General features: G+C 39.3%; 4 protein-coding genes across 6 annotated transcripts; 1 reads left to right on the top strand and 3 right to left on the bottom strand.

Moving 5' to 3' along the window:
* Nucleotides 1–16355: 16355 nt before the first annotated feature.
* Nucleotides 16356–77642, top strand: LOC129769378 (cytochrome b5-like). Of its 3 annotated transcripts, none has more exons than XM_055771616.1 (4): nt 16356–16520; nt 16624–16720; nt 32882–33161; nt 77124–77642. In XM_055771616.1, exons 2-4 carry the CDS (start codon nt 16698–16700, stop codon nt 77280–77282), a joined length of 462 nt encoding a protein of 153 aa, XP_055627591.1. In that variant the 5' UTR covers nt 16356–16520; nt 16624–16697; the 3' UTR covers nt 77283–77642. The 3 variants fall into 3 exon arrangements, with proteins under 3 accessions (XP_055627591.1, XP_055627593.1, XP_055627592.1); XM_055771618.1 differs by lacking the exons at nt 32882–33161; nt 77124–77642 and adding exons at nt 17179–17501; nt 17570–17698; nt 17769–17994 and having other exon boundaries at nt 16356–16720; XM_055771617.1 differs by lacking the exons at nt 16356–16520; nt 16624–16720; nt 32882–33161; nt 77124–77642 and adding exons at nt 16936–17501; nt 17570–17698; nt 17769–17994.
* Nucleotides 55787–58241, bottom strand: LOC129769376 (uncharacterized). Its single transcript, XM_055771614.1, has 2 exons — nt 57970–58241; nt 55787–57802 (listed from the first exon to the last, which is right to left on the bottom strand). The coding sequence occupies exon 2, from the start codon at nt 57789–57791 to the stop codon at nt 56235–56237; it is 1557 nt and encodes a 518-aa protein (XP_055627589.1). The 5' UTR covers nt 57792–57802; nt 57970–58241; the 3' UTR covers nt 55787–56234.
* LOC129769375 (leucine-rich repeat-containing G-protein coupled receptor 6-like) lies at nt 66227–68868 on the bottom strand. Its single transcript, XM_055771612.1, has 2 exons — nt 68757–68868; nt 66227–68684 (listed from the first exon to the last, which is right to left on the bottom strand). The coding sequence occupies exons 1-2, from the start codon at nt 68810–68812 to the stop codon at nt 66593–66595; spliced, it is 2148 nt and encodes a 715-aa protein (XP_055627587.1). The 5' UTR covers nt 68813–68868; the 3' UTR covers nt 66227–66592.
* On the bottom strand, nt 74644–76527 carry LOC129769377 (leucine-rich repeats and immunoglobulin-like domains protein sma-10). Its single transcript, XM_055771615.1, has 2 exons — nt 76435–76527; nt 74644–76378 (listed from the first exon to the last, which is right to left on the bottom strand). The coding sequence occupies exons 1-2, from the start codon at nt 76494–76496 to the stop codon at nt 75232–75234; spliced, it is 1209 nt and encodes a 402-aa protein (XP_055627590.1). The 5' UTR covers nt 76497–76527; the 3' UTR covers nt 74644–75231.
* Nucleotides 77643–122221: the final 44579 nt, after the last annotated feature.

The following is a 122221-nucleotide window of genomic DNA, read 5'->3' as shown; positions in this document are numbered from 1 at the left end:
ACTATGTTAGTAATATGTAACCGATTACTCACGGTTGGCTCGAGGTTAGTATTACAAGTGTTCTCATAATTGGGATGTTGCAGTCCTCAGTGCTCTGTACGTGTGCCCGACATGGGATACTTCCTATTGGGATGCAGCTGACCGTTAATCAGCAACGCCCCCCTAGTCTGCACCCCGTATCTAGCGTGGTGCGTCTTTCTCGACTCGAGGAATCCAGGATAGAATGGTCAGTAGCCGGCGCAATCATCAGCTCGTGTAGAGTTGTCATGAGCGGTACAACCTTTGGCTCTTGTTGAATCATCAGTGGACTGCACAACCTTCGGCCCGTGTATCTGTAAAGAGTGTGTGTATGTATTGCCGCGACTAAGTAAAAGTTTATAGATCGGATAGGAGGGATATGAAACAGGGACACAACGAAGGAAACATCATTAAACGTTGACATCGGCGTTTCTGAGGAACAGGTATAGATGGAGCAGAAGATCAGGATAGCCTAAGATATCCCGGACGGGGATATCCGATTGTCTGCCTTGTGCCCTCAATGCTCTGGAGAGCTGAGAGCGAGCAGCATGGAACCGGATACAGATCTAGCTTTTCATTAAACAATATTGAACTTGCGAAAAAATTGATTTTATTTTCGTTTATCGATTGTCGATTATCGATTGCATTTGTTTTTTTTATTGTATTCATGGCTTTGGACTAGTGGGCGCTATATTTTTTATATTTTTCTTGAAAGATGAGGCTATTTTACATAATATATTTCGATTTCAGAGATGCAATTTTTTTTCGTTTTTGAGATATGATTTTTCAAAGGTGATCCGAAAAGTCATTTGGCGGTGGTCCGAAAAATCATTTTTCCCCTTCAGAACGCATGGAATGGCTGTATATATATACTAGCTGATCCGGCGAACTTCGTCCCGCCCAAAATTATTGTTTTGATATGAATTCTTTAGAACGAATTTCTAAACTTTTTCTCATCATGACATTGTTCTATGGGCAGAATACAACAAATACAACAAAATGAAGATGACTCAAAAGGGACCTTTCCTTCATAGGATTTTGCGATTAGCAACACATTTGGCTTCCATTTTTACTATTTTTATTTATATAGATAAATGGATAGAAGACATAGGAATGCGTTGTTTTGCCTGAAAATCCATTTCCACTTTCGAACAAAGATTAACTTCGTTTGTGCAAATATCAAATGGCCTAACAACGCTCATCATGATGTAATTTTAGGTCATATGGGAATTCAATTTTCCAAATTTTCCGACATTTCTCCAGAGTTTTCCGTAAACTTTCCAGTTTTGATCTCCACTATATTGATCTACGGGAAGAGACAAATTCAACAAAATAAAGAAGGCTACAATCGGGCCATCCCTTCTTCGAGTTTTCCGCTTACGAACAGATTTGGCTTTCCATTTTTATGTATATAGATAGGTATAGGCTTACAGTGCAAGGTTGAAGGGATGCTCATGAACTGGGATGAAACGATCTCCGTTATCGCTTGGATGTAGTCAATCTTAATATTACTCAAAGATGTTCAGTCAAGGCTTTGAGAATCAACTCATTGTCGTTTGCTCAAAAGAGACCCCTCTAGGAGAGTCATTTTTAAGGAAATTAGCGACGCACATGTTTGCCGTCCACACGTTTACTAAAAAATGATTCGCTTGGCGCCGGTAAAAAATGATTCGCTTGGCGCCGGTAGCGCTTATTCGGTTTAGTTGGTTTGTCGCCGGTCGTTCTTGACATTAACGGGAAATTACATTATGTTAAGTTTTACCAGTCTCATTGATAGTTCTCATAGGTTCTCGACTCTGTTCCCTCACTGTCATGAAATTTCGAAGTGTAGTATAAGTATGTATAGTAAATGAATGCAATTTTTCTTTCATCGTGTTCAATCGTATCGTCTCTTTCGTCTGCAATGATGTCAGGGCAAAAGTACTTATGAAATCATAAAAAACGTAGACTCAAAAAATAGGTATAACGTCATGTGTATTGATATAAACTAAATATGAAAACTTTTTATGTATTGAAACTATGGAAAAATGTCGTACGTTGAGTCAAATATATTTGATGTGGTGTATAGAGCCTCTCATTTTTCATGAACCTGTGAAATATTGTTATATCAAAAAAGTCTGCAACAAAAGTTAAAAGTATTTTACAGATATGTCTGTGAATTTACAAACATATCTGTAAATCTGGCATCTCTGGTGGTATGAGAATTTATTGCAAGAAATCACTTGAGAAGATGCATGAATTTGCTTGAAAATGAAGTGAATTGAGTCCGCACCACTTAGTTTACATTGATAAAAAAGTTTATTAACAGTTTATTAATATCAGCGGTTTGTACCCCTTTTTTTTATTTGTTTCCAAACATTGTCCGTGAAGTTATTTGTATAGACACCCCAATCTTTAAGAATTATTTTTTCCGTCCTTCCGTTTTTCGAAAAATGACAAAAAATCGGAAAACCGTCAAACAAAAATCCTACATTTATTCCTGTTGGAGGTTCAGTCTAATGTTTTTGTGTGATATGTGATCTTTTATCAAAGTAATACTAAAGAAAAATTTACATATTTTTTAAATTTTTTTTGAAAGGTTTTGTTTTTTGTTAGGTTATGTATTGTTGTGCACTTTCCGCATATAGTCGCTTTATACCGAATTTATACCCCGATAAAGTCATACAAAATTCAATGAAATTGATAGAAGGTAGTGGCTAATAGACTAAACTATCATTTGATGGCAAAACCTTACCATATGGTTGCTTTCCAAAGCCATGTGAAATTATCAAAGTGCTGTTCGATTTTTCGAAAACTTGACCTAAAATTAGTTTGTTGTACATGGATAAAACATAGTTCTCATGCTAAAATATTTTTATTTCGTTTTTGTACCCCATTTTTAGTCTATTAACGCGTTATTAGCGATTTTCGTTATTCGCGATGAGCTTGCCAAACTATTTCGCGGATAATCGGAATTCTACTGTATTTGTAAAAAAGCTTCTAATTCGTGTGTCGTGTACTGAGGATTCATGATCAGCGTCTCGATTTGATTATCATTATAGCGCGGACTCGATTATATACAGTCTCCGATTTCTTTTCACTGTATGTAATCAATCCTGTCAACAAAGAATTTGTTTTTAATTCGTTTGTTGTGCATATATTTATCAATTTTTGAATATAAAAGAAAAATTTAATTTTTGATTCATCCCCTTAAATCAGATAATACCTTTCTTACATGAAAAAAATAGATTTATCCAGAATCCCTCAGGTGGTGATAAACGATCATATTTGATGAAAAATATCCTTCTACGCATATGTTCGAATTTCAGCAATGACAGAGTTGTAGATTTTTTTTTCTATTTCGGACTCTGTTACTTCAAACTGGCTCTACATTAAAAAGTGCGCTACGGAAAACGATTCTGTTGCTTCTATTTGAAGGATGAGAAAATTGTGTACAGAATATTGAAATGAAACATTTAAATTAATGAATTTTAATAACATTTTGGAAGAGAAAACTTAAAAGTTACTGATTTTTAATGTGTTATTATTAATTTTATCCTAAAAATTGATATTAACCCTCTAAGACTCATATTTTTTATTTATCTAAAAAAATCTATTTCACTTTGATCTCGAATTTCCGACTTTCAACATAAAATACTCTACAGAAAGCTGGCAGCATAAACCCAATGTGTATGTGTGATAGATGAAAATATTCTAAGAACGTTCTAGTGGGAATGAACATTGAAAATAATGTCTGAATAATCCGAAAAGAGAATCCGTGAAGCCCGTATAAAGGCGGGCTTGCGCTGAAGAGGGTTAAACTTGATTGTTCCTGTCAATTAAATTAAAGCTCTCTAACCGCTCGACAATTTGTTTTTTTCACACCCAACTTCTATCTCTCTTAATTTCGCTGCAATATCGATATAAACAATTCCTGGTGAAAATTCAAGCAAAATCTTCAAAAATCACGATTTTTACCCCACTGTACATAGAATAGCCACTTAAATTTCACCTTAACGTTGAAAGGTTACATTTTTTCTTGAAACAAGTCATTTTGGAAATGTAAAAAAAAATATTTTTTTCAGACTTTATATAATAGAGTCCAAAATTGTATATAATCGAATCACACATAATCGAGTCTGTTTATAATCGAGTCCGACCAACAGAACCAATAGAAGCGTATTCCAGAACGAAGAAGAGCATCGCTGCTAAGAACACTTCTCGAGAGATACAGTTCGTGCATCCATAAAAGAGTTTGTTGTTTGTATTCCATTTTCGCCTTGGAAGCTTTCAAAAGATGAAATCTAAACGGTTTTTACATCAAGAGCGGATGTTGAACAATAAACCCAATGTAGGAAAACAATGTCGTGTATTTCTGACATTACAACATTATAACATGCTTTAAAGGGGTCTTCATCCTGTCATCCTTAACCTTTTAAACCAATGAAAATAATTCGATTACTCTCGGTTGATGTGCGTTACTATCAGGATACACATTTTAGAAAAAAAGTTCAACGATATGAAAAATATGGATTTTCGTCCGGTAAGCACTGTCAGCCAGCTCAATCTTTTTATTGATAAATACCGATAAATTTCTCGGAAATACAGAATAAATTTGATTTACTGCTGAAAAAAGATGTGATTTTTTTCAACTTATGTATTTAACTTGTCCACGTGGACATTATCTATACCCCCTCACCGTGGACAAGCGTGGACATTTCAGTGGAGATTCTGCTGCTCTGTGTCATTGTAAACGGACAATGATTCAATTAATATTCTAGTGTATTGGTATTGGTGATTTCCATACACTGCATCATTTTCATTTGTGTGTGTGCAAGCGCTGAACAAAAAATTTTTTTTTGTATTTTTCAAGTGTCAAGTGGTTGGAGTATGAGAAATTGCTCGCCGGATTGGACGATCTCATTAAGTAGTGCTCAAATATTTGGAGAATCCTCAAGGATACGGTAAGGAGAAAAGATCTCCACGTAAATCGAAGCTCTCTGGCCGGGATAATGGGAAAAGAGTTAGAACAGATTCGAATACCTCAAAATCGCTTATGTAAATAAAGCAATCTTTGAATTTACACATTTCCTGGAAGACAATTCGTCAAATTTTGGTAAAAAAATCCTTACATAAAGAGGGTTTGAAAGGTTAAAGCTTCTAATATTACACCATCTCACATCAGAAGACGTCTGAGTTTTGCCAAAGCTCACATTAATTGACAGTGAAGTGAAGAATACATTTTGCTGTATACCACAACGAAAGTTTTTCAATATATAGGTTTTCTTCAGTAACGAAAAAAAGTTCAATTTGCCCTGATGGTTTCAACGGGTACTGCCGTGAGTTACGGAAGGAGGAACAGTATTTTTCAACAAGGAATTTTGGTGGAAACTTGTGTATGGCTTGGGATTCTGTGCAACCGGAAAGTTCAATATAGCTTTCACATCATTCAAAATGAATAGCAAGGATTACGTACATGGAATCCTCTCTTATACCGTTTATGCAAGATATCGTCGCAAAAAAATCACATTCCAGCAAAGCAATGCTACTATTTGTTACCGATCAATTTTTCATTATCGGTCACGAATAGTTGTCTGTTCAATGTTTTCTGTTTAGCGTGTAAGTTAAATTTTGTTTTGTTCTGGACTGGTTTGAATATTGTCGATAAATGTAGAGTTTTTGTGGACCAATAATTGTCAGATACTAAAGGCTGATTTAGACGATGCCAGTCAGCGCTCTAGTTGAAGTATCCAGTGAATAGAGAACAGACACTCTGCTCAAGTTAGAGGCCAATTACTTGTTCGATACTTCAACTAGAGCGCTGACTGGCATCGTTTAAATCAGCCTTAACCCTGCGTGAATCCGACAACAATTAGACCAGTCTGTCAGATTTGACAGCCAAAAACGAGAGGAAGTTCCGGGAGGATTGAAGGAAGCGGAAGAAGAAAGAAACAGGAAAGAAAGATGGGATGGGAAAAAGACGTCGAGGAAGGAAATTTTGAGTTGGCTCGGTCATTACTTCTGGAGCCAGCAAGCGATCCAAATCAACTAAGGAAGAGCGAAAGTAAAAGTTGAAGAAATCGTGGATAGAGAGCTGTAGTCGAAGTTGAAAGAAAGCTGAAGTTTAAGTTTATAGAAGAAGAGAAGAGAGTGATAGAAGAGCTAATAGAAGTAAAAGCGAAGTGGAAAGTCGCTTGAGTGCAGCCGAGTGGAACGGTGAAGAGGTCTACCAGCTCGTGCCAGGTGTTCCAGGAAAACACACGCCATCGTTCGATCTGGTGTGAGACCACGCCACGTCACCCAGCGAGGAAGAAGGACGTCCCTCTCTCGACCGAGAATACATCTCCAGCGCGACCACATCGAGGACATCGAAGGGCCCCAACGTCACGGTACCAATACTAACCCCAAACAAAATTATAAAAAATATAAAAAAGGAAAACTAATTCCCTATCTTTTCGGTCTATCTTCAAAACCAGTCCTTAATTGCTTAGACAATTTCTCGTGTCCGCTTTCCGCTGTTAATTCCACCGGTGTTTAAAACAGGTCGACACAATCTTCCCGAGGGCCAAAGCCGACCCTGAGAGTGAGTAAAAACGAGGTGAGCTAAGCCGGGCAGTACGGCTAAAGCCGTAGTTAACATATTCATACCAGCAAGGAAACTAAACGATGGATTAAGGACCAAAAACTTATTTTTTTGAGCTGGCCGGCTCGCTCTTCAGACTAGAATCCTGTTGAAAGTCTTGAGGGGACCGATCTGGAGGACTTTTTCATAAAAAACGTTGATACAGTACATATTAAAAAATGAAAAAAAACTCTGGAAAGTGAGAAAAACAAAGCACAGCATTCGAAATATTTTCATTTGAGTAGTATGGATTCATCCTGATTTTAATAAAATAAAGTTTGTGTAATTCGTATTTTTTAGCTGTTTTAATGAAAAAAACATGTTCAAATGTTCCAGCGTTCGTCATAACAAAAGCTAACCAAAAGAGAAGTAAAACTGAATTGCAATTAAACTATGAGCATCTCTATAATAAAGGGATGTCAAAAAGTCCCTTATGATTGATGTGAACGTGAGCAATATTCAACGAAAAAAATGTTTTAATTTGATTTAATTTGATTATATTTTATAAACCGTACATTTTTAGCAACAGCAAAAAGGTTTTTGGAACAAAAACAAAAGCTATCAATACTTTCTCTACACATATTAGAAAAAAAGTAACACTTCTTCCTGATCGTTGGATTTTTCAATACATACCAGAAATCTGGAATGCAATTTCCTGTAAATATTGGGCCTGATCACAAACGTAACTTCACAGTGAAAATTCAAGGTCATATACACTTCATTCCGTTTTCACCGTGAAGTGTTGTTCGTGATCAGGTCCATTGTTAATACTCACCTACACGACGCACTCACCACACCTAGAAAATAAGAAGACTGAATTCAGTAGTTACGGAGGAAATCCATTTTTGTCACTCGGCTGTACAATGCAGCAGCGTGGCCGGTTGGGAAGGGTGGGAGAAACCTTCAGTTTTCCAGCGAAACTCTTGTCAGCTATTTTCGAGCTCTTTGAAAGTGCGGACGTTGCTTTTTGACAACGCCTGTTCCGTGACCTCGTCAGAGTTACGAATAGAATCGACGGTTTGCCGCAGCAAAAGCACCATCTATAACCTAGTGTGATTCTTATTATTCTTTCCCTTGAGCATGATGAAGCACGATTCGCAATGGTATTGGTGTAAAAAATAGTGCAAGGGAATAAATTGTTCACATTATAGAGGCTAGTAACTTACATGTTGTCTATTTCTATCTCTCTTTCAGGTCTTGAAAGAGGTCATTTTTAAAACTTAACCTAAACTCTTAGAATTGAGATGACTGACTGGAGCAATATTGAATTTGTCCATTCCTCTTTTTTTTTCTTGTATTTTTGTGAATTCAAATTCCATTTGCCTCTAGCCTTGAAAAGACCATTTCCTAAAACCAGCATGATTTCATGCTCAGCATGGCTTCATGGGCCAGCATGGTTTCACGCCCAAGCGCTCTACGACTACCAATTTGGTACAGTTCACTTCTTTCATCATCCGTGAAATTGAACAAGACCATCAAGAAGAAGCTATATATACATAACTCTCTGCAGCATTCGATAAAATTAATCGTGATATTGATTTGGCTCAGTATGAGAGGTTAAGTGTTCAGAACGACTTGCTTGCTTGGCTATCTTCTTATTTGACTGGTCGAGGCATGTCTGTCAAAATTGGGGAATACGTTTCTCCTCCCTTCCCTTGACATATGGCGTTCCTCAAGGCAGCCATCTAGGGCCATTCCTGTTTCTGCTGTATATGAATGACGTCAACTACTTTCAGAATTGCCTCAAGTTGTCGTATGCAGACGACCTCAGGTTGTATATCGTGATACGGAAACCAAGCGATGCTGTTTTTCTATAACTGCAATTAGGAGTTTTCGCCGAGTGGTGCCAAACCGTATGTCTCTCAATGCATCGAAATGCTCCATAATCTCATCGTGGACAAGCTTGAAACGAGAATCGACGATCAAGGATATTGGATTACTACTTGACTCCAAGCTTACCAAGGACCACGTCGCCTACGCGGTGTCGGAAGCTTCATCTCAACTCAGGTTCATGTTCGGCTTCGCCAAAGAATTCAAAGATATATATTGCCTTAAGGCTTTGTATTGCTCTTTGGTTCGACCTATACTGGAATACTCGGATGTGGTGTGGTGCCCATACTACCAAAACGAGGTGAACCGCATCGAAGCAATTCAACGAAAGTTTACCCGATTCGCTCTGAGGCACCTTCCTTGGAATGACTTTCACAACTTGCCCAGCTACGGAAGTCACTGCATGCTAAAGGGCACAAGGGCATTTTGCACACTTTCTCATTGATGTGTATTGTCTACATGCTGTCAAACTCGAAGTCGTGTTTTTCGATTCAACGAAAATGGAGGTGAACCAACGCGAGTCGAGAGAACAAATTCTTTCCAAACACCTGGAATTTCCTGACCTGTCGCACCGGCAGTTGGGAAAAATGTTGAACATTCACCATTCAATCGTCTCCAGAGTGTTGAAGCGGTTCCAGGAGCGGTTGACGTTGGACCACGGTAAAGGAGCTGGAAGAAAACCGGGACCGGAGAACGAAAAGACGAAGGGAAAGGTGAAGCGAATGATTATAGCAAATCCCAACGTTTCAAGCCGTGATTTGGCTAAAAAGATCAGCATGTCGCAGAGCTACGTCCAGAATGCAAAGAAGAGAGCTGGACTACATACATACAAGGTACAGAACTTCCCAAACCGCGATGAGCGGCAACAATCGGCGGCTAAAACTCGGGCACGGAAGCTCAACGAGAAGATGCTGATAAAATATGGCTGCTGTATGATGGACGACGAAACATATATAAACGCCGATTTTAAGCAAATTCCGGGGTTGGAGTTTTTCACCGGCAATAGCAAGTTCGATGTGGACGACAAATTTAAGAAGAAGAAATGTCGAAGTTCGCCTCCAAATATCTCGTTTGGCAGGCCATCTGCTCTTGCGCACTGAGGAGTGAGCCTTTCGTGACAAAGGGCACAGTAAATGGCGAGATCTACAAATCTGAGTGCCTCGAGAAGCGCCTTTTGCCGTTCTCGCAGCAACACGACGAAGCTCCGCTATTTTGGCCAGATTTGGCATCATGCCACTATTCTAAAAGTGTCCTGGAGTGGTAAGAGGCCAATTCTGTCCATTTTGTTCCAAAGGACATGAACCCGCCAAACTGGCCGGAGCTGCGCCCAGTGGAGCAGTACTGGGCAATAATGAAGCGGGAACTTCGGAAGAGCAAGAAGACAGTCAAAGACGAGAAGGACATGTTAAGAAAATGGAAAAAAACTGAGAAACTGGTACCGGATGGCACTATAAAGACTTTGATGGAGGGCATCAAGCGAAAATGCGTTCAATTTTACACTCAAGGCTCCATCGATTCACTTTTCTTTTGATTTTAAAATATATGTATGAAACTACCCTAAAATTTTGGTTTGATTCTAAACAGTATAAGAAAATTGGCATGACATTTTCGGTGTCGCAATAATTTCGTTTTCGCCCTTTAATACACCTGCAATTTTTTGAGGCGAGACGTAATATCACGATGGCATGCTTCATTGGGGACCAATACCGGGTAACATCGACTGCGATTCGTTGTTGCGCCACCGTCGTAGTTTACGCTCGCATGTTTTCTTATGCATCCATCCCTCACGAACAAATTACGGATTTAACGACCCCATGCGTAGGATGTACCGTGTCTATAACAAATGCTACGTTGTTGTTTTTATGTGTTGCCAAAAGTAAATTAAAGTGATTAAAGAATGTGCAATAATCAAAATAGGTCTCTTCTAAAGGAATACGCTTTTTTCAACGAATAATCCAGTCATCGAAACACTTTTCATAGCTGTATTCAGGAATTGCCTTTAGTTTACGAAGCGAATTCGTTTTTATGTCTTTAATGTTGTTAAAACGGGTCCTACGAAGCGGTAACTTAAGTTTCAAAAATAGTAAAAACCAGAAAGTGGGTTATATCTGTGGTATAACCGCAAGGATGACGTAGGACTATCGTTGATTTAGTGATCATTCGTTTCAAGTTGAATCTGAATCCACTCTGAATGAATGAATAAATGAATATTTGGGGGAATTCGAAAACGAGAGCGTTACGTTGGAGGCAGAAGGTTTCATGCATCCAATATTGAATACGAAAATATTCTGCTGATGGAGAAGAATAATCTTCAGAAACTTTCCTGTTAATTGCACTTGATTGAAAAATCACAAAACGAAATGCATTTGGGTGCAGTATTATATGAATAGAAAACATTAAAATAAACTATTTCGCTTGAATGTAATTTTCAATTCCAAGGGGAACTGGCAGATTATTTTTCAGTAACGATAACATCTATCCGAATTCTTCTCGATGCTCGATGCTCGCTAATGGTTAATGCTAACTCGATAACCACCAAACGAAAAGAGTTGCGCACGTGTATGTGTATGTGGCGGCTGCTCCGATGCATCAAGCGGAACCAATTTTCGATGCTGGCACTCTCTTGGTCGCCTTTTCAGTGGCATCACTCTCCTCCCGATGGATTCCCTTCTGGCCTAAAGGGCATAAACAGGTTCTTGGTGACACCGTTCATCAGCGCTTTCATGATGAACGCAGTTAGCTTCACCACAACAGCGACAACACGCTCCAATCGCTGTTCAATTATAACTGAGTGGATTTCCGAGCGGCGCTTATATACCGATTAATGAATCCAGCAGCCTGTTTTGAAAGCAATTTCAAGGTAATTGAATTTCAAGGTAATTGAAAGAAGTTTTTGGATCAAAAAGTAACAAGTATATAACGCGTAGACATTTTATCATTCGAATGAAGTGTTTATCATACCATTTCGTTCAGTTGTTTAGAAGCTATTAACACTCTAAATCTCGTTCTCCGGCGTAACGCTTTCGTTCTCGAAACTTTGAATTTACACCCCAGTATAAAATGAAAGACGTAGTCCTACGTCAAAAAGTTACACTGTGCCGGTGAGTGCGGGGCTTGTTCAATCATATTAGTGCCATGTTTGGTAAAAATTTCGTTCACAATGATCGATCGATGAGCTGGTGTGCAAAATCTAAGTGTTATCCTTCCACAAATCTGACCGTTTGCGACGAATTTTTTCCCTCAAACGCCTCATAACGCTAATCTTTATTAACCTTTGTCCCTCCGGAGGGAATTCCGAATGGACAACTTCATATCAAAAATCGCTGAACAAAAAAAAACTTTTTCTTCATAACGCTGTAAACAAGTTATATGACAGATAGCGCTTAAAATTGATATTAAGGCCACTGGCAGTAGTACCAATTTGAAGAAAATATTATAAATTTGAAAGTGGGAAGATTTAAAAACCGCGTTCCTTAATTGTGAACATGTTTATTTACAAAATAGTGGATCCTGAAATAATGGAGCAGAAATAAAGATCACCATACTACCAAATCTTCTGTGACACTTTTGCTTTGACATTACTGAAAGTTCGGTAGCCATTGCATCGGTTCAAGAGCACCCTCCAGAGATTGATTGTATGTGTTTGATGAGGTATATGGAACGTTTGAGCTTCAATTTTCGATCCAATTGGATCGATTGGAAACGTTCCCCAGTGGTTGTTTCATTAGTGTGGAGAGGCCCATAGTGAATAATCTCCCATAAAAAATAACTCTGAGTTGATCCTACTCAAGTGGAAAAATATGGACATACTCTGTAGACTACTTTGTGTGAGACTAAGTCTTAAGGAATGTATACTAATTGTGGTTTCGATTGCCTTGAATGCTGTGGCGAATATTCATTTATTTTATTGCATCGCATTGTATTTCAAATGCAATGTGTTATATTTGAAGTGGAAGACGATATCTGGTTGGCACGTCTTTCAACCAACTGGATTATTCTCGCTTCTATTTCTATCGTGTGCAATTGCAAATGATTTGACAATTTGATCGTACGACGTACCTTTCTTCATAAGGGCAACAGAAATTTGAGAAACTGTACCGTAAATCTTAAACATGTCCTTGTTTAAACTTGATACATTTTACCTGGCGACAGTGGTGTAGAGTGCGGGCGGCAAACCCGGCATTTACCGGGGGCACTGGCCCTTTGGGGCGCTTAAATCCAGGAATTTTGGATACCATTTTTTCCTACAATTATATTTCATCTTTCAATTGAGGAAAAAACACCCATCATGTGTAGTTGCTTCTGTCCGTACATTAATAAAACCAATAAAACAATAAAACCTCTCTCTGATTTTGGCAAAATTGAAACACTCAACACGTTCGTTTGCCTTGGAACGATCCTTTCAATCTCCCACGATATGAGGATCGTTGCCAGTTAATCGATCTGGATCTTCTTTTGAATCGAAGAAATGTTGCCAAGGCTTGCTTTGTGTCTGATATGTTGCAATCCCATTTTTCGATTGCTCTGCTTTGTTAAACGCGTTCAATTTTGATATTCGTCGTCGTACCCTTCGTTCGCACGATTTCCTTCGAATTGCGACATTCCGCACAAACTACGGCCACAATGAGCCAATCAGTAGTATGTATCGTGTGTTTAATCGTTGTTATTGTGTTTTTGATTTCCATTTGTCCCGCTCTGCTAATAAAAGTAGGTTTCGTGAAGTGCTCCGTTAGTTTAGTTTAGCTTATTTTAGCTTGTGTCCCATTAGTTTAGTCTAGGTTTACCACTAAGTAGAATAAGATATCTGATGTTAAATTTAAGTACAGTATGTGTCATTAGGATTACTTAAATCTGTTGATGCTTAAAAGGAGGAGGTTTTATGCCCATTCAAGAAAAAATGTGCCATGAGCCACACTTAAATGAGCTTTTCCCTCACTTCAAATGAATAAATCAATACCCTTTTGATTATTCGCTACGCATACCTGGACGCCTCTCCATGCAATTCAAAACAGATGCATGGAGCCAATACAGATGGGCGGAGGGGCGCCGAAATAGGCCGCGAATAGCCGTGCGATGTTTTACAGTTAAAGCCTGTTTCAGTTAGAATTTGGTCGCATAAAGTAGGACATTTCTCAGCATAGAAATAACATACAAAAAAGGGAAGGATGTTGACATGAAAATTATTGACATGATATAAAAAAACATGAAAATTATTCGTCATCTGTTCGGATGAATTTTCGAACTTTTCGTGTGATACCACCCATCATTTTCTGCACCACCCATCATTTTCTGCACCACCCATCATTTTCTGCACAGTATTGCTGGTAACTGTTTTTGCTATCTTCTTAGAAAAGTGGTGCATTTGAATTGTTTTTTTTTATGGTTCTGCCACATTTCTTCAATTTGCCTTTGACATTGTCCAATATCTCTCGAAAATCCGAACAATTTGGTGGATTGATAGTTTTTTCAATGATGTCGATTTTGTTCTCCATATACCACTTGATGGCATCCCGGCTGTAATGGCAGCTTGTCAAGTCAGAGCAGAACTTCGTTGGGCTATTGTGTGATAGAATGAATGGTAGAATCCTGTTCTCAAGACATTCCTCCTTGTAATTGTTGCCCCAGTGATGACTACCATTGTCTTCGTTCCACAACTACAGATCCCTTGCCAAATCTTTAACTTACGGGCAAATTTATTTGCGTAAACAAATTTGAACCTACCCTACGCTTGACAAGGTAAAATTTGTTACCGACTTTTTGTCTAAAAATTCATTTTTACGTACCTTATGATCAGAAAGTACCATGATTTTTTGAATGAAACAAAATAGAGTTAAATTTCAGGCAAATTTATTTTATCTTTTTCAAAATACAGTTCATCTGAAGTGTCAACCCAGTCCTCCATGCATCCCTGGTAGGCCAACGAAAGGATGGCTTTTAGTTCCATCGTCGCATTCTCTTTCATCTCATCGATCGACTGAAATCTTTTACCACAAAGTGACAACTTCAACTAGGGAAACAAAAAAAAGTCGCACGGAGCCATCAGGTTAATACGGTGCTTACTCGATGGTTTTTACTTGATGTTTGGTCAAATAATTCAGTACAATTCTGGCTCGGTGCGATGGCACGTTATCATCATGCAAAATCCAAGAATTGTCGGCCCACATTTCTGGTCGTTTGCGAAGTACAGCATCTTTCAAACGCTTCAAAACGGATAAATAATATTCTTTTAGGGCTGTCTAGCCCGGAGGAAGGTACTCATAGTGCACTACGCGTTGACAATCGAAGAAAACAGTCAGCATCACCTTTACTTTTGAGTGGATTTGACGCGGTTTTTTCCCGTCTTCGAAGTGCTACTCGGACTATTCTTGCTTTGTTCATATGTCAAATTCATAGACCCATGTCTCGTCGCCCGTAATTATCCGTTTCACGAAGGTTGGATCACTTTGTGCTTGAGAAATCATCTCTTCAGCAACTGTCTGTTGATGGTTTTTTTGCACGAAAATCAGGTCCTTCGGAACGAGCCTGGCTACCACGCGTCTCATACCCAGAACAATATGCTGTGCCGTTCCATATGCAATGCCAAATTCACTAGACATCTATCTTAAGCTGGTATGACAACTTTCAAGCACCATTTCTTTCACTTTCTTCAAGTTTTCATCGGTGTTCGACGTCTCCCGGTAACGTTTGAGTACGGTATTTGCAGTCGATTTTGGAAATTTTAGGAATTTTGCAATCTTTCCTCCCGACCACGTCGGGTTCTCAATGTGATTGCGCGATTTTGTTTTTCGCCTTTCGCGTTCCGTCGTCGAGAACTTTCGGGTGTATGCTTCAACTTTGATCAAAACGGATCAAAACGCTGTCAATAGTTTCTCGATGTGACAACTAGGGGCGCTGAAGTGAATAAAAATAAGCGACCAAATTCTAACTGAAACACACTTTATTTCTTAAGCTGCATTTTAAAAACGCATACTTCTAAATAATAACTGTGTTATTGAAGGCATTTTTTGAGCAATTTTTTTCATTTTGGAATGAAAGAGATTGCTAGTCTGGTTAACACTAAAGCAAAAATGGCACAGACCGCGCATCGTGCCAACACAGTTTCAGCAATCGTAAATTGATTGAAAATAATCTGCGTTCTCAAATGAAACAAGACCGACTCAATGGCTTGGCAATTTTTTCGATCGAAAATGAATCGATAGCAGATCTTGATTCAAATGCAATTGAGGATCATTTTGCTTCAGTTAAAGCACGCAAGGCAAAGATTTGACTAGAGAATAAGCGAAGCTGATAATGATTTTTCCTAATCTTCTAAATACGGATAAACTGCTCAAAGTGAACTTTGAAATAAGTGAGCAGCTTTCTCAAAATATCAGAAACTCAAAGTTAGTGAAAAAAACGAATGAAGTGGTATTTTTTTGGGGCGCCATTTTCATAGTTTGCCGGGGGCGCTGTCTACCCTCACTACGTCGCTGCCTGGCGATATTGAATGATTACTCCGTGAATAATCGAGCTTCTAAAATAAGTCATCAACCACCGACATAGCTCCTGTAAATCTGCTACAACCGAGCCAGTTCCCTGAGATTGATTGTTACGCGAATGGGTTTCATGAATGGACAGCTCGAAATTCAACAAATTAATTTTAGCCATTGGTTGTGTTCAATACTCATATGAAATGAAACCTGAAATGAAATTTATGTAAATATGTATATACTCACCTACACGATACACTCACCATACACCTAGAAAATAACACAATTTCATTCTTACCATTTTTACACACCGCATCCACTGTGCGAGACTATAGACAGAAGATGAAACACGCATTGTTTACCATACACAAACCAACACAAAACAATTGTAAATAGAACACAAGAGAGAAAACAAAACCAGTAGACAAATAGAAACGAAAAGTAGAAGACGATATCGGAAGTAAATTATTGAGAAAGTTTTATTTTAAACGTCGAAAGAAAACAATTGGAAATTGTGAAAATCAGTTTTCAGTGGTGATAATTCATATAAAGAAGGTGCCGCTAGTGAAGGATTAGATCCGCGGCAATCAGTGCTTATCCAGGTTGGATTATGAAAATGAAAAGCGATGATAGTTTTTTTTTTAATTGGCCATTGACTTATGACAGTAGTTAAAAAGTTAAAAACACCATTACTTCAATCTTTAGACATCATTTAGGGAAAGTTGCTACTTGCACATAAGTACTCGCTATCAATACGCCAGGACAACGGAAAAATCGGGATGACGGAAGAGATTGTTTGTAGGTATGATTCTCAATATCGTTGTTATCAGAATGAATTCAGTCTTCACTGGAATTCGCAAATGAGATAAACCATTTCTTCTCAGCGTTTTTTGTCACATAATCGATTCGTGAATAAATACCCGGAAATTCATTATATTCATCATATCAGTTCGTTTCCGTTTCTGTATCCGTTGTGTAATTGGCGAACGAATGTTCCTAGACACGAGTTTTTGTTTCAGAATGTGCTTCCGAAAATCCGAAATGACATGCCATGTGAAACCGTGGCTCTGAACTGATTGAATTGGTTTGTTACTAAACCGATATTCAACATCGACAGGCAGATAATGGGCGCAATCGAAAAAATCGCATCTCCTGCAACGATCTGCAAATCCACCCGCGCGACGTATTCAATCGCACGCCCGACTTCTGATTGGGCGCTATTGATTTTGACTGATAAGTCTGTCTGGTTTTAATTCCTAGCAGGAAGCACGTACTTGGAAATCTCGCCCGGCTGCGATATTCAAGCGTTTTACGATGGCCAATGGGCAACTCAAACAATTGCTGAATTAATTGTTATCGATATGGATTTGTCAATATATATAAATCACCTGCATCCCGAACGAGCATTGCAGTTGGAAGGTTGAAAGTGTAAATATTCTTGAACGAAACTGAAAATTCTCGAAATGGTTACAACTAAGGAATACACACGCCAAGAGGTCGCCCTTCGGGATGGGAAAAATGGCGCCCAAACATGGATTATTATTCGCGATGTGGTGTACGATGTGACAACCTATTTGGAAGATGTGAGCTCCAGTCAATTTAGATGGCATCAGAACGAGTTTTAACGAGATGCATTGGTGATATTTTACAGCATCCCGGTGGCGGTGAGCTGATTACTGAATTCGCGGGTAAGGATGGCACGAGAGATTTTGACGATTTTGGACACTCCGGTACGGCGATGAATTTGCTCAAGCAGTTCAAAATCGGAGAGTTGAATATGGTACGAATGATACGCATGTGTTTCTGTTGATGCTGAAGTTGAAAAGTTATGTTTGTATTCTCATTTAAAGTGTGATCGGGCCAAGTTCCAGAAGCAAGGTTCCGAATGGCTCCCAGATGGTGCGTGTGTTCTACCACCTAAGAAGCGAAGCAAAAGGCGAAGATTTATCTTCTGTGGTTGACGTGTGTAAAGTACATCGAGCACTTCGTCTTTTCCTCGATATAGCTAAATGTATGATAAGTTTAGTAATACACGCTGAGTAATAATCAAATTTATAATAAACAGAATCTTGAGTATAAACCAATCTGAGTCTGTATCAACAGGAGCCCCTTCCTCAAAACGAACGTGCTGTTTAATGGGACGAACTTTTTTCGATCTGTTTTTCAAACATACATAACGACATACATAACTTACGTTAAATATTTCAGACTTTTTAGAGACGAATGAACTCTCAGAGTTTAAAGTCTCTCTAATTCAATACCTTCCCTTCAGACTTTTTTTTCCATGTTCAATGTTTGACCTTCTTTGCCACTTTGCTCAATTCTCAATTTTCTCAATTTTCAAAAATTGTATCATAGAAGCATTCACTCGGAAAATTGTAAATGTCAGTCCGGACTTGAGGAAAAAGGAAAGCCCTTCTGGGTTATAGATTCATAAGAAAGCTCTTTCATCCAAATCATAACGAACATAGAAAAGTGTCCATACTTATCTAATGAAATTGTATTTGAAATAGCTTGGAAAAAGCTGTTCACACAGAGTGGACATTGAAAATCAGAACCTAATAATATCGGGTTTTTCAATAAGAGCGCTACAAAAGTTTTTTTTTAAATAAAACAAAAACGGTGTTGGATATCAATGAAATTCTTTATTCATGTTAAAGTACATTTGGTTCCATTATGTATGGAACTCGATTTCTTCTGCATGACCACCACGAGCACGCTTGCAGAATCCAGACGCTGAACCCAATTTTCGACGGTTTTCAAGCATAAATCGGCCGATACTGCTGCAGTTTCACGTTCACGGCTTGTGGTGCCGTCCTGTTGAAACCACATATTGTCCAAGTTCATCCAATTCGGGCCAAAAATATTCGGTTATCATTGAGCGGTAGCGATTCCCATTCACAGTACCGTGCCGGTCTTGATCATCACAGAAGTAGTACAGCCCAATGACGCCACCGGACCATAAACCGCACCAAATCGTAATTTTTTCGGGATGCAATGGTAACTCATGGAGTACGTGTGGATTGCTGCCTGACCAATAACACATATTTTGCTTATTGTCGAAGCCATTCTGCTAGAAATGAGCCTCATCGCTCCGGATCATTTTCAAGTTGTTGCTCAGCCCAATTTACGAACATACGAAGCTTCTGGTGGCCAAGCGGCTTCAGTTCTTGCGTCAATTCTTGTAATTGGGCAATCTTGTAAGTATGTAGGCCAAGATTTTTTCGCAAAATTCGCCACAACAACGTCACAGAGATGCCCAACGCTTGAGAACGACGTTTGAGGGACTTATTTGGGTCTCCCTCAATTGATGCGCTAGCGGCAGCAATATTCTCGACACTACGGGCACTTCTTTGTCTCACTGGTACGGGAACAATTTGTACTGTGTCTGTGGATTCATTTTATCCACTAGACGCTCAATTGTTGATCTGGCAGGACGATTATGACGACCATAAATTGGACGTAGCGCTCTTAAAGTTGAGGCCATTGACTCCGAATTTCGGTAGTAAATTTTGATAATCTCGACTCGTTGTTGGATCGTATATCTTTCCATTATGAAATGGGAAATCTTACTGAAGAGAAATGTCAAGAGAGCGGGGAAAAAATGGCGTCGTTTGCTGTCCCTATCGGTCTACTTTTGTAGAGCCCCTATTGAAATACCCTTTATAAGATAAACAAATTAGTGTAGTAAAATTTGGTGTTATCGCTAATCCCTGAGTCGACGAACAACTCGAGTAAAAATATGAATTTTCCAAAAGGTAATTTGTTAAAGTAGCATCGAAATAAGAGTTTCTAATTTTCCAAAAATCATTTTTTCTTACACGGGCGAGAAAATCATTCACACCGTGACGCTCTCGTACTCGAACTAGAAAAAAATGAGCGGGTCATTTTACGAACACAATCGTCCGACTTTCGAAATCCGAGATGTTTAAAGTAGTGCAAAATATCACTTTTCAATTTTTCTTTATTTGTTTCACAAAATTAGAAAATCAATTCAAGACGGTTCTCTTTCGAGAACGCCTTTTCCAAGAGCGTTCGAAATCAAATAAGTACCATAAGAAAAATGGGGCAAAAGAAGTATTGTATATGTTGACCTTACTGTGATTGAAAGATATGAGCAATTCCAAATTAAATCGACAAATGATAAACCATGAATATTTTTGATTTGAATGAAAGTTTGTATTCCGTTCGGGTTGGAGGAAAAATGGGTTTTCCACAGCAAGTGGGATTTTGACGTAGGATTACGTCTTTCGGGAACATATTGGGGTACAAACTGAAAATCGAAAACCTAGCACATCGTGAAAATTGTCCAATTTCTAATGATTATTGCTCAGTAATTTCATGAAGGATTGATGAAATTTTTACGTCAATCGATTTTGGCACTCCATAAAAATTTTTTATATTGAAGAAAATATTATATATATTGAAATTAACTATCGAACAAACAGAGACATCAAAACCAAGCTGCCTGGGGGAAATCGGCATTGCAAATACGTGAAAGTAGGGGGAGCTTTTGCTCCCACCGAAATGTGTTTCCTAACAGAGATATAAAAACCAAGCTTCCTGGGGGAATTCGACATTGCAAATACATGAAAGTAGGGGGAGTTTTTGTTCCTACCGAAATGTATTCCCTAACAGAGACATCAAAACCAAGCTTACTAGGGGAAATCGACATTGTAAATACATGAAAGTAGGGGAAACTTTTGTTCCTATCGAAATGCGTTCCTTAACAGAGACATTAAACCAAATCATTATCAAAGAGTTTAACGATGTAATTCTTCAAACATATCCAAAATCAACAGATAGCCTAACGGAATCCTACGTCAAGTATGCGGTCGTGTCTCGGACACAACCCTCCTGTGACTTTTTTGACTCAAGTGTAACTATTGAAAAGGGCGTATCGATTCTAGTAAGAGAAATCTTTGATTATTTATATCTCAAAAACTATGAGTCCTACCGAAATAGTGTCTTAGAAAGAGTTCTAGAGTATTGATGTTCAAACGTGAAAAAATATACACTGAGAAAAAAAATAGTATTCTTTTTCATTTACGAAAAAAAAATTTAATTTGCAATATCTAAAATATATATTTTTAATTAAAAAAAAAATCCATATAAAATAGAAGTCATGTAAAAAATTCAAAAATGAGTCCAAGATGGTAAAACTATTTTTGACGAACTTTGTGGAACATCGAATTTTTATGAATATTCGAAACTTTGAATTTTTGTATGTTATCAATCAATTTCAGCCACAAATTATGAATTAAAAAAAATATGAATGTGATTCAAAAAAAAAGCTCATTATCAATCTCCTTCTGAATGCAGCCATTCTCGAGATATTTAATTTTTTTTTCAAATTTATTGTTTTTTCTTATAAAAAAAGGCCTTTTAATATGTTTTCCAACATCTTTTCCAAATACATCATTATGGTAAAAATATATGTTTAGGAGTTACGTTAAAAAACATTTGAAGACATGTGGGTTAATACGAAACGTAGCGGTATTAAAAAATCTTTTTTATCTTAATAGAAATTTTTAACATAGGGGTAGTGGGGGTAATGTAGTCACCTGGAGTAAAATGGTCACCTGCTTGTTTGGTAGTGTAACTATAGACTATTGACACCGTATTGATAGTCATCTTATGTTTGAGGAATTTCATGACTTTTGAATCACCCTGTACTACACTCTGTCCAACTTCTATAAGACCACCCTGATTATATTTAGTTGCAACACAAGCAGTTAGAATTTCAACAAGATACATTCGTACAGTGTTGAATGCTTAGAATAAAGTATATTTAACGTAAATTTCGTTCAAAAGAATAGTTTGTTTATTTATTGTGCTTAAATATGATAATTTCAGCTGTCATGTTTCTATAAGAACATTTCAAAATTCATATGTATTATCAATGAAAAATTCAAAACTATTGTCTGATTTACATGTCAATAATTGGCATCCTTGGCATTTTGAGCTAAAAATCTGGGCAATTCGTGTTGGAATACTATTTACCAAATTTTTTTGAGCGGATTTCTCCATATTTTTCCATTTTTCCAAAATTGCGACCTTGAGCTCTTCAATCGTGACCTACCGTTTTCCTTCAGTGTAGATTCTGCGTACAAGGATCCCCCTAAGATTATCAACAGGATTGGAGAGCGAACCAGTCAGTCCAAAAAAAATAGTTTTTTGTCCTTAATCCATTGATTTCCTTGCTGGTGTGAATAGTAGAATTATTTTGAAGGAATGTGATTTTTTTGTGACGATTTCACGCAAAAACGGTAGGAGAGAGGATTTCAGAACAAGTATGAAATCCTTGAATGATGTGAAAGCTATCTTGAGCTTTCCGGTTGCACAGAATCCCGCCCAAACCATGCACGAGCCTTCACCAAAATTCTTGGTTGAAAAATACCGTTCCTTCTTCCGTAGATCACGCCAGTACCCGTTGAAACAATCAGAACCATCTAAAATTAACTTTTTTTCTTCACTGAAGATAACCTAACAAAGTTAAAAGTAAAAAAATAATAATTTAAGAACTATTCATTATGGTATATAGAAAAATTTTTTTTTTTGAAAACGTTCTTTGTCGTGACATGCCATGTCCCACTGTTGATTCATGTGAGCAAAACTCAGACATCTTTCGATGTGAGATGGTGTAAGATTAGGAGCTTTAACCTTTTTAGCCCTCTTTATGTAAGGACTTTTTACCAACATTTGATGAATTGTCTCCCGTGAAACATTTGGATTCAAAGATTGCTTTATTTGCACATATGTGATTTTGAAGTATTCGAAACTGTTCTAACTATTTCCCGATTATCCCGGTCAGGGAGCTTCGATTTACGTGGAGCTCTCTTCTTTTTACCGTATCCTTGAGGATTCGTCAAATAATTGAGAACTAATTGATGGGAACGTCCAATCCGACGATCAATTTCTCTAATTCCAACATTTTGTTGGTGAAATGCATGGATTTGTCCGTTTTCTCTATCTATGAGCACTTTTCCTTAGTTACCAATACAAATACAGTAGAATATAAATTGATGCGTTGTTTGTTTACAATGACACCAAGCAGCAAAAAATAGGGTGACTTAAATTTTCAATGTAATCAAAAATTTAACTTTCTTATCTATATAGATCGAGGTAAACATAGTTCAACAATCCCCAGTTATTATTATGTGTGTATTTTTTTCCCAAAAATACACTTTCTTCATTTGCTTATCATTCTTTCTGGGGCAAACATTACCAATGTTTATTGGCGGCATTTGAAAGAGCATATTTCACTCCACATAATGTGAGATTCTCGAAACTATGTTATTTTTTGTATTTGAGTGAATAAAATTGAAATCATGAGTTTTTGGGTGGAAAACCATCAATAACATTGAGTAGGACTAAGATATCGACAAGTTCCGCATTGCAAAATGTAGATCTTGATAATCTCTGAAATTTAGCACAGGGCATTTTTTTGGGGCCAATAAACAAAATGTACATGGTAGGTTTTTGAAATTTGATGATGATTTTTTTTCCATACATCCATTGCCACCCTAATGCTCACCCTACTGCAACTTAGCAAAAATGCACTAAATCGATGACATTAATGGGGTAGTACATTATGAATATTATGAAAAGTATGTGATTTTCGCGATTTTTTCAAAGAGAAAATTACTACGATTAATCTGATATCACAGTTTTATTAGACATATATTACTTAAGGGGTGACCCCGGTCTGGAAAATCGAAAAAATTGAATTTTCGTTTTGTTGATTTTTGGGAAGCTTATGCCCTCCGAAAAGATTGTCCTAAAAGGATTTTTCAATGTTTGATTTCGTTGGAAAGTTACAGCCAAAAGTATGAAGTTACCCCAAGGGATATAATATTGCTGTACGAATTTTAAAACGCATTTTTTTTCGAAACCATGTTATTAAACTAGTGGTATCGATATCTCAGGATCTACTCGACCGATTTGGCTTTATTTTTTATCAGCATGTCAACATAAGTTATCTAAGGCATTACATGGTCGGATATCTAATTTTTTCGATTTTTTAAAAATCTCTATTTAAAAATTTTTCATGAAAAATATCTCATTTTTAACAAAAATGACCGCCGTTTTGGCAGTTTTTTGAATTTTCATAAACCACTATGTAACGCTTTAGGTATTGTCCTAAAATTTCAAAATATTTATTGGAATTTATTTTACGACACCCCGTTGTTTCAGAACCGATACCACCAGCAAGGTACTGATTTTCAGACAGCATCTACGCATCCAGCTGTCAGCAGCGTCATAATCATTATTCGTGCACTCAAAAATTGGAAAATATGAATAGCCGCATTGTTTAAGATATAAAATAACCAAAACCGGTTTGTTGAACCCTTGCAGCCAAAACCTTGTAAATTGGTGGGAGTTCCACAAGTTTTTTTAGTGGACCGATTTCAAACAATGATTTATGTTACATAATCTTTGATATATTACCTATCATCGTGCGTTGGATTTTTTCAAAATATTAATTTTTGACGAAATGACGACTTTTTTTTTAAATTGCGTTTTTTCCTCAAAAATCGAGACAAAAACATTCAACAAAATTTTATTTTTCAAAATATCAAAAAAGTCCTACGTTCGATGCCAGCAAATTTAGTGGAGAATCTGGGAAAAACAAATTTCATCAAAATCGGATGGACCGTTCCGAAGGTAGAACTCCCACCAGTTTGCAAAACTTAGTTTCGAGAAAAATGCGTTAAATTTTGGATCCGCGCTCCTTACACAAAGACTTGGGTCCACTTATTAGCTTGTAACGTTGGGACGGAGCATCGGTCAAACGTACAAAAATTACTGTAGTTTTTGTGGACATCCCAGAGAACATTTTAGGCCAGAATTATTTTTTGTTATTTTTTCAAGTTCCATAGTGTTCCTCCTTAAAAGAAAAAAAAACTTAGTTCTACAAATTTGATTAAAATAACTGGGGTTACAACATTGTCGAACTACATTCATCTCTATTTATAAAAATAAGGATGTTATATTTTTTATTTCACCTAAAATTTTGACCACTCTATTTTTGAAAACATTGAAAAAAGCGCCTCATCATGTGTAATAACTTTGTCGAAGACAGTTTTTGTCTAGAGAATATCTATCTTCCACAAAGTTGTATTGAGCGCTTTTTTTCTAAGATGCATTAGGGTGACGATGACAAAACGGGCTTTTGCTCTAACTTTTATACTTGAAAATCTACATCAAAATTCTCTTCGGTCGACTTTTAGAGCTTATCAATACTAACATTTTGCGATGCAAAACTTGTTAGTATCATAATCCCACTCAATGTTATTGATGGTTTTCCACCCAAAAGCTCATGGTTTCAATTTTAATTCACTAATAATACAAAAAATGACATAGTTTTTAAAAATCTTACATTATGTAGAGTGAAATATGAAACCTTTCAAATGCCGCCAATAAACATTGTTCATGTTTGACCCAAAAAGAATAATGAACAAATGGAGAAAGCGTATTTTTTGGGAAGAAATATCAACATTGGGCAGAATTGAAATATTGACAAGTTCTGCATCGTAAAATGTTTTTATTAGTATGTTCTAAAAGTCTCGTATATAGAATTTGAAAAATAAAAGTTGGAGCCAGAAAACAATTTTTTTTCATGGTGACCTTAACGCAACTTGGAAAAAATCACTATATCGATTATTTCGCAAAATACTTTGTTCCACAAAGTTGCTTACAATAACTGGGGCAATAACTCTATCTATAAAGATTTAGATTTTTTATTTCATCGAAAATTTTATTTTCGACAAAATAAAAATGAGCCCTCTAACATATGCAACAACTATGTCGAAGACAGTTCAGAATAACTGTCGAGCTCTAAATGCTAATTCTATTCTATATATAAGTTCTATTTCTTCTATTTTATATGAAAAACATTTAAAAAAATAATTAAAAAATACATATTTTAGATACACCCATACCTCGCTAAGCCGTATAAAGAGCGGCCGTATAGTGAGGTATGGGTGTATAGCAAATTAAAGTTTTTTTTTGGAAATAGAAAAAGAACTATTTTTTCCTCAGTGTACATTTTTTTCACGTTCAATACTCAATACTATATAATTATTTTTAAGACACTATTTCATTCGTCTTCGTGAAGTCGAGGCCGCCGGGTGTATTTTCTCCCGTCTGGTGATACCGTTATCTTGTGATACTGTTGTGATACCGTTACTTTCGCTGCTGGTGAAATAATTGTTTCACCCAAACGGGATTTTTGGACAGCAATAGTGTGAAGCAAACAAAGCGGAAGGAAGAAGACCTGCATCGCGGGCGCTGTGTGCTGGCGTGTTTATCGCCATATCATCGTCATCGAAATCATCATCGCACTGTGGAGCCATACACCGTTGCAGCTGTGCTGTACGATCGACACGCGGTTCGCTGGGAACCGTTCTAATTCAACCGCACGGGTGTGCGATATAAGTATATTTTTTATTAGATTAAGGTTTTTAGTTTAAGAAATAATCAGAAAAAAAGATTGAGAAATCACTGAAAAACTGTACATCTGCCACTTTATATGGCAGAATGCGGAGAACCCGTTGACATGGAGATTGAATCCACTGTCTATCCCTCCACATCTACGGGAGGTGGGAAGTCGCTTAAACGCGTTCCCCCTTCAGAAGAAGTCTTTTCGGGGGAGGAATTAACCCACCTAAACAAGCCCCCCTCAAGAAAATTTGCAAACCTCTCCTCTTCACCCCCTCAATCTCCTGCTCCCGTTCCTCCTCTCGCTCCCGTTCTCGCTCTCCCTCTCGCTCCCACTCCCGTTCTCGCTCCCCCTCACGCTCCCGCTGAACTCCCGATCACGCCACCCAACCCTGCTGTTTCCGCTTCCGCTCAACAATCGACCCCACTTCCCTCTCCTGTTGTGTCTCCACCCCGTGTCAAGGTTTATCCAGAAAATGCAAACTGGAACTGGCCCATGGGTTGTTTTCTTCCGACCTAAACCTAAAGGAAAATCTCTGAATGTCATTCAGATCATGAAAGATTTGACAAAAAATTATTCCTCCGTGGTCGAAATTTCCAAGGTTCGCCCGAACAAACTGCGTGTGAAGCAAGCTAACGAGATTGTTGTCGACAAGCGGTTCATTTTAGAATATCGCGCATACGTGCCCTGCCATAACGTAGAAATTGCGGGAGTGATTACAGAAACGGGTCTGACGTGTGAATTTATTAAAAAAGGAAATGGAAAGTTCAAGAAGCTCCCCTCGATGGAAGTCGAGATCTTGGACTGTCGCCAATTAGGGAAAGTCTCCCAGGAAGGAGGAGAAACTAAATTCACGCCGTCCGACTCGTTTCGAGTAACTTTTGCTGGTTCCGCTTTCCCTGACTACGTTATGGTGGACAAATTGAGACTGCCGGTGCGACTCTTTGTGCCAAAGCCCATGACTTGCAACAAATGCAAGTCAGTTGGTCACACTTCAGATTATTGTGCCAACAAGGAGCGCTGTGCAACTTGCGGAGAGCAACATGTGGGGGAATCCTGCAGTGCGACTGAGCATAAATGTCCATATTGCGGGGGATCCCCACACGCGCTCTCAGCTTGTGAAACTTATAAGAGTCGCTGGGAGAAACAGAAGCGCTCTTTAAAGGAACGCTCGAAGCGCACATTTGCGGAAATTTTAAAGGGCGCTTCTCCACTGACTCAACAACAACAACAACCAATCTCAACACACAATACTTTTTCCTCGTTGCCAGTTGATGAAATGGAAGCGGACACAGCTAGCGGGGACACACCGTTTATTTCCAAAGGGAATCCCCGGCGCAAGAATGTGACCACTCCCAAAGTTCAAGAACAAGTCCCCCCGGTGATACCCCCTGTTAGCTTGCCTAAAAAATCGAGTGCCGCGGACAAGCAAAATCAGGTTCCTCCTGGCTTCCGTGGGAATAGTTCACCTTCGAACGACCCAGCACTCGAGGGGACATCAAAAACCCCAAATGTCCCTATTTTTCCGTCCAGCTCAACTCCCCAATCGGGATTTATAAAGTTGTCTGACCTTTTGGACCAAATCTTCAAGTGTTTTAATGTTTCCGACTCCATCAGAACCATTGTCATTTCAATGCTTCCAGTATTAAAGACAATTTTGCAACAATTGATGCAAACATGGCCCCTCCTTGCAATGATTATCTCTCTTGATGTCTAATTCAAATAGAGAGGTCGGAGATATCACTGTTTTACAGTGGAATTGTCGTAGTCTCATCCCTAAATTGTTTACATTCAAATTTTTAATTCATAACTGTGATGTTTTTGCTCTGTCCGAAACTTGGCTTTCTTCGCGAGATGATCTCTCTTTCCATGATTTCAATATTATACGCTTGGACCGTGTTGACAGATACGGAGGGGTGCTATTGGGGATCAATAAGTGCCACTCATTTTTTCGAATTGACCTTCCACCTATTGGAGGGATTGAAGCTGTTGCTTGTCATGCAAACATCAGAGGAAAAGACCTCTGTATTGTCAGCTTGTATTGGCCTCCGAGAGCTGCGGTTAGCCGCAAGCAACTTGTTGACATGTGCTCACTTCTTCCTGAGCCACGATTGATCTTGGGAGACTTCAACTCTCACGGAACTGCCTGGGGGGAACAGTACGACGACAATCGTTCATTGTTGATATATGATCTTTGTAACAGCTTCAATATGACCGTTTTGAACACTGGGGAAACAACACGTGTACCTAAACCTCCTGCTAACCCAAGTGCTCTTGACCTCTCGCTTTGCTCGAATTCACTATCGTTAGATTGCAAGTGGAATGTAATCCAGGACCCCAACGGTAGTGATCACTTGCCAATCAAAATTTCCATCACCATTGGGTCGAATTCTTCTGAATCTATAAACATGGCATATGACCTCACAAGACACATTGACTGGAAAAAGTATGCGGACGCGATTGCTCTAGCCATCAATTCCAGAGATGGTTTACCTCCATTGGAGGAGTATAACTTCCTTTCTCGTTTGATCTATGACAGCGCGGTTCGCGCTCAAACGAAACCCATTCCAGGTTCCACCATTTCCCGAAGGCCTCCCAATCTATGGTGGGATAGCCAATGTTCCAAGCTTTATATAGAAAAATCGAATGCATTTAAAGCTTTTCGGAAACGTGGAACTCCTGAAAATTTTCAAACGTATTTAGCCCTTGAGAATCAGTTCAAAAATTTGATCAAAGGGAAAAAACGTGCTTATTGGCGAAATTTCGTGGGAGGTTTGTCACGAGAAACGTCAATGAAAAAATTATGGAAAGTGGCTCGAAACATGAGAAATCGCTCTTCAACGAACGAAAGCGAAGAATATTCACATCGATGGATTTTTAATTTTGCACGGAAGGTTTGTCCCGATTCCGCTCCCGTGCAAAAAATTGTTCGAAATATACCACAAGATAGGTGCGATCTTGATTATGAGTTTTCGATGGTAGAATTCTCTCTTGCTCTCCTTTCATGTAACAATTCTGCTCCGGGATCGGATCGAATTAAGTTCAACTTGTTGAAAAACCTCCCTGATGTGGCGAAACATCGCTTGTTGAATTTATTCAATCGGTTACTGGAACATAATATTGTTCCAGATGATTGGAGTCAAGCACGAGTTTTAGCTATTCAAAAACCCGGAAAACCCGCGTCCGACTTCCATTCGTACCGCCCAATAGCAATGCTGTCTTGTATACGGAAATTGTTGGAGAAAATGATCTTGTTTCGCCTTGATCGATGGGTTGAAACGAATGGCCTACTCTCAGATACACAATATGGGTTCCGCAGGGGCAAGGGGACGAATGATTGTCTTGCGTTGCTTTCTTCAGAAATTCAAATGGCTTACGCCGAAAAAAAACAAATGGCTTCAGTATTCTTGGACATAAAGGGGGCCTTTGATTCTGTTTCAATAGAGGTTTTGTCAGACAAATTACAATCTCGGGGTCTGCCGCCTCTATTGAATAATATGTTATATAACTTGCTTTGTGAGAAACATTTGAATTTTTCTCACGGGGATTCGACAGTAAGTCGGGTCTCCTACATGGGACTCCCCCAGGGCTCATGTTTAAGCCCCTTTTGTACAACTTCTATGTAAGCGACATCGACAATTGCCTTACACAAAATTGCAGCCTAAGACAACTTGCAGATGATGGAGTGGTGTCTGTCGTAGGATCAAACGAATCCGACCTGCAAGGACCCTTACAAGATACTTTGAACAATTTTTCAACCTGGGCCATTGGCCTAGGGATCGAATTCTCCACGGAGAAAACAGAGATGGTGGTTTTTCTAGGAAGCATAGACCAGCAAAACCAAAGCTTCAACTTTTGGGTAAACCGATCACTCATGCTATGTCATTCAAATATCTTGGGGTCTGGTTCGACTCCAAATGTACTTGGGGGGCCCATATTAGGTATCTGAGTAAAAAATGTCAACAAAGAATAAACTTTCTCCGTACAATTACCGGCACCTGGTGGGGAGCCCATCCCGAAGATCTTATAATGTTGTATCGAACAACTATTCTCTCAGTGATGGAGTATGGCAGTTTCTGTTTTCAATCAGCTGCCAAAACACACCTCATTAAACTCGAGCGAATTCAGTATCTTTGTCTCCGTATTGCGTTGGGATGTATGCCCTCAACGCATACCATGAGTCTTGAGGTTTTGGCAGGCGTACTCCCACTAAAAGATCGCTTCAATTTATTATCTCTTCGGTTCCTCATCCGGTGTAAGGTTATGAACCCATTGGTGATCGGAAATTTTGAGCAGCTGATCGAGCTAAATTTTCATTCTGGATTCATGAGCTCATATCATGAATTCGTCTCCATGCAGGTTGATCCTTCTTCGTATATTCCCAACCGTGTTTGTTTTCCTGACTACATCAATTCCTCTGTGCATTTTGATCTGTCCATGAAGCAGGATATCCATGGAATTCCAGATTATCATCGATCGGGGATCGTTCCTACGATTTTCGAAGCAAAGTATGGACGTGTCAATTGTGATAATATGTACTTTACTGATGGGTCCTCTATGAATGAGTCCACAGGATTTGGAGTGTTCAACGTATTTTTTAGAACCTCACACAGTCTTCAGTATCCTTGCTCAGTTTATATTGCTGAATTGGCAGCAATACACTGGGCGCTGGACAGCGTCGCCTCACGACCTGTTGAACACTATTACATTGTAACGGATAGTCTGAGCTCTGTCGAAGCTATCCGTTCAGTGAGGCCGGAAAAGCACTCGCCGTACTTCCTTGAGAGAATACGAGAAATTTTGAGTGCTTTATCCAGACGCTGTTATGTCATTACCTTTGTCTGGGTCCCTTCACATTGCTCAATTCCGGGTAATGAGAGGGCTGACTCATTAGCAAAGGTAGGTGCAATTGAAGGCGATATTTATCAGCGTCAAATCGCCTTCAATGAATTTTATTCTTTAGTTCGTAAAAATACCATCGTTAACTGGCAACGCAAATGGAACGAAGATGAATTGGGCCGGTGGCTCCACTCAATTATCCCTAAGGTTAGCCTCAATCCGTGGTTCAAAGGTCTGGACTTGAGTCGGGACTTTATTCGCACCTTCTCCCGACTCATGTCCAATCACTGTTCGTTAGACGCGCTGCTTTTTCGTTTTAATCTTGCGGACAGCAATCTCTGCGGTTGTGGCCATGGTTACCACGACATCGAACACGTTGTTTGGTCGTGCGAGTTGTATCTTGCCGCCAGATCGAATTTAGAAAACTCCCTTCGGGCTGGAGGAAAGCAGTCCAATGTGCCGGTGAGAGATGTGTTGGCTCGGTTAGACCTTGATTACATGTCCCAAATATATGTTTTCCTTAAAGCTATCGATCTTCGAGTGTGATTGTTCATACATCCTTTTCCCCTCCTTTTCGTCCTTCGCGAGCTATCGGTTCCCTTCCTACTAACATTAGAATGAGTTAAATTGTAAACACATATTAAATGTAAGGATAGTTTTAAGAATTGAGTGTGAAGTGTCAGTGTGAATGAGAATGTGAATGTGAATGTGAGTGCGAGTGTAAACACACATCTCCTTACATCCCATCCTTTTCCTAATGAAAATGTGTCACCCTTCTAAACTCGAGTCGACCGCGAGTAATCGGTTTCCTATTTCATTAACCATAGAATTAAGGAAACAACATGTTGATATATGCTAGTTGAAATATAGTTAAGAGTTTGGCTCCATTAAACTTATGTAACTGAGCCTGTAAAAATAATCGGATTAATAAAAAAAAAAGACACTATTTCGGTACAACTCATAGTTTTTGAGATATAAATTATCAGAGATTTTTCTCACTTAAATCGACACGTCCTTTTGAAAAGTTACAATTGAGTCAAAAAATTCCAAATTGCGGTGGTAAACTCATATTTTCTCCAACCCAAACAGACTACAAACATTCATTAGAATTAAAAGTACTCATGTTTTTTCATTTGTCGATTTCATTTGGAATTGCTGAATAGTATTTCTGGCTTTTGGATTGATTCTGAGAAACTCGGCACAATGATAATGCCAAAATTTCACAAATATCGATGATTGACAGTTCGAATGTGAGATTTTTATTTACGTGCAGTTATTTATCATTCGCTGCACTGTGAAGGAGCTCCCTGCAATCACTCATTCCTATAAATTGTTTCAACTAATTGTACGTTTTGTTTTCGGAACACAAGAGAAAACTAATCCGTTATCCAGGACGATCGCTCGCTCTCACTTCGGACCATGTTTACAAGTCAAACAGCTTAGCGAATGAGCTACAAGCATTTTAAATTTGTATTCACATTGTGTGCAAGAGACAGGAAGCACGCGGAGCGGAACTCCAATTCATTTTTATAACAAAACCCGGCTGCAGCATGAATGAGGGGAAGGTGAACCTAAGATAGGAGGGGGGAGTGGAACACTTTTACAGATAGCAACAGAAAAAAAAAGTTTGGTGATAATAGAAGTGATTCGTAGTATTCGCTTTCATATGTTTCCTTCCAGTTCATTCGGTCCAATCGTGCAGCCGTTTGGAGTGGGGAACAGCTGTATTTCGACGGTATTCCCCAGATTGCAGGCAGTGCTGGCAGTCAACTTCGTCCCGGCGTCTTGGATTGCTTCCATCGGGCTGTCGGTAACAATGGACCACACTCATAAAACGAGTCGAGGACTGCCATCCGACATCGGTGCCGATAAACGATGTTCTACCAAAGGCTGGCAGCGCTTGGTCTTCTCATTGTTCGATGACCGATTACAACTGGTGTCCGAGAAATGGGGCAATTCGGTAAAGGATTTCAGTAGTTGATTGCGTTTTTATTTTCATTGTCCCTGCTCAGATGGGCTACGATAACAGCTCACCCATCCTGTTTGCGCCGCTGAACAAACGGTGCATTGTCGCATTTATTTAATTCTATGCTGGATGTATACACATTTCACTTTTTCCATCTTTATTCACATTTTACACATGATGTGCCTGGCTCCGGGAAAATTGAAGAAACTACATGTTCTGGCAAAATACGATACGAACGGTAGACGACGCTGCATCTGCGAGGCAACTGGGAGAGGAAATGAATATGATGATAAAATATGAAAATCGTTTTGTTCAGCTGATAGTTCCCCTTTCCCGCTGCCATCTGACACCCATTCCGAATGTCACGAAAATACACGTACCTACATCTGAGCTGCACCCGAATTTCGATGTGATACGCTTTTTTTGCAGCAACAAATTCTGTTGTAAGCAAGAATATTTGTATGGGCCAACATTGATCCCGGCGAATTCATTCACACACGCAATATTACGACAAAGTATTGTCACAATCGGTTTCTGTAATCCGCTGCATCCGCTATCATAACATGTGTTTGGATTGTTATCTGTTTTCTTTTTTCTTTTGAATGAGAACATGCTGTGACCGGGATCACGACCCTAGGACGCAAACTATATTAGTAAATAATCACTGCTGAGCATTGCGCTTCGATCGCTATTTTTCATCGTGTCGTCAGGAGACGCGTCACTCGTTTTCGTTTGCGACAAGCTCGAGTGGGAAAAGGTAAAAATGGGACACATAATTATAATAAATAGGCCAGCATTAGCACCCTGTTTAGCGGAGTCAGTCGTTTGTGTTGCCTTCGTGATGAAGGTAGACATTTAGCATTCTTGTTGTGCCGGAGATAAATTACTGGTTGCTTCTATAACAAGTACGGTGATAAATCTCAGCTCGTGTTCAAAAATTTATAACGAAAAAAGTCATCTGAGGTAAATTCATTGTAAAAATTTAATTTAAAGCGAAATTAGTAATGGAGATCTTCTGAATCATGATAAACTAGGTGCTTCATTAGATATTTCGATATTTATTCAAATCATAAAAATAAAAGAAGACATTCTTCTGTTGAGCATCTACTCGAAAACATAGTTGCCCATCTCGTAGGGGATGACGGGTTAAGACGGCCACACTAAGCATAGAGTATAATCACACAATGCATACAAAAATTGAAGCATTTTTTTTATGTCGATCCTTAGGATATTTTCCCCAATAACGTTGATTTTCAAAAAGTTTAAGTTTTATTTCAACAATGTACGAAAATAGTGCTACTAAAATCATACCAGGTAAGGTTGGCTACCACTACACTTTGTCCAACTTCTATAAGACCACCCTGAATATATTTCGTTGTGACACAAACAGTTAGGATTTCAACAAGATATTTTCATACGTTGTGCAATGCTTAGAATAAAGTATATTTAACGCCAATTTCATTCAAAAAATAGTTAGTTTATTTATTGGGTTTAAATATGACAATTTTAGCTGTCCAGTTTCGATAAGACCATATCAAAATTCATAATTATTATCAATGAAAATTTCAAAACAATCGGCAGATTTACATGTCAATAATTGGTAACCTTGCCATTTCGGGTAATAATCTTTCAGAACGGATTTCTCGATATTTTCCCATGTCTCCGATATTGCGGAATTGAGCTCATCAATCGTGGTGTACCGCTTTTCCTCAGTGTAGATTCCACGTACAAGGATCCTCCTAAGATTTTCAGCAGGATTCAAGACTGGAAAGCGAGCCGGCCAATCCAAAAAAATATGTTTTTGGTCTCTAATCCATTGCTTAGTTTCCTTGCTGGTATGAACAATAGCATTGTTTTGCTGGAATGTGATTTTTTTCTGATGATATTCACGCAAAACGGTAGGAGAGAGGATTCCATATTAATTGTGAATGATGTAAAAGTTATCTTGAGCTATCTGGTTATACGGAATCCCGTCCCAACCATGCACGAGCCTCCACCGAAATCCCTGGTTGGAAAATACTGTTTCTCCTTCCGTAAATAACGCCAGTACCCGTTGAAACCATCAGGAGCATCCAAATTGAACTTTTTTTCGTCACTGGAGATAACCCATACATTGAAGATCTTTTCGTTATGGTATATAGTAAAACGTATTCTTTTGAAAACATTCTTCGTCGTGACATACCATGCCCACAATACGTAACAACCATTGTTACCATACTTTTTATGTTTGTAAGAACCATAAGTGTTGTGTCCTGTCGCGTTCCGCGTGTTGTGTGTGAAATCGACATTGCAAGTATCTAGTAAAACTTAAATTTGAAACTTCAATGTTGGATGCTTCGTGAAATTTTATATCATATGAACGATCGCGTATTGTGAAAAATTAAGCACAAGTGTAAGTGTAAAATTGTATATGGTAGCAGTTGTGTTAAAAATGACTTGATATATGAAACGATTTATTTCAATTTTCATAAATAAAAATTAAGGTGTATTCCCGCTTGAGAACAGGTCGTTCGGTTCAAGCTGTCTGTTGCTCTATTGTGTCCATTTTCACCCAAGGAAAGTACATACGGCGAGGAAAATCAAAAAGGTGAAGAAAAATTCGAAAAAATGGTTTGTCATATGCTCTACATATAGTATTGGGTGTTGTTTTTTTTTTTCAAAATATATATTTTTATCAAGGCTCATATGGCGTTAGCCTGACGGGGCCGGAGTTCAATATTTTGACAGTTTTTCTTATTATCTATGTTAGTAATATGTAACCGATTACTCGCGGTCGGCTCGAGGTTAGTATTACAAGTGTTCTCGTAATTGGGATGTTGCTGTCTCCAATGCTCTGTACGTGTGCCCGACACGGGATACTTCCTATTGGGATGCAGCTGACCATTAATCAGCAACGCCCCCCTAGTCTGTACCCCATATCTAGCGTGGTGCGTCTTCTCGACTCGAGGAATCCAGGATAGAATGGTCACTAGCCGGCGCAATCATCAGCTCGTGTAGAGTTGTCATGAGCGGTACAATCTTTGGCTCTTGTGGACTGCACAACCTTTGGCCCGTGTATCTGTAAAGAGTGTGTGTATGTATTGCCGCGACTAAGTAAAAGTTTATAGATCGGATAGAAGGGATATGAAACAGGGACACAGTAGTAGGAAACATCATTAAACGTTGACATCGGCGTTTCTGAGGAACAGGTATAGATGAAGCAGAAGATCAGGATCCCGGCTACCTAAGATATCCCGGACGGGGATATCCGATTGTCTGCCTTGTGCTCTCAGTGCTCTAGAGAGCTGAGAGCGAGCAGCATGGAACCGGATACACGACCAGACAACATGCTCGATGTCGTGGTAGCCATCGCCACAATCACAAAGATTGTTTGCTGCGAGCCCAATGCGATGGAGATGCGCGTTTAGGTTGTAGTGATTGGACATGAGCCGAGATATCACGCGAATGAAATCACGACCTACATTCAATCTCTTAAACCAAACACTCGTCGAAACCTTAGGGATAATCGTGTGTAACCAACGACCGAACTCATCTTCACTCCACATGCGCTGCCAACTAACGAGTGTGTCCTGACGAGGAATGTGAAAAAATTCATTATAGGCAATTTGCCTTTCAAAAAGTGTGCCTTCTGAAGCGCCCACCTTAGCTAGCGAGTCCGCTTTCTCATTCCCCGGAATCGAGCAATGAGAGGGAACCCATGCTAAGGTAATCTTGAATAATTTTTCGACCAAAACACTCAATAGATGTCTTATTCTTGTTAGGAAATAAGATGAGCGTTTATCAACTTTCATTGAGCGGATTGCCTCTATTGAGCTGAGACTGTCTGAAAAAATAAAATAATGGTCGATGGGCAGTGTTTCAATGATCCCTAGAGCATAGTATATCGCACCCATTTCTGCGACATACACGGAACAAGGATCTTTGAGTTTGAAAGAGGCACTGGAATTTTCATTGAAGATGCCGAAGCCAGTGGACCCGTTTATGTATGAACCGTCAGTAAAGAACATTTTATCAGATCCAACTTTCCCATATTTTTCCGAAAATATCGACGGAATAGAATCGGAGCGTAGGTGATCTGGTATTCCATGGATTTTTTGTCGCATGGACAGATCAAAAATGACAGAGGAATTGCAAAAATATGGGAAGCAAACTTGGTTGGAGATGCCTGGTGAAGGGTGCACGTCGTGGGTAAGGTACTCATGGTATAAAGACATAAAACTTGACTGAGGAGTCAGTTGTAGTAGATTTTCGAAGTTATCAAAAACCAATGGATTCATGATCTTGCAACGGATGAGAAATCTGTAGGATAATTCTGTGAGCCGAAGAGTAAGCGGGGGTACTCCTGCCAAAACTTCGAGACTCATCGTATGTGTCGAATGCAAACACCCCATTGCTATACGCAAGCAACGATATTGTATTCTCTCCAGCTTGAGAATATGAATCCTGGCAGCTGATCGGAAGCAAAAACTGCCATATTCTAACACTGATAATATCGTTGTTTTGTATAACTGAATGAGGTCTCCTGGATGGGCACCCCACCATGTTCCGGTTATTGTTTGGAGAAAATTGATTCTTTGCTGGCATTTCTGTTTCAAATACGCAATATGTATTCCCCAGGTACATTTAGAGTCAAAATATACTCCAAGGTATTTGAAAAACATCGAGTGCTTGATCGTTTTGCCGGATAGGTGAAGCTGGAATTGGGCGGGTTCGTGCTTCCTAGAAAAAACGACCATTTCAGTTTTCTCCGTAGAGAATTCGATACCCAGCTTGAGGGCCCACGTGAACAGATTGTTCAGGGTATCTTGCAACGACTTTTGCAGAACGACAGGATTAGTACCCGTGATGGAAATAACTCCATCGTCTGCAAGTTGTCTCAGCGTGCAGTCTCTAGTTAGACAATCATCCATATCATTGACGTAAAAACTGTACAAGAGGGGGCTTAGGCAGGAGCCTTGCGGTAGGCCCATAAAACTGTAACGAGAAGATTTTGAGTTGCCATGAGAGAAATTCATGTGCTTTTCTGACAGTAAATTGTACAGGAAATTATTCAGAATTGGTGAAAGTCCACGATTATGGAGCTTCTCTGAGAGAATTTCCATGGAAACTGAATCAAATGCCCCTTTGATATCGAGAAAAACGGAAGCCATTTGTTCTTTGCGAGCAAATGCGATTTGGATTTCAGAAGATAGCAGCGCGAGACAATCATTCGTCCCTTTACCTCGGCGGAAGCCAAACTGCGTATTTGACAGCAAATTGTTCGTTTCGACCCACTTGTCCAAACGAAGTAGAATCATTTTCTACTTCGTTTGGACTGTTGTTAGTCCAATAAGCAATGGATTGAATAAAAACTTGTAAATTAAAAATTATAAAAGAAAGTACTTTAAAAGTAACATATTTTAACTGATGAGAAAAAATGATAATTGTGTTCGATATTGATAATTATCTTATATTCAATTGGAGAGTTTTTTTTTCTTTATTTTATTCATACATATCACAGAAAGCATCTCGTCTAGGATCACAGAGGGCGGTTTTCATCATATCTCATTCCACTTAGGCATCTTCTAACTCATACGCACCATCCAACGACTGTTTACCATCCTTCTGTCATCAACACTCGGTTATCACTGGTGAAGTGAACAAACAAAACGTAACAACCAAACAAAACGGCCCTTTTCACGGCCACCAAATCATTACCAAAGCGTTTGACAATGTTATTCTTCAAACATATCCAAAATCAACAGATGACCTAACGGAATCCTACGTCAACTATGCGGTCGTGTCTCGGACACAACCCTCCTATGACTTTTTTTTGTCAGACAAGTGTTTGTATCAGGAACCGTCTCAGGTGCTGGTTGTCTGTTTCTCTCCTTCGTTTGATTTTTAGTTTTGGAATTGCGATGTGCGGGTGCTAACTTCTCATGCCCTGAGTGGCATGGATGGACTGAATCACTTTGGATTCCGTTATCGACTGAAAATTCATCGTCATATTCATCTTCAATGAACATAGAATATTCTTGATGTACTGACTGGATAGTATCATCACCAACTATTGCATCAGCAGCATTGACTAATTCGCTCGTATTTTGATCACTTCCATTTGGACTTTGGTTGATCGATAGCTAAGCGGAGACAAGACCAAAAATGATATCACCGTTGCTCTGTATAACTGTATCACTCGCATCGATTTGATCAATAGTAATATAACCGTTCAACACATCAACATTGGGTTCGTCACGTCGTTATTATTATCTGCTTGTGAGTTCAATTTCTCTGTATTTTCATATTGACTTCTCGATCTCGTCTGCGCCAAGAAATCTGCTGCCGCGAAATCACCGTCTGTGAATATATACGGATCAAATGGATTGATTTCTGTGGCACGAAATCCGTTTTGAGCGGCTCGCATGTTCGCATATCTAACGAAGCTGTAATTCACCAGTGCACAAATGTTGTAGGGAGCGATTGCCTTTCCTGAAAATTCGGAAGACAAATACATACATTACAGTCTAATTGACCAAACGACTAAACTCAATTTACAAACCTGGATTTGTCTTTAAAAAAAGACGGGTGGGTAATGTCGGGGACATAACCGGAGTGACGTAGGACTATACAAAGGGGACAGCTTTTGTTAAATATATTGTTTTATTTTCTTCTCCTACGTGAATACCTACCTATCTACCTGAAAAATGGATTAGTTTACTGTTTACTCTTTATGAATATGTTGATGGTTCTGAAAAGAACCTTTGGTGTTGTGTTTTTGTTATCACTCGATATTCCCATCTTGTTCGGTTAAACCTTCCTGTTTAGCTATTGCGTTTGCCACTCGCCACAGCTTTCACAGTTGCAAAATTTCTTCCCATCCAGCTTTGTGACATGTTGTACAGTAAATTATATTTAATGCGACGTGCCGAAGCACCACTCAGTGTCACATTGGAGGCGATTTTAACCTGTAATTGAACATTTGCGATGACAGTGGTACAGTGTCGACTTTCAATGTGGGTTCATAATTTGGATCTCTATGTTTACAAAAATGTCCAACTAAATAAGTCGCATTACATGTCCGTCCAATTAGCTAAATGTCGAACTAATTGTAAATTACTGTACTTTCAATCTGGAAACAATTTAAGAATTGGTGAAAATTGAATAATCAGGAAAGTTCCCAACTATCAATAAGCTCAGAACAACTGCCAAATTCACATACTCATCATATCCTGACAAACAAATTATGAAAAAATCAATTTGTGTTTTATTATTATTTTGGATATTGTTTTAGAAAGCATTGAACTGTATTTCCTAAACTCTTTTTTGGGAGGTTTAATGGCCCTGAAAAGCGCCTTGTTTTATGGAATGGTTCCAATTTAGAAAACTTAGTACTCGTGGTTTTGAAAAAAACCATTTCGAACGCCCTCGATGCCGCCTTGTTCTGGATTTGCCATCAAAGCAGTTTGTATAAAGAACAAACTTTTTTCTTCTGCTACCTGAAGCCGTTTTGCGATTGCGTTTGCCACTCGCCACTCGCTGCAACTGCCTGTTGTCTTGATGTCCACCGAACCGAATGTGTTCTGTTCCGAATGCGGGTTTTCTTATCGTCGCGAGCAGCTTTGCCAGCTACCTCGATCACTTCGGCGGCCGAAACTATATATCGCCGGCTAGGTGGACTGGTGCACTGGTACTAACGTGCTCGGCCTAGCTACCCTTGCGGGGAACTCCAGATCAACACGGTTCGAGCGGGATTCTGCCTTTCCCTTCACTTTTCCTCCTTTACCATGTCCAGACATGGCTGCTTGGGTTGGTTTGTTGATGTGTTCTGATGCGAAACGATGTGGTGTACGGCTTGAATGAGAATGATCGTTACGGCAGCGGAGCGGGGATTTTTAAGCTGACTGGCTGGCTCGAAAATTACGCATGTGTGAGACTGCGACCAATGTTTCGTTCATTTTTTTCTTTTTCCTTTCCAATCGTGCTTCATTCTATTTCGCTGCTGCTCTGGTTGCCCGTTTTGGCCGGTACGATTTGAGGAGCACAAAGTGGACCAATAAAAAATGGGCACATAGTGCATTTTGACAATGCTTGATATTTCACAATTATTCAATTATTTATCTCAAGAAAAATGAAATGTTATTCGTTATGATAGATGCGTAGATATATTTCCTATCAATTGATGCAAAAACCTTTGCGATCTATTGAGAAATGCTCGAGTTATAAGCGTTCCAAATCTTGCATTTTTCCTACTTGTTCAGTGCCTAGATTTCCATTTCACCCCCTATATCTTCCGGTTAGACGTAGTCCTACGTCAAAATTCCAACCGCCGTTGCGTAATGTGGTTTTAGCGGGCCCATCAACGCGACATCTAACGGTTGAGTTTTGTGCGATGTATGTGGTGGAATCGAAACGATCTGGACAAAGTTTTTCTTCGCCTTCTCTAGCATTAACAAATTTCTTGTATGCGTGGAGTGTCCATTCAGTAACAACAATACAGGTGAATCAACAGACGGTCGAATGTAAGGTAAGAAGTGCTCGAACCACTCGGAACAGGTTGTTAGTGTGCTCCAGCCACAGGAATTGCAGGCGAACACAGATCTTTCAGGAGCACCTACCTTCTGTATCGTTCATTCTTTGTCCAGTGAAAATGAACATTGGTGGTGGGAATTCTCCAGATGCAGACATTTTCATTACCACCGTAGTATTTACGTCTCTTTCATTGGATGAAATTCCTCCCACTTGATGTTGTCCTCTTTTCGATAAAACTTTCGACGACTTATTCTGCACCTGAAATACGTGAAAAATTATGACAATCACAACCTTTGGAGGTTAAGCAAAACCATATTACAAACCGTAGAAAAACCTGTTTCGTTCATGTTCCAGATTCTGTGAAGAGGATACTGATGCTCGTTGAAGATTTCACCAAGAGGAGTAAAATATTTACGCCTGCTAACTCGGTTGAATCCTGTTGCTCTTGCCAATGATTCATTTTCCGCAGTCCACAGGGACAGATTCGGATGACGTTTTAGAAAACATTTCAACCAATCGTATCCAGCTAGCTTTTCCGATTGATTGAATGGGTGTGATTTGTCTCAGCTAATTCGAATGCCGAGTTTCTTACGTCTCTTCGAGTCAGTCCGTAAAAACACTTACTCACATCAACAATATGATTGACCAATTGATGTTCCTGCTTTTCACTAAACACTGTTGTGAAACTTCCCATACGAGAAACAGACTTCGCTATGTAACGGAGCAATGTTTTCTTTGGTATTCCATATTCCCGAGCCGCACAGTTTTTGGAGATGCCTTTTCTGACAGGTTGCAGGTGGCAGGATGTAGGTTATCGACAGTCCATGATTGTCGATTAGATTACCGGACGTAATGGCGCACAATTTCTGGAATGTGTAGGATGTAAATAAAGTTTTGTTCAGTAGCGGATCATTTTGCACCGAATCATGGGTGCATTTTGCTCCGGCAGTACCAGCAAAATGTTATTGGCCACAAAACAGTGAAAAATGTAAAAACTTACCCAAATTTCATTACAGGAATCTAGCACGTCCCACAATCAGTCTGTTATGCGATGACGCCGGTGATTATTGTTATTTTGATTACTGTAGCAGCAGAGAAGAGAAGTGTAACATGAGAGAAAAAAGTGGCAACGATTTGTGTCAAGAAAATGTAAAAAGTGAAAAAATTGACAGATGGTTTACGCTCTAAAAAATTAACATAATGTTAAGATGTCTTTAAAACGGTGGGAGACGTCATAGATAAGGTGGGAGGTACATATATAATGTTATTAATGTTATTAATGTTAGCATCATCAGGGCTCTATATTTTTAAATATTTTTTCTCGAAAGCTTAGGATTACATCTTTTCTTACAACACATCTTTGATTTTTTAATGTGTTAGGTAAAAAATCCTCAGATTTCAAGAAAAAAATATAAAAAATGTAGCGCCCTTGGTCCCGAAACCATGAAAACTATAAAAAACAGATACAATTATTAATCACGAGAACAAAATTATTCCAAAAAATTCTAGCTTATTGGCTCTTATTTGATATATCGATCATCTCGGTTGAAATTGTAACTCAAAAAAGAAAAAAGAACCAAACTGTTTTTGAGTAAAGAATGTAAATGTCTAAAAAACTCCTCAGTTTTCAAGAAAAAATCTAGAAAATTATAGCGCCGTTGGTCCCGAAACCATCTTCTTCTTCTTCTTCAATGGCACTAACGTTCCTAGAGGAACTTCGCCGTCTCAACGTAGTATTACTTGCGTCATTTTTATTAGTACTTAGTTGAGATTTCTATGCCAAATAACACGCCTTGAATGCTTTCTGAGTGGCAAGCTCTAGAATACGCGTGATCACAGTGCAAGTCGGAGGAAATTTCTTTGACGAAAAATTCCCCCGACCAGAACGGGAATCGAACCCGAACACCCGGCATGTTAGTTATGACGCTAGCCACTCGGCCACGGGAGCACTCAACCCGAAACCATGTAAACAATAAAAAATCTATAATTACACAATCAATAATTACGCAAAAAACCAAACTTCTTGAAAGTTTGATATTTTTCCAAAAAAGACTAGCTAATTTATTTTAATTTGATGTGTCGATCATCTGAATCAGCTTAGTGGTTCAAAAGTTATGATTTATAAACTTATTTTTGGGACATATCAAATGAAATCTTATTCTTCTATGAATCTAATTCAATCGGTCATTCAAACAAAATAAGAAAATAAATACTGCACAAAATTTTAATTATAAAGCTTAGAGAATTTTCCACAATTCGCTCTTTCACACCAAATTTTTATCTTGTCGCAATTTTAAACTCCTCAAATTGAATTGTCAAAATGATAGGTCAAAAAATGGAAAGCAGGAAAAATTAACAAATAATGGAGGGTAAATAATAAAGCAAAGGATTTTTAATAACCATCTCAAAAAAATATTGAAAAAAAATCTTTTTTTTTTCATTTCTCTTTCAAATTTTGATGAAATTGCACTGAATAGTTAAAAAAGGGCAATATTAATATTTGAATAAACTCATGTAATTATAAACATGTTTATATAAACCTTCCCATCTTATCATTCTTCATTAAAGACCTTGCGTCAATGCGACAGCTAGAAACCCATACACTCTCAAATCAAGTGTGCCTGAAAAAATTATATTCTTCACGTAAACAAGTGATGAAAATGTGGACACTTTTTAGTCAGTGAATTGTATGGAGTTCCACTGCTGTGGTAAAAGCTTAAGGAAGCGGACGTCAATATAATACGTTTTGAGTTTTAAACCAGTTTTTGTTTATGTTTCCATTTTCTGACTACATAGGGTTGCCAAACAAACATGGTGACCAAAAATGAAGATTTTATAACTAGCAAGAACACGTTCAAGTTATGAATAAAGTTTTTTCATGTTAAAACGATGGAGGTGCATCCTGCCTCAACGGTGCACTTTATACCACTTTCCCCTATATCTCCTCGTTCACTTCGAACGCCGAACTGATCGTCAGTCGCAGAAGGATCTTCTGTGAAGACTTGCTGTGAGAGTACCCAGTCCCCTGCCCTGTTGTAGCCGTCCAATGTCGGGTAGGTCTCGTTATCCATTATAACTATGACGTCGGGCTTCGCCGGAAAAATGTTTTTCACCAACACCGTTAGCCGCTCCTTCTGGGTGATTTCATGCTGCTCAGACACGGACGAAGTTCGCCGGGTCACCTGGTATTCCATATGATTATTCGTTCTGTAATGGAAGTCACTCATTAATTTACTATCGACTGAGTGAGAATGGCATTGGCAGCATGGAGTGGGGAGATCAAGACCGAATTCATGGAAAATCAGCCGGTTCCTCCGAAAAATGGAAAAGCAGACGCTCGTCTGCAAGACTTGAAAGCATATTTCTCGTTTATATTTAACTGAAACTCAGATATGTGCATACGAAAAATGCGAAAAAGAACTTCGTTATGTAGCATGCAGAATAAATATTCAGAATCCTGACAACAAAACCACCAAGAAAAATCGTTCGAACAATCCATTTCTAAAAATATGTTGCTTCGTTTCGAATCGCTTAGCCCGTCCCACAAACGGGGCAGGACATAAGCCGGAACCACACGCGGCTCACCGATGTAATACCGCTTAATGGAATTACAAGAGATGCGAATTAATCAATGATGCCACTGCGGATTTTCACAATCTCAGTTTCATCATACTAGGCTCCAGAGCTCGGGAATGAAACGAGGTAAATGGCACCGTAATACTGTTCATATTTGTACATTCGATTTTGTGGTACCAGGTGGGACGGATGATAGGAATTTGAACACATAAAAACTCCCAACCATTGTTCATTGCACAAGTGGAAAGTTTGTACAATTGCCACGTGCAAATTTCGACCACAATCAAATATGTAAACCAACGGAAATAACTGCTAATTAAATAATTGGAATTGATAATGCAATTATCATACGGCAGCAAGTGCACTTATTGAAACAATCAAGTGTTCGATTTGAGCTTGTTCGGCGAAAAAAGTTATAATATATTATTTTATGCAGCTTATGAATTTCAGCTGAAACTAAATTGGGTTCAATAATGATGCCTCTCAGTAATGGAATCAAACCGTCAGCATTCGTTATTCGGTAGGTCGCAGAATAATTGCTTCTGGGTAAATCGCCGCTCGGAAAAGTTTGTGTTGCACCTGCAAAAGTTAGTGCATGTTGGCACGACAACGATATACACTCTATAGTTCCGGAATTATTCATGTACCAATAGCGAAAAAGATTATTTTCCAATAATTTCGAAAACTGTTCGTGGTGTAAGCGAGTAATGATGATAATGTTTTTATCTCTGTGTCACCTCAGCCCTCCATCCTTTCCAATCAACGTCAACATAACTTTGACCCTATTGTTTTCGGCCTCATATGAATTCTGCACCTGTATCGGGGCTGGGATGTATATAGAATCAACGGCGGAACCAAACCAGTAAACTTCAATTGGAGTGATGTCTAATCTACATTTCTAATTGTCATCCTTCCGCATGGTTCGGTGGGGGCGGATGGTAGCTTTTCGAAATTTAGAACGACGTTTTAACGGGGGATGCATTGAATGCGAATTGTTTTCAGAGTCCTGCTTTCTCGGTGGAACCGAACCGAGCCCAGTGATGCGATCCTAGTTTGTCTTGTGTCATTCTTGCCTTCAGGTAAGGCAAAATTTCGCCAACACAAACAGAATAAGTTCGTCACCCGAGAGGCAACCTGTGTTTGTTTGTGTGTAGTTTTGAATAGCGATAATTTACATGTGCAAGAAGCGTAAAATTGCGCAATGTATTCGCAAACATACTCCATTCGACTTTCTCCGGTAAACCGATCCGGTATCCTGCGAATATATGGTACCGCAGAGAGGTTGCTTTGCATAGGGAATAGAAGGAATTCATTATCCGCTGCTACTGGTGACTTCATAGAACTTGATTTAACTATGCTGGATTCAGATAATTTAGCTATGCTGGATAATGTAAAAATACTAACAATTGTGGTTCTTCTCGAATTTCAAAGCATTGTTCATTTTCTCAAAATTGCGGTTGGGTTGTTTTCATCTGGTTTACCGGGTGATAGTGCTCTCGTTGTATATTTGGAGATTGACAGTGATTAGTTCAAAAGAAACATCGTTAGTGTTATAGTTAAACTTGAAAATGTATTTCTCAAACTAGATGTTTCCATTAATGAGAACTGGTTTCGCTCAAGTGAAAAGCCTGGGGGATCTTCGTAGCCTAATTGCCTAATTGGTTGCGTGTCCGCTACTAAGCAAACGATCATGAGCTCATAACTCAGGGCCCTCGACTGACCGTCTTTGTGTGTTATTCTAGCTGCTACGTCCACGCAACAGTCATCATGGGATGGTGATCTCAGCCTCTCACTTCACGTACGATCTGATGCATCGGTAATTGGTACTATTACTAATACAACAATGGGAGCCTCATATCAACAGTCCCCCTGTGTATGGACCAAACTGTGAAATTTGAACAATAGGAATATTCTCACGCCGAAAAAAGGCGACATGTGTATCAATAGAATAGGAATACTCTTACGCCTAAATGGCCACTGTGTAATATACAACAAAATTATCGCAAATAAAAATATACACGGAGGTATTCAGCTCTGTTACAGCTGAATTGCTAAATGAGCCTGATAAAATAAACAAATGGGATAAAAAAGCGAAAAGCCAAGACAAAGTATTTCTCAACGTGTTTCTACTGAACTGATGATGGACTTCTAAGAATTTTTCCATTTCATCCTAAGGGGTCGATAGAGAATTTGATCATGTTGATTTTCTCAAATGGATGAACCTCAAAAAAACTTTTATTTGGCAGAATGTTCAAGAGCGCTTCCAATGAATCCGAAGGTTAACAAGTTAACAACAGGTTAGGTAAGGTTAACAAGATGCGGCAGGTAGAGGATGTTGCAAATACCAAATCGGTTATGTCCGGTGGACACGAAGTGTCTCAGGATGTCCATCTTCTTCGCTCCGGGTGGAGCTGGCAGTGTGAAAAAATAATAAAGTTTCTTGAAGACTTTCACCAAGGCTGCTGCGAATCAACATCGTTGATTTTTGTTGAAGGCTCAATAAACATAAGATTCAAGGGAAATTTGTTCCATTATATTATATTTTCTAGTTTTTTCCGATCGCCGTCCGAAATTAGGTAATTTTTCTAATTTCTAATGCATACGCTAACGCCAAAATTTCAGAAAAATGGCATCGAATTTTCAAATATTCTATTCGGTAATTTGAAGAAAATGATTGAATTCGAATCGCGGTTTCCAGGCTTAAATGCTCTGACTGAGCGAGTTTTTTCAAACGTAAAAAAAAACTGTACCACCGAAAAATTACAACTATGTGCCGATAAGATGAGAGAAATAATACAGATCAGGTTTAATTGCATGGATGCCAGAATATTCAGAATTCCATGAATAAATATTGTGTTCAAATGACAAATGACTTCCCATATGGGGAAGTGAAGTTTTTTTAAAAAAACAGATAACTAAACTAAAGCTAAAGCTAAAAGAATCGCGACCGTCCTCGTCCGCTAACTAACTAATTATGTCTTTATTAAATCTCTCTAGTTTCGATACAAGTTGGAAATCATTAACATTGTTACTGGGATAATTCGATGCCTTCGTGGTGGGTCGTCTGCTGCGATCTAGTTCCGGATTGTTTATAGTTGCGGCATATCTTATGCCGTGGGTGTGCTCGCTGGTTTGTTATACGGGCTGTGGCGATAACTTATATACATAAAGTTTTTCTTGGGTGTCCCGCGAAAGACCTCTGACCATCTGGTTACTTTAATCATGAACAAAGGGATAAAGAATATTACAAATAGACGAATTTCATGCTAACTCGTTTTAGGCAGTGCCATATGAGATAGCAGTGAAACGATGTAGGTGTAAGGGGTTGTGTCCCATTCACCGGATGTTGGCAATAGGCCAACGAGACGGTGAGGGAAAAGGAAAGTTTCCGGGTAAACAATCTGTTTATTTATAAACACGATTAAAAAATTCCTATAAATACATTCACAATTGTTAACTGCTTTTGGAATTCAAAATGAAGGAACTTACGTTTAATATTCCAATTTCCTCTTTTGTCCTTTCAAAGTCCTTTCAAGTCTTTTCGTTATCTTGAGGTTATCTTTGAGAATAATTATGTGTAAGTTTATGTCGGTAAGTTAATGAGATAATTTTTCTGTATCTCATGTAAATATTATAGTCACCTTGTATACATATAGCACTTCGCAAATGTACTTTTAGCACTAAATAACTATAAAGTTCGCACTAGGTAAGTATTTAGCAAGTAAGGTAAGTATATTTAATAATCAACTTCTTTTTAATTTCAGCTCTCTAATCCACTATAATTTTTTGTTTCTTTTTCAGAATGGCGCCCGAGGAAGAATCCAGAAAACAACAACAACAAAAAATGACAAGTTTACGTCCGAGAGCCCGTACGTTGACGTTTCTCGCTGCTCCCGCTGAAGGCAAGGTGGTTCATATCTCAAGGTGAGACGCGCCGACCAAGGGGTCGTGACAGTCTCCCCCAGGTATGCCAGACCCCTGGCTTACCTCCTCATCGCGTCGTACCTCAAGAATCGCAAGCTTCGTCGCTGGTCGCTCATAAATGCCCGCCTGGGTCTGTACTGCCGCCGACCTTACCTGCCCATCTTTGCTCTTGTTTACTGAAATTACCCGTCCTTTGGGCCAACAATTTCTTGGCAGTCCTGGATCGACCACCACCACTATGTCGTTCACCTCAATTGGCTTGACCTCGTCAAACCACTTCGACCTCTTCGTGAGGTCCGGCAGGTAGTCACGCACCCATCGTTTCCAGAAGATGTTCGTTTCGACCTGTGATATGCACCAGGATCGTCGAAGAACCACTGCACTGTCGTCGAAGATCGTGGCCGGCTTGAGACCACTTGAAGAACCCAACAAGAAGTGGTTGGGTGTGAGAACTGGGGCTTCAGGATCTTCTATCGGCACGTAGGTTAACGGACGGGAGTTGATGACATTTTCTACCTCTGTCAGCATGTTTCGAAGAGTTTCATCCGTTGGATTCCGCCCTGGTTTCATCGCCGTTAGATTCCTCTTCACTGACTGAATCAGCCTTTCCCAGGATCCTCCCATATGAGGAGACGCTGGAGGTAGGAACTTCCATTCCGTCTCTGGACTGGTGATTTCTCTAATAACCTCCGCTTGATCCATCTTTTTGAGTGCCACCTCAAGCTCGTTATATGTCGCTTTTATTTCTTTGCTCGCCGCTGTAAAATTTGTACCACGATCGGATAATATTTGTATTGGTACGCCTCGCCGTGCCATGAAGTTCCTCAATGCCAGGATGCACGAATTCGCACTGAGCGAATGTGCGATTTCAATGTGTACCGCCCGTATAGTCATGCACGTTATAAGCACACCCCATCGCTTTTCAAGTCGTCGCCCTACCACCACTAACATAGGACCGAAATAATCAATTCCGATGAACGAGAACGGTCTGGTGAATGCCGCCAGCCTTGCCGCAGGAAGATCAGCCATCGGAGGCGGACGTGGAGTAGCCCTTTGAATTTTGCACTCCTGGCATTTCGTTCTGACTCGCTGGAAAAGCCGTCTGATTCTCGGAATCCGGAAAGTCTGCCGCAACTCATTTATGACAGTCGAGTGATTTTGATGATGGTAACGTTCGTGAAAATCCTGGACTATCAGCCATGTGACGTGATGATCTCTTGGGAGGATAATCGGATTCCTAGCATCCATCGAAGCATATTCACACGCGCTGATTCTTCCATGCATTCGCAGTACCTTCTGCTCATCCAAGAACGGATTGAATTTGTGGATTGAGCTTGATTTCGACAACGTCTTTTCCTCAGATCCTGCGCTGAGAATTCCTATCTCGTCTGGGAAAGCATCCACTTGAGCTAGTCGATACAGGTAGATAGTGGCTTGTTGAAGCTCCTCAGCAGACAGTGGGCCAGTGATCCGTTTCCCGTTCTCCGAATTCTGGCGAATGTTGTGAGCGGCTCTCAGTGCTGTGGCGGTTGCACGCAACAAGCGCTTCCACGACGAGTAATCCTCAACGTTTATCACTGGCGCAGGTTCCGCCTGGTGGTAGAAGATGTTTGCTCGAAGTTCTTCGTCGGTGGTATCCTCTCGGTACGGATTGGATGGCCAGTTGCTGCGAAATTCCCATAAAAAGCAAGGGCCTTTGAACCATCTACTGTTCTCGGTGAGGTCTGGCACTCCCTGCCACTTCGTTGCATCGTCCGCGACGTTCTCTTTCGACCGCTTGTACCCCCAGTCTGCTGCTTCTGTTGTTTCCAGGATTTCGCTGATGCGGAATGCAACGAATTGCGAATACCGTCGATGATCTGATTGAATCCAGCACAAAACGTCACGGGAATCCGTCCAGAAGAATCGCTTATGAACCTTGAACGATAGCGACTTCATGATCCTATCCGCCAACCTTACTCCAATAACGGCAGCCTGTAACTCCAACCTCGGAATGGACAAGAATTTGAGGGGAGCCACTCGAGTTTTAGCCCCAACTATAGCACATTCCACTGTGCTACCTTGCTCAAAGCGTAGATAGGTGACAGCTGCGAAGCCCGACAGACTAGCGTCGACGAAGGTATGCAATTGGATATTGGTTTGCGGACCGAGCTGCGTCAGGGAGCGATAACCACGGGGTATACTGACATTCTGAACCTTCGGTAGGATATCCAACCATTTCTCCCACTTTTCGTTGAGACTTTCAGGTATTAGGGCATCCCAACCGATGCCTGCGCGCCAAATATCTTGGAACAGGATCTTCAAATAGATTAGCACGTTCGATATCAGGCCAAGCGGGTCGAAGATAGCCATTAACGTCCGTAGAACTTCGCGTTTCGTCGGTTTTCGTTGACCTTCGAGAAGCTCTCGGTCGTGCTTTGACGAGAGCTTGTAGATGAACGTATCGGTAGATGTGCACCACCACATTCCCAGAAACTTCTCAGTCCCCAACTCCACTGCGAGATTCAAGCTCTTCTCGGCTGTTTTGTCTTCCTTCATCGCCTCTACAACTGCCGGCGAATTGGAAATCCAATTTCGCATGTCGAATCCAGCTTGTGCGTGCACGAATTTCACGTCCCTGGCGAGTTGGATAGCTTCCTGTTCCGTTTCGACGCTTACCAGCATGTCGTCCACATAATGCTGCTTGATAATCGCTTGTGTGGCTGCAGGGAATTTCGTTTCGAACCTGCGCGCATTGAGATTCTTTACAAATTGCGCGCAACTAGGTGAGCAGCAGGTACCAAACGGCATCACTTGAGTCACGTAGACGTCTGGTTCACCGGAAGAGTCGTCGGACCATAGCACTCTGAGGCAATGTTGATCTTTCTCGGACATCAGTACCTGCAAGTACATCTCCTTCACGTCGCCGCTGAGCCCCACCCGGAATTCACGGAACCGATAGAGTACATAGTCCAGAGGCGTAAGCAAGTCCGGTCCTGTCATGAGCATTGAGTTCAGAGAAACGCCATTTGTTTTGGCGGCTGCATCCCACACGATTCTTACCTTCCCGGGTTTGTTCGGGTTGAATACAGGAAATAACGGAAGATACCACACCCGTTCATGGGAAGTGCGCAGTTCCTCCTGGGAAAGCTTTCTAATGTATCCCTTTCGCAGATAATCCTCAATTTTCGCCCGCAAAACGTTGGATAACTCCGGCTGTTTCTTCATTCCTCCGCCTCCAAGCAGTGGAAACGCCGCAGCGCCGTTGGTTTGCTGTTTGGTAGGCGAACCTTGTCGAATTTCCATAACAAACTAACCTCGTATCGGCCGGTATTTGTCTGGACAGCTGACTGCAGGATTTCTTGCGCACGCTGCTCTTCGCTAGAGACTAAACGCTTCTCCGATTTGTATACTCCTAGGCTATCCAATGAAAAGTAATCACGGACGGCTTGCTGCAACATTTCATCGGATTGTTCGCTACATGGGCACGGCTGTACACTATGGCGATGATACCCTACTAGAGCGTCTATCGTTTCACTTCCTCCGTGAATAATCCAACCGAGACGTGTCTTCGTTGCTATTGGTTCATGCATTTTCCCCTCCCTTCCTTTGAGTGGAAAAGTGAGATTTGCGTTGTCGATCCCAATCAACAGTCGAGGCTGTACGTTTTTGTAGGATTCGATCGGGATGCCCTGCAGATACGGGTACTGATCGCTAAGCTTTTGCATATCTACCGTCTGATGGAATAGATCAAGACTGGCGACGGTATGAGCTCCTGTAATTCGATATTTCTCGAACTCTCCTGTCCCGGAAATCTCGAGGTCCAGCTTCATAGAGTCGTTCTCCATCCGCCGCTTGTTGCCTGTCCACTTGAGGCACAAGGGTATGGTTTCTCCTTGCAACTTCAACTCTTGCACCAGCGATGAATCCACTAGGGTGAGCGATGATCCATCGTCGAGGAAGGCGAACGTCTTAATGGACTTACTCGGACCATGGATGACGACTGGAGCGACTCGAAATAACCCCTTGTTAGCGGACTTGTGATGAGCGTTGCACTCGCGAACCGAAGTGTTTTGAGCAACTTTAGCAGCAGTCGTTCCCGGAGCGTTGGAACTACTTGTGGCGGTCCCATCGCGCTGGATGTTGTGAAGAAGTTGATGGTGTTTGAAGGTGCACCCATTCTTCCCGCAAACCTGTTTGGATTTGCACGTTCCGTTGTGTTTGCGGAGGCACTTCCTACACAGGCTGAACTCCTTCACTACTGCCCATTTGGCGTTATATCCCAGCTCCTCGAATCGCTTGCATTTCTCCAGATGGGAACAACTTCCTTTGCAAACAACACATGTCTTGGCAGGTCGCTCAGTGGTGACCTGTTGACGCGGCTTGCCCACAGGATCATCGGATGTTTCCTGGTTGTGCGCATTGAGGAAAGCAGAATTTTTTCTGCTGCTTCGGGCCGGTTTGGTTTCCCCCAATTGCAGGCTTGCAATCGGACAGACTATTTCTGCCAACTCGTATAACCATTTCGAAAACGCTGCGAGGTGTACACGTGGTAGATTACGACGGTATTTCGCCCATTCTATCTTGAACGACGAAGGTAGTTTATCCACCAGTTCGTGCAGGAGGGCCACGTTATATGAATATTCTTCCAGCTGGCAGGCTTCGATCGTCGCACACAGGTTCTGCACGGCAAGAGAGAATTCGATGATCGTATCCAGCTGGTCAACTTTCGGAGCAGGCGTCGAGTGGATCTTGCTTATCAGATTCTGGACGATAACTTCAGGGTTCCCAAATAACATCTTCAAGGTGGAAAGAATACCCGAAACGTTCGCTGGATGCATTAGTCTGTATTTAACTGCATCGTATGCCTTTCCTTTCAGACATTTTTGTAACCGAATAAGGTTTTCCTCCGGTGTGTAACCACACAGGTTGGTCGTTGTCATAAACGTTGAGTAGAACAACGGCCATTCTTCCGGAGTACCATTGAAAAACGGAAGTTCCCTTGAAACCGCCTGGCGTGCGGCTACCTGGCTGCGTGTCAAGTTATTTTCATCATCGTCTTCACCTGGAACCTGTCTTGGGGTGAAACGCTGCTCCGGATGGAAACCAGGCCCTGGATTGCCTCGTTGCTGGTTAAAATGCGATGGCGTATTTTCTGACATCATGTGTGGATTAAAAGTTGATTGGCATGCTGCAGCTAGTGAATCCGGAACTCGATTTCTAGACGGGTTTGGCTGGCGATGAAACTCAGGCGTACTATGCACCGGAGCACCATGCAGATTCGTTTCGGCAGCTTCGTTCAACCAGTCGAACATTCTTAAATCCGATCGATCCTCCTCTACATTCGCCTCCGAATTATCGTTGTCTATTTCCTTCAGCAACTCGTGTCTTCTACGTAAGTATTCGCGTTGGGTTGCTTCTTCTGCTTCCTTAAGTTTCCGTTCTTCATCCAAGATCTTCAACTCCAACTTTAACTGTCTCTGCTTAGCGGACCTCCTGGAATTTGCTCCGGAATGCTGGTTCAGGTTATCTTCCAAAACTTGTTGCATGTTTCTTGGAAGATGGTTTGGATGCAGCGACTCCGACGGCTGTTTTTGTGGTCCTCCTGGTCGGGCAGCAGTTGGCACAAACGAAACGGACTTCGGCGGAATGGATGGAACAGTACTGGGTACAAACGGAATAGGCTGAGCGGTACTTGATGGCACTGTGTAGCACGTATCATAACAATTCACTCCCGATAACGAAACTTGCGGATTTGACATGCGAGACGACGATATCGGTGGCATCGGACAATTACCTTGCAGTGGCTGATAGGGTGGCATCATATAATAGGGCGACATGAACGAGTAGGGTGGCATGAACGAGTGGGGAGGCATGAGCGAGTGGGGAGGCATGAACGAATGAGGTGGCATTGTCATATTTTGACTAAATGTATTGCATATTGTATTTGACGGATACATAATTGATGAGGTGACGTCACTCGTCACTAGCTCGACGGAAGTACTCACCGGTAACACTGGAGTAGTGCACCACTGGCTAGTGGTCGGGGCGATACATGTACTTACGGACGGTACCGTCGTGGTAATATTGCTCGTCGATTGCTTGTTCGTGGCTTGCTGCTTAGCTTGGCAGGCTGGGCAGATCCAATCGTGGTACTCGACGTCCTGGTTTACTCCCACGCATTCAAAGTGATACCAATCATCACAAGAATCGCACTGGACCATCCTGGAGTCATCCTGTTCGCGGCATGCTCTACAGGCATTCGGTATTACTCCACCAGTACTGCTGCTGCTTCCATCCGAATTATGCTTCGACCGGGGCATCGTTATCCGGACAGGGATAAACGAATTTTTTAAATTGTTGGCAATAGGCCAACGAGACGGTGAGGAAAAAGGAAAGTTTCCGGGTAAACAATCTGTTTATTTATAAACACGATTAAAAAATTCCTATAAATACATTCACAATTGTTAACTGCTTTTGGAATTCAAAATGAAGGAACTTACGTTTAATATTCCAATTTCCTCTTTTGTCCTTTCAAGTCTTTCCGTTATCTTGAGGTTATCTTTGAAAATAATTATGTGTAAGTTTATGTCGGTAAGTTAATGAGATAATTTTTCTGTAAGGTACACTGGGGCAAGTGGAACCCCAAAAACCATTATTTCAAAAATAAAGTGTCCTATTTTTCCTGTTTTTGATTATTTTTCAAAACGAATTATACACATCACTACTGTAGCCGATTAGCTATTAATATATGGAACCGAAAAATGAATTCCTCAACTAGATTTTAAGTTTGGCCAAAAATAATCTCCAAGTCCCCAAAGTCCACTTACCCCTTGATACGGGGGTTAGTGGAAACCTGGAATTTTATGTTTACAACAAGTTAAACTCTGTTAAAAAGGTGTTTGGGAATGAATAAAACAAACTGTATTCACTTTCTTTTATTCTTTGATAATACAAAATTAATTAATCAATGCATTTAAGGAAATAAAAAAAAAATGCAATAAATATCGTTATTGCTTCGCAAGTCTTCAAAATCAGGTCAATAGATAAAAATAGCAGGTACATCGCTAACCACAGTTATGATTTCTTCGAAGCTCTCTTACGCTTTGCTTTCTGTGTCGCCTCTTTAACCGATTTGATCGTTTCCAGCTTCACAACGGCATCAGTCGATGTTATAACTTCTGCCCCAGGACAAACTTTTTTTCTCTGCGCTTTGGAAACAGGAATCTGTTTCACATGGTCAAGGAGAATCGCTTCAAAAGAATTATTTTGTGGATTATCATTTTCCATTTGGTCATTCCCTGTTGAGGAAGCAATGCAATTACAAGTTGCTGAAGCTGCATCTCTGGTGTTTGTTACTCTTGGAAGCGCCTTCTTCGATCCTTCGACGATCTCAACAGTGTTGTCATCTAACGTTTGAGCTGCTTGCTGTGATGCGATGAAACGTGCCCATGCTCTCGGTTCGTATTTGTCTTCCGGAATCACCTTATCGGAAAACGGGTATACGCCGGCCTTGCGGAACCCATTTTTAATTATTTGTGAATCAAATGATCTCCAAACTTTGGAGATAATGTTTGAAAAAGCTGATTTAGACAGCTTCGTCCCATAGTGATTCCGTTGCCACTGGATAACGCACTTGTCATAGTCTTGCTTCAATGGTTTAAACACCGCCAGGTCCATAGGCTGCAAGAGATGACTTGTGTGGGGCGGAAGTTTGAGTATCACAACATTATTCTCGATTGCTTTTTGGATGAGAGCAAGAGAAACATGTGATACATGGCCATCGTAAAGTAGGACCAATTGTCCCTCAGCGGTAGCGCTCAGAAAGGACCGTTCGAAGTAGTTGGCGAAAACATCCGTCTCCATCCAGCCGTTTTTGGTTGCAGCATAAACTATTCCAGGAAATTCATCACATTTACTAGCCATCCAGCTGTTCCATACGTTGGATCCTTTGAAAATAATAAGTGGTGGTAATTTGTCACCAGCCGCATTTCCTCCCATCAATACAGTAAAATTTTCTTTTCCTGAACCGCCCGTGACACGATGAGCAGCTCTTCCAGTTTCTCCCACAGTCTTAACCCGACTCGGATCGAGGCAGAAGCTAGTCTCATCGATGTTATATATCTGCTCTGGAGGAACGTTCGTGGTCACCTGTTTTAGGAGCTTGAAGTATTCGGTCATCACGAAAGGATCAGCTCCTCGTTTCCGTGCGACCTCAACGGCTTGGGGCTTTTTTTGCGATAGATGATGCCGGCGCTTAAAATTCCGGAAAAAATCGTCTCCCGGAACACCGCTTACAAACGGTGTTTGAAGCTTGTTAACTTTTACGTACTCTGCTATTGCCAAAATTGTCTCCTCTTTGGATAGTCCAAAGCCCCACTTATCCATTTTCTTGATACAGTCGGCGATCTGTGTTTCAACCTTCAACGGCAAAGCAGTGGGTCGGCCTCCCGTTATACTTTTAATGCCTCTCAGACCTTTCACTCGCTTGAAGAGTGTTGCATATGGGATTCGGAAGTGCTTTGCTGCCGCTTTTATCTTCATCTTGCCGTTTTTTACATCATCCATCGCATCTGTCAAGTCCTGTCCACTGTATTTAGCAGGAGAACGCTTGCGAATGTATTTGCGAACCATTCTTCCGGTGGCTGTAAAGATTAAAAACATTCAATAAGCAATGTTTACTTTCACGTATTCCACTTAACCCAATTACAAAAACATGTGGGGCAAGTGGAAACAGGCCGATTTTTATAGTAAAAAGACAATCTTTCACATTTTGTATCGGTAAACACAAAAATAAGCATTTTTCAATTACCTAGTAGTGAAATGTAACCAGTTTTCCGAACTGCCGATCGTCGAAAATGTAATTTTACTGACAGCGTAATCGACTCTGATCGCAGCTGCAGAAATGCGATTGTAAACAAAGCAATATTTGGTTGCGTCTGGTGGTTCACAACGACTAAAAAGTACGTTTAGTAGATGTTTATTGATTGTTTGGCAGATGTTGTGTGGAAACAAAGCAAAATATTTTTTGTTATTTGTTTACTTTATATTTGATCCACTTACCCCCAAATTCCACTTGCCCCAGTGTACCTTATCTCATGTAAATATTATAGTCACCTTGTATACATATAGCACTTCGCAAATGTACTTTTAGCACTAAATAACTATAAAGTTCGCACTAGGTAAGTATTTAGCAAGTAAGGTAAGTATATTTAATAATCAACTTCTTTTTAATTTCAGCTCTCTAATCCACTATAATTTTTTGTTTCTTTTTCAGAATGGCGCCCGAGGAAGAATCCAGAAAACAACAACAACAAAAAATGACAAGTTTACGTCCGAGAGCCCGTACGTTGACGTTTCTCGCTGCTCCCGCTGAAGGCAAGGTGGTTCATATCTCAAGGTGAGACGCGCCGACCAAGGGGTCGTGACACCGGAATACCAATCACCCGATACACGTTTACCCGAAACACATTTATCCGAACGTAACACATACCCGAATGACTTTCACCCGAATGTAACAAATGCCCGAATGCAACATATACCCGAATGGACATTTACCCGAATGCAAAATTTATCCGAATGGAATGTTTACCCGAATGAGAAGGGAAGGTTCCGACAAATCAGATTGTGAGTTTCGTCGAATCTCCTGTTGATAAATAGGATTAAATCAAAACAACATGAAAAAGCAACAAAAATACGAAGTGAAATAAGAAATTGTAATGAGGGAATTTGAAAATGATTTTGTAGACTTCGCTGTGTAATTTTTAAAAATAAGTATAGACACAATTGACATGCCGTCTTTTTTCCTTTCAGTGTTGATCTTCAAGGCCCTGAGATCATTCAAAAATGAGCATGGGTTATGGATTATTTCGAAAATTAAGCAGGTAATCTTAACATAAAAATATCGTCGGAAGCGGCGGCCTCTCGCAAGCAAACCTGTGTTCCATCGATTGCCCGGTTTGTTTGAAACATAGGAGACGATCCTTTAGTTAAGTCCTACCGAGCATTAGCGAGCGTCGGACGGCATACGTTTACCTGGTGCATTATGGTCGGCGGCTAACTTAGATTGCATCACTTTGTCGGCTTGAGGCCACCTCGGTTCCTCATCCTCGTTAGATGGGGATTTCTCCCCCATTATAGTGATCTTTGAATAAATTTTATTGCGAAACAATTCGGGTATTTGTTACATTCGGGGCAGTGGAATTCGGGTGAACGTCTTTCGGGTAACTGTCTTTCGGGTGAGTGGGTTTCGGGTAAATGTGACACAATCTTTAGTGAAATTATTCCTCTCGCGAGCGATATATCTCTACGCTTCGTATATTATGAACTTCTCCATATCCCCCGCACTACATATCCAGTAGTGGGGGGGGGGGGGGTATATTTCAGTAAAAAACATGGGAAAACAAATTTTTATTAAACATTTGGCCAGTTATTTCGAAAACCAGTATATTGAACTGTAAGAAACTGCTTTCAAATTTTTGAAAACATGAGTTTCCAAAGATACAATTGAAGTTTTCTTTAACATGTCCGTCTTACCCCCATCTCCCCTATGTACCAAAATTGACAACTTTCTTTTAAGTAAATGGGCTGCGTCATCCATATGAATGGATAAACTTCATATTTTTTTTTATCTGTATTTTAGTGACTTTCAACACATTTGGCTGGTTCGTCACTTTGCTTCCATTTTTGGAAGAATGTCGGGAGTGAGAATTGAACTCGTGACCTTTAGCGTGAGAGGTATGAATGTTACCACTACGCCAGATCGCCTCCACATAAACTTCATAATATGTTATAGAACTACATTCTTTCACTTTTCATTATTTTGAAAAGGATTTTATTCAACGTTTCTCAAATTGCACTACCCACGAAAAGTATTTTTTGGATGGAAATGAACGTACGAGACGAATAAGATCTTTATATAACACTGATCAGAAAAAAATATACTAATACTTCATAATAATGAAAGTCGTGTATTTTTTTTTTTCCCCTGTTGGATGTGAACCACTGCGTCCATTATTCTGAACTATTGTGGTATATCCCTTTTTTTTGTACTCCGCTTCAAGCTTACCTACTACTTATTGATGAAGAAGTAGACTGAAAGCTATAGCGAGATAGGTGCCAATCAGGAATACTCTGTTTGATAAATTTTATAATCCTGATCGGCGACGCAGACCAAATTTCCTTGGGCTCCAAAATAGCCTTATCAAGGTATTGCAGTCTGCATCTAGTTAGAGCTCCACAATTACAGAGCAAATGTTCCGAGGTTTCACTTTCGGTATAACAAAAACGACAAATATCATCTTGCACTAAACCTATGTTTTTGAGATGGTATTTACTCGGACAGTGTCCTGTTATAAGGCCTGTGATTGTGCCTAAGTCTTTCTTATTAAGACTCAGCAATTGTTGAGTAATTTTAATACTCGGCGTGATAAATTTTTTTGACTGGTTAAGTTGTACCACCAACCAGTTGGCTAATACTTCCCGGTCTTCCCAGTTTTTCAGCTCACCTTTCAACACACAGTCAGATATTCCACAGAAAGGTTCTGGACCAGTGAAAGGTGAGCTTGAGCCGTTCCTGGCAAGTTCATCTGCTCGCTCGTTTCCCTCTATTCCACAATGGCCAGGAATCCAGTACAGTTGTACCGAACTTATCCGACTTAGTTGCCGTAAGAGGAGAATGCATTCCCAGACAATTTTTGAGGAGCATTTAAAAGCATTTAGAGCTTTAAGTGCCGCTTGACTGTCTGAGAATATGCAGATGTTAGCATGTCTATATTTTCTTTTAAGGCAGACATTTGAGCATTCTATTATCGCAGCTATTTCTGCTTGAAAAACTGTTGGCCAGTTTCCCATAGCTACAGAGATTTTTGTTCTGGGACCATACACTCCAGCACCTGTTCTGATTCCCATTTTTGACCCATCAGTGTAGAACATGATTGATCCATTACGAACACTGGGACCGCCTTCATTCCATATTGAACGAGAAGGCTCGATTACACTGTATGGAATGTCGTAGTTAGTCCTAGGTTCCATCCAATCACTGTTCATCTCTGAGGATGGTCCTACGGGTAAGAGATTCAGGATGCTCAAGTGACCAATTTTGTCTCCGTCTAGTATTTTTTTCCATTGTTTAAGCTTTAGAGCGCTTTTCTTAGCCTCTAGCTGAACATGTTGGTTCAGAGGTAGCAAGTGAAGGATAGCCTCCAGTGCCTTCGAGGGTGTGCTTCGCATTGCTCCAGTAATTGCAATGCATGCTAGTCGTTGGAGTTTGTTTAGCTTTTTTGTAGCTACAGTCTCCTTGGTCTTTGGCCACCAGACTAATGAGGCATAGGTTATTCTAGGCCGCACAATGGCAGTGTAGACCCACATTACCATTTTTGGTTTAAGACCCCATGTTCTTCCTATCATTTTAGAACATGCCCATAGGGCTGTATTGGCCTTACTGATTATTGCATCTAAGTGCGCATTCCAGTTGAGTTTAGCATCTAGGATAACACCTAGATATTTCACTGAAGCGCTGCATTTTATTTCCACTCCCCCAAGATATAAAGACTGCAGATGCTGTTTTTTCTTTTTGGTGAATGGAACAATTGTTGTTTTCGAGGGATTTATGCTCAGACCTTCTGTGGTACACCAATTTTGTGTTAGGTTTAAGGCCATCTGCATTCTGCTCGATATCACGTCGTCGAACTTGCCTCGTATCATTATGACTAGATCATCGGCGAAGCCCACAATTTCAAAACCTTTTGCCTCTAAACTTGTCAGAAGGTCGTCAACTACTAGTGACCAAAGGAGAGGTGATAGAACGCCTCCTTGTGGGCAACCCTTTGTTGCAATCACATAATTAGACCACCCGCCCAGCTCCGAGGTGATTTTTCTTTGTGTGAGCATGCCATGGATCCATTCGACTATACAGTTATCAAAGTGTCTTCTTCTCATTGCCTGTGCCATTGATAGAAAGTCGTGTATCATTCGAATATATCCTTCTTTCGGGTAAGTGTCGCATTCGGGTAGATATTACATTCGGGTAATTGATACATTCGGGTATTCGTCGCATTCGGGTATTTGTTACATTCGGGTGAGTGGAATTCGGGTGAATGACTTTCGGGTAACTGTCTTTCGGGTGAGTGGGTTTCTGGTAAATGTGACACAATCAATTTTAGCAGCTTCGATATTATGCATTTTGAGTGATTTAATATCAAAATTCAATTCGCTGATGGTTATATTTCGGTTTGTGAGTTAACAGAGAAGCGATATTAGGTATGTACGGAAAAGTAAATTCTGTTTTTAGTGGTAAATTCAAATTATTGAAATAATTGTACTGGTGAGGTAAAACGGACAGTTGCCAGTGAGGGTGAGATGGACTGTGAAAAGTCTGTTAATTCTGTTCCTGAGGAATGTCCTGCGTCTATAAATGGAAATCAAATCGCCAAATGTGGGCTATAGAGAAGCTGACTCGAACCAAAAGCAAAATCGTTGAGGGTCTGTCCGTTTATACTGCTGAAAAGCACGATATCACTTCTAGGTGGATTAATTCGATTTTTGCATCATTCAACGGACATTCGTGATGAGTTCAGACCTTGGTTGAATAAAATTATTCTTCTCGCGATCGATAAACCTCTACGTTTCACATATTACAAACCTGTCCATATTCCCCCCACTATATGTCCATACTACCCGCATCGAAAAAAAAGTTGTACTTTTCGGTCTGTTTTAATTTCAGTAAAAAACATTGAAAAACACTTTTTTTGTAAAATATTTGGCCAATTAGGTAGAGAAACAGTATAATGAATTGCAAGAAACTGCATCAAAGTTTTGGAAATCATGAGTTTCCAAAGATATAATTGAAGTTCTTCTTAACATGTCCATTTTACCCCCACCTCCCCTATATAATAATATACTACTAAAAAATGTGAAACTGCACATGAAACTTTTTTTGCGGTTTTTTTTATTAATTTTTAAAATGATAAAACAAATAATTTTATTTTGCTGGCGGGGTAAGAAAGACCACCCGCGGGGTAAAACGGACCATTACGAGATAAGATAGGGGCCTTGATTCTCGAATACATTTCACGGTGGAAACGAAATGAACGGCACGCCATTGAACTACGTTTTACGAGTTAGTGAAGTGTCGCAGATAATGATAAGTTTTCAGGCAATGAGCACTTTTCAAATAAAAAATCATTAAGGTGAAGGTGGAAGCTAGCCATTGTAGTAGTATAGGTAAACCCACGTGTAAAAATGGGGTAATAGTGTTTGTGAGAGAAGAGCAAAGCACATGTAAATAGATCAATTCACTTATCAGACTGTGTGGCGCTTCATTGACACGAGTCTTTGAATACATTTGAAAAAAATAACAATTCAATACTGAAGTTAAATGTATGAACGATATGTTCCGATGAACGATTGCAAACATAAATATATATGGAAGGTGCATTTGAATATGAAGTAAAATTCTGATTATACGCGAGCGTAGCATGAGCAAATTTATAACACATGCGAATTGGGGCTCTTTTGATATTAACAAGTTCTTCCGCATAGTATCGATGCTGATAATTCCTCAATTTTTTTCCTTCGTTGGTCGTATTGTTTTCACATATTCACGTTGGAGAGCCTTAACCCTTCTCTTCGTTGGCCGAGACATTTAGATTGAATGTAATACTTTTCCGTTTACTGTTTTTGAAAGCATAGGGAGCCGTGGCAGTGTTCCGAGCTCTGCAATACAATTTTGTTACCCTATGTTAAAGTTGCTAAAACTAACATTATATACCCATTAAACGTAAAAATAATGATTGTATTGATATCAACACAATTTCATCCTATTGATTTTCATAACATGAAACGCTATAACTCAGGAATAACATTTTATTGAGTGGTTTTGATAGCTGTTTCGATGATGTTGTCTGGCATCAGTGTCGAAAAAATAACGATGCTTTCATCAATACAAAGAAAACCATTGCCGAAGATTGAAAAATGAAAATTTAACTTTCAGAGCACTTGCTTGAGTTTTCCGACGTTTTTCACTATACAGTGCGACAGCAGATGAAAATTTAATATCTTGTGAGTAATCGATTAGAGTTTGGTTGATATTACTTCATGGGAAGTGTGCGAAAACGATCATTTTCTTCACACTGTTTCGCAAAATTATTGATTTTCGGGCGAGGGGTGAGGGAGGGAGATGAAAGAAATGAGCGCCATTGTGGCAGCCATTTGTGGCTAGCTTCCACCTTCACCTTAATGAAAATTATCTTCTTCGTATCAAACTGGTATTCAATGTGAGTGGAAAACTTTGTTTTCTTCATGTGGTATAATAATCCCATACAAAAATTTCATCTGAAGATAATTTGATATTATAATGATAAATTTAGTGGGAAACTAATCTCGCTACCAGATGTCGACACCGTACCGTTATCATCGCGAATGCGTTTCATACCGTTTCCACCGTGAAGTGTATTCGTAGTGTATTCGAGAATCAGGCCCAGAGTGATGCTATTTTCAAACAGTTTAGTCTAGTAAAAATAACAGGAACAGTGTTGTATAAGGTACTAAATGTTTAGGGTTCTTCATAAACTACACACAAACTTCTGGAAAGGCCATCCATATTCCACGTACAGAGTTTTGAAAATATTCGTGTAAAATTTATCATATTTCCGGAATCTATAAGGACGATTATCTATGTGGGTCTACAATCTCTCAAAATCTGTTCACGTGAAGTCTGAATTACCCCGAAGTAGGCATTTCTAGTTCCGATTCGATATGTTGCATCGTTCAGCCAGCTCGAGTGTCAGTTCCCTAACATCTCGCATTGTGATGGCATAGAATTGATTCTCCAGCTGCAGCAAATGCTCCACCAGTTCTTGTTCCTGAGTAGTGGTAAAAACTGGATCAATGGATCCGAGCTCCATCGTCGGTGATTTATTGCCTTTGATTTTTGGGTGGTTCTAAGAATTCCAAAACTGACTGAAGCTGTCCTGATAGACATGCGTCCATCATTATCCAACGTACATTGCATCCGCATTCGATATGCAAATCATTCAATATCACAACGTGTGGCGCTTTTACCCCGTCGAAAATGGTCCGTCTTCCCCCCAGAGCACCTTTTGCATTATTTTGCACTTCACACGCATTTTATATTATATTTTACATACCTTTTCACGCAGTCAGAACCGGAACAATCTACTTAAGGATTTGGATACTGGCAACTAACGGAATATACAGTTTTTGATGGAGAAATCCTTATTTTGGTTACATCGAAAATTAGATCGCTTGCAGCCGCAATGGACGAAAACTTTGTTTTGTTTACAATTTTGATATTTCGTGCACTCAAGTGTTGCAAGGCGTTTCGGAATGAAAAAAATATGCTATTAATGCTTCTTGCGTAGCATATTTGCTAAAATACAGAGGATTTCTTAGAAAAACTAGAAGTGGTCCGTCTTACCCCGCCGGGCGGTCTCACCCCGTCTTCTCCTAGTATATTTTCTGATCGTGTGTTAAGCAAAAAAATTCTGCATAAATTTTCTGTCTAATAACACAACCTATGTCGCAATAACGATATTTCAAGTAATATGCGTTTGAAAACTCTTAATGAATCGTTACATTTTTCGTAGTGTGACCCCCCTATATAGAAATTAATGACATAGTCCTATGTCAAAAAGAAAGAGATGTCTGCTCCCATACATACAAAAAATTTACAGCTTTTGAAACAGCCGAAGATGAAATATTTTCTGCCAATGCGGGTTTGGGTATAGAATCTGTCACCGTTGAATGTAAACGGTGCCTTGTGTGTCTATCGAGGTTTCGCCACATCGTGTTGTGGGGGTAAATCTTGCTCTAGGTAAGGAGTGGGAGGGGGTCTTAAATCCTTATTTTAGCGTTACAGTTCAATGAAATGGAAATGGAATGATTCCAAACGAAGAATATCATGGGCTGATCCAAATTAACAATCAATATCGTTTCTTTATTTGGGAGAGTTCGTGGAGTTCTCTCGAACTTTAAGAAAGTGTTAACGAATTTTCGATTCAGTCAATTATAGAATATACCAATTTCAAACCAAAGGCATGGACAATTTATTCTTCTGTATGCCGGCTTCCATCCCAGAAGCTGTTCATTAAACTTTGAATTGTTTTTTTCGGTCTATCGTTTGTTCTTAATTTCTAAAAAAAGTGTCATGGTTTTTAATTCTAAAATGTGCGAAATGGCGAAATCCATTTCTTTCCTGAATAAAGAGAAATATTTTTGCAGCGTCAAATGGCATCAACTTCATCAACTCATTTGAATTAAATATTTGACTTTTTCTTTTAAGAAATGCGTAGAAGTTTTACTTTTTTGTGTCCATTTCGGAATAACCCTTAACGGAGCTGAGCGTTAGTTTTTCTGCTAGTCCTGTGCGAGATATCAGATTGCGAAGTTAGATACTCCATAATTGGTCCACAGCTTCATAGCCATGCGAAGAGGAGAACGACATTTGTTACCAACAAAATCATACGGACCGTTGTTTCACCGCTATTGGCTGACATACTCATGAGCTCTTGGCTTCCAACGGTGGGAAAGACGGATAATCGATGGCTTATCACTTCACTCGGAAGCCCTTGACTGCCCGCTCCAGATGTGGGGACTAATCTAGAGATGAACCATTCGCCAGCCTTACAGTGTAACTTTCTGCTGCTGAAAAGCTCGCTTAGTTCCGCATTATTTCCTTTATTGTCTGCATTGTCCACCTCATACCGGTCCAGCCCGTAAAGACACAACACCGCCAGTTGCTGAAGATGGTTCACGGCATCGACCGGGAAGACTCGCAGCTGTGTTCGCGCCAGATACAGTATTCGCAGTTGTTGGTTATTTCTAAAAGCTTCCGAATCGATCGTGGCAATAGGATTTTCCGAGAGGTAAATTTCCATTAGGTTCGGCATCATGCTGAAACTGTAACGGGTTATCTGCGTGATGGCACAACTCACCCCATGAAAGACCGAGACCGATGGCTGATCAATGAAATACAGGCTCAAGTTGAACGAAAGGTACGAGTTGTGACTGACGTTGACTGTTTTAAATGACTCCTGGTTGTGTAGAATCAGTGCGCTCATCTCTTGCAGTTGATTATGATCCAACCTAAGAATCTCCAGTTTTGGATTCCTTTCGAATATGTCCACTGAATATAATCTCTTCAAGGGGTTCTCCTGAAGTAACAGTGACTTCAACTCAGGAAGCTCCGTAAATGTATCACTATAAAGGGCAGTTATTCCACAATGTTTACAAGAATACACTTCCAGTGATTCGCTGTGGAGGAAGGGATGATTCTGGTAAAACAAGAATTTTGGATTTCCGTCCATTTCCAATGATTTTAGCAGGGCACAATTTGCATATACCATCGGCTCAATTAGAACTACGTTTCGGTAGGATATGTTAACGTTCTCGCTACACTCGAGAAGATCGCTCGAATACAAAGAGATCCCTTGCTCTAAGAAATCGGGTGTAAACCGCTCGAAGTGGTATCGATGATCAGGTCCAGCTGCACAGTCGTTCCGAAGTTTCATTGACTTATAGAGAAGCTTGAAATCCGTAAATGTGCGATTCGGTTGGAAGTAGTTATTATCCAAACAAAGAGTTTCCAGGGACTTTGTTGTTCGTAAGACTTCCTCGGGGAAGTCCACGAGCAGATTGTTATCCAATAGTAGTTTCTTCAGTTCTTTATTGTGAAAGAGTGACAGTGGGTTTACCGTTGCAATTTTGTTATTACGCAAATCAAGACTTTTCAAGCTGGGTAAATATTGAACGGATTCTATGGTGAGCTTTGTTAAATTACAACCAACACATGACAATATTTCTAACCTTTCATTGGCAAAATCTAGAAACTGCAACGGATTGTGGTTAAGATTCATATTGGTCAATCGATGATGTTCTATGAAGTTATCTTTCGGCACTATTTCAATGAAGTTATTTGCCAAATCTAGCTTCTCGAGTCGAATCGCTAGTTTAAACCAACGCCCATCGAGTCTGCTCAGTCCGCATTCTCTACATAACACCCAGCTAAGACTGCGAAAATCACCAGCCAAATCATTCAAATTCAAACGTCGATTTCCGCTAATATCGAGCGTCATCAAATGGTGTACTTTCTCCAGCTTGTGCCACTTGTTGAACTGCTCAATTTGGTTGTTCGCCAGATTCAGGTAACCCAAGTTGCAGTAACTGAAGGCGTCCGTATGAACCGTCGTTATTTCGTTCGAGCGCAAATTCAGCACCATCAGCTGACGAAGTTTCGCAAAGGTTCGCTCGTGTATCGTGGTGATACCGCAAGACTCGCAATGGTAAAACATTAGCCGCGCGTGATGCAAAAAAGGACGCCCATCCGGAGGGAAATCAAACTGCCTATTGAAGCTCATGTCGAGCGTTGTGATCCAGCCGAACGGAGCCAAACAGTCTGCATCGATGGTGGTGATGTTGCAATCCCTTATCTCAACCGGATTTGTGGATGTGGGTATGCATTTGCCTGAGACGTTGACTTGTGATTCATCCGGGGTAGAATAGGCATTTCTGTATAAGGAAAAATTAGAATAGAGTCAGGTTTTTGATACCAGTAGAAACTAGTATTGAATTTATTCTCACCGAATCCCACGAAGGGCAACTATCAAAATCAGCCAGTGCGCTGTTGCTAAATCCATTTTACGACTTATACCACCGCTGGGAATGGCTGATAACTAAGTTTAAACGTTAGGTAGCGTTCAATATAAGGGGGAACATTACGCTATCATAAGTAAACCACTAGTTTTTATTTGCAAAAAGTGGTGAAGCGCTCTCGGGGGATGACGAAGAATCATCGATATGCGTTGATTATCAGTGATGGACTTGTATCCGGAAGGATTTTAAATGAAACCATGGTTGAGTGGTAATGTTTGCCTTTGATATGATACGTTCGACTAGTCTGAAAGGCGTTATCCCTTCAAATCCTGTCCAAACTTTATACATTCATTTAAAAAAGTACCGGAAATGGATATTTCGAAAAGCCCGCTTCAATGGAAAATACATCTTGCGTTTCTTGGCGAAAAACTCAACAAATATTTGAACACTTCATCTGATAAGGTTCTTTTAATTTAATTCAGTTTCATTAGTCTCCTAAGAAAAAAAATTGATTCTCGGTCAGTTAGACCGAGACTGTGAGATGGTTAATTAAAGAAAAAGCATAGATCATACTAAAGGGTGTGTCACATCAAATTGCATCGCGGAAAAAACGCTGTAGAAATTCGCCCAGTAGACCGATCCTTTTGAAAATTTTAGACAGTAAAATAAAAACTATTAAACAACTTTTGGCATTTTCTTTTTATTCATACTTCGAGCCCAAGCCCGTATGCTCTCACCTTCTTCTTTACCCCGTCCATAAGGTTCTGTACAACGTCAGGTTGTAGTTTTTTTTGAACAGAAATCCATTTTCTCTTGAAGTCCACCTCCGATTTGACAACTTTTGGTTCTTCCGGAGGGCCTGCTTCATAATCGCCCAATATTTCTCTATTGGGCGAAGCTCCGGCGCGTTGGGCGGGTTCATTTCCTTTGGCACGAAGGTGACCCCGTTGGCTTCGTACCACTCCAACACGTCCTTTGAATAGTGGCACGAAGCGAGATCCGGCCAGAAGATGGTCGGGCCCTCGTGCTGCTTCAATAGTGGTAGTAACCGCTTCTGTAGGCACTCCTTAAGGTAAACCTGCCCGTTTACCGTGCCGGTCATCACGAAGGGGGCGCTCCGCTTTCCGCAAGAGCAGATCGCTTGCCACACCATGTACTTTTTGGCAAACTTGGATAGTTTCTGCTTGCGAATCTCCTCCGGAACGCTGAATTTGTCCTCTGCGGAGAAGAACAACAGGCCCGGCAGCTGACGAAAGTCCGCTTTGACGTAGGTTTCGTCGTCCATCACCAGGCAATGCGGCTTCGTCAGCATTTCGGTGTACAGCTTCCGGGCTCGCGTCTTCCCCACCATGTTGAGCCTTCTGAACCTTGTATGTACGCAGGCCCTCCCGCTGCTTGGTCCGCTGGACGAATGAACATGACAAATTCAGCTTATTGGCGACATCCCGGACCGAACTTCTCGGATCACGTCTAAACTGCTTAACTACGCGCTTGTGATCTTTTTCACTAATGGAGCATCCATTTTTGCCGTTCTTCACCTTGCGGTTGATGGTTAGGTTCTCAAAGTATCGGTTTAGTACTCTGCTGACCGTGGATTGAACGATTCCCAGCATCTTACCGATGTCCCGATGTGACAACTCCGGATTCTCGAAATGAGTGCGCAGGATTAATTCACGACGCTCTTTTTCGTTCGACGATATTTTTCCAAATTTACGAAAAATTGACAGTGAAGCATGGCCAACGTGATCTATACACTCTTATCTGATTATAAGCGAAAGCTGAAGATATAATTCCTAAAAAATAAATTTCTACAGCGATTTTTCCGTGATGCAATTTGATGTGACACACCCTTTAATAAATATTCAATGAAAAGTATTTCAAATATAAAAATAATTATCGGTTACCAAATAATTGAAAAGTATTACTTTATTTTCTGTAAAGTAAAATCTGTCATTTATGAACATACAAAACAATTATTTTTCATAAAAATACACCCGAGATGATCATTATATTCCCTAATTACCTAGACGTAAAGGGTCATCCATTAGCGACTTGACAATTTCGTGTCTTCGTGTGAACGAGTCCGTAAAACGTTTTAATGTTCTGTCAATGTCAAAACGTTAGTCAAAATCAACATTTTCATCATGGTGAAGTACAGGAACGAGCAATGCTTAATATTTGTGAAAAATTACTACCAGAGTAGATGGTTGCAACTTTAAGTGCGTTTACTTCAATTTTCAGCCGTGAAAATCGTCCCAGCCGTGGCTGTGCATAGTTTAGTGACCCAATTTGAGTCTACATTTTCGTTATTGGATGTTCCAATGCCCACGAGAAGCCACCCCGCAAGAAGCAACGAAAATATTGCAAGCCGCAAGTAATAAATCTATCCGAAATGACCAAAATCGGTCAATTGTACGGCGTTCTCAGAAATTGGGCACCTCTCAAACCTCATTATGGCGTATTTTGTGAAAAGATCTTGGGCTCTTGAGTCTCAAGAACTAAAGCCACTTGATCATATGAAGTGCCGAGACTTCTCCGATTGAGCTCTGGCGAATCTTAAAGCAAATTATGATTTTTATCACAAAATCATCTTCAGCGATGAGGTTCATTTCTGGCTTAATGACCAACAATGGTCAGCAAGCAAAATATGCGTTATTGGCCAGATGCAAACCTTTTTGTGTTTCAAGAAACATCATAGCTTTCGCAGAAAAATACTATTTGGTGTGGTTTTAATGCCGGAGAAGTGATTGGGTCGTATTTTTTCGTCAATGAGAACGACCGTCATGTTACCGTCAATGGAGAACGCTCCCGCGACATGTTGGGAAACTATTTTTAAGCAGAATTGAAAGATCTTAACTTCAAAGATGTACATTCCGGTCGAAATGTGTGGCCGAGTAGTGGAAAATTGGGTTCAACGGATCATTCGATGTAAACGGGTCCGTGATGGTCATATGATCGAAATCAAATTTCATTCTTAAAATGTAAGAATTGAACTACGATCAAAATAAATTTGAACTCACTATATCAAAGAACCTGTGTTTTATTAAAAAAAATGTTGACAAATTCTTAATGAAACTATCCCGTCTTCAGAAAACATACGCTGCGCTGCACTTGAGTTTAATTTTCATCGGCGCGCGTTCATCACAAACACGTGTTCTCTCTTGGTACGAAGTGTACTAAATTCATAAAAATGAGAACGCCGAATGAACACAGCGCATAATTCAGATACTAAACATCGCTTCTCACTTGTGTGATCCGCACCTCATTTTATACACACACATCAAATTCTAGCGCCCGTTTTGTCTTCGCTCGTTCAAATCAAAGTATAAAAACAGCAGCGCGCCTCCATACCAACCGTATACGCTTGCGTGAAGAAAAATAACTCAACAGTATTACAAGCAAACCAGATTCGATCGCGGTAAGACAGGTATAGAAATACGTCGCAAATCGCTGTGCCTATACCAAACTCGGTGCAAAAACGGTGCTGAAAATAAAACATTTGATCCGTGTTTCGGAGCGTGATCATATCTATGTGTAAAAAAGGAGAGAGAGCTCAACTAAGTACAAAAAAACTTGTTACACACCATCACCACGTTGCATTTTGAAGACTGAAACTATCTATCGGAAATATTTCCCCTACCATGTAAATTGAATCGAACGATAGATTCGATCCCTATAACTATCACACCGAACAGATTTTCGTATTTGGTAAATCGATAGAATCTCACCGAATCGAGTTCACTCTCGAATGTCGGCGAATTGTATATTTGAAACGTTTCCCAAAACAAAACATCAGGAATGCAACAAGCAAACCAAACACTTCGAAAAATTATACCGACTGTACTGTTCAACTTGAATTACATGATAGGGTCCAATATCTAATTTTAGAAATTTCTGATTTCTTATTCACTAGTTTCTCTTTTCATGACTATATTTCTTGAATGAAATCTACACAATTAATTCACATTACTTATCATAGTTTTAACATTAAAGTAACAATACTTCAAACTCGCATTCGCAGTCCTCAAAGTCGAAGTTTTCTCAGATAATTTTGTTTATATTAATTACAAGGTTTCGAAAATCAATAAAAACAAAATTTTGTTTGTTTCCGCATTTTCAATTGAACATTCAACAAATGATATGCCTGGAGAAAATATTGTTTAAATTGGTCCTAGTTACAATTTTTTGCTCTATTACAAATTATAGTGGTAATATTAAATAACTTAAAACCTGAACGAAAATATTAAAACGGATACTTGAATGAAATAATATCTACTGTGCAACTGTCAACTATTATGTTTTATTGAGGTTAGAATAAACACCTAATAAAATGATCATGGCAAGGAGTGGACGGTTATCTAATCCATTGTGTTTGGAGGTGACACTACCCTAGACTAGCTGGCGGGCGCCTAGGTATACCTACGCGGGTGATCGGTAGACCACGGACTACCGTTTGGCCATCCCTGCTCTAAGATATGAAACGGGTGAATCAGAATTTCCCATCCGTTATTTTCCAAATAGTTAGAAGCAATGAATAGATGGAATATTTTTGACTCTAGTCTGCTAACTTTTTGTTTTAAACACTCAAATAACCACTTTTAAATCGTAGAAACCATTCTCTACAATATCTATCCGATGGTGCAAAGTCATTATAAACTTCCACAAGCATTCAATGCGCTTCAGCTGTACTTTTCTTCCAATGGAAACAAACATTCCGAAAATTGTTCTTATTTGCGAAGTAACTTGACCTTTTCAACGCAGTAAATATTGAACTTGTGGTGCAAAACTCAAAAGCCTGTGAAGAATGTTTGATTGACAGACACTTCACGATTCAGCAAAAATGGTCACCCAAATGAAGAATTAAAAAAGACGGGCTTATTATTTTGTGATAAGACACAAAACTACATATTTTCATGAAAGTCGGAGAACCACTACAGGTCGGACTCGATTATATACAGACTCGATTGTATGTGATTCGGTTATATAAAATTTTGGACTCGATTGTAAATAGTTTGGAAAAACATTTTTTTTTTATATTTCGAATATGACGTATTTCAAGAAGAAATGTAACCTTTCAACGTTAAGGTGAAATTTAAGTGGCTATGTACCCCACTGTACATGTACAGTGGGGTAAAAATAATTTATTTTTGAAAGAATTTGCTTGAATGTTTACCGGGAGTTGATTGTATCGAAATTGCAGCCAAATTAAGAAAGATAGAAGTTGGGTGTAAGAGAACAAATTGTAGAGCAAATAGCTTCAATTTTATTGATAGAGACAATATATATAGTTTCATACAATTTTTTTTTTAGGATAAAATTAATAATAACAAATTGAAAATCATTAACTTTTAACTTCATCACTTCCAAAATGTTATTAAAACCCACTAATTTAGATGTTCCACTACTATATCCTGTACTAAATTTTCTCATCTTTTAAATGAAAACAACAAAATCGTCTTCGGCAGCGTACATTTCAATGCAGAGCCAGTTTAAGGTAACAGAATCCGAAATAGGAAAAAAGTTCTATAACTCTGTCATTGTTGAAACTCGACCATATGCGTAAAATATTTTTTTCATCAAATATGATCGTCTATCACCTCCTGAGAGAATATGGATAAATTTATTTTTGTCATGTGAGAAAGGTGTTTTCTGACTTTAAGGGGATGAATCAAAATCAAATTCCCCTTTTTTCCAAAAACCAAATACATGCAAAAAAACAGTAAAAAATATTTTTTGTTTTGACTCGATTATATACAGGATTCGATTATAGACAGTGAAAAGAAATCGAAGACTGTATATAATCGAGTCCGCGCTGTATTGGTTTAGGATAGAACGACTGTATAAATAGTTTAGATATATGGCTTTGTGTACGTACGTGTGTTCTTCTTAACCCGTACGTACAAATATCACATCTTTGTTACGCTAAAACCCCATTTATATCTGCTCTCGTGCGCGATCCAACAATCCAACAGACTTTTTGATGCTAAGTTGGACGATTGTTTGGTGGTGCAACTTATGCAGCCGTGATAATACAAACAAGGAAGGGTGATGGCGGGAGGGAAATATTTGCGCTAGTGTATGAAAGAAGGATCTCTGATGAAGCAAATTTTCAGCCATTCGATGCTGTGAACATCGCTTGTTTTGTTACTCATCCCCCCTTTTTCTGCATCACTGAAAAAATGTATAATTCCGTTGCAGGCTTACAATTAGTTGCGTGGTAGAATTGAAGAAATCATACATTGTTAAGCCATTGAAACACCCTTTGGAGTACTTTGAACAATATAAACAATATAAACCCCCATTATCGAAAGGTGATATCGATTAACAACAACACTCACCTCTACCGTCGACCAGCGCTTATCTTGCTTTATTTAATATCATGTCAAGTCGCTTATCACATGTCTTCGTTCGTGAAAGTATGATTACTAAAGCTAAACAGTCATCGGAACCCATTAAAAATAACTCATTGAATCGGTTTGTAGATGGGACTGGGGTTTAGAACACCTTCTGCGTAAAAATTGACTCCCGGATCTGAGTCATATTTCTCCATTTTCCACAGAACGCATAGTAAAAATATCAACACACCGCTGCATGCCAAATAAATGATCGTTAAATAGCTCGTTATGTACCAATCGGAAATTCCGATGACGATCTCGGTTTCTGTGGTGGTTTTCGTTACCGCAGAATTTTGCTGTGAATGCACTAACTTCGGTTCATTTGGAGGGATTTCCTCCAACAACGTTGGATCTCTGTTGAAAACATACGTTTCAGTTACACGTATTGGGGTTTCATCGATACATTGAACTCCACTCATGCGCATTAAATAGGCACGATCAGGTCTGGAGCAATCGAATTTGATACAGTTACCTCCCAAACTCAATATCGGTATTTTGGTCAGTTTCAAACTTAAGCTTTCGATATTATTATCCTGCAACATCAATGTATTGAGATATTCATTGGAAATAAGTGCAGTATTTTGAACTTCCCTAATGTTATTTTGTCGGAGATAGAGCTCCTCAAGCCGGGGTAGTCCGGCGAACGTACGCTCGTAAATGACCTCGAAACCACATTCATTGCAGCTCAGCACTTTCAAATAATCATTCGTTAGAAATGGTTGATCTTGGTGGGGCGCAAGCAATGAATTGGAATCTAAATCGACACGGTGTAAACTCTGAAGCCCTAGGAATATTCCTCCGGGAACACGGGTCAATTTATTTCCACGGAGATCTACCTCCTGGAGAGCACGGTTCGCCCGAAAGGCTTCGTCTTCGATCATCTCGATCATGTTTTCGCTTAGATAGATTTGCCTGAGATTTGACATGCCCTTGAGTGTATCTTTGTAGATTTTGATGATACCGCATTCTACGCAATCCAAACGCATCAGACTTTGCGAGCTAAGAAATTGAGACCCATCCGATGGGAACTGTAACTCTGGATTGGCGTTGAAATTCAGCATCTCCAGTGCTTCGTATGTTTGAAACGCGCCCGAATCCACTTTGGTGATGTTATTATTGCACAAGGCGATAGCAATGGTAGAGGACGTAACACTTTCCAGAACATTTGCATTCTTGCGAACCTCTGTGATGTTTCGTTGGCACAAATCGAGCGATCTGAAGGGAAGATCCGTGTGATTTAGTTGGCAAATTGTTTTTCCGTCGATATCCACATTTGGTTACCCAGTCCACCAGAGAGTACGCAGAGCAAAAGTGTCACAAACACAAGAAACATGTTCGTCGTTAGGTAGAGAACTGACAACTGGTGCAATTAGCGCGTACCGCAGGTAAACCAAACAATTTGGTGGCTGAGATAGCTTATCAATGAAGTTTGAGCTAGACGGTGATTTCGGGCAGCCTTATCAGCGGATGTTTATCGAGTTTAAAAAGAAAGTGTTGCTATCGAATTTTAGTAGGGTAGGGAATACAGTTGTGATATTTTTCAAAGCTGTCCACTAGGGTGACTATGGATGTATGGAAACATCTTCATCATCGAATTCCAAAAACCGACCATGTAAATTTTGTTTATTGGTCCAAAAAATGACCTGTGCAAAATTTCAGCTCAATCGTACAAGATTTAGGGGTGCCTCAAAGCACTCAAAGTTTGGATTTTTTGGTCACTCAGGCTAAGTCCCAGAAGGTCGATTTCCGGCCAAAAATGTTTTTTCGAGATGACACCAGATCTCGACGTTTCACGCATTTCTAAGAGAAAATTCGGTACATTTTACACTTTTTATTTTATAAATGCGGAAATGCAAGCCAGGCCGCTGAAATTGTGATTGATGCTTATGATGCCGATATAGCAACAATAAAATACGTGCAATTTAATTTATTAATTTAAAAAAATAAATTTTTTTTTCAGTGCAATACACTAAATTATGATCTCTACTGTCAACAAATGGACCGTTTGAAGCTAGCGATTGACCAGAAACGTTCAGGATTGGCCAACAGAAGAGGTGTTGTGTTCCATCAGGACAACGCAAGGCCACACAATTCCGAGAGCTTGATTGGGGTGTTTTAATGCACCCACCATATTGTACGGACCTTGCACCAAACGATTATAACCTTTTTCTCGCATTGGAAAATCTACAGAGGGATAGGAAACTGGGATCAAGAGAAAATTGTAAAAATCTATTGCTATGGTTTTTCGTTAATAAGGAGCAAGACCTGATAGAGATATTATGAAGCTACCATTAGAATGGCAACTGAAATTCCTTTTTTCGGTTTTTTAGACCTTAGATACATTTTTTTTTAATTTATGAAAAAAAAATAGAGAAATACTATTTTACATTGAATCGGAAATCCTTTATATGTTATATATGTTGTAGCTACCCGGAAGATTATTTTGAGTTGAACCTATCTTTCACCAGGGGTAAGGAAGGAAGGAACAAAAATGAAAATCTGTTAAATACTCATTTAAAAATAATAATTAATAATTAAAAATAATAAAAATTATCTATGCAAATGAAATATATCTTTATTTCGCCCTTAAAGTACATAATTCTCAATTAAGATTATTGACTTATTGAATCGCTCAAGCGATATGCGATTTCTGAAGTGCAAATAATACAATTTATTTTAGAAAACATATCGAAAAAAAATATTTGTCACCTAATATTTGTCACCCAACTCTTAGACAAAAACTTCGAAAACATTTGTTTTTTTTTGTGGTTTTCAAGGTCTCCAATTAGAAGATCCCATAGATTCAGAAGTTTTTTTACATAAAATATCATATTTCAAGAAGTCTTCTTATATAGTTTTTTTAAAATATTTTTTAACAGTCAAATTCGCAGATCAACTCAGATATCACCCCAAGGGTGAAATCAAAAACACTTACTACAGTTTTTGAGAAGTAAATAAATCGTACATTTCAGCAATATCAGAGAGTTTATTTTTTTGACGGAATTGGTGATTCGATAATATAAAGTTGGTTTTATTAAACGTTACATTAGATACAGATTTTAGAATTATGATTGAATTTCATTATTTTTTTGAAATTATAGCTTCTCAGAAAAAATCAATAAGTGTTCACTTCTGCATAAAAGCTTTATGAAAGTTATTTTTCCACATCCTTACCCCTGAAGCACCCATTTGGAAAAGCATACACTCTGTTCAACTTCTATAAGACCACCCTGATTCTATTTCGTTGCAACACAAACAGTTAGAATTTCAACAAGATACATTTTTCAAGATACATTTAACGTCAATTCCTCTCAAGAATGTTGTTTGTTTGTTTATTGTGCTGTCTAGTTTCTATAAGACCACTTCAAAATTCATAAGTATTATTAATGAAAAGTTCAAAACATTCGGCTGATTTACATGTCAATAATTGCCATTTCGCCTTATAACCTTGAAAATTCGTGTTGGAATACTATTTACCAAATTCTGCTGAACGGATTTCTCGATAATTTTCCATGTTTCCGAAATTGCGACCTTGAGCTCTTCAGTCGTGGTGTACCGTTTTCCCTCAGTGTAGATTCTGCGAACAAGGATCCCGCTAAGATTTTCAAAAGGATTCAAGTCGGGAGAGCGAGCCGGCCAGTCCAAAAAAAAATATGTTTTTGATTCTTAAACCATTGCTTAGATTACTTGCTGGTATGAATAGTAGCATTGTTCTGCATGAATGTTTCTGTGACGATATCCACACAAAAACGGTAGGAGAGAAGATTCCAGAACATGTATGAAATCCTTGAATGATGTGAAAGCTATCTTGTGTTATCTGGTTGTGCAGAATCCCGCCCAAACCATGCACAAGCCTCTGCCAAAATTCCTGGTTGAAAAATACTGTTCCTTCTTCCGTAAATCACGTCAGTACCCGTTGAAACCATCAGGACCATCCAAATTGAACTTTTTTTCGTCAGTGAAGATAACCTATACTTTGAAGAACTTTTGCAAAATGTATTCTTTAGGAAACGTTCTTTGTCACAACACACCATGTCCCACTATCTATTCATGTGAGCTTTGGCAAAACTCAGACGTCTTCCGATGTGAGATGGTGTAAGATTAGGAGTTTTAACCTTTTAAACTGTTTTTATGTGAGATTTTTTCACCAAAATTTGACGAATTGCCACCCGAGTAGTTGAGTAGTTGAAATATTGCTTTATTTGCACATGCGATTTTGAGGTATTCGAACCTATTCTAGCTATTTCCCGCTTATCCCGGTCAGAGAGCTTCGATTTACGTGGAGCTTTCTCCGTCTTACCGTATCCTTGAGGATTCGCCAAATTATTGAGCAATACTTGATGGGATCGTCAAAACCGACGAGAAATTTCTCTGATACGAGGGTCACTATTTATATTTCGGGAATAGGAACAAAAACAAATAGTTAAGCTGCGAATATATTTTTATTGTTTTTCAAAGTACTCGCCACGATGATCGATACACTTTTGCATGCGCTTAAACCAATTTTCAAAGCATTTATTCCAATCGACACGAGCCTTTTTTTTTAGCGATTGTCAAATTATGTGGGATCCAACGTAAACATAATTTTCGCACAACTAAGTATTCATGTAAAATCGCATATATGCTGGTGGAACAAATGCTTAGGGATGCCTCAATCTCACAATAGGTTACATGACGATCTTGCTTAATCATTTCGTGCACAGCATCGATGTTTTCTGGCACTACAGTCGATTTTGGACGACCTTCACGAAACTCGTCGGACAGCGAACTACGACCACGATTGAATTCACTATCCAGCGATACACAGTGGTTTTTGATAGAGCTTCATCGCCAAAAGTCAAATTAAATTGATTGACGCACTCTTGTTGTGATAATCCACGTCGAAAGTCGTAAAAAATCATCGCACGAAAATGTTCACGATTCAGTTCCATTTTTTTCCGAGACCAAACTTTCAACTAAATATAAAATAAACAAATAGCGTCCGTATGACAAAATGTTCTGAGTACGTATATCCTCAAAAATGTCAAACTTTACGATGGAACCGTCAGATGGACTCACATGACATCAGTGTTGCCAATTCCCGAAATATTAATAGTGACCCTCGTACCAAAATTTTCTTGGTGAAATGTATCGATTTGGCTTTCTTCATCCTCCTTGAGGACTTTTCCATTCGGCATTGTCCAGATTTAATTGATCAAAACAACTAGAACAACGAAAAATATAACTGGTCTTATAGAAACTTGACAGTTGAAAATACGAAAACATTCGTTTACGCTCAGCGCTTGCACACACACATGTGAAAATCATGCAGTGTATGGCAGTCACCAATACCTACACACTAGAATATAAATTGAAACATTGTTTACAATGACACAAAACAGTAAGATCATCACCTGGTCTTATAGAAGTTGGACAGAGTATATAATAATAAATTATTTATACTAAATATTCTCAAACTTTCATATTTATGTTTTTTTTAATTTAACTTCAGTGCAGTAAAATTAGTGCAAAATATATATACAATCTGGCATAACCGGCGAACCTCGTACCGCCCAGAGTTTTTTTAAAATTTACTCCCGAAACGTTTTTATTTCGTAAATTCGAGATCGATAACATCTTCATTTTATAAGATGTGCTCATCACCACCAGAAAATCCATTATTTGGAGGCGAATGAACTGCAATGTTCAAAGTCTGTATAAAACAACAATAACAAAACATGAAGCCGGCTAGTGACCATTCTATCCTGGATTCCTCGAGTCGAGAAGACGCACCACGCTAGATATGGGGTACAGACTAGGGGGCGTTGCTGATTAATGGTCAGCTGCATCCCAAAAGGAAGTATCCCGTGTCGGGCACACGTACAGAGCATCGAAGACTGCGACATACCAATTATGAGAACACTTGTAATACTAACCTCGAGTCAACCGCGAGTAATCGGTTACATATTACTAACATAGTTATAAGGCAAACATTGTCGAAATATTGAACTCCCGGCCCCGTCAGGTTGACGCCATATGAGCCTTAATAAAAATATATATTTTGGATAAAAAAAAAACATGAAGCTCAATGTTGGTAAGGTTAATTACAATTGAAGAAATGATCTCCAAAATTAGACAAGCTTTTCACTGAAGAACACATGAACACAAGCGATTTCAATCAGACATCTGGATTTTGAATCACGATTTATTGAAAGAAAGAACAACGATTTTGAATACGCCCTTTTAAAAATCAGTTGAAATTTAAATAGGTCATACGATAATGAAATTGTTATTTTAGATAGTTTCCATCATAGGAACCAAGTTTCAAAAATACCAATTGCCTATGGAATGGAATGTCCAACAGAACGATGTATATTTGGCCCAAATCGGACAATCCGGAGCATATTAAAAATAGTTTTGAATTCCACCCAAAAATAATGGATTACTTTTCCCCCAGCCTAATATTATTTGGTGGCTTTCATCAATCGTTGAGTTCAGGGATGGTACGGGTAAAACGGGCAATGGGGGTAATATGGACTCTCCACTGTATTTATATAGTTACATTTTGTATTTCAAACCTATGACAATGAATACTGATCAAAAGTGGAAAAGGGGAACAAAAACCGAATATCATACATGATTCCTCGTGTGGATGTACTTTTTACATTTTTGCATTAAGCATTTTGGGTGGATTAATATTCAAATTCAATTCACCGATGGTTTTATTCCGGTTTTGTGAGTAAACAGAGAAGCGATTTTAGGTATGTACGGAGAAGTAAATTATGTGTAAAATGTGTAAAATTTAAATTATTGGAATAATTGTACTGGTTAGGCGGAATGGACAGTAAAATGTTGAGACCACGACCAATATATGATGGAAAGTGAGGGCAAAGGATGCAACTCTTCTTTCGCTTTCTCTGATGCATTTTAGTTGCCGGAAAATGGTCAAAATCGACATTACAGACGTAAACACGACCGAGTGCTCAGAAGTTTTGACAAAAAAAAATCGAGATAACAGTAAATCTCGACTTTACATGCAATTCTAAGACATTTGGCATCGAATTTATCTTTGACAACCCCGATTCGTTTAAAAAAACTGAAATTTTGTCGTTTGCGATACTAGTAAATGAATACATAGGATACAATTGTGCATAGGATTGTTACGCGTGGGAATCAACATTTTTAAGAAAGTCCCGTGTGAAGACTCGAGATGTCCATTTTCATTGTTATTCTAATCACCCGCATTGAAAACAATGTTCTACCTCTTGGTCTGTTTTAGTTTCAATAAAAATATTGAAAAACATTTTTCCTATTTGCCACTTTAGAAGGTGCGAACTTGATACATAGAAATTACTGGAACAAAAATTTGAAAACCAAATAGGGGTAAAAAAAAAGTCAAAAAAAATCATCAACATTTGTAAACTAGCATTTGAAGGTTTATTTTTTATTGTTAGTTCTCAGAGGAAAATGACTGGGCACGTAAATAGAAAGACAACGGGTAATACGGATGAGATGCCACTTCCGACATTCGTGGTATAAAGCAATTGAAGGTTTATTTTGACGTAGGACTACGTCTAACCGGAAGATATAGGGGGTGAAATGGAAATCTAGGCACTGAACAAGTAGGAAAAAATGCAAGATTTGGAACGCTTATAACTCGAGCATTTCTCAATAGATCGCAAAGGTTTTTGCATCAATTGATAGAAAATATATCTACGCATCTATCATAACGAATAACATTTCATTTTTCTTGAGATAAATAATTGAATAATTGTGAAATATCAAGCATTGTCAAAATGCACTATGTGCCCATTTTTTATTGGTCCATTTTGTGCTCCTCAAATCGTACCGACCAAAACGGGCAACCAGAGCAGCAGCGAAATATAATGAAGCACGATTGGAAAGGAAAAAGAAAAAAATGAACGAAACATTGGTCGCAGTCTCACACATGCGTAATTCTCGAGCCAGCCAGTCAGCTTAAAAATCCCCGCTCCGCTGCCATAACGATCATTCTCATTCAAACCGTACACCACATCGGTTCTCATCACAACACATCAACAAACCAACCCAAGCAGCCATGTCTGGACAGGGTAAAGGAGGAAAAGTGAAGGGAAAGGCAAAATCCCGCTCGAACCGTGTTGATCTGGAGTTCCCCGCAAGGGTAGCTAGGCCGAGCGCGTTAGTACCAGTGCACCAGTCCACCTAGCCGGCGTTATATAGTTTCGGCCGCCGAAGTGTTCGAGTTAGCTGGCAAAGCTGCTCGCGACGATAAGAAAACCCGCATTCGGAACAGAACACATTCGGTTCGGTGGACATCAAGACAACAGGCAGTTGCAGCGAGTAGCGAGTGCCAAACGCAATCGCAAAACGGCAGCTGGTAGCAGAAGAAAAAAGTTTGTTCTTTATACAATCTGCTTTGGTGGCAAATCCAGAACAAGGCGGCATCAAGGGCGTTCGAAATGGTTTTTTTCAAAACCACGAGTACTAGGTTTTCTAAATTGGAACCATTCCATAAAACAAGGCGCTTTTCAGGGCCATTAAACCTTCCAAAAAAGAGTTTAGGAAATACAGTTCAATGCTTTCTAAAACATTATGCAAAATAATAATAAAACACAAATTGATTTTTTCATCATTTGTTTGCCAGGATCTGATGAGTATGTGCATTTGGCAGTTGTTCTGAGCTTATTGATAGTTGGGGACTTTCCTAATTATTCAATTTTCACCCATTCTTAAATTGTTTCCAGTTTGAAAGTACAGTAATTTACAATTAGTTCGACATTTAGCTAATTGGACGGACATGTAATGCGACTTATTTAGTTGGACATTTTTGTAAACATAGAGATCCAAATTATGACCCCACATTGAAAGTCGACACTGTACCACTGTCATCGCAAATGTTCAATTACAGGTTAAAATCGCCTCCAATGCGACACTGAGTGGCGCTTCGGCACGTCGCATTGAATGTAATTTATAGTACAACATGTCACAAAGCTGGATGGGAAGAAATTTTTCAACTGTGAAAGCGAGTGGCGAGTGGCAACAAATCGCTAAACAGAAATGTTTAGCCGAACAATATGGGGATATCGAGTGATAGCAAAACAATAAACTCTTTAGATTGAAGATAATTTTGTGATCCTGAAAAGGACCCTTTTTAGACTGCATGTGAATCCAACGAGCGAACAAATCGTAATGAATGTATTTTTTTGCCATCGCTCCCTTTTAACGCTCATTCGTTCGTCTCGTTGGACTCGCCCCTCTGGCTGAGTCTGCCGATTTGTCTCTATCCTGTGAGTGTGTACCGCTAGAGTATAAAACGCGCGGACCCCAAAAAAATATCTTATTTTCTTTCAAACCGTAAACCCGTGTGGTTGTACGGCATCGGCATCGTGGACGTGACAAAGGAGGACAAGTTAAGGGAAAGGCAAAGTCTCACTCGAACCGTGCAGGTCTCCAGTTCCCTGTTGATCGCATTCACTGATTGCTCCGCAAGGGTAACTAGGACGAACGGATTGGTGCCGGAGCACCAGTATACCTAACAGCGATTATAGAGTTTCGGCCGTCGGAGTGCTCGAGTTGGCTTGCAAAGCTGCTCACGACAATTAGAAAACCCGCATCAAGAACAGAGCAGGTTCGGTTCGGCGCTCATCAACCAACAATTAGTTTCAGTGAGTGGCAAAGTGTTTCTCCGGCACGTCGCATTAAATGTAATTTACTGAACAACATGTCACAAGCTGGATGGGAAGAAATTTTCCAACTGTGAAAGCTGTGGCGAGTGGCAAACGCAATATCTAAACAGGAAGGTTTAACCGAACAAGATGGGAATATCGAGTGATAACAAAAACACAACACCAAAGGTTCTTTTCAGAACCATCAACATATTCATAAAGAGTAAACAGTAAACTAATCCATTTTTCAGGTAGATAGGTAGGTATTCACATAGGAGAAGAAAATAAAACAATATATTTAAAATATAGATTTAACAAAAGCTGTCCCCTTTGTATAGTCCTACGTCACTCCGGTTATGTCCCCGACATTAACCACCCGTCTTTTTTTATTGTTAGTTCTCAGAGGAAAATGACTGGGCACGTAAATAGAAAGACAACGGGTAATAGGGATGAGATGCTACTTCCGACATTCGTGGTATAAAAATACTCGTTCAGAGCTGACTCAACAGTGGTTCTATTAGCGTGATTTAAAAAAAAGGGGACCTGCAGTCAATGAAGCCCCGTTTGTATTCGAATTCGATAATGGTAAGTTTAGTAATTATTTTTTTTTACTCTCTGACATCTAGTTCACTCTGCAGAACAAGATATACAGCCATTCCATGCCAAACCGATATTTTCGTCAAAAGTGGTAGTTTTGTTGTTTATCGCATATTATGAGACCCGTATTTTTTTTTATTTTTTTGTTAGGGCTATTATTTTCATTTAAGGGTGGTCAAAAAAATCAATTTTTTCGCATTTTTGTCAAAAATGACTTTTTTCAAAAATTCATAAGTTTTGAACTACTACACCGATTCAGATGATCGGCATATCAAATTAAAGCCAATCACCTGGTATTTTTGAAAAAATACTATACCTGCAGAAAATTTAAATTCTGCTCTTGTTCTTATTGATTGTATTCGTTTTTTATTGTTTTCATAGTCTCGGGACCAGAGGCGCTATAGTTTTTTATATTTTTGCTGGAATGCTGAGGATTTTTCACATAACATATCTCGAAACCAGTGAAGCGTTGTTTTCGTTTTTGAGTTATGATTTTTCAAAGTTAGCCGATGGCCCAAAAAATCATTTTTTCCCATTTTTTTCCATTACAAAAAACATTCATTCGTTTTTTCCCATTTTTTGACGTAGAACTACGTCTTTCATTAAGGGTGCCAAATCAAAAAACAGGTCACGTGTTTATGAAATAAAGTTAACGTTAATAACTATTTTTGCCGCGACCGGATTTTAGCGATATACATACTAAACGAATCGGAAATTCCCTAAGATTTGTTTAATATGCTATACATTAAAATCCCCTGGTTTGTAATTGGTTAAAATTCATGAAAACTTTAGGCGTTTTCATTTTTCCATACATTTGTTCTGTTCATTTGTGTGCTTTCCCGAACAGAGCTGTCTATAACGAGCAACTTATCGAAGACCAACGAAGGGGAAATCGCAGGATTTGAAGTCGCCGTGAACAAAGGAAAAGTAGAAGAATGAAGGGGAATATTTGCCTTGAGTATAAACAGTGGATCTCGCTGAGGCAAACTTTCATTCGGCATCGGACTGTTGAGCAATCCAGTTCACTTTGCTTTCGCTGCGCTTCGATCTAAGATTGGACCCCACCAGTGGTAATCCAACTTGGATATCGTCGTTTGCTTTTTTTGTTCATTATTCGTATCGTGTATTTTTCTTCCCGCGTCACAAATTAGACGTTTCGCGTAGTGTGTGATGAGCAAGAAGAAGAGGGAGGGAGGCTTTAGCTCTGCAAAAAACGAACGCATTGCCAGGGGCAATGAAATTTCGAGGCAAACGTCATCCAATGATGCACGCGATGTTGGTGTAGTGAAAAGCGCTCGCACTGATCCGAGTCTTCGCGAGTGTGTCACCGCATCGAACAACAGCAAAATAGGCGATTTCGGCGCGTCGGTCGAAAATGTAAACGGCTTCTTTGGTGCCTTTGAGAATGCATCAATGCATTAAACTGACGTTATGGCGAAGCAGGCGTTAAGGTTATGCTCCAAAAAAATATTTGGGGAATACCAAGCATCTTGAATGTCTTACTCGAATGTTATAAGTTATTTAGGTTCGCGTGCCAGTCGCAAAACTACATTCAACTAGGATTGCATTCGCGCTAATATTGATCATAATGAAAAATTGCTACTGTTTTCGAGGTTGTTGATATTAACAAAAAAAAGTTTATTTCGCTTGTTTAGTCACCAAGAAAGTAAATGTCGTTTGTATGTGATTAGGTTTCGCTTACCAGTAGCAAAAATTCCTCCACTAAGGGTGACAGCTGCGCTTCTCTCGAGCACGAGAAAGTAATGCAACTTTTTTTGAGGCCAGTAATATTAACAAAAGCGTTTCTTTTGAGAATAGCGCAAAATGATGAGAAGTATTTGTATTCCTAGTAGCATCAAACCACCAATGTATGGTTCTGTATGCATGCTATGACGAACGCTTGTTTGGCGCTTGGTTTACGTTGTAAGAATGATGCCTAGAGGTGCGATTGCTTTGAGGCAATACTAAATAACATGTAGCATGATATTTGATACTTGCAAGTGTTGTCATTGTTGTTGTTTCCATTCGGTGCCAAAGATGTATTGATGTAGTTATGAGATGTGGAATAATGGTGCTGGTTTAACATGTATATAATCGACTGTAGCCGAGTCTATGCCAGTTGCGAAAAAGGCCACCGGAATAGCGTTCGAGGTAAATTTTCAATGCATTGACATGAAATAAATTGCGACATACGATCAGCTAGTGTATTGTTTTGCGAGGGCAAGAATGAATCATCAATCAATTAACGTCAACTGATTTTACAATGAAAAACCATTTCAAAGATTATTCTACTAAGCAGTTGTTTCGAAAATTTCACAGCATTATAGAATAATATCCGAAGGTATAAACAAGCGACTTATATAAAATAACAGCGTAGTTCTACGTCAACAATGCGGTCGTATCTTGGACCCAACCTCCTATAATTTTTCTATTACAAAAAATCATAACTTTTGATCTACTAGACCGATCCAGATGATCGACATATCTAATTAAATCCAATGAGTTAGCCTTGTTTGAAAAAATATTACACTCTGAATAAAAATGGATTTTGTTTTCGTAATTATTGATTATATTTGTTTTTTATAGCTTACATTGTTCCAGGAACAAGGGTTTCTTTTTCCTGAAAGCTGAGGCTTTTTTCACATAATATATCCGTGTTATTCTTGGTTTTTAAGTTATGATTTTCCGAAGTTAACATGTTTTCAGTTTTCGTTCAATTTTTCTATGCGACTAGTCTGGATGTATGTGATTATAATACAATTAATTGGCAAATGTGTTATTTTTTCAAAAAAAGCTAGCTTTAATTTGATATGTCGATCATCTGCAACGGTCCAGTTGTTCAAAAGTAATAAAAGTAATAAATTTTAAAAGAAAGTCATTTTCGGGAAAAAAGGGTTTTTAAAAAAAAATATTTTGATGCCAAATGTCTTCAAATTGGATGAAACGTCGAGGTCGATATATATATACGGATTACAGAATGCAAGATTGCGATCCGTTCAGGTTATTCTGACTCGGTTGGATTTGAGAATGCGGGTGAGCAGTAGAACAGTAGACAGATTTGGAATTTCCGAGGAAAACTATTACCTCAAGACGTATTTTGTCGATTAACCAAACTAAAATAGAATGAATTTAACTGCCCGTCACACAACCGACTACATACAGCAACGCGTGGTACCGAAATCGTGTTATGTTGCAATGAAGCTCATTAAGAACTTCATTATACATATAAACACACATAATGCATTGCGTTCCGCCCTGGCAATAGCAAAGGCTGTGTCGGCTTTGCTCATGATAGCGTCTCGCAATTTTAGCGTTTTACAATATTTCTAGTGCAGCGAAAAAACCCGTTTTTTATATAGAGTTTCAAAATAAAAAATAAAAATTATAATTTTTCATCATTTAACTGAAAAAACTATATGGCCTTACACAGTAGATCCTAAATAGTACGTTTACAGTGAAAAACTTTTCAACTTGTTGCATTTTCAACGAATTCAAACAGAATTTTCTGCCGGCGCTATAATATCGTGGTTTTGATACATAAAAATGACTCCCAAATTAAAATCGTACATTTTTAACAGCCCAAAAAAAAATTGGAGTATTGCCATATACCTTTAGAAGATTTTGGGTAAGTAAAATATTGAAATAATATTCCAAGTGCAGCGAAAAGGATATTTTTTGTTTGTGACAATATAGTTGCCAGTACCCGTTAAAGGGTTAAATTTGATGATGTTTTTTTTCCGTACATTCATTGCCACTCACGCTAAGTCCCAGGAGATCGATTTTCGGTTAATTTTTTTTTCTCGAGATAACACTAGTTCTCGACGTTTTATGCATTTTTAAACCATTGGGCATCGAAAAAAATTTTTTTTTTTATTTTCCTTATTTCAGATCCACCGGACGGGTTAGGACTAGAGGTGGGCGATCCGCTCGCGAACTGATCTAAAGAGCTGGTTCTTTAAAGTGAGTGAGCGATCTACCACTCTTTTTAAACAGCGGTATCTCACCGCTCACTTCAGGAAAAAAACTGATACATGAATTTGTTGATTAGGCTGAGCGCGAGCGAGAGCTATGAAAAAGATCTTAGCATTACCGCGCGCCAGTCAAGCCACGCGAGCTACTGAACTAGAACCCCTGATCCCTAAATGGGAGCTGGGCGTTGGCAGTTGGCATACGAACGACCAAGATAGAGCTGATCGAGAGCGAATGGCTTGCAAGCGCTTTCGCTCTCGTTCCTTCGCGGTGCCACGTGCTGTTTGCTGTATGTATTCCATCCACTGATCTGAGTACTGACTACTGACCGTGGCAGCGAGCGAAAATTGAGCGAACGAGAGTTGTTCTGAGTGGTATTGAGAGCGGGACGGTTTTCCCACAAACACAAACAACCGAAATCATTGATTATTGCTCGGATTATGCTTTTCTGTCAACAATGAAATTGCAAAATTATTCAATCTCGTAGTTTAGTGGTACGTATCCACGTTTGCACGTTTGCGTATCCTTGAGTTTGCTCTGCTGTTTTTTCAGTAAAATTAAATTGGATATTCCGTATCTGAATGGTAAGCTTAAATAGAAAAACGGAGCACGATTCATTAGTAATCATCTTTATTCTTTTTTTTAGCCAAAATGTTACCGCAAGGAAGAACGCAGAGTGATATTTGGTACCATTTTTCCAAGGAAGACGGTAAAGGTTAATACCGGTACTGCAAAGCCCGTGTCGCTATGTCTGCGGGATCTGTAAGCAACTTAAAGAGGCACCTTAAAACGAAGCACCTCATGATTCCTCTGAAACGAGTAGATGGTGCATCGAAAGAGCAGACGGAGCCACGTTCTGAACCCGCAGCAGAAGCTGTTGAAACTTCAGGTGATGTACAAACTAAACCTCTTCCCAGCAATCAAGATCGAAAATCTGCAACGACATCCGACACTAGTACCTCTGGGTCAAACTTTACGCGGTTCATCCCGCAGTCTTCGATGACACAATTTGTCGAGATCGTTAAACCGATATCACCTCACATAAGCCGGCTTATTGACATCCAGCTATTAAAAATGATTTGTATGGAATTCCATCCTTTTTCAATTGTTGAGTATGAGGAATTCAAGAAGTTTATACATCTTCTTAATCCGTCCTACACACTTCCAAGCAGAAAAACTTTGTCAACTGGGCTTATGCTTGCTACTTACAATGAGTTGGTAGCAAAAGTAAAACCAGAGGTGCTGGAAGCTCCGGCTGTCTGTGTAACTTGTGACGGTTGGACCAGCATGACCAACACTGGTTTTTATGCACTCACTGCACATTTTATTGATAAAAATGGTACGTTAAAATCATACCTGCTGGAGTGCTCAGAGTTCACGCCAAGGCATACCAGTGAGAATATTGCGAAGTGGGTGTGTGATGTGCTTCGTAAGTTTGGGATTGAAAGTAAAACGATTGTAATTGTTACTGATAACGCTTCCAATATGAAGTCAGCAGCAAAAATATTGAACATGAGACAGCTGGGCTGCTTTGCACATTCCTTGAGCTTAGTTGTGCAGAACGCGATTAAAAACTCCATACAACAAGTTGTCGATAAGTGCAAGACTATCGTTCAATTTTTCAAAAAAAGTAGCCATGCTGCCTCAAAACTGACCGAAATGCAGGAAAAGCTTGGTAAACCGACTCTAAAACTAAAGCAGGATGATCCAACGAGGTGGAACTCCACATTTGATATGTTAGAACGAATGAATATGAATATAAAGAGTCTGTAATTTCAACATTGGCCTTACTGGATCCGAAACGCTGTACGCTGGATAATCTTCTTCTTGAATGGCGTTAACGTTCCCTGTGGAACTTTTGCCGTCTCAACATATGCATTAACTAGCGTCATTCATTAATACTTAGTTGAGATTTCTTAAGCCAAATAACACGCCTTGAATGTATTCCGAGGGGCAAGCTCTAGAATACGCGTGACCACAGTGCAAGTCGGAGGAAATTTCTTTGACGAAAAATCCTCCGGCCAGAACGGGAATCGAACCCGAACACCCGGCATGATAATGTGAGACACTAACCACTCGGCCACGGGTGCACGCTGGATAATGAAGAGTGGGAAATCATCGAGTCAAGCATGGACATTCTTCGTACTTTCAATGAAGTAACTGTTGAAATATCTGCTGAAAAATCCGTCTCCTTGACCAAAAGTGCAGTACTTGCACGAATGATGATTGATCAAACTAAACTGAAACAGCAATCATTCGATTCGCTTCCACCAATTGTCAAAAAGCTGATGAGTTACATAGTGGTCTTGTAAAACGATTTGGAGATAGAGAAACGAATGATCTTATCGCTGAAGCTATTTTTCTAGACCCAAGATTTAAAAAACACGGTTTTTCTGACCAGGCGATGTTCAACGAACCATACCAAGATCTTTTGCAAGAGATGCAACAAAATTGTACTGCAACGGATGAGGAACAACAACCTGAGCCCCAGCCTTCTGCTGCTAAGTCATCTATTTGGGAGCAGTTCGACGAAACCATCAGCAAACTACAAACAACACAAGATCCAAGGACTGCCTGCATCATGGAACTGGACAAATACATTGCTGAACCGTATTTATCCAGACATGGAGACCCGCTTGCCTGGTGGAATTCAAGGAAACATGTCTACCCAAATCTATATCGGATTATGCTTACCAGGCTATGCATCATTGCTACGTCTGTTCCATGTGAAAGAAAATCTTTTCGAAGACGGGACAGCTCATTAGTTAGCGGCGGAGTGCACTATCTCCCAAGAATGTTGCGAAGATCATGTTTTTAAATGTAAATCTAACTTAAAATATATTCAAAACATACTTTTCAACTATTTATTAATAAATTGAACATTTTAACAGTAATACCAATAAATTTCTTAAGCTTTTTACTAAATTGATCGAATTCTCTAAGAAAAATCAAGCGAAATGAAAAGAGCGAGTGAGCTGTTAAAAAGAGCTGGTTCACCTTAGTGAGCGGAACCGCTCTGATCCGCTCACTAAAAGGAACCATTTTGCCCACCTCTAGTTAGGACCACCTTTCCCTATAGGACGGATCTCTGGAAGGGAAAGGGGAGATCTCAGAGGAATGTGAGAAGTATTCATTGATTTTATTGATTTTGTGACATGAGAACGCTTTGTGGAGACTGTTTTTTTTGCACAGAGCGTATTGTCATGTAACGTGCATACCGATTTATGCAAGGTTCCTGTGAGTTTGTTTTTTGATGAACTGGATCATAGAAGAAAATGTTCAAAAGTCGGAAACCGCAAAAAGTCAGGTGTTGTCATGTTTCAAAAGTATTGGACTGGCAATAAGCGAATTCAACTATAAAATATTCTCCAACTGATGATTCTTGTAGGAATTTTTCTCAATGTTACTTTGACATCGTTTACTTTTTGGAAATTGTGTGATTTCTGCTTGATTAAAAGAAAAAATCTGGTGACGTTGTCACGTCAAGCCGGAATGGGTCTATTGTGAATTCATTCGCTAGTCAAATCAAGCGACTTGGGGGTCTGAAAGTGTATTTACGAAAAACATACCTTTCTCAATACTGAAGCTCCTTTCCTGAACTAGGTAACTCATCGAGTAACCTTCTGACCTATCTTACTGGAATGATGAAACGCACCGTGCCGTTGTAACCAACGGTGACCGGAATAAATCGCCACAGTAAACAACTGCAACAGAAACAACCGCTTAGAAAAAGTGTAGTAGGCTAGAAATATTTGGCGCGGGAAAAACATCATGTGCCTCACATTTCTATTATAAATTTATTCTCTTGTTCTCGTTTTTCGAAATTTATTCTGAGGACAATGTAATGGGGACGAAGTCCCCATTTGGCGAGGATAAGGAATCGAGGCGGCCCATGCCGCCAAGATGACGCAATCCGAGTCCACCGCCGACCCGCCGTCGGAAGCGGCGGTGTCTCGCACGCAAACCTGGGATCCACTGATTGCCCGGTTAGTTTGAAACATAGGATACGATCCTTTAGCAATGTCCGACCGAGCTCTAGCGAGCGTCGGACGGTATACGTCTGCCCGGGGCGTTACGTTTGCCTGGGGCGATACGTTTGCCCGGTTAATTCTTGTTTTGAAATACAATACCGCGCCACAATATTTATAGCCTACTACACATTTTATAAGCGGTGGTTTCTGTTGCAGTCGTTTTCTGTGGCGATTTATTCCGGGAACCGTAACCAACTAGCCCAAAAGTATGAACCCATCATCCTGGCAAAATAGCACAGCGACTATCCCATTCTTCTCCGGAGTAGTATACATCATGAATCTTGTGCAAATGCATTCACCAGCAGTGCGTTTTTACATATTTACCAACAAAGTTTTTTTTCCGCCCCCGTTCGATACTTGCTGACTCAAAGAGGGGAAAGTGCAAATCGTATGCAAATTGTGTGTACTTGAAGAAGGAAACCTCGAACCAGAGATTGGACCCGAGGACATGTGTGTACTTTGGAGCGGCTTTGCATACATGATATGAGTCGGACCAGTCCAGTACTCTCGGATGTGCTCTCTCGGACACAGATGAAAGTTTTGCTCTTGTTGCTTCATATCAGTTTAACCAACGGTACTATCTAATGCAAAATTTAGTGTGTGTACGGTCAGATCAACTGCATTAGTGGGGAGTGTTCGTTTTGAGTAAACTTCTTCTGTGTTGAATATTGAATAATGTTTCGAATGGCTGTTGAACATTCAACAAACTAAAAAATGATGCCCCACCATGACCGAGAATTATTTACATGTACCTAAATTATCCTCCGATGGACCAACGTAACACACGAAACTTAATGCCAACTAAAAGCTAATCTTTGCTTCGAGGTAAATTACTCGAAGGTGACACGGATCGCGTATGATGCCACTTCGTTAAGTACAACCACAGCATCAGCATCATAGCATAGTGTAGCTGGAAAGTTGCCTTAATTACTCGCTATGGTACACCCCTCTCTCTCTCGCCCAGCATTCAGCCACATACGCCCGGGCAACATATATCTACCACATATCCTTTTTGATGAATATTGATAAATTATGAGTGCTTTAGCGGGTTGCTGCTAATGTTTCGCGTGTCTACAAGTCGTAAATGACGCGCAGTTTTGCAACTCTTCGGGGTAGCATAAATTGTGAATAATTGAACTTGATACCGGGCAAAAATCTGGCCCGGTTTTCGTTCAACGGAGCCATTCTCCGCTACCGGGTTTCACTGATGCGGCGCGGGAAATTGCCCGACACAGTCTGTGGAAGGCTATAATAACCAGCAGCTGGTGGCACGAATATGAGCGGAGATGAGTCCCATTTACCTTTGGTTCCTCCTGCTGCCGTCGGCATGTGTCATCGCGGGATGCGGGAAGACAAACAGCACTCTCGCACGAACAGACAGCAGCCGGGCAAGACTCTAGGCAGCATTTAATAGACAGTTCTCGAGCGGAAAATTGTGTTGTTCCACACAATCTGCTGTTCTGGGGAGAAAATAATATAATAATCTCGTAGGATGCGAGGTAATCATTCTCTCGTTTGTTGGTGTTCGATATACTGCTTTTACGACCCCGAATACGACAAATTGTTTGATCTACTACGAAAAATGTATCCGAGTTCAAAACCATCTTTTTATCTTCCCATATTCGCTTGAGACCGCAGAGTTTTCGTATTCAATGCAATAATCGATTTGCGTCACACTGTAATGAATCCATCGGACCCCAAAGTATTAGATTAGACCGTGAACATAATATTCTGCCAGAATTCTCGTATTTTTGTCAAATTCCAATTCGATTGATTCAATTGTCCTGTTGTAGAAAGGTACTGATTTCGACTGACGTTTCGTTATTTTGAATTTCAGATCCAACACAATCTCTCCTGTGTGGATCTGGGATTCTCTCTTCTTTCTATGTATTGGATGTTTGGCAACGCGAGTGCCGCTACCTCGTCCGTCAATTCTAGTGGCCGCGCGGAGCGCAAACCATCACTCGCGCATCCAGGGAAGGCGCATCACGACACAGCTACAAGTCTAACGCGTACTCAACGTCGACGGATCACCACCTACGCCTACGGACTTACCATTCATCGCCTGGCGTGGAACGGCGACAAGGTAGATTCTCCACGTAAAACCTAGGTAGTGTGAGTAGAAAACTATTTTTACCCAAATTAATAACATGCGCATGTGGGGTTAAAAAGCAAATACAGAAAACCACACCACTAACAAAGCCACACAATTGTCACAAAATTACCGGAGCCTCAAACAATACCGTCAGCGCGAACATGCTGATCGGTATTTGGAAAGGGATACGCAAGATGGAGAATTAGGCTCGACAAAAAGATCTCTGGACTTGAATTCATGGGTCCGATGTTCAAACCCTAAATTTAATCACAATTATTTTTCGTTAGATGTAGTTTTGTTGTAAGTGCTGTTGAGATGAAGAATGTAAATTTGTGAGGAGAGCTGCTCAGTGAAATAATATTTATGTTGATCAATTGAATAAATGTTGCGTTATTAGTGTAATTTTGAAGTAGAAAAACTTTGTGTATTTACTGGCTAGCGGTGTAGCCTAAACACCCGAAACAATTTTTCATATAGGTCACGAGCCCAGGGTTGGGGCTCCTATTCTGCTGTGGACAATTTTTCAACCCCCGCACCTCGTCCTCTGACACTTCAAGCTGGGTGGGTTAGGCATCATTGCGTAGGTCATAGTGCCTCTGTTGCCTGAATTGTGGAACGCGGACAAACGGTGTCGCGGGTCCTTCTTAGCGCAGGTGCAAGTCGCGTAACAAACCGGGGTTTGGAAACGAAAGGACAAACCCGCCCTCAGGTGTTGGGTGTCTCATTGCCGGGCAAAGCACGGCGGTTGGTCTCCCTCGCGGGAGTGGCGCTTAAGCCAACCGCTTACCTGCGGAAAACCCTCCGGTCGCGACAAACTCGCGCGCTTACCCGGCGTCGCTGGTTACACTGTTGAAAGGATGGTTGGCGTGTACCGTAAAAGACTGTCTCTAGTTTAGAAGCACAAAACTTAGAAGTCCGCCGAATTATACGACAGTGATAATTTAGAAGCTTTGAAGCAGAAGTGTATGGAATCAGAGCGGATAGAAGCGGATCATAAACCTCTGGAACAAGAAGCCTTGGAACTCCCCCGTCCACGTGCGGAAGAACTAAAGAAGCTTGAAGATTTGTATCTGGAGCAGAAATACCGAATCCTAAATTCTAATGGATGAATCCTGTAGTAAAGAATCGGCAAGCGTCTTGAATGATTATTTGAGTTTCGGAAATAGTGTCAATCTACCTAGAAGAGCGATGGAAATGATGACATATGGAGATTTTTCATTATTCTGCCGTCGACGATGTCTTCTGGCATAATGCTGGTTCCTGAAGGGATATCAAACTTTTTTTCGTCGCTTTCGTGTACCACACTCAACAACTATCTTTCGCTTCAAATTGAGGGATTCCTTGAAAATGTCCTCAATTTTTTTCTGGTGAACTTGGAACATGTGAGATGCTTTTTAGTAGCGTCACAGCAATCGGGTATATGCAAAGTTTCTTGAATCCCGAAATCAAGTTGCCCTTTCGATTGCCTTTAAGGCTTTCAATTAGCGGCTTCAGCGATCCTCGAAAATGCGGGTTTCGCAAAGTTGTCACTGAGGAAGCGAAGAACTTGCCTCCAATTCCTCTCCATAGGTCCGATAAAAGCCACGTCTAGGAGCTGTGTAATGAGCGTTGAATTTGAACGACTGCTACTAATTGTGAGTGTTTTGGTGTATTTTTGCATGTACAATGCAGTTTAGTTGTATATGTTCAATCTTATGCTTGACCCATTCTCACCCTCTTCGGCGTGAATAAGGCATTATCCTGAAAATGTTGAAGTTCTCATGAAAACAAAAACATAAACATGTTCAAAAACAACAATAACTCATTGTGTTCTGTGTCTCCAAAAATTGTGTTTAATCTTTGTTTTATTGTGACTTTTCTCAATTTAAGTGTTGCATGTATTAATTTAGTGTTGCCTAGTGTTGAGTGCTATGGAGTGTCAAGGATTCGTGCTGTTTTAAATTTGAAAAATCTATGGTATTGCTGTGTATTGTGGTGGGTAGGCATAATTGTATTGACTCTACCGATTGTGAATTTTCATTGTGTTGGACAGTTGCAATTTATTTCGTTCCACTTTCCGATTATCTCGGCACTAGTTGAACCGACTTGTACACATATATACACCTAAAAGATTGTGTAGATTGTGAAATGCCCCTTCGTATTCAATTGGCGATCTAACGCAAAACGTAAACGATCGGTGAGACATCTGGATTTTGTTTTTGAACTAAGAAAATGATGCTAATGTAACCTAAAACTCAAAAACAAATCACGTATATTTTACTTCCGGGCTTTCCAAGGTAGTTCTCACATGCAGGAATCGTGCATTTTTCTACTTGTGTTTGATTGTGCTCTCGAATTTCCTTCTTTAATTCAACCATTGTCAACATTTTTATAGTTTTCACTACTGAAAGAGGTAAATAAATAACATGTTATATATAAAATTGCGCAGAATTAAATTTCTTACAAACTCATCGCAATCAAATAATCTTTTATGATTATAACATTGTAATTTATGGAAAGAACTACAAACCTTCCATAAGCTCACATGGCAAAATTTAAAACCATCATCACTTTCACCGCAGCGCCGCCTAGGTGTAGATTTGTACGTTAGATCGCCAATTGAAATTACTTTTGGTTTCTTCGCGCAGTTTCTCCGTCAACATTACTGAACCAAGGGATTGCTAAGATGGCAGCATAGGAATCATAACCTAAAATTCAAAATGAAGTGCGCCGCGCGATTCTCCAGCAGTTGAATTGCAAATCGCCAAGAAAGCTTCCGGATGGATATTCAAATATCGCTTGCCAAAAGAAACTATTCAACGTAATCTAATATCAACATAAATGACTCCAAACATTAAACAATCCGTGAGCCCTGTTTTATGCTGCCTACGCTCAATTTGCATTGGTTGCCAGAGCCCCGGACTGAACAGTCAGTCGGGCGTTTAGTCGCTCTCTCCCTCTACGACTCGACTATCTCATTTCATTCTTCTCCGTCGAATGGACTTCATTTTGAAAGCAAATTTTAAGGCTATTGAAACAAGTTTTTGGACGAAAAAGTAACAAGTATATAACGCGTTGACATTTTATCTTTCGAATGAAATGTTTATCATACCATTTCGTTCAGTTGTTTAACACTCCTATACTCGCGCATTGGTCTGTCAGACCGAGAAATCAATAATTCGTTCATTTCTCAGAAAATATCAACACTACGACTTTGCGATTCTCTCTAGCTTCGTTATTCGTCGTTCGTCATCGTTTAGCGTATCGCATGTGTTGGTAAGAAGGGGACGTGTGTCTCTTTTTTCACACTTTCGGTCTGACACACCGACGCGTGTATAGGAGTAACTTTTTTGGACAAGTGCAGTTTTTCATATTCTAGAATATTGTTGAATAAAATGTATAAATTCATGTTAGTGGCGTGAATTATATTTATTGAATATAATGCATAAGATCATTACCGGACTATTCTTATTTGATTTCAGTCCCTCTTGTAACTGGATTGAACGGATCCATACATTAACTATTCGTCGTTAGATTCATACGTTCAAAAATAAAATATAAATGTTTGACTTTCGTATAGTCATTCGCTAAATATAATGGTCATACATACACACACTTTTTGGGAAAGAATTTCACTTGTGGAAGAATTGTAAACAGTAAACTATAAACGAATCGGTAGCTTATGGTAATTTTTAACATATACAGTTTCGGGGAAACTTTTTTATAATGGACAATATCTACAAGAAAACTAGAAAAAGAAAAGGAAGTTCCTAGAAATCCTTTTATATCATCTTTTTATGCCTCATCTAGAAAATGGCATTAATTCTTAGGTTACCAAGAAAACAGAGACAAAGAATATTAAATATATGCAAACTTTATATTCCAGAACCTTTATCATCTGATAATTATCTAGAAGGTCGTTATACATTCTTCTATTCGATAAAAGACCCGAAAAACACGCAACAACTGCATGAAATGTAAAAAAATATGTTTTTTTCGAGCATGCAGTTATGCTATGTTCAGACTATGTTACTCCAATGAAACCACAATCGATTAATACGTTTTTATGTTATTTTATAGCTCTTTATACTTCCATGAATTATATTCAGTTGCTTACTTTCAATTAATAACAGTGACAATTGACTTATCCACCCAGTACAGGGGGCCAACCCCGTACCAGGAGAAGCACCCCCACATCGTAATGTTACCTTCTCCATGCATGAATGTCTTCGTGGTATACTGTGGCATGTAAGCGAAGCCTACTGGGCGATGGACCCAAGTGAGGTTTACATTCGTCTCATCCGACCACAGTATATTTCGCCACTGTTTTTCCTACTCCGAACCGATCCAATCGAAGTGGTCTTTCGCGAACTTCAGCCGCGCCTTCAGATGCTTCGGCGTCAGCATCGGGACCTTCCGTAGTCTTCTACCGCCTAGCCCCTACCCCACCAGCCCCCGCTGAACTGTCCGAGTACTCACGGACAAGTTCAGTTCGTCCCGGATCTTTTTCGAGATCTTGAAGGGATTTTTCATAGAGGCTCGCTTTATGGCGTCCACCCGTTTCGAACTTTTTGCGGTCTTGGAGGGCTTTAAACACGAAGGTTTTGATCGACCTAAGTATTCTGCGATTTCAAGTTGGCTGCTGCCTGCCTTGGACGTTTTGCTAATGACCATCCGCTGTGTTTCCGTGCAATTGTGTGCGCAACCCATTTTTCGTTGACTGCAACTAGAATGCGAGAATTAAAACTCTACATACTTCTTGTTTACATGATAAATACCTACCAGAATCCGAAAAACATAAAATACCACCGAAAAACAATAAATTTTCTTCAATAATTGGTCGAAACTACACTCGAACTGGTCCTAAATTTTGTCGCACCGGTTTTCAACTTTTGACAGCTATCAGCGCGTCTTGCTAAAATGGGTTGCTTTGATTGCATTAAACTTGTGGTTTGCAAAGTTGTCATACTAAGTACAGGGTTTTCCAATTTCCGAAAGTAAATTGAAATAAAACACACTTAGAATTCGAATTTCGATGAAACTTTTATTTCAAATTAAAGTTTGGTTTATACCATTATGTGTGAAATACAACATCATTCAAATGTCCACCTAGGGCTTCCTCGCACACCTTGATCCGGAACAGGTAATTTTCGATGACTTTTCGGCACATATGGGGTGGTATCTCGGTCATAACTTCATGAATGTTGTTTTTCAAATGTTCAAGAGTTTGCGGAGAGTTGGCATAGACACGGTCTTTCGCATAACCCTACAAAATAAAAAAGACTAGCGGGTTCAAATCGCATGATCTGGACGGCCAATTGGCATCACCAAAACGCGAAATTATGCGTCCCTCAAATTTCGTTCGCAATATGGCCATGTTCGGTCGTTTTGTGTGGCACGTGGCGCCGTCCTGCTGAAACCACATGTCATCCGTATCCATATCTTCAATTTGTGACAAAAAAAAAAAATCGGTTAACATGCGGCCATAGCGCTCACCATTCACAGTTACCGTCTCGCCGTCCTCATTTTCAAAGAAATACGGCCCGATGACTCCACCAGACCATAATGCGCACCAAACAGTGACTTTTGGCGGATGCAATGGCCTCTCAACAATCACGTGTGGATTTTCTGAGCCCCATATACGGAAATTTTGGGTGTTCACATAGCCACCGAGCTCGAAATGTGCCTCATCGCTGAACAAAATTTGATGCGAGATTTCAGCATTTTGCTGCTGTTGTTCGTTCACCCAATCGACGTATGCCCGACGCATTCCATGGTCACCACGCTCTAATTTTTGTACCAGTTGGAATTTATATGGATGTAGGTGCAAGTCCAAATGCAAAATTCACCACAATGATGTGTTTGACAAGCCCAATTGCTGAGCACGCCGTGGAATTGAAACATTCGGGTCATCCTCCACACTGGCAGCAATAGCAGCAACATTTTCGGCCGAACGCACATTACGATGATGCACAGGTTTCACAATATCCGTTATGGATCCAGTTTGATCGAATTTACGCACTACATTAGCGATTGTGTGCTCTGTAGGCCGTCCATGACGACCAAAATCCGTCCGTAATGCTCGAAAAACATTTGCCGGTTGTTCATCATTTTTATAGTATAATTTAACAAAATTATCACGTTGTGCGATGCTAAAACGATCCATATTGTAAAATGGCAAACATTCAACTAACGATATGACGCTTTGGTTGACAGCTATGTCAAACGGTTGTCAGCGCAGGGCTGTATACTTTCGGAAGCCCGAAATGGAAAACCCTGTATAAGGCTAGGTTTCGTATGTACTATATTTGAATTAACATTTTAAATTAATTTGAATTTTTTGCATTAAAGTGTCTTAATGTTTTGTCCGACACTGTATGGCATTTTTGTATGAAGATTCGCGTTTGACATGTACTTGACAGAAAAGGTTTACAGAACATGTCAGGCATGATCATATACACTCAAAAATGTTACGAGTAGAGTATTTAGTACTATTTTTTCTAAGAAAATATGAAAAAGTTGTTGCTGGAAAAATCCTTTCCCTGTAACAGTGCCATTCTTAAGATATATAGATGACTTGTTGTTTATTGTCTGGGCTATTCATGTTATTTTTTTGAGAATTTAAAAAAATACGTTGCTAAGAAAAATGAATTTCCATTTTCAAAAGAATTATTATTTCAATGTATTTTTTTTATTTTCCATGAAAATGCAAATAAAATTCCTTTATTGAATTCTTTGACTTTGACTGGAGTTTTGTAGGTACATATTAAAGTTTTAGATTTTTTTGGAAAAAAATAAGAAAAAATAATTTGATCCTTTTCAGAAAGTAGTGTAATTCTTTTCGAGAGATTTCAAGTATGCAAAGTTGCTCAAAAGACCAATGTCTTTACACCCACAACTTTTCGCTGCACACTGAGATGGTGCTGCCAACTTCTAAGATGATTTGGTATGAAATTGGTCATTTCTAGAAGATCAATAAATCAATAACAATAAAAACGATTAGTGAAATGAAACGGAACATAAAATTAATGTGTGTCAATACTACAAATCACATCGGTAGTCGATCATTAAGTCCGTTGGCGTTATATCACTTCCTTTAACTAATCCCGCGTTAACAGTAAAATATATAGCAAAGAAGTAACGGAGCCAAAATATTCAACCAAGAAAGTATCGAATGGGCCCCATAAATCGTCTACAAAACTATCGCGCTCACAATGACCCAGAACTCATTGTCCGTTATCGTAATCGAAGATTTTTGCAATGCTCATGATCCGTGTCCTACTCGGAAAAGTATCGAAAAAAACAGCTACAACACTCGACTCTTATAACAAAATTTCACCTTCATCCACTTAAAAAAAAAAGAAACTGCAACCGTTGCACCGTTGGTCGGTTAGAAGTGATAGCCGAGTGGTAAAGTTTGTAAGTATTTTTTTCTCATCTTCCCAACCCCTAGCTCACTTTCCTTGCATTGCACCCGGAGTGCAAAGCGAATCAGGTACAGACTCCTCACACGGCCCGGCCTGATTTAAACTGGTTTAAAACACGGAAAGTTGCACCTCGAATCAATACTGGCATAAGTGCCCGAAAGTAAATCATCACGTCGTATCAGCTTTTTTTCGGTTGGTACTCAGTTCGGGTGCAGAAAGGATGCTGAGCTTCCAAGCGAATTTCAATCCTACATGTGTTCGCCGAAAAAAAAGGAAACCAAACCAAAAGGAAAGAGCAGAGAAAAATCTTAGCGCTGACGGGCAACACGCGAAGCCAGGTGGGAAAATGTTGTATAAATCATTAGAAAAAAAAGTTTTCACCTCGGTTTTTATGCGATAGATGGGGCCGACATCTTTGGCGAAATCTATGCAAGCGGGGGAGGCAAATGGCGGAGAAACTAAAGTTTGCTGATAGAGCTTGTTTGTTTCTGCGTTAACAGAATTCTGATTCGAGACGTAATTCACAGCCAGTGCGCTTCTTTTTAAACATTTAAGCCGATTCTTGGCAACCTTGGCAACTATTTTTCTGTATCGCTTTTATTTCCCATTCAGTTCGATTCGAACACATGCAAGTCAGGTAAAAGTTTAAGGTGTAAAATGGGAAAGTTTTAACGAGCTCCCTCTTTTGATGCACTACTTGCATTGCATTCGTCTTGTATGAGAGCGGGAACAAATCGTGAAGCGAACCTTAATTAGTTTTCAGCTCTCGCGATTGACACAGACTCAGTTGATTGGAAGCCAATATCGAAGCTGGGCGTTCGAATGGAAGGGGCTTATGAGTACTTAGGAAACACCACTCGAAGCGATCCAACAACACAGGCATAGTGATTGTAATGATGTCCTGCCAACATAGGCGACATTTTCGCTCCGATTCATTAGACTTCGGGATGCTTCGGGCCAAATGAAGATGAACTGCGCTCATTAGAATAACTACCCTCCGGAACAATCTAATCCGTTATGGTGGCGGCGGAAAGGATCAAAGCAACTGCTTCCGCGTTGTTTGCTTGCGTGCAGCCGATTCCGCAGCATTTCCGCAATCAATTATTCAAACGATGACCCAAGATGGATTCGCTGCGCCTTCGCTGGGTTATGTAAACACAATTTGTGTAAACGATGTATAAATTGTGTGTTTTTTGGCGGACGGAAAACCATAAATCGCCAGAGTTCAGTCCGGTTCCACTGAAGATTATTAACGGAAAAACATTAACACTTTGTTTTCGATTTTTTCAGCATAAAAGCTTCCAGTGGCTCGGTTTTATTCGCAATTTAAGGTGAAATCAATGAAACATGAAATCACATAAAAAAAATTACCTTTTTGAAGGTATTCAGAGTTCTACATTTGACGGGGTTTAAAAGTTTCGCGGAAACCTGCATCTTGGTACTCATCATTCGTTAGTTGAAATATTTCGTTCAATGTTTTACAAAAATTAGAGAGGTATAAATCAAGAAATTTGGTTTTCCCTGTTCGAGGTATTGATCACGTGATCACACCTCCGAATATCTATTGAATTGATGCACTCCATTACTGCAGTTCTTCGCATAGTTGTCTCATGTTCCAAAATCAGCAACTGAGAAAAATGAAATCAATGTTTTCTAGCATATTTGTCTACCAGAAGCTTTAAGCGTTTCAGTTTACCAATACATAGGGTTTTTTACAAGCAGTTAACTGTTGTGTAAAGAAATGTGGAAAGCTCCCCTCACTTTAAACGATCAGACTTTATTACGGGTTTAAAAATTCATGATGGGACAGTTATGCCTAAAATATCAACATTTGATAATTGAAATTTTTTTATGTTTTTCTGAAATATTATGCACGAAAACATCAAACATCTGCGCAAAGATTGATCTACAGCACTTTTGCAGAACCTAAATCTCATTGTTATTAGGCATTAGGTGTACACGTGTTCTGTTAAACTTTTTTTTATTTGTTCGAAAATTAGTTCGTTCTTCCAAACCAAAAATGAGTGCATTAGCCTTGCTGAAAGCGTGACATAAAATTCTTGTTTTTGAACCGATTCATTCATTATGGATTTACAAAAAAAATACATGGTGGAACTGTTATGCTTAGAATATTAACATGGGACAATTGAGCTAGTTGAGTAAATGATGAAGCTTTCAACATAAGCAATTGCTGTTGTTATTTGTAGTTTTAAATCTTCTCGTTGAACATTTTCAAATTTTCTTATTTTTCTAAGTTGATGCTACTGTAAGTGGTCTTAATGTCAATTTTGAGCGCGACGTGTCATTTAGTTTGTTTACAACGTCATTAGAAAACAAATTAACTTATTTTTGCTAGGCATATCACCCCCCGGATGTCAATATGAGATGCTGTGAGTTTATCCCATCACCTTTTACGAATCTCGGTAATTCACAAAAAAAACAATAGGGAATTCATCGATGAAAGGCAATATCAACAGTCGGAAAAACAACTAGTCGGTCGGAATCCATCAGCATGTCCACATAGCTGATATTTTTAGTCTTTTTCTGTAACTTTATGTAATTTATGTGACTAGAATAATGTGTGTTAGAATAAAATATGTATTAATATTCACTTCGACAACCAATTGGTGGAGTACATGTTCGCTGAACCCTCCGAAAAACCAGTACATGGAAAACCGATCCAATCTCTAATCAGCTGGTCCTTCGAACCGGATTTCCAATACGGTATTTGGAAAATCCTGGAAGTTTACGCCATTGTCTTCGGAAGAAACAATCACAATATTGGCTTAGCGGACAAAAGAAGGATCCATTTTTTGAGAACGACTATTCATCCAGCGCCATACTTGGCTATCCACAACCTTTGTTCCACATTATATTCAATACAAGGCCTGGATAAGTGGATAGCATTTGAGTAGCTTTCCAAACCAACTAACAGTTTCACTGGTATTCCGCATCGGATTTTCCGGATGCCCTCCAAGGTTTATGCAACACATTGTTCGCATCCCAAGTAAACGGACCTCGTCATCCATCGCAGTTCCTGGGATATACCCATAGAAGGATTCTAGTCATTATCTGGACATTTTCCCTAATAAGTTCAAGGCACGAATTTATTAGGAGCAGGTTAGTACCACATAGATGACCAAGCACCACTTACCATCAAAAGGTGCTTCCTGTTTTTTCTCTCCCCACTTTTCGGTTCGTCATCAACAATCAACGCTTGTGCTACAAAATGTCAAAGTTGCGGGTCAAACAAATTCGTCTTCATAATCTGATGACATCGTTTAACGTAATATAATAATATATTTTAATATATATTTAACGTAATATATCATGGAGGAGTATGAAGCCAATGAACAACCTCAGGAGCTGGCGTCGCGGTTGGAGAAATTGGAGCCACTGTGGGAGAAGATAAACGAATCGATAACTGAGACGGAATTGACCGATACTGAAGCGGATGAAGCTGAAGAAAAGTACGTTAAGGAGCGTGCAGATTTTCAAAATAAATTCTTTACATTAAAAGGATTCCTGTTATCCAAGCTTCGGGAGAATCGCGATCAAAACGCAGCCATGAGATCACCCCAGGTATCGCAGTCCTCTTCTACTACGACTTCTCATCCGCATGTGAAATTTCCATTGATTAGTCTTCCGAAGTTCTCAGGGGACGGTATAGACCATAAAACCGTTTGGAACCATTTGCAGAAGATTGGATTCCAAAAAAAGCTGGATGTATGGGTACCACACGAGTTGACGCAAAAAAATCTTTTAGACCGAATCAACCTGCTGAAACCTGCCTGCGATGCACTGCTGAAACGGAACGAACTCGACCCATTTTTGAAGAAGATGGTGACTGGTGATGAAAAGTGGATCACGTACGACAACCTAAAGCGAAAAAAGTCGTGGTCGAAGCGCGGTGAGCCGACTCAAACCATCGCCAAGCCCGGATTGACGGCCAGGAAGGTTTTGCTGTGTGTTTGGTGGGATTGAAAGGGAATCATCCACTATGAGTTACTCAACTATGGCCATACCCTCAACTCGGTTCTCTACTGTGAGCATCTTGACCGTTTGAAACAGGCGATTGACCAGAAGCGGCCAGAAATGATCAATAGGAATGGTGTTGTTTTCCACCAGGACAACGCTCGGCCTCACACATCTTTGATGACCCGCCAGACGCTACGGGAGATCGGATGGGATGTCCTATTGCACCCATCGTATAGTCAGGACCTGGCTCCAAGTGATTATCATCTCTTCCGGTTCATGCAAAATGCTCTTGGTGATATTAAGTTGGCCTCAAAAGAGGCTTGCGAAAACCGGCTGTCTGAGTTTTTTGCAAATAAGGAGGGGGTTTTATAAAGGGGGGATAATGAAGTTGCCTTCTAAATGCGAACAAAACGGCGCATATTTGACTTAAATTGGATAATTTTAAGGATGTTAAATAAAGCGTCAAATTTCGATCAAAAATACGACATTTCTTTTTCCCCAACCCAATATATCGAAAATACTCTAACAACAGAGCTTCATTGCTGGGTATTGTAGACTCGTCCAGCTGGAGAAAAAAATTGTTTGTCTATAATAACTTGAATAATATTTTTCCCTCTTCACGACCCATCTCAAGTTTCCTGAAATAATAAAAAAAATTGTTACGCCATGCACATAGATGACCAAGCATTTTGTGAATTCTCTTTCAATCACTTTATTCTAGTTCACTTCATTTAGCTATGTAAATACTTTGTAATCTCTTGAATTAAATTAGAAGTTGAGTACAATATCTTCAAGCTCCAGCGTATTTCAGAATGCATATGATATTGCAACCTAAGGGCAAGTTTGTTATACAGTAAAATATCAGGAGCATGTTTGGACATGAATATGATGATGACATCCTTCGTGTTAAATCACGTATACAGGCAAACCGGTTTTTCTGCGGTCCCTTTTGGCGTGATTCCTCGTTTGTGCGACTCTTTTTGTGCGATTTTACATCGGGTCTTGAATCACGCGAACTAATTGCACAAATAACAAAATCGCACCTGAACAGTCACACAAATGAGAAATCGCAGAAAAGGCAACCGCACAAAAACAGGTTTGCCTGTATGTTTAAAATACAGAGATTTTTTTTTTATCTGTATTATAGTGATTTTCAACTCATTTGGCTGGTTCGTCACTTTTACTTCCATTTTTGGAAGAATGTCGGGAGTGAGAATTGAACTCGTGACCTTCAGCGTGAGAGGCATGGATGTTACCACTACGCCAGATCGCCTCCCAAATACAGAGAAATGTTAACCCTCTAAGAACCAAATATTTTTATTCGTCTAAAAAACCCATTCCACCTTTATCTCGAATTTCCGACTTTCAACATAAATACTGCTAGCAGAAAACTGCCAGCATAAAACCAATGTGTATGTGTGATAGATGAAAAAAAAATTGGATGAAAAATATCTATGATATAACCGCAAGGTTGACGTGGGACTACCTCAGCTTAACAATAATTTGTTTGTATTGATTGAATTTTTGATTGAATGAAACAATTTCCGAATTCAATATATTCGTTTTGTGAGTAAAAAGATTGAATAAATGCCATATAAGGTCAATTCATGCATTGTGAGAGATTATGTTGTTCGTTATAAGTAAATTTAACGACAGTTCTTTTACGTTTGGTATGATGCCTAGGACAAAATATGTGAACGGAAGAATTATCAAACGATTATTTTATTTTACATTTCAATCTGAAGTTTGCATCTCTCAAGTGTACGTACTTCTCGAACCGCGAATTTGCTTGATTAGGCACCTAGTTTCGGTTTTGACATGTACGTCGAACGCATATTGTTTAATCATCGTTTGACAACGGAGAAGAGAGCGGAGAAGGAAAATCAAAAAGAGAATCCGAGAGCATTGGGTACATCCCATTCTCAGTGATTCGCACGGCACGTATGTCGGATTCCAAAATTGAGAGCGATGCATATCGCTCTGTACTGATTAATTCGGCGGATCAAACTATCGGTCAACAAAAGTCTGAGTCTGGGGGAGCTTTTAGGGAAACACATTTCAGTCGGAACGAAAATACCCCCGACTTTCATGTATTGGCAATGCCGATTTCCCCAACGTTGGTTTTGAAGTCTGTGTTAGGGAACACATTTCGATGAGAACAAAAATCGATCTACCTTCATGTATTTGCAATGCCGATTTCCCCAAGGCTGCTTGGTTTTGATGGCTGTGTTGTGGAAACCGTTAATCGGGCCAATCAAAACGAGGTAGCTAGGGCGTTTATATAACGCTTAACGTTTTACAGTTATTCAATTGTTTATCTAATGAATAACAACATTTTTTTAATTGCGATAGCTGCGTAAAAATATTCCCTATCAATTGATGCAAACATCTTTCTGATCCAGTAAGAAATGTTCGAGTTATAAGCATTCGAAATCTTTCATTTTTTCCAGCATGTTTTGTGTTTAGGTTTTCATTTTACCCCCATATACTCCGGTTAGACGTAGTCCCACGTCAAAATTCTAAAGACGTTCTAGTGGGGGTGAATATTGAAAATAATAATTTGAAAAGAAAATTAGTGAAAAAATAAAGGCGGGGTTGGGCTGTAGAGGGTTAAGCCTGAAAGACTCGTACGCACATTATCTTGCACGAACCTGTTCAGATTTTTTTACTTGTCGAATTTTTCATCTTGTACTTTTTGTATTTTTTTATTTTCATCTTGTGCCGATGAGTGTGCACACTTGTTGAGTTTTAAAAATATACTGTAATAATATTGGGTTGGGGAAAAAGAAATGTCGTATATTGTCATTATATGGCAACACTTAAACATATCTTGTGTTGTACTTATCGCATCAGGTCATACTATACGGCTATTTTAAGACGACAATCTGTGCTACAAGTGTCGTTTTGACAGTGTTGTGATTGTCCTTTTCAGTCTCAAGTTATATCGCGTCAAAGATGGAGTCCACGAAGCACGAAATTCGCCATATTTTACGTTTTTACTACCTGGGTATAGATCATAAAACCGTTTGGAACCATTTGCAGAAGATTGGATTCCAAAAAAAGCTGGATGTAGGGTACCACACGAGTTGACGCAAAAAAATCTTTTAGACCGAATCAACCTGCTGAAACCTGCCTGCGATGCACTGCTGAAACGGAACGACCCATTTTCGAAGAAGATGGTGACTGGTGATGAAAAGTGGATCACGTACGACAACCTAAAGCGAAAAAAATCGTGGTCGAATCGCGGTGAGCCGACCCAAACCATCGCCAAGCCCGGATTGACGGCCAGGAAGGTTTTGCTGTGTGTTTGGTGGGATTGGAAGGGAATCATCCACTATGAGCTGCTCAACTATGGCCAGACCCTCAACTCGGTTCTCTACTGTGAGCAGCTTGACCGTTTGAAACAGGCGATTGACCAGAAGTGGTCAGAAATGATCAATAGGAATGGTGTTGTTTTTCACCAGGGCAACGCTCGGCCTCACACATCTTTGATGACCCGCCAGAAGCTACCGGAGCTCGAATGGGATGTCCTATTGCACCCATCGTATAGTCCGGACCTGGCTCCAAGTGATTATCATCTCTTCCGGTCCATGCAAAACGCTCTTGGTGATATTAAGTTGGCCTCAAAAGAGGCTTGCGAAAACTGGTTGTCTGAGTTTTTTTTGCAAATAAGGAGGGGGAGTTTTATAAGGGGGGGGGACAATGAAGTTGCCTTCTAAATGCGAACAAAACGGCGCATATTTGACTTAAATAGGATAATTTTAAGGATGTTAAATAAAGCGTCAATTTCGATCAGAAATACGACATTTCTTTTTCCACAACCCTATAGTTCCTACTAAGATATTAGTCATTCTCAGGACTGCCAGATATACAGAATATTCTGTATTTCACAGATTTTTCGCTAAATTTCAGATACAGAATCTATATATATATATATATATATATATATATATATATATATATATATATATATATATATATATATATATATATATATATATATATATATATATTTATATATATATATGAATGTTTTTATATATATATATATATATATATATATATATATATATATATATACTAGCTAACCCGGCAAACTTCGTCCCGCCCATTTACTTGATTAATTCTCGAGTAATGCAGAAATTTGTGTTTTATTTGTATGGCAGCCACCCATAAGAGAGGGGGGAGGGGTATATAACCACCATAGAAACATTCATTGCACCCTAAAGTTTCCATATGCCTAATTTGGTTTAATTTGCTTGATTAATTCTCGGGTAATGCAAAAATTTGTGTTTCATTTGTACGGCAGCCCCCTCTAAGAGAGGGGGAAGGAGTATCTTAACACCATAGAAACATTTATTACATCCTAAAACCTCCACATGCCAAATTTGGTTTCATTTGCTTGATTAATTCTCGAGTAATGCAGAAATTTGTGTTTCATTTGTATGGCAGCCCCCCCCCCTTTGAGTGGGGGAAGGACTGTCTAACCATCATAGAAACATTTATTTCACCCAAAAACTTTCACATGCCAACTTTGGTTTCGTTTGCTTGGTTAATTTCCGAGTAATGCAGAGATTTGTGTTTCAATTGTATGGCAGCCCCTCCTTAGAGAGGGGGGAGGAGTCTCAAAATATCACGAAAAAAAAAATCACCTTCCCCGGCCCCAAAAACCCCTACATACCAATTTTCATGTCGATCGGTTCAGTAGTTATATATATATATATATATATATATATATATATATATATATATATATATATATATATATATATATATATATATAGAATTACAGATTTTCTTCGAAGATACATAATTTAAAGATATTTTTTCAAATTCAATTTTAAATTTTAACTAATTACAGTTCATTTTCGCTGTCTACCTTCTTACTAATAAACTTTGTTTTTTTTACGTTGAGTCAAAAGATATGTACCTTGATTTATTTAAATGTTGAAAAATGAAATGTTCTTCATTCCTGCTAAACTTGTTTTTGGACACTTTTTGATAATTCCACATTCATCTGCATGTGTTGAGTGAATATTCTCGCTTCACAATGCCAACAAAACAATGTTCTGAAATCGGTTAGCTTCTACAATGATGGACTCTATCTTGGAAGCAAAGAACTATGTATCGGCTCAAGGAGAAGCGTCAAGGATGAAATTGGCGGAAAACTTAATAAAAGCAAAGTTCAACAAAAGCATGTATAAACATCATTATGAGAAAACTTTTTTATGGTTTATTTTGTTGCATTGATACGACTTAAGCAAACCATAAATAAAAACAATAAATTCAAAATGAAAATACACCTTTCTTTCAGATTTTTTTCAGAAAATTTTACAAGATTCAATGTGGCAACCCTGGTCATTCTTATAACAGGATGGTTCATGTAACACAACTTATGGAACATCTTAAATATTTCAAATAAGAACTTGTGTTATTTTACAAGAGTCGATATTCAGATCCCGAGTAAACACAACTCGATTCGATTTAAAAAAAGCTATTGTTTATTTTCATAATTGTTCTGTCTCAAACACAAACTGGCAACACATTGTCGGTGATAAAAAGCATTTTTGATTATTTCGCATGAAAATATGAACATTCAAATGTATTCTTATACAGGGCGGGCTTGATTATATACAGTTTCTGATTTCTTTTCACCATAAAAAATCGAATCCTGTATATAATCGAGTCAAAAATAATATTGTTTTTTGCATGTATCTTTCGTTTCTCGAATATAAAACAGAAATTTTATTATTGATTCATCTCCTTGAAGTCAGAAAACACCTTTCTCACATGAAAAAAATAAATTTATCTAGATTATCTCAGGAGGTGATAGACGATCATATTTGATGAAAAAAACCTTCTACGCATATGTTCGAATTTCAACAATGACAGAGTTATAGAACTTTTTTTTGTTTCGGACTCTGTTCCCTCAAACTCGATCTACAATCAAAAGTACGCTACGGAAGGCGATTCTAATGCATTCATTTGATAGATGAGAAAATTTAGTACAGGATATAGTAGTGCAACAACTGAATTTGTGGATTTCAATAACACTTTGGAAGTGAAAAACTTAAAATTTAATAATTTTTAATGTGTTGTTATTAGTTTTATCATAAAAAATTATATTAAATGAGATTGTTTCTATCAATTAAATTAAAGTTCTCTAACCGCTCCACAATTTTTTATTTGAAACCTATCTTCTATTTTTCTTAATTTGGCTGCAATATCGATATAAATAATTCTTGGTGAAAATTCAAGCAAAATCTTCAAAAATAAGGATTTTTACCCCACTGTACATGTAATAGCCACTTAAACTGCACCTCAACGTTGAAAGGTTACATTTTTTCTTGAAATAATTTATATTTGAAATGAAAAAAAATATTTTTTTTCCAAACTGTATATAATCGAGTCCCAAATTGTATATAATCGAATCACATATAATCGAGTCTGTATATAATCCGACCTGTATTATTAGAAGTGGTCAATACCCAAGATTGAGGCGAAACTCGCATTAATGTGATTACTTTCATCTACCACATTCGTGTGTATTTTTTTTCGGCGAGGATCGCCCTTGTTAACCGATTTGTCAACTTCTGGCCGGCGGACGAACAGTTCGGAGGGGGCCAGACTGCGCAATCAATTGGCGTGTTTCCTTCTTGCGGTGTTTATTTCCTGCGCCACTCGGTCCGATGTGTATCCGGTTCTGCTGGCATCTTATACCCCCGCCAGGGCCCCGTTGTCCCGGTCGGAGAACGATAAATCCTTTCCTTTTATGCTTCGGTAACATTTTTCTTGTCTACTTCCCCTCCGCCGCCCCACCCATTCACAAAGTCCGGTCCAGTACGGGGTCCCGCGCTGGCGAAAAACAAGACTGCAAGAAGCATTAATCAAACGACGCGCTTCCCTTATGTTATGGTGACTCGTGTTTTGGTTGTCCATCATCTCGCTTGCACTTCGTACGAAACAAACGGCAAATATAAATGATGATCGTCTTTTTATGCAGCATAAACATTAATTGCACATCTTCGGGTTTAGTATGTACTCCATTCAACGGGAAGGGGGGAGCCGGTTGAAAGTTCCTGGGACTTTAAGCGGTTGCCTATGATGTTTCATTGCCGCCAGCAGCTCCTCCAACGAGCAGCTTCGATTAGTGGAACCGGGCGGCGGAAACGAACGCTGGCCGTGAAGAGTCAACCGAGCGAAGCGGACCGAATGAATGTGAGCGAACACAAACAGGAAAGAAGCATAAATATCCGGTCCGTGAATGGCAAATCGGACACTTCTTACTCAGACTCGGATCGGCGCGGAACGGAAGCTGTGTGTGCTTGTATGTGCAAAGCGTCGGGAAGGGGAGAAACTTATGGTTTTGTGGTGATTTTTATGTGCCCAACACGTTTTCGGCGGCTGCGGATAGGATCGGGATGCGAGAGCACAGATGAGAACACTTGGGAATGGCAGCCGAGTACGGGTACTTACTTATGTATATTGTGGCACGTATGGATTTTTAGCACTTGTGCAAGCATTTATGGTTCTATTTGCCGGTGCCGGCAGAGGCAATATTAACGGCTTGCTGGCGGTGATGGGCCTGGCCTGGCCAAAGGGGAGACGTTAGTAATGTTCGCACGTTGCCACGGTGGAGTTGGTAATAATTGTATGATTGCTTCTCCCAAAGCACGACTCTCGATCTCGGTTATTTGGCAAACAATTTGCTCTCCAGATCGATTCAGCTTAAATTTGGCCGCAAGAATTCAGCTCTGTTTTGGTATTGTTTCATTAAAATAAAAATGTATTGCTTGATATATGAAAGTTTGTTATTGTACTTCTAAGAAAAATATCAAAAATGAGGTTTTTATTAATTGCGCATTATGTATTTCCCGAATGGATGAAATTGACAACGGATTGCGGCCCTTTCCGATGAAATTAACTGACTGAATTGACTCTGTTTGTCAAGATCCCACGGAACCAGTCCATATAATCTTCTATCAGACAAATTCAGTTTCACTGTACAACGTGCATCATGGGAAAAAAATCATCCTTTATATTAATTCAAAGTACCATGCATATAAAACACCCTATACAAGGCATATATTGAACTATATGTCATCGGATAATAGTAAATACAAGCATACCATGACAAACAAGACAGAGGCAAGACAAAAAATCAACTGAAAATCTGTAGAAAATCGACCAAAATCAGTCAAAAAACAGTGATAAATGAGACCAAAAACATTCCAAAAAAAATAGTCCATGAAAATAGGCCTGAGAAACAGGTCAAGAAATCATGAAATAAATAGGCTATAAAAATCAGCCAAAATATTTGCCAAGAATAGACCAAAAAATAAGCCGGAAAAATTGACATACAAAATTGGCCTAAAATTAGGCCAAAAAATAGACCCGTGAATAAGGCAAAGAATCAAACAAAAATTTTTTTTTCAAAATTTGGCCAAAAAATATTCACAAAACAAAAATCCAGCCAATTATCCAAAAATTATCAAGGAAATCATCTAACAAAAATCAGATAAGGGAGAACCCAGAAATCATCCAAAAAATTAGAGCAAAATAGAAAAAAAGACCAAAATGAGCCAAATAGTATGGTAGAAAATTTCATGAAACCAGATTGTCTAACGAATTTCTGAAATTACAACGAGATTAAGTTTGAGGAACAACATTACTTTATTGAGGATAATGTGTATGTAGATGTATCCCCAGAGTTATTAATGTAGGAATACGTTTCAGAGTGTAAAATTACTCAAGAGAGAATTTTTGAATTCACAGTCAATATAAAAAGATTTTATATATAATTTGTTCGTCTGATTCAAAGAAGAATAAACTTTAATGATGGGACTATGGTAAATATATATAACCTTACTAAATATAATAAAAATTAGAAAAAAATCAACAAGTCTTTCACTGCTGATATGCTTTCTTCATTTGTCGAGTAAAGATTTATTCCAAAGCATGGATTATGAATTCAGTGAAAATTTGAATATTGATTTCTCTGCAATTGACTGTAGTGATGCAGCAGGTTTTCAGAAAAGTATAAACGATCAAAAAGTCAGGCGGAACACTAGTATTTCCGCTTATGCGAGAATTTAATATTATCGATAAAAATAAAATTAGAATTTTCTTCTTCGTCGTCGCGTTGTACGGAACATTGATTGTAATAACTTCATAGCCAGGTGATATATAATATAATATATAAGTTAACTAACGAAAGAATTTCGGATAATGAAAACTAAAACTAGTGAGCTATGTTGCTCCTGTTAAGGTTACGACAAGACTGATCTTTATTTTCTATTTCATGTACAAAGCTAGCTTATAATCTACCCTATCTGCCTATCTCTATGTTTCCCTTCTTCCTTCTTCTCAGAAAGAATGTTTAACCGTTTTATGGTGTCGACTCGAGTCCTTATCTGTGGCTGCATAATTGTTCGTCGGTCGCATTTACCACATGGCGTTATTTATGCTTAAGTGTTACTTAAGCGCTAGAACATTGATGCGTGATGTTTGCTCTGTCTCCTGCTGATAAGTAATGTTGGCGTTGGTCGATACTGAAGATTGGTTGACTGTGTTGATAACTGCTCCCTCTTCAAGAGTGGACCGTCTCGGTACACTGGGCTCTGCACTCTCCTTGGTTGTGGATCTGAAGAGAGTTTTCAAACGATTCCTCAACAGATAGATTGCAAGAAATGATGAAATAATTATTGCTGGAACTCCTGTCCCGAGGGTGAGTGAGAGGTGTCTTCTGTTTAATAACACCAGATGTTCTCTGGTTTGTAGATGAATTTCGTCTAGTTTTTTCAATGTCAGAGTTGCTTCGGTGTTATTTGAGAATATTTGGATTCCGTAGAGTGGGATGAGTAGTGGTGGATCTTCATGATAATATTCTACATTACTAAACTGCGTGCCGTTAATTGTGACTGTACAGTTGCGAAAGTAGATGATCATTGTTCCAGAAATGTATCTGGAAGGTAGCCCACAGTTTGTTTGCATTAGTGTGGCGTTTCCTCTGATTAGCAGATGGTTACTGCTTATTTTCTTCGTTTCTTGGGTGTACCTGTCTTCTGTATAATCGCAGCTGCCCGAGACTCCTCTGAGAATTTTGGAGTAACAGTTGTCTTGGGAAACGTCTTCTAGTTGGTTTTTGTTACATAGGGTTTCCTCTCCAATTTCCTGGCAATCGTTTTTAATGAGGTATGTTTCTAATTCATTGAAGAGTGCTCTGTTCGTTGGCAGTTTCAGGATTTTTCCTTCCTTGGGTATCGGTTCCATGATGATATGTGTAAATGTGGATGGTTTGAGATTTGGGACTGAAATCACAAATATTATTTTCGTATCTTTGTGTATTACTGCTAGATCAAGGTACTCGTAGGTTTGGTCGAATGTGTTGATTGTAATGTTGCTGTTTCTTAAAATTGTGGTCGCTTCATTTAGTTCCTCTGGTGTCAGTACGTTCAAATGGATAACCTTTGCTTTTGCTAGTTAAATGCTTTCAAAAATATTTTGTATTTGTTCTCGTAATAAATCTAGTGCCATGTTCAGGTTCATGACTTCTTTAATGATTGTAGCCTGTTCTGCATAGCCTTTATTGTTTACATAAGCGTCTCTTGATTTTATTAGGTTTTTCACTAAAATATCTTGTTGCTCGTTAACCTTTTTGATTATTCTATTCATTTTGGTTTCAATTTGTTTATTGATTTTTATTTGTTCGTTGTTTTGTGTAACAATTGTTTCTTCGTTTTTGAATAATGTTTCCAACTGATTGTTGATTTCGATTAGATCATTGTTGTCTAGATTGCCTGTTATTAATTTTATGGTGCTTCCTAGGATGTTGATTAAACCTCTTTTGTTTCTTTGTTTTGGGATAAGGTTGTTATATGTGTTCTTGATTGAGTTATATTTTAGATTAACAAGGTCTGTAGTTTCTTTTAGATTAAATATGGTAAGGCCTTCAATAATTTTCTCTAGTTTGTGAAAGGTTGGCTCGAAACTTTTTAATTCGATTACATGGAATATTTTGTGTGATCCTGTCTTTATTCTTCCTTCGTTCAGGCTCAATGTCACGAGGCCGGGATTGTTGCTGAGGTCGTAGAGTTGTATGGATGTTTGTTGCGGAAATGCAATCGATTTTGGTAGATACATTGACAGGAATGCGATGGCAAAGGCCGAATACAGGAATGGTATCCACGCCATACTGAAATGATTAGGAAAATAATTTCATTTGATTATTAGTTTCGTCGGATGTTTTCTTTGTGAATCTCTCGGCCGGAGTGATCTAGGAAGGTTTTGTTTTTATCCCGGATAACTCTGACTGGAAGATATTTTTCTTTTGCTTTGTTTCGGATGCCTTGTATTTTGTTGTATACGATGCTTTCTTCCTGTAACGTTGGTGGGTCTTCTCTTTTCTTATTATGGTATTCCAAATTGTATTCTTTTGTTTTATTTGACTGAAGCATAACGTCTTCATAGAGCTTGTTTCTGTTCTCTAGAATTTTGTTCATATCGAGATGCCTTTCTTCTCCTTCTCTGAGTCCATAGAATATTTCGCGAGGTTTGAATTTAGTTGTTGAGTGTACTGTATTGTTATAGGTAGTGCATGCGATTCGATATATTTCTTTATCACTTAGGTCGATGTAACTTGGTTTTGTACAACGAAAAATTTCCCCTAGAGTTGAGTGAAATCTTTCTACCGTACCGTTACTTATGCTATGGTTGGGTGGAGTGAAATGAATCTCGATATTTAAATTTTCCAAGAGGGCTCTGATTTCGATGGACCTGAGTGCAGGTTCATTGTCTGAGATTATCAATTTTGGAGTACCATACAGTGAAAAGTATTTTGTTAACCCCTTTCTCACGTCGTGGATGTTTCTGGATTTAATTGGGATTATCGATGCGTATCGCGAAAATTTATCTAAAAAGGATAGAAATATATTAGGTTTATGGATAAATAAATCTAAGTGTACTATTTCTAGAGGCTTTGCAGGATTTGGCGTAGATCCCAGTTTAATTTTATACGGATGTCTCTCGTATTTGTTTTTGTTGCATGTGCGACAAAGCCTAATGAACTGTTGTATCTTACGTTTCATTTTCGGAAAGTAATATCGATTGGAAATCTGCCTGTTGTTTTCCCATATACCTCGATGTCCACTTTCGTGTGTTTGTTCTATTATTAGGTTTTGTTCTTCAGCGGTCCTCAAATCAGTTAAACATTTTTGAGTAATAAATATTTTAAATGGTTTCCCTCTACTAAAGTAATTTTTATAAAAAATTTGGATTGTTTGGATCAGATTTTCTGGGCATAATATACAGTTTGATCGTTTAGGATCTATGAACTCTTTGAAGAGTTTGGTGAGATAAGGGACGTTGAAATTTGATTTCATTATGGTTCGTCTGTACACACGCGGAAATATTTCTTCGAGTGTTTCCTCTTCTTCCGTTCCCAATTTCAGAATTATTTGGTTACTAAAACTATTTAACGGCGATTCGGTGCATGGGATAAATGCTGAATCGTCGGTGTCGGCGGAGTGCATTGTAGCATCGTCTGAAGAAGAGGTTTCATCGCTTACTAACTTCACTGAAGTTTCACAGGTATTAACTTCAGCGTCATTATGGTTTATTTCCTGACGCATCCTGGAGAGACTATCCGCTACTATATTCTGTTTTCCAGGTCTATATTTTATCTCAAAGTCAAATTCTTCTAAATAGAGGCGCCAATGTATAAGCCTGCTGTTGGAGTCTTTTAAGTTCAGACTATATGTCAGAGGTTTATGGTCTGTATAGAGTGTGAATTTTCGTCCGTAGAGGTACGGTCTGAAATATTTACAAGCCCACACAATAGCCAACAATTCTTTCTCAATGGCGGAGTAGTTTTCTTCCGTTTTATTAAGTGTTCTGGAGGCAAACGCGATTGGTTTGTCGCTACCAATTTGTCCTTGAGACAAAACAGCGCCTACGGCATAGTTAGAGGCATCTGTTGTCAAAACAAAAGGTTTTTCAAAGTCAGGGTATTGCAGGATATCGCTTGATGTGAGGATGTTTTTACATCGCTCAAAAGCATCTACGAAATCTTTATTGTGATCAATTTTTTCTCCTTTTCTCAACGACTGAGTAAGCGGTTTTGATATTTTTGCGAAGTCCCGAATAAACTTGCGATAATATCCTAATATTCCGAGAAAACCACGCAACTCTTTTTCGTTCTTTGGTAGTGGCCACTCTCTGATAACTCCGAGTTTTTCTGGATTAGGCTTAACTCCATCACGTGTTACGATGTGGCCAAGGAATGCAACTTCTTTATGAAGAAATTCACTTTTATCAAGTTGGATTTTCATATTGTATTTTTGTAGTGTTTCAAAAATTTTCCTCAGATTATCCAGATGCTCTTGTAGGCTTGTAGAGAACACGATTATGTCATCCATATATACTAAACATCTGGAACCAATATGCTCCCTTAAAATATTATCCATTACACGCTGGAACGTAGATGGGGCGTTTTTTAAACCGAAAGGCATCCTTAAGAACTCGTAATGCCCGTTTTCGACACTAAACGCGGTTTTTTCGATATCATTTTTGTCTAGTTCGATCTGATGGAATCCAGATGCGAGGTCCAAAGTAGTAAAGTACATACAGCGACCTAATTTATCTAGAATATCAGTGATGTTAGGGATGGGGTAACGATCATCAATCGTTTTATCATTCAATTTTCGATAATCTATTACAATCCGCCATTTCTTCTGTCCGGATGCATCCAATTTTTTTGGGACTATCCAAACGGGAGAAGTCCATGGGCTGATCGAAGGTCGAATTATTCCTTGTTCGAGCATTTTCGAAACCTGCCGTTGAACTTCTTCTTTATGGCAAAAAGGGTAACGGTATGATTTTGTGTGAATAGGAACATCGTCTGTTGTTGTGATCCTATGTTTGATAGCACTAGTGAAGGTTAACTTCTGTCCTTCCGTATAAAATATGTTTGTGTAATCCGCGACTAATTTAATTATTTTAATTTTCTCTTCTTGGTTTAAATGGTCTAGTCTGATTTGGTTGAAAATGTTTGATTTTGGAACATCCAACGTTTCTTCGGGCGTGGTTAGTGAAAAGTTATTCACTTCTACTATTAGAGGTTGCGCTGTGTTAATTTTTACTGGTTTATCTGATAGGTTAGTTACTGTTACGAAGACGCGATTTTCTGAGCATTTGTATATTCCAGAAGGTATCATTATGTCTGGTGAGATTAAAACATCATGCTCTAGATAGAATTCGCCGCTGGATTCATTGGTTGGGAGATGTACAATTTTTGTTTCATTCGAATTCATGTGTATTGTTACAGACTCAGGATATTTTCGGTACATTTTTATTATATTTGAAGGAAATTTGAGTTCATTCTCCGCCGTTAAAATGTCAGCTTTCAATGAGCGTAATGTTTCATATCCTATTAGACCATCAAAATAATTATGGAAATCGAAAATGTAGAATATTTGGTTGCTTGCATTTTTTACGCTTGGAAACGGGTTAAAGTTGACAAATCTATCCACGGAATGTGAGCCATAAATGTTCTTAATATTCACTGTTTGTGTGAAGTGACATTTGTCTAAGTTGACGTGTTTTGGGCTAATGTAGTTTTTATTAGCCCCTGTATCTATCAGCAACTTCAAGGATCCTTTATTCGTAGAGAGTTTTATATATGGAAGAAAATTGTTTAATCCTTTGTTTTCGATTCCTCTACTAGGTGAAAATTTAGTTCGTCATTTTCTTCATTGTCATTTTTCAATAGTGCTAGTGGTTCTCTAGATGTGTTAGGTGTAATTGATAACTGTGGTTCTCTAGACGTGCTAGGTGCCGATTCATAGTATTGGTGAAAATTAAATGAATCATTTGCATAATGAGGGTCGTACAGTTCTGTTCCCTCATGGCAATTTATTGATCTGTGTGAATAATTGAACGGTTGTTTTGGCCTATTCATGTAATTAACGTGCCTTGATCTTATGGAAGGATCAACTTCCATGGGAATGGGTTTTGACACTTGTATCGGTCTAGGGGCAAAAACATTTTGCGGAGGGATGTTATTGCTATTGTGGTGGAAATATTTTGGGGAAATTTGTTGTTGTGGGAAACGTGGAATTGATCGTGATTGGTGGGAACGTGTAGTGAAAAATTGTGGATTCCTAATTTGATTATTTGTGTATCTTGTTTTCGGGGGAAGTTGCGGTGCCAGTGGAAATATTTTAGCGGGTCGATAATGTTCAGTTTTGTTTAATCCATGTCTGTTTTGGAAATTTCTTTCTTCCACGCAGGCGTCAAATGCTTCTTTCAATTTTGACAGTTGTCGGGCTCTAACATTGCCC

The sequence above is a fragment of the Toxorhynchites rutilus genome, chromosome 2, assembly GCF_029784135.1.
Source record: "Toxorhynchites rutilus septentrionalis strain SRP chromosome 2, ASM2978413v1, whole genome shotgun sequence".
Lineage (NCBI taxonomy): Eukaryota > Metazoa > Arthropoda > Insecta > Diptera > Culicidae > Toxorhynchites > Toxorhynchites rutilus.
The sequence above is the reverse complement of the archived record's forward strand: the minus strand, read 5'-3'. Positions and strand labels throughout refer to the sequence as shown.

Bases quoted from the DNA above. Each gene is read 5' to 3' on its own strand.
- LOC129769375 (XM_055771612.1), bottom strand. From the start codon at position 68,812: ATGGATTTAGCAACAGCGCACTGGCTGATTTTGATAGTTGCCCTTCGT. The intron at 68,685-68,756 runs GTGAGAATAAAT...TTCCTTATACAG, and splicing joins GTTGCCCTTCGTGGGATTCG to AAATGCCTATTCTACCCCGG.
- LOC129769377 (XM_055771615.1), bottom strand. From the start codon at position 76,496: ATGTTTCTTGTGTTTGTGACACTTTTGCTCTGCGTACTCTCTGGTGGA. The intron at 76,379-76,434 runs GTGGATATCGAC...TCTTCCCTTCAG, and splicing joins GGTGGACTGGGTAACCAAAT to ATCGCTCGATTTGTGCCAAC.
- LOC129769376 (XM_055771614.1), bottom strand. From the start codon at position 57,791: ATGGTTCGCAAATACATTCGCAAGCGTTCTCCTGCTAAATACAGTGGA.
- LOC129769378 (XM_055771616.1), top strand. From the start codon at position 16,698: ATGACGGAAGAGATTGTTTGTAG. The intron at 16,721-32,881 runs GTATGATTCTCA...GTTTCCTTCCAG, and splicing joins ACGGAAGAGATTGTTTGTAG to TTCATTCGGTCCAATCGTGC. The intron at 33,162-77,123 runs GTAAAGGATTTC...TTTTTTTTTCAG, and splicing joins CCGAGAAATGGGGCAATTCG to TGCAATACACTAAATTATGA.